At 52.9% G+C, this 130,793-nt stretch overlaps 10 protein-coding genes across 20 annotated transcripts in view; 5 read left to right on the top strand and 5 right to left on the bottom strand.

Moving 5' to 3' along the window:
- The window catches only part of FUT2 (fucosyltransferase 2), a 10,851-nt gene extending 9,530 nt beyond the window's left edge, over window positions 1-1,321 (bottom strand). The window contains exon 1 of the mRNA XM_036834083.1: window positions 1,203-1,321. The gene's annotated coding sequence lies outside the window, so the exon portion shown is untranslated. The remainder of the gene's footprint in view (window positions 1-1,202) is intronic.
- Window positions 1,322-17,528: 16,207 nt separating this feature from the next.
- Window positions 17,529-25,055, bottom strand: LOC118885425 (galactoside alpha-(1,2)-fucosyltransferase 2-like). The gene is made up of 4 exons (XM_036834062.1): window positions 24,872-25,055; window positions 24,458-24,613; window positions 24,001-24,273; window positions 17,529-18,553 (listed from the first exon to the last, which is right to left on the bottom strand). Exons 1-4 carry the CDS (start codon window positions 25,053-25,055, stop codon window positions 17,529-17,531), a joined length of 1,638 nt encoding a protein of 545 aa, XP_036689957.1.
- A 1,295-nt stretch (window positions 25,056-26,350) lies between these two features.
- Window positions 26,351-33,368, top strand: NTN5 (netrin 5). The gene is made up of 6 exons (XM_036834438.1): window positions 26,351-26,981; window positions 29,936-30,124; window positions 30,494-30,643; window positions 31,069-31,122; window positions 31,341-31,421; window positions 32,747-33,368. The coding sequence occupies exons 1-6, from the start codon at window positions 26,351-26,353 to the stop codon at window positions 33,109-33,111; spliced, it is 1,470 nt and encodes a 489-aa protein (XP_036690333.1). The 3' UTR covers window positions 33,112-33,368.
- A 10,881-nt stretch (window positions 33,369-44,249) lies between these two features.
- CA11 (carbonic anhydrase 11) lies at window positions 44,250-50,882 on the top strand. Of its 4 annotated transcripts, none has more exons than XM_036832829.1 (9): window positions 44,251-44,767; window positions 44,854-44,928; window positions 45,683-45,825; window positions 47,595-47,780; window positions 48,013-48,108; window positions 48,265-48,337; window positions 48,442-48,596; window positions 48,856-49,021; window positions 50,768-50,882. In XM_036832829.1, exons 1-9 carry the CDS (start codon window positions 44,701-44,703, stop codon window positions 50,857-50,859), a joined length of 1,053 nt encoding a protein of 350 aa, XP_036688724.1. In that variant the 5' UTR covers window positions 44,251-44,700; the 3' UTR covers window positions 50,860-50,882. The 4 variants fall into 4 exon arrangements, with proteins under 4 accessions (XP_036688723.1, XP_036688722.1, XP_036688724.1 ...); XM_036832831.1 differs by lacking the exon at window positions 50,768-50,882 and adding an exon at window positions 49,780-49,908 and having other exon boundaries at window positions 44,252-44,767; XM_036832828.1 differs by lacking the exon at window positions 50,768-50,882 and having other exon boundaries at window positions 44,250-44,767; window positions 45,713-45,825; window positions 48,856-49,735.
- LOC118884820 (D-box binding PAR bZIP transcription factor) lies at window positions 50,031-56,284 on the top strand. 2 transcript variants are annotated; one of them, XM_036832832.1, is made up of 4 exons: window positions 50,031-51,058; window positions 51,959-52,369; window positions 53,984-54,195; window positions 55,785-56,284. In XM_036832832.1, exons 1-4 carry the CDS (start codon window positions 50,920-50,922, stop codon window positions 55,998-56,000), a joined length of 978 nt encoding a protein of 325 aa, XP_036688727.1. In that variant the 5' UTR covers window positions 50,031-50,919; the 3' UTR covers window positions 56,001-56,284. The 2 variants fall into 2 exon arrangements, with proteins under 2 accessions (XP_036688727.1, XP_036688728.1); XM_036832833.1 differs by having other exon boundaries at window positions 50,894-51,058; window positions 55,766-55,959.
- A 133-nt stretch (window positions 56,285-56,417) lies between these two features.
- Window positions 56,418-64,755, bottom strand: SPHK2 (sphingosine kinase 2). Of its 6 annotated transcripts, XM_036832823.1 has the most exons (8): window positions 64,517-64,546; window positions 64,294-64,422; window positions 63,583-63,737; window positions 59,962-60,436; window positions 58,975-59,124; window positions 58,764-58,858; window positions 58,557-58,672; window positions 56,418-58,148 (listed from the first exon to the last, which is right to left on the bottom strand). In XM_036832823.1, the coding sequence occupies exons 3-8, from the start codon at window positions 63,619-63,621 to the stop codon at window positions 57,050-57,052; spliced, it is 1,974 nt and encodes a 657-aa protein (XP_036688718.1). In that variant the 5' UTR covers window positions 63,622-63,737; window positions 64,294-64,422; window positions 64,517-64,546; the 3' UTR covers window positions 56,418-57,049. The 6 variants fall into 6 exon arrangements, with proteins under 6 accessions (XP_036688718.1, XP_036688719.1, XP_036688716.1 ...); XM_036832824.1 differs by lacking the exons at window positions 64,294-64,422; window positions 64,517-64,546 and adding an exon at window positions 64,631-64,755; XM_036832821.1 differs by having other exon boundaries at window positions 64,294-64,581.
- Window positions 64,756-64,900: 145 nt separating this feature from the next.
- On the top strand, window positions 64,901-69,121 carry RPL18 (ribosomal protein L18). 2 transcript variants are annotated; one of them, XM_036832834.1, is made up of 7 exons: window positions 64,901-65,036; window positions 66,240-66,326; window positions 66,697-66,804; window positions 67,337-67,435; window positions 67,969-68,092; window positions 68,253-68,322; window positions 69,004-69,121. In XM_036832834.1, exons 1-7 carry the CDS (start codon window positions 65,034-65,036, stop codon window positions 69,077-69,079), a joined length of 567 nt encoding a protein of 188 aa, XP_036688729.1. In that variant the 5' UTR covers window positions 64,901-65,033; the 3' UTR covers window positions 69,080-69,121. The 2 variants fall into 2 exon arrangements, with proteins under 2 accessions (XP_036688729.1, XP_036688730.1); XM_036832835.1 differs by having other exon boundaries at window positions 67,337-67,420.
- A 1,944-nt stretch (window positions 69,122-71,065) lies between these two features.
- FAM83E (family with sequence similarity 83 member E) lies at window positions 71,066-79,546 on the top strand. Its single transcript, XM_036832202.1, has 5 exons — window positions 71,066-71,539; window positions 73,002-73,169; window positions 73,520-73,644; window positions 76,992-77,436; window positions 78,884-79,546. Exons 1-5 carry the CDS (start codon window positions 71,066-71,068, stop codon window positions 79,157-79,159), a joined length of 1,488 nt encoding a protein of 495 aa, XP_036688097.1. The 3' UTR covers window positions 79,160-79,546.
- On the bottom strand, window positions 75,245-76,002 carry SPACA4 (sperm acrosome associated 4). Its single transcript, XM_036832204.1, has one exon. It carries the CDS (start codon window positions 75,730-75,732, stop codon window positions 75,352-75,354), a length of 381 nt encoding a protein of 126 aa, XP_036688099.1. The 5' UTR covers window positions 75,733-76,002; the 3' UTR covers window positions 75,245-75,351.
- Window positions 79,547-80,192: 646 nt separating the features above from the next.
- SULT2B1 (sulfotransferase family 2B member 1) lies at window positions 80,193-113,825 on the bottom strand. Its single transcript, XM_036832203.1, is given in 8 exon segments — window positions 80,193-80,413; window positions 82,445-82,625; window positions 85,291-85,385; window positions 85,604-85,730; window positions 88,003-88,049; window positions 88,052-88,210; window positions 93,987-94,126; window positions 113,642-113,825. Coding segments are annotated over 8 exon segments (1,011 nt in total). The 5' UTR covers window positions 113,710-113,825; the 3' UTR covers window positions 80,193-80,219.
- Window positions 113,826-130,793: the final 16,968 nt, after the last annotated feature.

A 130,793-nucleotide genomic window follows, 5' to 3' on the forward strand; every position in this document is an offset into this window, starting at 1 on the left:
TCATCCCGTGAGGGGCTGCCCTAACTCTGCAGGGGGATTCTGCCTTCAAGTCCCTCAGAAAAGTGGGGCCACCCAAATCTGCTGATAGCTTCTTTTAAACTTTCTCGTTCTCGTCCACTTACTTCCCTCTGTCCCAGGCCTGGCCTCAGCCCCTCCCCTCTCGGAGTCCGGCCGAAGCCTCCGTGCCTCCCCTCTTCCCCCGCCTCTGTCCCCACGTCGGAGCTCACCCTACCGGCTCCTCTGCTCAGAACCCCAACTCTCCCCAACCTGAAGTCCAGTCCCATCACACCCCGTAATTTGCGTGTACGATTCCTTGAGCTCTGAAAGCCCTTCCCTCCCCCTTCCCGCCTCCTCCCCCAGGTCGGCTCCTGGTGCCCAGCTCAGTCCCTGCCCAGCCGCACGATCCCCTCCACACCCGCGCCGCCGGGCACGGGCAGGTTTGCCCTGTCCATCCCTGTCCCCGAAGTTCACCCTATAATCACGACGCTGGGGAAGAGCTTAAGACAAAAATGTGAGGCTACCACTTCGGAATCCCCAGCGTTCTGCTCGGCCTGGAATGGAAACGGTGACTTAGCACAGAATCTAGGGACTCAGGGATCCGCTCACCTCCCCGGCGGGGGGCTTGCCTGGGGCTGGAGCCTGCAGCCCGGGGTCTCTGACCAGGGTCCTGTCGTCCGTCTCGGAGGTCGGGGAGCAGCCTACCGTGTGGGACCAGGACATTCCAGTTACCGCGGGCCCCGTCCTGGTCTTTCGTTCTCAGTTTGCCTCGGTTCCGGGGAACCGGGTGACAGGAGGGAGGGAGGGAGCTGGTGGCCTTGGGTGGGGAAGGGGAGAGGGGTGGTGGCAGAGGGGATGGGGGTGAGGTCAAGTAACGTATTTGCCAGGAAGGAAGGTGATGGGAGCCGAGGAGGGCGGCTGGCTTGGGGGCTGACGGAGAGGTCAGGTGGCCGGTGTGCTGGGGGGCAGAGGCGGTGGGCGCCTGGGCTGGGAGGGATGGACCCTCTGCTTCCGGAGACCCCCGGACGGGGCTGCAGCCCCGAGTGGGTCAGAGGCCAAAGGAGTGGACAACTGAGTCTCCATTGCCGCTGAATCCCTGGGATCAAGTCTCTTCCCAGCTCTCTGTTGTGTGTGTGTATGTGTGTGTGTGTGTGAACGCAAACGTGCTGCAGGTACAGGGAGAACTCCCAGTCGCCATCTCTCACCTGGTTCTGGCTGGACGACAGAGTGGCTCGGCGAGCAGCTCAGTGCATTCCGTTCCCTTGGGGTCGACTTCTCAATCAGAATCTCCCGAACCTTCCAGCACCTGTGGCCGCAAACCCTGTCCAGGATCTACCCGGAGCCCGAGGGAGGCGGGGTGGCCGAGCAGCCGGAGCCCCTCCCTCTTCCCTGGGCGCTGCCAGGACGCTGCCCGGAAGGCCGCCTGGAGGAGATGGGACGGAGTCCTGCTGGGCCCGGTTCTTCCCGGTTCAGTCCTCTCAGCGTCCTACGTTTATTTAGTTTGGCAAACAACTGTTAGCACTTACCTGGCCAACGAACCTGACCCCCATCTTCACAACAATTCCTTGAGAGGGACACCCTCTCACGGTACAGCGAGGAAAACCGAGACACAGAGAGGTGCAGTAACTTGCCCAAGGCCACACGGCTAGAAAGTTGGAGAAGCTGGAATACGAAACCAGGCAGGACGGAATCTTGGAAAACACCCGGCAAGTAGAACGCTTCTCAGTTTCCCTTATTTCAACAAAGATTCCCTTAGGAGATGACCATTTTGCATCTCTTAATGGTATGTTATGGGTCCAGGTGTGAGCAGCGTTTTGCAGGAAACTACCCTCAGCCCCTTTCCCTCTCACTTTACTTATTTATTTTATCTATTTTATTTATTTATTTTTGGCTGTGTTCGGTCTTCGTTGCTGTGAACGGGCTTTCTCTAGTTGCGGCGAGCAGGGGCTACTCTTCGTTGCGGTGCGCGGGCTTCTCATTGCGGTGGCTTCCCTTGTTGCGGAGCACCGGCTCTAGGAGAGCGGGCTTCACTAATTGTGGCGCACGGGCTTCAGTAGTTGTGGCACATGGGCTCAGTAGTTATGACTCGCGGGCTCTAGAGCACAGGCTCAGTAGTTGTGGCGCATGGGCTTAGTTGCTCCGCAGCATGTGGGATCTTCCTGGACCAGGGCTCAAACCCATGTCCCCTGCATTGGCAGGCGGATTCTTAACCACTGCGCCACCGTGGAAGCCCTTCCCTGTCACTTTAGCAAACCTATGTTATAACTAATTTTTAAACCAGGCATCTTCATGCTCCACTCATCTCCAGCCCAAGCACACATTTCACATCTTTTAATCGCACAATACTCTGCCTAACTTGTTGGTTCTTTCCGTGGATCAAAGAAGTAGAAATGGGGGCTTCCCTGGTGGCGCAGTGGTTGAGAATCTGTCTGCAAATGCAGGGAACATGGGTTCGAGCCCTGGTCTGGAAGGATCCCACATGCCACGGAGCAACTAAGCCTGTGGGCCACAATTACTGAGCCTGCGCATCTGGAGCCTGTGCTCCGCAACAAGAGAGGCCGCAACAGTGAGAGGCCCGCGCACCGCGATGAGGAGTGGCCCCCACTTGCCGCAACTAGAGAAAGCCCTCGCACAGAAACGAAGACCCAACACAGCCATAAAAAAAAATAAATAAATAAATAAATAAAGAAGCTTTCATTAAAAAAAAAAAAAAAAAAATGAAGTAGAAATGAAGAATTAACAGATGACCGGGTCTCTTCCCTAGCTTCCGCTCCAGTAATCTCCTGAACAAACTGTGTGACCAAACTGTGTGAAGAAGATAACATCTAGAGGAAGATCACGAGAGTCCACAGCCTGCACACAGCTGGATGACGGTGACGACACTGACCCCCTATCTCAATGATGAACCGGGACTACTTCCCTCTTTCCCTTACAAGTTTCATGGCAGAATCTTCAGACGTGGTTTTTGGGGGGACACTGAGTCCACCATCTCCCCAGGTTGCCAGCACTCTGATTAAAGGCACCTTTCCTTTGCTGTCAACGTTTGTATTGACTTTGTAAGCGGCGAGCAGCGGGGCCCGATTCTCTCGATAACATTAATGGCGTATCACGGGTCCAGGCAACGCTTGTCTACGGCTGCCAAACTCAGGCGCAAGACTGATGAAGAATTTTACTGGGGAGGGGTGAGGTGGGCACCAGCAGAGCCCCCAGCAGTCCTAACACTGAAAGAGGAACAAGCAGCGCCTCTCCCCCGTGAAGTGACGGGAGGTCCCTGCACCACCATCTACAAATGCCCGCCTCAGCCTTCCCTTGCCAAAAAAAAAAAAAAAAAAAAAAAGAACCCGAATCCTATCAAGCCTCTCACTGTAATCGCCAGTTTTCAGAAAATAGGAGGAAGGAGGATAAAGTTGCCACTGAATCAACACCATGAGGATGAAATCAGCCAAGTCCAGAACGTGGGACACAGCCTACAGGACAAATGACCCGGTTTCCCCAACGATTCGGTGACGTGGAAGAAAGAAGCAGGGGTGGGTGGGGTTACCTATAATACATGCAAAGCAGATTCAGGGCTCAGAAACGTATAAACAGATTTTTCAGCTGTACGAATGTCTAACAGGTTGTTCAAAAGTCATGGGGATGCGGGATGATTCTTCCCCTTGTAACTTTCAGTAGTCCTGGCCCTCAGTCACTAAGTGCTGTGCTAGTGTCAGAAAACCATCGTGACAACTAAAAAATGCTCCCATGGATTCCCAAAATGCCCCCTGGGGGACAGCACTCCTCATTTGAGAACTGTTGTCTTAACCCTTCTGCTGTCCTGTCTTAGCAGCACCAGCTCTCTGGAGAAGAAAACCCTTCTTGGTAGCAATTGTCAATCTCCACAGTGTAAAAACTCCCACCATGACCAATGGCTTCATAGTGTATGAATATCTATATGAAATGTCCAGAATAGGCAAGTCAAGAGGAACAGAAAGTAGGTTAGTGGTTGTCAGGGGCTGGGGAAGGCAGGGAATAGGGAATGACTGCGCTGGGTACCGGTTTCTTTTTGAGGGAATGGGAATGTTCTGGAATTTGATAGTGGTGATGCTTGTACAAGACTATGAGTGTGCTGAAAATCACTGTATCATACACTTTAAAGTGGCAAATTGATTATTGCCATTATCAGTTGCGATATTGAAACCAAGCAGGACCCTGTGGGGCTCCTGGGCGCAAAAGCCTTTCTGTGTCCCCTTCCCTGCGTTCCAAAGGGCAGGTTCAAACAGTTGCTAATCAGGGAAGGGAGGGAATGCAGAGACAAGGGAGGAGTAGTCAAGAAACAATAGTGCAGCCTTGGGGCAGGGTCCTGGTTCCCCCTCACGGGATACACATAACAGTATCTTTGAGCTGTTTACAGAACTAAAACCCACCCAAGATGGAAGATGTTAGCATTCTTCATTCCAGAGAAGACCACCTGAGGCCAGATTAAAAGAACCAGAGAAGCTCATCAGGAGACCACCTGAGACCAGATCAAAGGAGCGCAGGCCCTGCACACACCCTAACCCTTATCAGCAGCCCCGCCCTTGAACCATTGCTATAAAACTCCTCACCGAATCCCCCCAGGTTGGGACACACAGTTTTGAGAGGCACAAGCCCACTGTGTCCTCCTTTGCCTGGCAAAGCAATAAAGCTATTCTTTTCTAATACTTCACCCAAAACTCTGTCTCTGAGATTCGATTCGATTCCGTGCACAGAAGCTGAGTTTTCGGCACCAATCTCACTGGCCCTAACCCTCCTCTGCCCAGCCTGGCCTCGATTTAAGTTCCTCGCACACTTCCCCAAGCCTCAGCAGCCAGGTGTCTTGCTTTGACTTCTGCTTTGCTCTTTTCAGACACCCCAGCTCACAATGCCAAGGAGAAAGCCCAAGGTCACACAGAGAAGGTGACATAGAGGCAGGTTTCAATCTAAGTCACTCATACCCAAATCCTCGCTCGCCCTTGCCTGGCCAGTGCCTTTGCAATTTGGGTATCAAGGTTAGTCTGACTTCTTGGGGGCTTCCCTGGTGGTGCAGTGGTTGAGAATCCGCCTGCCAATGCAGGGGACACGAGTTCAATCCTTGGTCTGGGAAGATCCCACATGCCGCGGAGCAACTAAGCCTGTGCGCCACAACTACTGAGCCTGCGCTCTAGAGCCCGCGAGCCACAGCTACTGAGCCCGTGTGCCGCAACTAATGAAGCCTGCGCGCCTAGAGCCCATGCTCCGCAACAAGAGAAGCCCCCGCTCACTGCAACTAGAGAAAGCCCGCATGCAGCAATGAAGACCCAATGCAGCCAAAAATAAATTAAATAAATAAATTTATTAAAAAAAAAAAAAGAAGCCTGCACACCTCAACAATGTGACTTTTCTAGGCCAGTGTTCTTTTCAGTTTTTAGGACCACGACTCATTGTGACACAGTTCATAAACACACAGATACAGTCCTTTTTGCCACTTCAAGTGACATATGCACAAGTTCCAGGGATTTGGATGTGGACATCTGGGCAGGAGGGTGAGGGGCATTTTTCTGTCTACTACATGTTCTATAGTTTTATTACATTTGACTTTCAATCAGTCCGTTTGTTCAGCTCTCAATATCACCCTGAGCTGCCTTTTGGAAGGTGAATTCTGTCCGATTTACATACCTCAAAATTTTGGCTGTTTCATGGTAGTACAGTGGCTTAGTGTGTGTTAGCTGCCAGAGCTGGCTTTCCTTAGTCTTTCATGGGAACTCACCAGAGACAGGTCCAACCGGGATGATCTTATTATCTTGGCTCCATGGATTCCTTTGCCCTAAGAAACTTGATTATGGAGAATGGTAGGTCAGGTGGGTCCTCTGAATAGAGCTCTGTAAAGTTCCACATGAGCTCAAGAAAGGATGTAGTTGTCTGGTGATAGTCATTCATTCAACAAATATTTGTTGAGTGCCTACTAAGTGCCAGGTGCTGTTCTAGGTGTTGAAGACACAGTAGTGAACAAAACAGACAAGGGTCTGCTCTCATGTAGTCTACATTCTACTGGGGAGATAGACAATAAGCCAAAGAAAAGCCAAAGAAAGGGACTTCCCTGGTGGCGCAGTGGTTAAGAATCCGCCTGCCAATGCAGGGAACACGGGTTCAAGCCCTGGTCCGGGAAGATCCCACATGCCGCAGAGCAACTAAGTCCATGCGCCACGACTACTGAACCCTCATGCTGCAACTACTGAAGCCCGCACGCTAGAGCCCATGCTCTGCAGCAAGAGGAGCCACCGCAATGAGAAGCCCGCGCACCGCAACTAAGAGTAGCCCCATTCACCGCAACTAGAGAAAACCCACGCACAGCGACGAAGACCCAACGCAGCCAAAAATAAATAAAATTAAAAAAAAAAAAAGCTTAGTCTGACTTCTTGAGCCACCAAGAACCTCCATAACCCTCTGTTTTATATTCATACTGCACCTTGAATGATAATAAAACAATAATAATGGAATCATAATATCTACAGTGGCTGTAGGCCCCTGAAGGCAGGAGCCCTATTGCTGTTATTTATTGCTGCACAATATCAACAGCTTAATCCTCCCCACTCCAGGAGGTGATCACTGCCAACTGAGGCACAGAGAGGTGCAGTCACTTGCCCAAAGTCACACAGCCTGCAAGTGGCAGAGCTGGGATTTGAATCCTCAACCTGTATCTGATGTGGTTTTTAAATTATAGTAAAATACACCTAACATAAAATTTGCCACCTTAACCATTTTAAAGTGTGCAGTTCCAGTGTTAGGTATATTCACAGTGCTGTGCAGCCAACCTCCCGTACTCTTCATCTTGGAAAAACTAAAACTCTGTCCCCACCATACAATTCCCAGTACTCCCTCCTCACCACCTCTGGCAACCACCATTCTACTTTCTGGTTCTGTGGTTTTGACTTTTCTAAGTACCTCGTATAAGGGGGATCATACAGTATTTGGCTTTTTGTGACTGGTTTATTTCACTTAGCACAATGTCCTCCAAGTTCAACCACGTTGTGGCCTATTTCAGAATCTCCTTCTTTTTTAAGGCTAAGTAATACCCCATTGTATGTATAGATCACATTGTGTTTCTGCATTCATCCATTGATGGACACTTGGATTGCTTCCATCTTCTGGCTCTTGTGAATAGTGCTGCTATGAACATGGGTTTAGTCTGTATTTTTTTTTTAACTTAAGAAGTTTTTTTTATATATAAATTTAGTTACTTATTTAGTTTTTGGCTGCATTGGGTCTTCATTGCTGCGCGCCGGCTTTCTCTAGTTGCGGCGAGCGGGGGCTAGCTACTCTTCCTTGCGGTGCGCGGGCTTCTCATTGCGGTGGCTTCTCTTGTTGTGGAGCACGGGCTCTAGGCACGTGGACTTCAGTAGTTGTGGCTCGTGGGCTCAGTAGTCGTGGTGCACGGGCTTAGTTGCTCCGCGGCATGTGGGATCTTCCTGGGCCAGGGCTCAAACCTGTGTCCCCTGCATTGACAGGTGGATTCTTAACCACTGTGCCACCAGGGAAGTCCCTAGTCTGTAGTTTTAAAAGGAACACTCACTGCTTCTTCAGCACCCGGAACCATTTCTGCTGATAATAAATGCTCAGAAGTCTGTGTTGACAGTGTTCATTGCAGCACTATTTACAATAGCCAGGACATGGAAGCGACCTAAATGTCCATCAACAGATGAATGGGTAAAGAAGTTGTGGCACACATATACAATGGAGTATTACTCAGCCATAAAATGGAAAGAAACTGAGTTATCTGCTGTGAGGTGGATGGACCTAGAATCTGTCAAACAGAGTGAAGTAAGTCAGAAAGAGAAAAACAAATACCGTATGCTAACGCATATATATGGAATTTTAGAAAGCGGTACTGATGAACCTAGTGGCAGGGCAGGAATAGACACAGACATAGAGAATGGACTTGAGGGCAAGGCAGGGGGGAGGAAGGGGAAGCTGGGATGCAGTGAGAGAGTAGCACTGACATATATACACTACCAAATGTAAAATACCTAGCTAGTGGGAAGCTGCCACATAGCACAGGGAGATCAGCTCGGTGCTCTGTGACCACCTAGAGGGGTGGGATAGGGAGGGTGGGAGGGAGACGCGAGAAGGAGGAGATACGGGGATATATGTTTATGTATAGCTGATTCACTTTGTTATACAGCAGAAACTAACACAACATTGTAAAGCAATTATACTCCAATAAAGATGTGAAAAAATAAAATAAAACTCAAAAAAAAGTTTGTGTTGAATAAATACAGGGGTGCCCAACGCTTACATTGTGAGTGCTCTTGTGAACCTCTTGCCCTTAGAGATGGAGAAACCGAGGTAGAGGATTCACACCCTTCCTGGGAGCCCACAGCTGAGGTGGGCAGAGTGGGATTGGATCCCAGGACATGATGTTCGGGGACCCTGGCTCCTTGCCATCCTTCAATTCAACCCCTACTTAACAAACCTGAAAGTGGCCGTCACCTGCGTGGGGCTAGCTGCACAGAAGTGGGAAGCAGTACAGAAGAGGGGCACACTGGGTGTCACGGGCCCAAGTTGGAATCCTGACTGTGCCACATGTAAGCTCGGGGACTCTGGGTGAGAGACTGACTTTCCCCAGCCTGTGAAATAGCCTGGCACCTGCTTCAGAAGATTGCTGTGGATAAGCAGTGAGGCCCCGTGGGAGAGGTACCAGCAGGTGAACCATTACTAGTAAGCAGTGACTGTGACTCAGCCCCTCTGCAACGGTGTTGACCCTAAACAAGGTCCTGCACAGACACCTTCTGCATTTCCTCAAACACTGACCCGTGTCCTCTTGAAATGAAGCTGCCATGCTGTGAGGAAGCCCACCTATCCTTCAGGAGAGAGGCCACATGGAGGGGACCCAAGTGTCCCAACCAAGCTCCCCACTGAAGGCAGCTGCATGAGAGACCTCAGATGACCTCACATGGAGATAAGAACCACCCAGTCAATCCCTATAACTTAGAAACAATACATTCTGCAGTTGAAGCCATTCTGTTTTGGGGTTTTTTGTTACACAGCATTAAGGTGGCATGCTTCCCTGAGAGCTGGAAGCATGTCTGTTTTGCCCCCTACTGTGTCCTCACTGCCAAGGACATTTCTTGGTAGATAGTAGGTGCTCTATACATATTTGTTGAAGGAAGGGAGGGAGGAAGGAAAGGATTTTCAGAACTTCGTGTCCTGGACTGATGGCCATGAAATGTAAGGGAAGGCAGCAACTACCCACCAGCCTCTATGTATGTATCTATAGCGTGTGTTTAGGTGGAGACTGTACATATGTATACAGACACCCCTTGGAAATGTGGAGGGTTTGGTTCGAGACCACTGCAGTAAAGCGAATATTGCAATAAGTCAAGTCACACAAGTTTTTTGGTATCCGAGTGCATGTAAAATCATGTTTACACTATAATGTAGTCTATTTATTAAGTGTGCAATAGCATTATGTCTTAAAAAATGTGCATAGCTCAATTAAAAATACTTTAGTGCTGGCGCTTTCCTGGTGGTCCAGTGGGCAAGATTCCACGCTCCCAATGCAGGGGGCCCAGGTTCGATCGGTGGTCAGGGAACTAGATCCCGCATGCATGCCGCAACTAAGAGTCCACATGCCGCAACTAAGAAGTCCATATGCTGCAGCTAAAAAAGATCCCGCATGCCGCAACAAAGATCCCGCGTGCCGCAACTAAGACCTGGCACAGCCAAAATAAATAAATAAATAAAATAAATAAATATTAAAAAAGAAAGAACTTTAGTGCTAAAAGATGTTAACCATCATCTGAGCCTTCAGCGAGTTGTAATCTTTTTGTAATAATAACATCAAAGATCAGTGATCACAGATCACCATAACAACTATAATAATAATGAAAAAGTTTGAATTATGGCGCGAACTACCAAAATGTGACACGGAGACATATAGTGAGCAAATGCGATTGGAAAAATGGCGCTGATGGACTTGGTGGAGGCAGAGTTGCCACACCTGTAAAAATCGCAGTATCTGCTGAAGCGCAATAAAGCAAAGCACGATAAAACGAGGTCTGCCTGTAGATACTACTATCTCATTTCATAACCAGGGCCTGGGATGCCAGAAGTTTCCTGATGGAGGATTGTCCCGCAACCCCATGACTTTTGAACATTTTGCCAGACACGCATGTAGCTGTAAAACTTGTTTCTAGGTAGCTGAGCCCAGGACATGTTTTGCTTATTAACCGTGGAGTTGGAGGCTGCATGCGGAGCCCAAGGAGTTGGAGCCCAAGGCTGCATATTGGTATGTGGACAGGATGCTCTCTTGTGACCACAGGGAAGGTGCATGGGTATCCAGAGCTGAGGGTGAAACGCTGGAAACTCCCTGGACGCCCCGCCATCCACGGGCTCTGCACTGGGCAGGAGATACTCAGCGGAAACTAAAGGACCACTTCCAACATCCTTCCAGCCTCTATCACCAAGGTTACCTGTGGCCTCTGCCATCAGGCTGAGAGCCCTACGGGGTGGGGACTGAGGCCGGGCCACTCCTAAGCTGGTCCCCTGGCACAAAAAAGGAGCCTTGGTAAATTTTTAAAAACTGTATTATGGAATTTAAATTTAACAACATGCAGAAAAGTAGACAGACTAGTACAATAAAGACCCACATACCCATCGTTGTTTTCAATGCTTTGCCAGTCTTGGGCATCTGTACCTCACCCAGGCTTCCTCATTCAATCTGTAAACATTTCATGGTGCTCCCCCGACTGATGAGACTATTTTAAAATACATAACAAACACCATGCTGTTACTAGATCTAAATATGAACAGTAATCTCTGAATATCACATAATACCCAGCCTAAATTATAATTTCCTGGATAGTCTTAAAGCTGTGTTTTTTCTTTGAACCACGACCAACACATTCTCATGGAAAAGTGAAAATCCACTGGTCTGTGCCCCAGACCCCACACATAACAGCACCCTTTGCTTTGGGTTTTTGTTTTTTTGTTTTTTTTGGGTTTTTTTAATATTTTATTTATTTATTTATTTTTGGCTGTGTTGGGTCTTCGTTTCTGTGCGAGGGCTTTCTTCAGTTGCGGCAAGCGGGGGCCACTCTTCATCGCGGTGCGCGGGCCTCTCACTATCGCGGCGCGCGGGCCTCTCACTATCGCGGCCTTTCGTTGCGGAGCACGGGCTCCAGAAGCGCAGGCTCAGTAGTTGTGGCTCACGGGCCTAGTCGCTCCGCGGCATGTGGGATCCTCCCAGACCAGGGCTCGAACCCGTGTGCCCTGCATTGGCAGGCAGATTCTCAACCACTGCGCCACCAGGGAAGCCCTGGGTTTTTGTTGTTGTTGTTGTTGTTTTGGCCACACCACGTGGCACGCAGGATCTTAGTTCCCCGACCAGGGATTGAACCCGCGCCCCCTGCAGTGGACGCTCAGAGCGCTAACCACTGGACCGCCAGGGAATTCCCGCACCTTTTGCTTTGTGCGTGATGATGGCTAATACTCACTACATGGGTGTGTGTGCCAGGAGCGGGGTTTTTTAAATAACAGCTTTACTGAGCTATAATTCGCATACTATAAAATTCACCCATTTAAAGTATACAGTTCAAAGAGAGTAAATTCTACGAGTTCTCACCATAGGAAAAAGAAATTGTTTTTTCTATTTCTTTAATTTTGTATCTCTATGAGATGTTGGATGTTCACTGAACTTATTGTGACAATCACTTCATGATGTGTGTAAATCCAATCGTTCTGGTGTACGTCTTCAATTTATACAGTGCTGTATGTCAATTATATCCCAATAAAACTGGAAGAAAAATAAATAAAGTACACAACTCAATGGTTTTGAGCGGCTTGGAGATCAGTGACTTCCAAATCGGAATGGATTCAGAGCTCTGCACCCATCCCTACTGTCATTTTAGAACATTTTCATCACCCGGTTAAGCAATCACTGCGAGGAAGGTCTCCATTCACTCAGCCCTGTATGGAATGTACTTCACGCGATGACTCAGAGGACACATGACTCTGTGGGTAAGTGCACACCCTCTGGCCACGGGCTGCTGATTTCAGCTTCCCACACTCAGTAGCTGTGGTCCTGGGCAAGTGACTTCACCTCTCTGAGGGTTAAAACAACGCCTGGCCAAAGAACCACATATTGTAGGAAATGTCCAAAAAAGGCAAGTCCATAGAGACAGAAAGCAGATTGGTGGTTGCCAAGGGCTGCGGTGCTTAAGAGGGAACGGGGAGGCTTTTCTTTCAGTGGCTGTGAGGAAGGGGCCTTATCTGGAGCTTGTGGGAGATAAGACTGTGAATCTCCTGAGCTCTAGCTGAGCTGCGAAATGAACCTTATTCAGCAAACCCAGCCTCCCCGGCCCAAGAGGGTTGTCCCATCCAGGCATCTATTTCTGGCTGGGCTCAAATAAACACATGGAGGCGACCCAAGGGACCCAGCCCCATCTGGGTTGGTTTGGGTCCAGGCATCTAGTTGGACAAGCCTGAGTCTCTTCTGGAAAGATAACGCTCATGCGATCTTAATGGGCTCTGAGCGTTTCAGGGACTTATAAATCCAAAGCAAGGATGTCGCTGTAGGTCACTCCTGTGCCACATCTGTATAGCTTCCGGCAGCTTCCCAGGTTCAACCAGGACTCACCCTGTTTGACTCAGCCCCATTGTTCTCTTAATGGCCCCTGGGTTCCAGGCTCTGACCAGGAGCACAGATCCTGGGCCAAGGCATCTGTGCACATGCTGGCTGTAACCTGTTTGTGTGCTAAGCCAGGAGCACTGACTCGGAGCTTGTTCAGTCCATTCAGTAAATATGCATTAAACGCTGTATTCGTTTTGTAGGGCTGCTATAACCGCGTACCGCAAACTGGGTGTCTTCAAACAATAGGAAATTACTCTCTCACCTTCCTGGAGGCCCGACACCAATCTCTGCCTCGGTCATCATGGGCGTCCTGTGTGCCACCTGTCGTGCTGCAGTAGGGCACACCTTATTCCAGTGTGACCTCATCTTAACTAATTACATCTGTAAAGACCCTTTTCCCAGATGTCACATCCTGAGGTACTGGGAATTAGGATTTCAACATCTCTTTTAGGGGGACACAATTCACAATTCAACTCATAATAAACACACACGATGTGCTGGTGCTCTCTGGAGCGCTGGGCTATGAGAGCTCTGTCTTCAGAGACCCTAAGTAGTCCCTGTCCTTCTGGGCGTCCTTGTATCCCCTCTGGTGAGGAGCAGGGGCAAGGTGTCGAAGGGCTTGCTACCTTCTGGTTTGGGCTTGCAAATCCAGGAAGGAGCTTAGTAAATACTTCTTGAATGAATTAGTGTAATTTATTGTTGGCAGCTGGTCAGTTCCTGCTTTGGCCCTGATAAAGTAAAAGTTGTAAACGTCCTTGTCCACCAAGGCTCTTCAAACACAGGGAACAGAGCTGGGTCACCCAAGCTTCTAGATTAAACAGAGCTCAATAGAGTATATCGAGCTACCCCATTCAGCTCCCGGAGGCAGCTGGTGCCTGTTCTGTCCACCGGCAGGGCCCTTTCTGGGTGGAGACCTCCTGGGAGGTAACAAGAGAGGGTGGCTGTGAGCACGGGTCTTCTGAATCTTCCCCCAGCACCTAAAGGTCCCCAGGATGTGCAAGAAAAGATGTGCAAGAAACTAGCACCCAGCTTCCCACCCGTGGGTGCTGTGGTAGCTCCACAGATTTCCTCTTCATCCACCAAGTCAGGTCTGTGAGAAATGTCACCTCTCTTCATTATTTTCTGTGAGTCAATTTGATTTTGACTGAGAACAAGTCCTCATTCCACTAAGTTGGCCAGAAATTCAGCTAGTGGTTTCAACGTCAGAGAAACGTGGGCATTTCAGATTCAACGTGGGAATTTCTGTGTGTAGTACCAAAATCCTGGAGGCATCACTCAGACTCCCAGCAGGAGATGGGACACTCATAGTAGGTGACATGAGAGGAGTTAAATAGGATAATTTACCAAGATGTGGGTAGGGTGTAGGGAAAACAATGAGAGACAATACAGCTCCCAGGGGCTAGCAACTGTGGGAAGCTGTTACCACCTCTAGGTCAGCCGGGATGGACCTGGGACAATAAATACCCCAGCTTCACTCTCCTTCCTCTTCTGATTTCTGGACTGTGATCCCACTGACCCAAGCCAACAGGAAGGCATAGGGCAGGGGAGCTCACAGATACTGTGTTGCTCAGTTTGGGCTGCCGTAACAAAAATACCCCCCGCCTGGGTGGCTTAAACAATGGAAATTTCTTCCTCCCAGTTCTGAAGGCTGAGAAGCCCAAGACCTGCTAATTCAGCTCCTGGTGAGAGCCCACTTCCTGGTTTGCAGATCAGTAAATGTGTGTTAAATGAATTAGTGCAATTTATTTTGGTGGCTGGTCAACTTGCACTTTTGCCTTTATAAAAATAAAACGTTGGCAGAGAGAAGACATCTCTCTCATGTCTCTTATAAGGGCACCAATCCCATTTATGAAGGCCCCAACATTACAACCTAATCCCTCCCACAGGCCCCACCTCCAAATACCAACACATTGAAGATTAAGGCTTCAACATACGAATTTGGGGGGGGGACACATATATTCGGGCCACAGCAGATAACATCAGACAGCCTCCCAGGGCACAGAACAGGGGGAGAACATTGGAGATGAGATTTGGAGGGGCAACAGGAAGAGACCTAGAACATGAGTATTTTATTGATATGTGAGATACAGTTGCCATCCACTTCTATACTCTGATGTTGTTACACTTTTTCTTTTTTTTTTTTGGCCATGCTCCGTGGCATGTAGGATCTTAGTTCCCCAACCAGGGATTGAACCCGCACCTGCTGCGTTGGAAGCATGGAGTCTTAACCACTGGACCGCCAGGGAAGTCCCGGATGGTGTTATTACACTCGACAGAGAGCCAGGGGTCAGGTCTGAGTTTCCTCTATCCTTCTGGCTTGAATCTCTCCCAAAGAGTTAATTTGGGAAAAGATCCTGGCTAAGGTAAGTTATCCTGAGAAGGGGCTGGCCCTGAGAGAATGGAGGAAAAAAGGGAAAGGGAGTAAAGCCCGTCTGACTCTAGGGGGTAGGGCTGGGAATGGAGGCTGGGAGCTGTTATGGGCTGAACTGTGTCTCCACAAAAATTCCTATGTTGAAGTCCTAACCCCCAGAACCTCAGAATGTGATTGTATTTGGAGACAGGATGTTTACAGATGTAATTAAATTAAAATGAGATCATTAGGTGGGCCCTAATTCATTATGACTGGTGTCCTTACAAGAAGAGGAATTCTGGACACATACACGTACAGAGGCAGGATGTAAAGTCATAGAGAGAAGTGGTCATCTGCAAGCCAAGGAGAGAGGCTCGGAGCAGATCATCCCCTAAGAGCACTCAGAAGGAACCAGCCCTGCCGACACCTTGATCTCAAACTTCAAGCCTCTAGAACTATGAGATAATAAATGTCAGTGGTTTAAGCCACCCCATCTGTGGTACTTTGCTATAGCAGCTCTAGCAAACTAATACAGCAGCTTCCAATATGGCCTGAAATAATCCTCACCTTCTGGTATCATACCCTTGTGTAGTTCCCTCCCACATTCAATCAAGCTGCTCTGTGTGATGGACAGGATATGACAGAAGCGACATTGTGTGACAAGGTAAGGCTCCGTTGTAAAGGGCATTGCAGTTTCTACCTTGGTCTGTTGGGTTTCTCTCTCTGGAGGAATCCAGCTGCCATGCTGTAAGGACACTCAAGCATTGTAAGGACACTCAAGCAGCCCCAAAGAGATCCACATCAAGAGGATGTGACCAAGAGCCAAGAGCCACCAATAATTTGCTAGCCATGAAGTGGATCCCCAGCCCTAGTAAAGCTTTCAGATGACTGTGGCCTTACCCGACACCTGACAGCAACCTCACTGGATATCCCAAACAGAACCACTCAGCTAAGCCACTCCTGAATTCCTAACCCACAGAAACGCTAAGCGATGATAAATTCCTGTTGTTGCTTTAAGCTAATAAGTTTTGGGGTAATTTGTTTCACAGCAATAGACAGCTAATACAGAACCCCCCTCCCCAACTCCCCTCCCCTCCAGACCCTTCTCCTGCTTGGTTTCTTTGTTTTTTCATTTTATTTTATTTTTCTAATATTTATTTATTTTATTTGTCTGCGCCGGGTCTTAGTTGTGGCACACAGGATCTTCGTGGCTGTGTGTGGGATCTTCGTTGTGGCATGCAGGATCTTTTAGTTGTGGCATGTGAACTCTTAGTTGCGGCATGCATGTGGGATCTAGTTCCCTGACCGGGGATCGAACCCGGGCCCCCTGCATTGGGAGCGCGGAGTCTTCACCACTGGACCACCAGGGAAGTCCCAATCTCTTGCTTTAACGTCCCCCTACCCTTAACCCCACACCATGATGACACCATCAAGGACTTAAGAAGTAAACTGGGGCCAAAATGGCTCTAGGGAGGTACAATATTACTAATATGTGAAAGGAAAGGTGTTCAACCTCACAAGTATGCCAAGAAATGGGAATTCAAATAAATAAAGATACTTGGAGAGGGTTTTCAAACAGGAAAGAGATGTGACTGAAATGTTTTCTAAACCAGTGCACCTATGTTTGGTGTAAATTTTAAATGAACATAAATAATTGTATGTTAATTTTTTTTTAATATCCAAAAAGGAGTAGTATGTCAATAAAAATACCGGTTATCTCCATAGTTTAAAATATACGAAACACAAGAAAACGAGTATTGTAATCACTTAATCCAACTTTTGTCCATATTGGGGTTTCTCACAGCGGCATTAGGTCCTGAGGGCACAGACAGTGCCAAGGTGTCAGGTCACCTGTCCACACAGGTGACTGCTGACATGGCCATGGCACTGTCTCTGAGGTCCCTGCCCCTCTGTGGTCAGCCTGCTGCTTCGATGACATGTGGGCTCTGGGCGTCTTTGCTGCTGCGGACCAAGGCCTGGTGTTGAGTCCCGCCATCACCGTGAGGCCCTCCCATGCCCCATCCTCAGTTCTGGGGACTCCCCCTCCCCGCCAAAGGTATCTCCCCGACATTCAGCCTCTCAAATCCTCTTTTCCCTCACATTCTTTCGTGATAAGGCCCCATTCAACCCAAAGCCTGAATTCTTAGCTGCCAAAAATACCCAGCTCCCCTTTACTCGAAGGCAGGAAGAGTTTCATCGCCAAACCCTCCAAGGAGGCAAGTACCAAGTATCTGGACTCCATGCTCCCGGATCTATAAAGAAGGAGAGGGCAAAAATACGTTTCCATTTCAAAGCAGTCCAAATGTCCAGGGCATGCCAACCACATACATGTTAGTGGTCAACACTTACCCCCTGTTTCCAAGACACTACATGAATTCGTTGCATTCTCATGAGGAGCTGCATTATGGTCGTTTTTTCAGGTGGCACACTAAGGCACAGAGAGGTTAAGTCACTTATCCAAAAGTCACCCAGCTGGGAAGCAGAGCAGCCCGGATTTAAACTCAGGCATGAAAGCCCACGCGCTGCACCCCACACACTGCCGTTGGGCCCAAGGGTGAGACAGGGACATGAGCGGGGCTAGGGGCCATTCTCTCTAGCCTGCCCCAGGTTGGCTGCGGTGCCTACCCGCTTCGGCAGGAAGGCCGCCTGGGGCTTAAAGACCGTGTGGAAGGGGGAGTTGGGCAGGGTGAAGCTGGCCAGGTAGATGGTGTTCCCACCCGTGAGGCAGGCGGCCCAGATCCCAAAGGTGCCCACAGTGATGATGGCGTGGTTACGCCGCGTGAGTAGTGCAAAGTCCCTGGCGGGCGAGCCCTGCAGGCCGTTGCCGGTAAACACCACGTCCCGGGGGGAGCCTTTGAAGTTCTGCCAGCACCAGGCCGTGTCGTCGCTGGTGACCGCGAAGAGTGGGCTGCGGTAGCGAGCCCGGAACCAGTCCAGGGCCTGCTGCAGGTAGCCCCGGTCGGCCACCACGCCCTTCCACACGTTGGGCATGACTCGGACGTAGTCCCCCCGGCGCACGTGGACCCCCACGAAGGTGGCCTGCCGGGCCCACTTGGCCTGCAGATCCCGCAGAAAGTTCTGGGCCTCCTCGCGCACGTGGTCGTGCAGGGTGAACTCCTGCAGGATCTCGGCGCGGAGGTGGTGGTAGAAGGTCCAAGAGCAGGGGTAGCCGGTGAGGCGCACGTACTCCCCCGGGATGTGTCGGTACCGCTCCTCCATCCAGTCGTTCAGCGGGTAGTTCTGCCAGGGGATCCTGCTGGCCGTGGTGTCGTGCAGGACGGGGAGGGTGATTCTGAAGATGGGGGCCAGCGTGCTGTGCATCTGGGGTGGGATGAAGGCCGGCTGCCCGTTCATCTTGGCCAGGGCGTACAGGGTGGCGTACTCCCCCATCTGGTTCCCCAGGCGGTCTTTGGAGTTGATGGTGGACATGCCCCCCCAGGGCAGGTGTCTGGGGAACAGGACCACGCGGCCCGGGTAGACCCAGGGGGCGGGCACCAGGGCCAGGCGCTGGTGGCAGTGGAAAATGGTGGACCCGGCAAAGATGACAAAGAGGAAGTAGATGGTGGACAAGGAAGGGCAAGTAGCCCAGAATCTCATAGTGGCTGCAGGGAGGAGAGACGACTTAATTCAGGAGGGATGGGGCAGGAGTTCATTCGCTCACCCCACCCCCAACCACTTGTTCATTCACTCACTCAGCCCATCCAGGCATGTCTAGCGGCCTCCACCGTGGAGGTCTTAGAGCACAGACCCTGGACCCCTCTGGCCTGGGTTTAAATCCCACCTCCACCCCTTACCAGCTGTGTGACTGTAGTCAAGTTACTCCTGAATCGCAGTTTCCTTGCCCATTAAAAAGCAATGACTGGGCTTCCGTGGTGGCGCAGTGGTTGAGAATCTGTCTGCCAATGCAGGGGACACGGGTTCGAGCCCTGGTCTGGGAAGATCCCACATGCCGCTGGGTAACTGGGCCCGTGAGCCACAACTACTGAGCCTGCACGTCTGGAGCCTGTGCTCCGCAACAAGAGAGCCCGCGACAGTGAGAGGCTCGCGCACCTCAATGAAGAGTGGCTCCCGCTCGCCGCAACTGGAGAAAGCCCTCGCACAGAAACGAAGACCCAACACAGCCAAAAAAAATAAAATAAATAAATAATTTTAAAAATTAAAAAAAAAAAGCGATGACTGAGTTGAACCATTTGAGAGTGCCAATATTCAACCATATTTTTCCTACACAAACAGCCATTTCATATGGTCCAACCTAACAGAACTACCTCATTTGTAACATTTTTAGAACAGTGCCTAGCATACAGGAGGCACTCTGTAAGTCTTGGAAAGTAAAGACTTCTAGAGTACTTACTACATGCATCCCTGGGAGCTCACGAATCTATTAAGGCTGCATATACAGAGGTTCAGAGCCTAGACTGTGAGGCTAGACAAGCCCAGGTTCATGTGCAGACTCTGCCTCCTGCTGGCCAACCCGGAGCATGTCAGTTAACTCCCCAGGGCTCAGTCTTCTCCATAAAATGGGGTTAACCATAGCCCCTGCATGAGGGGCGCCTGGAAGGGCCCCTGCCATGGGAAGCGCTAAGTGCTTCCCGCTACTGTCAGTGGATGTGGTGGATTCAAGCTGCTGCAGAGCCTTTGACGCTTCTTCCCCTGACTCTGGGTGGGCCTGTGACTGCCTTGGCCAATCACATATGGCAGAAGTGACACCGTGCCATTTCCGGACCAGGACTTAAGGGTCCGCCAGTTCCCACCTCCTGCCTCTGTAACATTCTCTCTGCGTTGCCACCTCTAGCTGCCTAGATGTAGCTTTTTTTATATTTAGGTCTCTGATGAGCCCTTCTTCTTCTTCTTTCTTGTTGGTAACCACTTTATTGAGATAATATTCAAATACCATACAATTCTCCCATTTAAAGTGTACAACAGCTTATAGTATATTCACAGAGTTGGGCAACCATCACAATTAATTTTAGAAAAGTTTTATCACCCCCAAAAGAAACCCTGCACCCCTTAGCCATCCCCACCCCCAATCTTCCCCTCCTCCCCGCCTCCTCCCTCCAACTAATCTAGTTTCTGTCTCAGTGGATTTACCTACTCTGCATGTTGCATATAAATGAATCACACAGTAAGTAGCTCTTTGTGACTGGCTTCTTTCATTCAGTGTCATATTTTCAAGGCTCATCCATGTTGCAGCATGTGTTAGTATGTCACTGATTTCTTTTTACAGCCGACTAATATTCCATGGCATGGATATGCCTCGTTTTATTCATCAGTTCATCAGTTGCTAGACATTTGGGTTGTTTCCACTTTGGGAAATTATGAATAATGCTGCTATGAACATGCACGTCCAAATCCCTGTGTGGACCTAAGTTTTCATTTCCCTCCGGTATTTACCTAGGAGTGGAATCGCTGGGTCATGTGATAACTAACTCTGTGTTTAACACTTTCAGGAACTGCAGACTGGCTTCCGAGCAGCTGCCTCATTTTCCACCCCCACCAGCAGCGTATGAGGGCTCTGATTTCTCCACATCCTCGCCAACACTCACTACTGTCTGTCTTGTTGACCACAGTGGGCGTGCCATGCTAGCTCTGTGAAGCCTCCACTTCTGAACCTACCCAGACTCCCTCCAGCTCCTGCCTCTGAATGGGCTCCATGAACCTCAGTTTCCCCATCCTTGTAATGGGGTGGAGAATCCCTTCTTCAGGGGTTGCTTCTTTTTCAGTCCATCTCTCCTCCAGCTCTCCCCTGGGCTCCCAGAAACGGTCTTTTCACGCTGGGTCTCCAGTGTGTCCTGACCCGCTGTGTCCTCTCCCCTCCTCTGTTCCCCTGACCAGGCACCTGTGGTTTCCCTGTGGCTGTCCCAGTGCCTGCAGCTCAGGAGACCCCCAAGGCCCCGACAGAAGCCCTAGATTGTGTGGCCCACGCTCTTCCTCATCTGGCTTCCATCTCACCCCCTCAGGCTCCCCATCTCTCCCTCCCCTGGCCCCCTTAAATGTCAGGGCTCTGTGGGCCTCACCTCCACTCTCCGCCTCCTCTTCCTCCTATATTCCAGGGCTCCTCACTTTATTAATCTGACCCCTGTGGGAAATCTGAACACTCTTGGGCCCTCCTCAAAGGTCTCACATTCAACGTGGGTTCCCAGTGAGGTCAGCTGACTCTTACCACATGAAGTATATATTACGCTCTCTCCCCTGAGATGTACAAGAAATGCCTTGCTCGCTGCTTTAGTTTCCAAAAAGCAAACTAAATCTGCCCCTGAGCCCCTCTTCTCGCTGGGCTGGTAACAACTCTGTCCCACTCACACAGCCTGTCCAGCTCAGGTCCTGCCTGGGGTCCTACGCAGAGGAGGACTCAAGCTTCCGCCTCTGGTCAGCTCACCCAGCTCAGCTAGAGCCCCAGGCCGGTCTCAAAGCCAGCAGGCAAGCTGAGCAGGGACTGGAGCCAGGGCTACTGGGGAGGAGAAACCAGCTCAGCACAGAGGTACCCACCCAGGGTCACCTCCACGCTGTGCGGCTCGTGCAGTTGCACAGGGTCCCTGCTCTGCTCTAGCCGTCTAGAAAGTCTCCATAAGCGAGAGCAAGGCAGCCCAGGTTTTCATTTTGCACTGGGCTCTGCAAATCAGGTGGCCAATCTGGCTGCCACCTCTGTCCTCCGGTCTCAAGAGCTCCCTCTCCTGGCCTCTCATGAGCCTACACAGCTGAAAAGCCACAGGAAATAGTGAACCAAAGCTGGTGCTTCTGTGCTTCCCGACTCAAGCCAGGCACTGGTTTCGGCGCTTATATCCTGGTCCACAATTCCTTACTGACCATTTTCATGAAGATTGCTGGCAAACCCCAACCTGAGTTGAATTCACTTGGGGACAAAATCTGAACCGACGTGCAGCTATTCATAGACTTGACTTATTTTGGAGCAAACGCCCATGTGTTCTGCTTCCAGAAACAATAATGTTTGATTATGGGATGCTGCCCAGACGCCGCCGGGGGCGTTGTATAATATATAATATAACCTGTGCGCCCGTGATGGTGTCAAAACAGCGGTTCTGCAGCATGTCTGGTCCACAGAGTTTCAGATATTAGACGGTAGGCCTATCTTCACTCATTTGGTCCTCATGATCTCCCATGAGGAAGGTACTTTTTCATGCCAATTTAACAGAAGAGGAAACTATGACACAGACAGGTTAAGAAACTTGCTTCGGGTCACGCAGCTAGGGAAGATGTGGAGCCTGGGTTTGAAACCGGTGTGGTTCAGGAATCTGTGCTCCTAATTACTATCCTGGATTTTTCCACTATGTCCTGAGAAAGGGATCCTCAGCTGCACACTCCAAGCGCAGTTACTCAGGGGCTTTGACACGCCCTGCCTCCTGGGGCCTCTGTGATTTCTGCGTCACCGAGATAGGGATGAAAGATGTCTCTGGAAGCCCAGAGGTGTGGGTCCCACCCTGCTGAGCCCACCTCAGAGCTGTGGCCCTGGGAGGTCCTGCCTCTGGGGCGCCGTGAGGGTAAAGGTGCCCCATACTTGAGGAACTGCCCCTTCCCCCCAAAGTCTCCTCCCCAACTCGGGGAGTTGTTTCCTCTCTGCTTCTACCCCCCACCCCAGGCCCCTTCAGGGGTGATAATCGCCTCAGGCAGCTCAGACTATTAAAAGCAAAAGTGAGAAAGCAAGCTTCCCTCCAGGGAACATTAGCTTAAGAAACTTCTAGTGGGGGTGGGGGGGAGGATATAAAGTGAGACCTAAACCTTCTTCCTGAGTTTTCTCTGACAGCAAAATTAGCCTTTGCACTGGCCACTCCCTGTGCCTGGGTCCTCCTGCCCCGATGCCCACATGGGCATCTTGCCCTCACCTCCTCCAGGTCTCAGCCCAAATGTCCCCCTGACCCCCAAGCCCCAAACTACTTCCCTACTTGCTTTTGCTCCAAAGCATCTGTCACCGTCCACCTTTCTCTAGAACATAATGACTTGCTACTCTTTTGTCGCGATCTTGCTCTCTGGACTGTGCGCCTGACAAGGACGGGCTGCTGCGCGTGTTCGTGCGGCGGCCTCAGCAGAGCGTCAGACACGCAGTAGGAAGTCAGCGAGCTCCAGCTGAATGGATCGGTGCGGCGAGTACTGCACTAGTTACCCTGTCCATCACGCCGCCCGCCCGCCCGGGATCTCACATGCCCCCCTCTGACTTGGTGGCGTCTCCTTCTCCGGCAGCTAACTCCTCCTCCTCACGGCTTACCCATGTCCCACCCTGCCTCCTGCCCCCGGGGCTGCCTCTCCACTGCCGGGTGTGAGGGTCACCCAGAACCAGAATCACGGGTAGCCTTGGCTGTGCCCTCCCGCCCCAGACACTGGGTCCCCAAATCCCTGTCAGGGTCGGGCCCACGCTGTGCCACAATCAATGCACTCAAGGCCACAGCAGCAAATGTGGTGCCCCATCCTCCTGAGGCCGTTGCTTTTCTCAGGGGGAAGTGACGAAAAATATTATTTTTCTAGTCAAAACCATTCGGATATATAATGGAGATGAGGGCGACATTTGCATGAAAGGTTCATGAGTGAAGTGTTGAGGCCTCACAGTAAACTGGCCATGGAGGGAGCCGCTTTGAGCTCAGTCCCCCCGGGGGTCCCTGATTTCTCCCTCCAGCCGCTAGAACCACCAAGGTCCCAGGCATTCGTATCTCCCCCTCCTCCTTCCCCACCACCTTAGAAAGCAGCCCAAGTCTTTGGGTTTCCGGGTGGGTGGTGTGACCCTTCAAAGAGCACTGATTTTTTTAGGGCTTGAAAGCGACTGACCTTCATGCTCAGTTGACCCACAGCTGACAGAAGGTTCCAGAGGGCAGGAGGGGCTGGCTTGGGGTCACACAGCCAGAGGCCCACGTCCCGCCTCAGCGTCAGCGGCCCTGCCAGCGCCGCCCTCCCCAGCAGGCCAGCCCCTTCCTGATCACAGCCACCACGTGCCGGGGCTGAGCCCGAGCCTGCAGGCACCGAGGCGTAGCGGGGCAGGGGCGGGCTGTGAGCGGAGCACGGACCCCAGACCCCGGAAGGCCATCTGGCCGCCGTCCCCTCCTACCTGCCCTGAGCCTTCTGGGCCAGCCTGCTCCGGGCTGTCCAGCTGCGGGCCCCGGGGGGGCAACGGCGCTCATGTCCCACACAGTGCCGGGTGGCGTGGCTGCCAGGGGTCCCTGCGGGGAGAGCGTGGCTGCCTTGGCGAGGGGGCTGGGGCGGGGTGGTGCTGGATTCGTAGGCTCTGCTCTGCGCTCCCGCCCAGAACCCCTACTAGCCCGGGGGCTGAGAACAGCCACTCTGCACTCACTCCCGAGCGCCCACGCTGGCCGCCAAGCTCCTGCGGGAGGGAAGGACTGTGAGCAGCTAACTGCAGGGGACAGTCTCCTCCAGGGCACAGGTTTGGACGACGACAGGGGTGAAGGGTGGGGTGTGTGCAAAAGAAGCCGGGGAAAGGGGCCTGGGTCCCAGGTGGAACCCCACACTGCCCAGGCAAGAGGCCTGACCCTGGACCTGGTGGGTACCCGCTAGACTCTGCTCCTTAAAGTGGGGGCCAGGGTGGGCTACAGTCTCCAGAAGGGGCAGGGACTGGGGGCCGGACATCTGGGCTCCCCAGTGGCAGACGGTGGCGTCTGGATCCCCCAGGAACACCGTGGCACTCAGCCCAGTTGCCCGGGGTACTAAGGGCCAGAAAGCGGTACCCCGTGAACCGCCCAGGCAAGAGAGGAGGTGGGAGATGGGGTGAGCCCCTTAACAAGGCCGGTGCCGGGGGACTGGGGCAAATGCCCGGCGCAAAAGCTCAAAATGGCGCCAGGCTCCTCCTCGGGAGGTGCGGAGGGCCACGCCCGTCGTCTGCGGCGGGGGAGGCGGTCTCCGCACCGGGCGATGCGGTAGGAACGCTGCGGGCTGTGAAATCAGGCTGGGAGGACGGGACCCACCCTCATCCACTGCTACCTCTTCGACTCCCAGCTGGGGCACAAACCCAGGTCCAGATTCAGAGCCAGGGGCCTGGACAGTGGGGCCCAGAAGGGCTCCAAGGCCCCCAGACCCGAGTGGGCTCATTAGGGGCTGCCAGCCTGGGGGGGGTGGGGGGGTGGGCGCGCATTTCCGCTCCAGGTCCATCCTCGATCCTGCCACCCCCGGCTCTGGACTTCTGGTCCCCGCGGACGCCCTAGCATCTGGCCCTGCCCTGTCTCCCTCTCTCCTCCCTTAGTACCCGCCACCCCCGACATCTGTTTCCCCTTCTGCTCTGGGGACCTTAGGACTGGAGGGGAATGCGGGGGCTCTGATTCCCGGACCCTGAGGCCTAGGAGGGCAGTGGAGGGTGGGGTGGGCAGAGGTTATCAGAAATGCAAGCACAGGGTCCTCCCATCACGAGTCCCAAGGGGAAACCAGGGGTCTGCCTTCCCAGCCCAGGCTTCCAGCCCCCAGGCATCCCGGTCCCCATCGGGTCCCTGAGCACAGCTCTTGGGGCTCTGAACCTGGGTGAGAAAGGGTTAAGGGCGGGTGGAGGCTAGGGGTGGGGGTGGCAGGGAGGCCTGGTTGTTTGGGTTGTTTGGTGATAATCCCCCTCCGTGCCCTGGGCGTGGAGAACAAGGTTAGGGCCCCACGTGGGAAAGGGCCTCCACTCTGATCCCCAATCCCCATGGGCCCGGCCTCCTGCTTCGGCTCCCCTGGCCCAGCACCCCCGGCCTCCCCCATCCCCCTTCCGCCTCCCCCCAGGTCAGGCCTGCTGGACTCCTCCTGCTCCACAGGTGTCTCTGAGCCCCCCTGCCCACCTGTCTGTCTGTCTCAGCCCCCAGGCTCCCTGGGACCCGGTCCCCCCCACCCTGTGGACTCTGGTTGCCTCCTGGTCTCTCCTGGTGTCCATCCTCTCTCCTCGTAGTTCCTTCTCCCTGCCTGGCCCTTGCCCTTCACTGGCCTCTCCCCCCCCACCCCCCGCCACTCTGTCTTTGCCGTCTGTGCCTCTATCCGTCCCTTTCTCTATTTCTTTGTCACTAAGTCTTCATCTGTCTCTAACTCCCCCTCCCCTGCCCACCCGGCTCCTCCTTTCTCCCCCTTGCCCCCTCTTTGGGTTTCCCCATCTGTCCCCCCTCCCTGCCCTCTCCCCAGGGCCCCCTGCCCCTCGACACTGACGGATAGCTCTGGGGTGTTAAGCTACGGATTAGTTCAGGCAAAATTCTCGATTTTGCTTGCGTTCCTTCCCCTTTGGGTTATGTAAACAGTAATTCTCCCCAGATGGAACTATTTTCCTCGCTCAGAAGCAGCCGGGAGGGGTCTGGGGCAGGGCTGGGGGTGGAATGCCAGGCTTCCTCAGGGAGCCTGGGGAGTGGGGTGGAGGCTGACCCCCGAGGGCGGCCTGCGGCCCCCAGCGCAGCCACTCCTCTCCTCTCCAGGTACTTGCCTCTGCCAGAACCATGCCAGTGACCTTTGCCCTCCTGCTCCTCCTGAGCCAGGCCAGCGCAGACCCATGCTACCATCCAGGGGGCCGCCCCCGCTTCTGCCTCCCACCAGTGACCCAGCTGGCCGCCATGGCTGCCTCCTGTCCCCAGGCCTGCATCCCCTCCCCGGGGGCGGATCTCGGCCCCCGGGCCACCTGCAATGGCAGTCTGACCCTGGCTCTGGGTGGCCCCTTCCTCCTGACGTCCGTCAGCCTGCGCTTCTGCACCCCGGGACCCCCAGCCCTGGTCCTGTCTGCCGCCTGGGCCACCGGAGGTCCCTGGAGATCACTGTGGCGCAGACCCGCCTGGCCGGGGGCCTTGGGAGGCCCCGAGACGGTGACCTTCCGAGCCCCACTGGGCCCTAAGGCCAGGGTGGTGGCCAGTCACCTCCGTGTGGAGCTCGGGGGCCAGGCAGGGCTGGCAGCAGCAGGAGTGAGAGGCCGCTGCCAGTGCCATGGCCACGCAGCCCGCTGTGCTGCCCGTGACCGGCCGCCCCGCTGCCGCTGCCGCCACCACACCACCGGCCCAGGGTGTGAGAGCTGCCGCCCATCCCACCGCGACTGGCCCTGGCGGCCTGCCACGCCCCGGCACCCTCACCCTTGCTTGCGTGAGTCCTGGGCCCACCCTGACCCGCCAGCTGGCCCACGGCTCCAGCAGCTGGGCCCTTCTCCCTGAGGGGCAGGATGTTCTCCCCCTCCCCAGCGCTGCATGCTCCTTGCTTCTCCCCGTACTGTCCTCCAGCCAGGCCCCCTCTTCGCTTCCGCCCACTCCCTCCCCACCACCAGTGCCGCCCCCAGACTTCCAGCTGCTTACATGCCCATTAGCGGGCTCCAGCGTCTCCCCGACACTTGATCATGGTGATGGTGATATGGATAACATTTCCTGAGCTCCCAGCCCAGGGCCTGGCTTGGTGCAGGTGCTCAGGTGGTATTTACTGAGTGGTTGTAGGAAAACAGGGCAACTGGACATTTTCGGAATCATCAAATCAACCACAGGGGGTAAGGATTTATTCATTAGACACATATTTATCCAGCAACTACTATGTGCAGGGCAGGTATTGCATCAGGCCCATTTTACAGATGAGGAGACTGAGGCTAGGGCTGGGAAGTCCCTTGCGCAAGGACATGCAGCCGGAAAGTGGCAGGGCTGGAATCTGAGCTCAGGAGGATAAGCCCAAGGGTCTTAGCTTGTCCTTGCCAGCCACCTTTATGTGCTGTCACACTAGATGTTCTCGGGCAGCAGACACAGGCATGGCCTCAGCAGCCAGCCAGACTGCCTGGGCTCAAATCCCAGCTTCTCTGCTTCCTGGCTGTGTGACCCCCAACAAATGACCAAACCTCTCTTTGCCTCCACTGGCTCACCTGTAATGTGAAGATAGTAACAGCCCTTCCTTTACAGGCTGTAGTGAAAATTCAATACATTAAAATACATAAAGTCCTTAGAATAAAGCCTGATACAGGACCTGGCACGGAGGAAGAGTTATCTGATTCCGCCAATGTTACCATTGCCCAGACGAGGAGGGTGAGGCCCAAGGGGACGTGTCACTTGCCCTACGTCTCACTGTCAGCAAGGGGCAGTGCTGGGACTGGACTCAGAGAAGTCTTCCGAGAGGCTGGGCCATCCACCGGCCTTCCAGCTGGACCAGAGCTCCCCAGGCCCCGCTCAATGCCCTCCCCCATCCTCGGGGTTTCCAGACTGGCCTCCTGAGTCTGGGCCCTTCCCCATCCCTCCAGCGGCTCTCCTCAGAGACAGCCCTCCTCATCCCACCTCCAGCCTGCAGCCTTGCTAGAGGGTCTGAGTGTGTTACATGGCCCTGCTAACTCCACTCCATGGATAGATACACACCACACACACACACACACACACACACACCCCATTCTCTCGCTCCTGGACCTCCCTCTCTCTCCACCTCGCACATCCTTTACCCGTCTCCCCCTCTACGTCTTCCTGCAATGTCACGTGGACTAACTTACAGACCATCCCAGCTATCCTCAGCTCCCCACTCTGTCCTCATCACACTTGGGTCCCCTTTGACCCGCTGTTCTCATCATCCCAGGCCTCTGTCCAGTTGGCCCATTCCTACCAGTAAGACCTGATGCCCCTACAGGGGAGTGAGGGAGGGGAGAAACACGTGGCCTGAGCGTGGGGTGGGGTCCGTCCTGGGGGAGGACAGGGCCTGGGAGCTGGGGAGGCTGCCCCTCTGTGGATCACATCCCCTCAGGCTGAGCTGGGCAGCCGACCCTCCGAACCTGGGTAACAGACCAACAGTGTTGTGATGGAGGAGGGTCTGGGCAGACAGGATGAAACTAACTCCTGTGGCGGAGCTGTGGGCTTTACAGACACAGTGGCCTGAACCCTTTCCCCAATCCAAGTTTTCTAGTGGGGAGTGAGGTGAAGTGATCACTCTCAGGTCAGAAAGAATCCAAAGCCCAACTCTACTGACTGATAATCTCAAGAGCGCTGCCATCCCTAATGCCTATGAAAACCCTTGAGAGAGGAACTGAGATCCCCACTGGATGGGAGGAAACTGAGGCTCAGAGAGGGGGAGTCATTTTCCCAAGAACACACAGCTGTCTCAGCTCCCTGACCTTCCCGCTACTCCTTGGGGCCCTCAGGACCTGCCAGTCCAGGCCTCTCAAACCTCTTGGGAGTCAAAAACTCCTTACATCTCTCCAAAGAGTGGTCCATGAACCCCCTGCATCAGCATCTCACTTTGGGATGCTTGCTAGACATACAGGCTCCTGGACCCACAGAAGCCCTGGGTTGGGCCCTGGAATCTGTGTTGCTCTTTTTAAACATTTCCTCCATAATCTGGATAAGCGGTAAGGTTTGAGAGCCACTGCTTTTGAAAATCTGATCAACACTCCCCAGCAAAATGTACATGGTAAGTGGTCCTCATGTGAGCTGTGTGAGAAGCACTGGAGTGAGCCTGGGTTCCAATCCTGCCTCTGACCACCCCTCAGCTGCGTTTCTTTGGGCAGGTGACCTCGCCTCTCTGCCTCAGTGTTCACATCTGTAAAATGGGGATGATGACAGCCCCAGTCTCACAGAGCTGCTGTGAGAAGGAAACATGCCAAGCACTCAGCACATGGCACCTGGCACGTGGATGTGCTAAATGGGCAAGGGCATGCTCTGTGTCAGGTACTGAGTTAAGTAAGCACTTTTTACGTAGGTGGTTGCATTTAAACATCATGAAGTAGACACTATAAATGCCATTTTACACCAAAGGAGACTGAGCTACAGAAACGAGTCGTCACTTGCCCACGGAAACAGTGAGACACTTACACGCGGGGGTCTGATTCCACAGCCTAGGCCCAGAGCCGCCACTCTTCTTTACACCCCCTGGTTTCACACAGACATCCAGCATATTCATCAGTCCTCTCGGGCTCACCCAGCTCCAGTCCAGTGCACCCATTTTAAAGATGACAATGAAGAGCTTCTAGGACCCACACTTACCCAGGGACCCCCAGGCAGTCTCTTTCCTGAGGGCAGTGGGGAGAAAGCTGCGAAAGGGGAACAGAAAGCCGGGCCTGATGTGCCCTCACTCCATCCTGTTCCTAGCCTGTTCCTGCAACCAGCACGCGCGACGCTGTAGGTTCAACTCTGAGCTGTTCAGGCTATCGGGCGGCCGGAGTGGGGGTGTTTGTGAGCGGTGCCGCCACCACACAGCCGGGCGGCACTGCCACTACTGCCAGCCGGGGTTCTGGAGGGACCCTAGCCAGCCCATCAACAGCCGCAAGGCCTGCAGGGGTGAGTGCAGCCTGAAGCCCAGCCTACAGGGAAAGGAGGCAGGCAGGTCTGAGGGGGGAGGGGCCGGGGGCCTGGATCCTGGGTCTGAGGGGGGAGGGGCTGGGGACCTGGATCCTGGGTCTGAGCAGGGAGGGGCTGGGGGGTCTGGATCCTGGGTCTGAGGGAGGAGGGGCTGGGGGGTCTGGATCCTGGGTCTGAGGGAGGAGGGGCTGGGGGGGGTCTGGATCCTGGGTCTGAGGGGGGAGGGGCCAGGGGCCTGGATCCTGGGTCTGTGGGAGGAGTGGCCAGGGAATTCCAGTCTCCTCAGTCCTTGGGGAGGAAGAGGCTGGGAGCCTGCACCCCACATCCCCAGCTCCTCTCCTCATGTAGCCTGCCAGTGCCATCCTATCGGGGCGACAGGTGGTACCTGCAACCAGACCAGTGGGCAGTGCTCCTGCAAGTTAGGGGTCACTGGCCTGACATGCAGCCGCTGTGGTCCCGGCTACCAGCAGAGCCGCTCCCCCAGGATGCCCTGCCAGCGTGAGTCCTGAGGGACAGGGCCCAAGTCTGAAGTGGGGTGGGAAGGAGACATCCCAGATCTCCGGGGGGCAGGTGCCGTGAGGACCTGGTCCGTAGGAGACGGAAGCTAGAGAGTGGAGGCCGGACTCTGAGTCCTTAGGGAGGTGAAGACTGAAAGTCCAGTCTCCTCCATCTTGGGGACGAAGAGGGTGGGAGCCTGGATTCCTGGGTCTGAGGGAGGAAGGGGCTGGGGACCTGGACTTCTGAGTCTTAAGAAAGTGGCTAGGGACCAGGACTCCAGGTCCTGGGGGAGAAAGGCAAAGTGTGCTTCCACTCTTGGGCCTCAGGGGAATAGACATTTGGGGTCTGGATGCCTGGCTTCCTCGGGGGGAGCGGGCTGCGGATGGGAGGCACTAAGGCCCTGTCTCTCCTCTGCTCTTTCGCAGGAATTCCAGAGGCAACCACCACCCTTGCTACAACCCCTCACGCTTACAGCTCAGGTAAGACAGGCTGGCCTAGAAACCCCTGGCAGCAAGAGGGATCAGGGATGGGCTGACTGGGCCGCCAGGTGGGGATCCAGGGGTGCTCCGCCGAGCCCCGTCCCCAAGGGTTCAGGCACCCCAGCTGTCCGTCAAGATGAAATGCAGGGGATGGGCAGGGGCAGAACGCTGCAGTCCAGGCCTCAGGAGCGCACTGCAGACAGCCTGACCCTCCCCAGACCCTCAGTGTCAAAACTACTGCAATATCTCGGACACCAGGGTCCACATGAGCCTTCGGAGGTACTGCCAGCAGGACTACGGTGAGTGCTGGGGAGGAAAAGGCCAGCAGCGGCACAGGGGTCCGGTCTGCTGCAAGCCACCCCCTTCTCTGGCCTTCAGTTTCCTCAGCTTAAATGGGAAGGGGTGTTGGACTCTACAGGGCCTTTCCTGATCTAGAACCTAACAGGACAGCAGACAATGGGCAGAAGGGGCAGTGGGGAGGGGGTGCTCCCTACCTTCCTAGGTCTCCTCTCTCCCCATGTTATTGGCCTTGCAGAGTTTCACGATCTCCTTCAGCCTGACATCTCTGAGGGAGGGAGGTGGCTTCCTGAGGATGGAAGGAGAAAGGGGAACTGGTTGAATGGAAGGGACCCTTGCACCGTCTTGTCTGTCTCGGACCCTCTGCCTCCTATCAGGGTCTGAGATATCGGAGCCCCACTCCCACAGACTCACCCCACCGTTCCATGATCCACCAATCCACACCAGCCCCCGACCCCAGGGCCTGTGGCCGCAGGCCCTCTTGGACAGGCAGTTCCGCCCAGTCCCAGTTACTTCCCTCAATGGTACAGGATCCCAGACCTCTCCTCCCTGAGGCTCAGCATCTGGCCACTAGTGTCCTTGAACTTCAAAGGTGGAGGCTTCTTCCCCCACCTCCCACAGGGATCTTCTGCCCCAAAAACCCAGCTTGTCTGCCAGAGTCCTGCTCCCAACACGTCTCACCTCACCCCCTCAGAGAGGACACGTCTCCGAATCACCACTAGTATGACCTCGACCCTCAGCTTCCAAGGACTGATCTCCTTCTGGCCCACAAATTAATCCTAAATGCAGATCCCTCCCATGGCAATACCCCTGTTTTCCAAGGGCTCTGTCTGCTCCTAACACCTTCTGACCCCTTGGCATTAGAGACCTGGACTTGCCTCTTGGGCCTTGTTCCCAGCCCCACCCACTGCAGGGTCCTCCTGGGACCTCTAACCTTTTAAGGAATCCCTGTACCCGCTGCTTCTAATATGACCCCCAAAGCGCCCCATCTGGCATATTCCTGGTGGGCCCCTGGGTTCCTCGCCCTGTCTGGCCTCCTCTCCAGAGGGACCCCCACCCCCGCCTTCCCAATCACAATCCTGTGACCCAACCTCTCGCTCCATAAGCCCCGCCCTCCTTGCTTTGACCCATCTCCCCAGAAAGATCTCACTCCTCACAGCACACGACCAGACCCCCAGACCTCTCACCCTCAAAGGTTCAAGGTCTCTCCCTACTGATGCGATCCCGGAAGCCCACTCTCGGGTCCCGGGCCCCTCCCCACCAGGACTGACCCCACGGGACCCAGAGGCTCCCCACCGCCCAGGCCTGACATCTCCCCTCCCCGCAGTGCTCCGCGCGCAGGTGCTGGCGTCCGAGGCGGCAGGCCCGGCGTGGCAGCGGCTGGCCGTGCGCGTCCTGGCTGTATACAAGCAGCCGGCGCGGCCTGTGCACCGTGGCGGCCAGGACGCCTGGGTGCCCCGCGCCGACCTGGCCTGTGGCTGCTTGCGCCTGCGGCCCGCCACCCACTACCTGCTGCTGGGCAGCGCGGCCGCCGGCTCCGACCCCGCGCGCCTCGTCCTCGACCGCCACGGCCTCGCGCTGCCCTGGAGGCCGCGCTGGGCCCGGCCGCTGCGGCGGCTGCAGCAGGAGGAGCGCGCCGGAGGCTGCCACGGCCTGCGGCCTTCGACACCGAGCCCCGAACCCAGGATCTAGAGCCGGAGTCGGGCGGCCTCGAACTCCAAGGAAGGAGCTGGAAGCAACCGCGAGAGGAGTCTTCTACCTCGACGGTGCGTCCCTCAGCAAGCCAATCAGACGCCGCGGAGCCCCTGACGTCACTTGCATGCGCCAGCACCGAGGAGGCATGAGGGACTTTTAAATAAAGGCGGCAAACCTCTTGGTCTCTGGCTAGGACACTCGGCCTGTGACCTACGCAGCTAGTCCCCTCAATAAAGTCTCAACTCTTGGGGAAAGTCGGCTACAGACCCCTGACCTGTGCTGGGAGGGTATCTGAGGGGCAAATGAAGAAGGCCACGAGGAAATCTGTGGAGCCGAATATGGCTACAGCTCTCTGACAGAATAGCCAATCCAATGAAAGAGCTGATATGACGTCACTGGGTGCTAGTCGGATTTATGTTGCCTGAGGATTGGTTAAAGCCGGTGGGAGGGGAGGGTGGCTAGAAAAGGCGGGAAATACAACTGAGGAAAGCACAGCAGTGTCAGATTTCCAGAAAGTTCCAGATTGAGAAACACTTGGTTTCTGATGGCCCCAGGATGGTCTCTGAGAAAAGAATAATGGAACTTTGAGTGACTATCTGAACAGGGTTCTCATAGGTTCACCTGGTCTTGAAGCACAGCCTAAACCCTTGCCTGAGGGAATAGCCAATTGGGAGCCACAGAGTGGTGTGACGTCACTTGGTGCTAGGCAGAATTCGATTCCACCCAACAGCTGGGTACCTACAGGCCAGAGGGATGGGGTTAAAAAGGCAGGAAGCTTAAGTACTATGGAATGGAAGGCCGTCGGGGCCTATGATCTTCCTTGTCACCCTGGCCTCTGCCCCCACAATCAACAAAAAAATTTCAAATTTGGGTGACCTTGGTAGGAGAGAAAGTGAGCTAGTACTTTGAAGGAATCTCAGACAAAGTGATATGACTTAAGGTCCACTGGGGCCTAGAGAGCAACCTATTCTTTCCCTGAGAGAAAAGCAGGCCTCTTAGCCAGTGGGGAGTCAGGCTGGGCCATGCTGTCATTGGGTGCTAGGCAGAGAGAACAGACCCTCCCGCCAATGTTCTGGGTATGCTCCTGAGGAGACTAAGAAAGGCAGGAAATAGCCTTCAGGAGGTGACTGTTTGACCCCCAGGCTACCAATACTATCCTATATATGGGGAGGCTTGCCTTTGGCTTCCAACTGGGCCCTGGGTGCGGGCATCTCTGAAGCAGGAGTTAGGAGTCTTTAAGGGGTTTTCTAAGAAGAGTTCTGTGTTTCAGAAAAGTTCTAGATTCCTTATCTTGCTCTTTCCATCCTTTCTTAAAATCAGTTCAATTGGGCACTTACCCCACTACTTCACCCTCACATCTACTTACAACTTTAATAATATATTGGCCAGGGACTTCCCTGGTGGTGCAGTGGTTAAGAATCCGCCTGCCAATGCAGGGGACACGGGTTTGAGCCCTGGTCCGGGAAGATCCCACAAGTCGCGGAGCCTGGGCGCCACAACTACTGAGCTTGTGCTCTAGAGCCCACGAGCCACGACTACTGAGCCCTCGTGCCACAACTACTGAAGTCCGCGCGTGCCTATGCTCTGCAACAAGAGAAGCCAACGCAATGAGAAGCACACGCACCACAACGAAGAGTAGCCCCCTCTTGCTGCAACTAGAGAAGGCCTGCACACAATGAAGACCCAATGCTGCCAAAAATAAATAAATAAAATAAATAAATTTATTAAAAAAAATATATTAGCCAGCTTTTTTACGAACAAAACTGAGTTTATTAGGGACTAGCAGAGAAATCACAGTCAGCGATATGCAAAGATGGGTGACCATAAGCAAATACAGAGAACAAGCAAGGGGAACATGCTTTTATAGGGAAAAGAGGAGAGTTGGGGGGGGGGGGCGTAATAACCAAAGAGTCCATTGGAGGAAACTGGGAGTCCAAAGTATGGAGGTTTCGCATTGGTTGGCCTGCTACAGTCTGACTGGCTGAGCTGCCCTGGATGGAGAGAAGTTTTCTTCTTCCTTCTGATAGTAGCCTAGAGGTACCTTCCTATCACAGATGTAGGTTTACTTCTCTCCTGTTAATTGAGGTCTCCTGGCAGGATCCGAGAGCTCCCCCTACAGGCCTGTCCCAACTCCAACTCTACCTGAGGTTTCTTCAGTTACACATACTAAATATGTTCATAATTCGGCCATTTTTTTTACCATTTCCACTGCTACCACCTTGAGCCAAGCCATCACCACTCTTTGCCCGGATTACAGGTAGTCTCCATACTGGTCTCCCCACTACCCTCTTAGAGTCTTCTTCACACAAAAGCTAGGATAATGATTTCAAACCTAAGTCAGACCGTGCTGTTACTATGCTCAAAACTCTTGATTGTCTTCCCATCTTTCTCAGAATAAGATCCGAAGTCTTTGCCCTGCCCTACAAAGCCTTACTTGATCGACTCCCACCCCATACCTGACCTCACCTCTTACAACTCTCCCTCATTCACCCCTCTGCAGCTACACTGGTCTCCTTCCTGTTCCTTTAAAAACCAAGAACACTCTGCTTCAGGGCCTTTGCACTTGCCCTTCTCTCTTCCTGGGACACACTGCCTTGTAGAGCAGCAAGCTAGTTCCCGTACATCATTAAGGACTTCCATTAGTCAGGTTAGGCTAGCCCTGTTGGCTTGACACAATGAGAGTTGATTTCTTTCTCATGTCCCTGTCCCACGCAAGTCAGCAAGGGGCGATTTTCCACACAGTCATTGAAGCACCCAGGCTCAGAGGCAACCACCGTCTTGTCACTGCACCAGCTGCAACCCATGGTATCCTTGATCACTGGGGAGGGGGGAGAGAGACAGACAGACAGACAGACAGACAGAGGGTATTGAATGGTCCCACACAAGAAATAGATGCTTTGGCCCAGGAACGACTCTAGCCCTTCCACTCACAGCTCATTAGTCAGGATTACAGTTGCACAAAGGCAGGAAAGCAGAATTCTCCTATGTGCCCAGAAAGAGAGAAGAACCAGTGTATTAGTTTTCTATTGCTGCCATAACAAAGTAACACAAATTCAGCTGCTAAAACAACACAGATTTATTCTCTGACAATTCTGGAGGTCCAAAGCCCAACATGGATTTTACTGGGCTGAAATCAAGGTGTCAGCAAAGCTGCATTCCTTCTGGAACCTCTAGGGAAGAATGTTTCCTTTCCATTCCCTGCTCCTAGAGGCCACTTTCATTCCTTGGTTCATGGCCCCTTCCTCTAACTTCAAAGCCAATAATGGTAAGTCGAGTCCCTTTCACACTTCAAATTTCTCCTGCCTCTTCTTTTTCTCCTCCTTCTCCTCCTCCTCCTTCTTCTTCTTCCTCTCTTTTTTTTTAAAAAAAAATTTGTCTCCTGCCTCTTCTTCTGTCCTCACATCTTTTTCTCCTCACAGCCTGGAAAGTTTCTCTGCTTTTAAAGGCCAATGTGATTAGATGGAGCCCACCCAGATAATCTAGAATGATCTCTCCATCTCAAGGACCTTAACCTTAATCATATCTGTAAAGTACATTTTGGCATATAAGGTAACATAGTCACTGGTTCCAAGGATTAGAGTGTGGACACCTTTGGAGGCCATTATTCTGCCTACTACCACTAGATATGGGTGAGCACTAGAATTTTCCACCACAAGGCTCTGTTCAAATTTCAGAGCATCAGAGAAAACTTCCCTGATGACCTTAACTAAATAGAAGCTTCCTCCTATCATTCTCATTCTTTTGTCCTGCTTTATTTTTCTTTTTAGCACATATCTTTTTAGCACCTGATATATTCAATGTTCCTCTATTGTTTACTATTTCTCTATTTCTTCCACTAGAACGTGAGCTCCATGGGAGCAGGGATTTTGTATCCCCTACATCTAGAAAGGTGTATGACATGTAGTATATGCTCAATAAATACTTGTTGAAAGTCTGGTCAACGAACGGTCTAACTTGCAGCCCAACTGAACCTGAAGTGGTACCTCAAGCATCTGTATTATTAGGAGCCATAGTAAACCCCAAATAACATTGGCTTAAACAAAATAGAAATTTATTTCTCTCTTGCACCAAAGAGGTCTGAAGATGGTCACACCACTAGGAACCTTGTTGCTTTCCTCTCCACCATCCTTAGAAGGGTCCTTGTCTTCATGGTCCAAAGTGGCAGCTAGTGCTACAGCCAGCACATCTAGATCCATGCAGCAAGATGGAGGCAGGCAAAGAGAAAAGACCAAAAGCTCCATGCAGCTGACTTACCATGTTTTCCAAAAGCTGCTACACAATCCCTCTGTTCTCATCTCATTGGCCAGAATTTAGTCACGTGGCCACACCTAGCTGCAAGAGAGTGTGGAAATATAGCCTTTAATGCTGGGCTGTCTCAGACCCAACTAAATAGGATGTTTTGATGTCAAGGAAAGAGAAGAGAAAGGATATTTGGGGAAATTAATGGGCCTGGCTTAATGCCAGGCCCTCAGCCAACCAGAATACAGAGTATACAATGACGTCATGAGGTGTTAGGCTGAGCAGTATTTTGACATTTCTAGAAAAAGAGAAGCTGAGATTGGAAGTAGATGATGTATGGCCATGACCTTTCATCCTATGTCCTGTTGCCCTCACCTTGGATTTGTGGCTGTTTCGTTTGATGCTCTAACCCAAGCCCCTAGGACACAGTAAGTACGCAACAAATATTTGCTGAATAAATGGGCAGGTCCTATTATTATACCCATTATACAGATGAAGCAATTGAGGCTTCCAGGGGGACTTCACCTTGAGATGGGGGCAGGGATTAAAACACACATGTGTTTGGGTTTGGCTAGAATCCTTAACCACCTCTTCGATAAAGAAACTGAACGAGAGGAACTTCCCTGGTGGTCCAGTGGTTACGAATCCGCCTTCCAATGCAGGGGACATGGGTTTGATCCCTGGTCGGGGAACTAAGATCCCACATGCTGTGGGGCAACTGAGCCCAGTGCACTGAAACTACTGAGCCTGCGCACCGCAATGAAAAACCCCGTGTGCCGCAACAAAAGATCCCACATGCTGCAACTAAGACCTGACACGGCCAAATAAATAAATAAATACAAATCTAAATCTTAAAAAAAAAAAAAAGAAGAAGAAAGAAAGAAGCAATGATAGAGGCAAGGAGACTTAGCATCCATCACACAAGTAGCTGGCAAGTAGCCGGCATTCAAACTTAGTTCTCCAGACCTGAGCTATCCAATCAGTAGCCACTGCCACATTGGTGGTGGATGGATAACATATCCGACAGAGCAGATAAAGAACATTTCCATCATCGCAGAAACTTCTATTGGACGGCACTGCTCTAGAGACGATTTTCATGAAGTGCATGGACTCTGGAGCCAGACCACCTGGGTTCAAATCCCTCTCTGTCCCTCAGTTTTCTCATCTGTGAAATGGGGGTGGTGATGATGATGATAATAGGAAGTAAACCACAGGGCATATTATGAGGATTAAATGAATTAACATGTGTAGGTAATGGGCTTAGAACAGTGTCTGGCACAGAGTAAGAGCCATTGGAGTTTGTTTTTATTATTTAAACACTGGTGGCCACACATCCCCCAGGAGAGGCGAACCCAGAAGGTGAGAACACAGATCGGGAGGATTTTTCCCAGGCTCTCCCAGAGAGTTAAGAGCAGGGAAGGAGGGGCGAGGAGGCCAAGGGGGGCTGTGGGAACCACCCGGGCCTGGAGAGTCCTGGCCCTGCTGCCTCCTACGCAGGGGTTGGGGATGTAGGAGACAAAAGTGAGGAGCGGGGCAAGCCGCATATGTTCTTTTTGACCCAAACTTTGTTCCCAGTGCCTGAGACGAATAGGCGTGAAATTCACATCTGGGACCCACCTCCGGCCTGGCCATTCCCTCCCGCCTCTGGGCATTGAGCCCAGTCTGTCTTGCTGCTATAATGGAAGCAGCACAGGTGGCTTCCAGAAGTCAGAAGAGGCCCCTGCCCACCACAGCATCACTGATGGCTTCCTGAAAGAGCAAGACTCCTGAAATGCATATGAGCTGAGCACGAATTTGCCCAGCGGAGGAGGTAGAAAGAAAGGCCAAGTTAGAAGTTACAGTTTGTGCAAAGGTCCAGAGGCCAGAGGGCCCGGTGTGGTAAGAGAGGAGGAATGAGGCTGGGGATAGGGAATAGCCAGGGCATGTGGGGCCTCTAAGACCAGGCTGAGGGCCTGAGTTTTTCCCCAGTGCCCCTGGGGAACCCTGGGAGGTCTATGACCAGACGATGGGCAGGATCAGCCCTGTATGAGAAACAAACGTGATATGGACCATCACAGAGGCGGCTCCGTTCACTGGGCCAGCCCCAAGAAGGCCTTGAATACAGCCTGCAAGTCAGGAAACTTCTCTCAGAGGATGTGACATCTGAGGTAGGTCTTGAAGGACAGAGGAGGGACTTGGACATGACAAGAAAGGTGGAGAGGTGGGGACTCTGTCCAGAGGTGCTGGGGAGTTATGGGAAGGCTATAACTAGGGGAGAGGCGAGGTCAACTCTGAATGTAGAAGACCCCTCCGGGGTCCCTGGAGGGTAGACTGGAGGGGGAGGGAGACTGCGGTGGGGGGAGGGGCTGGAGGGAGGATCCTGGTGGGAGAAGATGAGTTCTGAGCCAGGGCTGGGGTTATGGGGACAGAAAGAGGGTCAGGAAAATGTTACCTACACTGGGAAGACTTCCTCTTACCCCCATGTAAGAAAATCTTTTTCTTAGCCATTTCTGAATGCAATGCCACAGTCCCTATATTTTACTTCATTCACTCACTTATTCATTCATTCAACATATTCTCCCAAGTTCTCCCTGGGAAATGCTGGGACCAGGACCTGAGTCAGTCCCCGAATTTGCCCTGGAGGAGCTCCCAGTCTGGGAGGGTGAGGTAGGAGAGAGACCTGGGTACAGTCACATTGGTGTGATGTGTAATAATGGGGGCAGCACAGGGCCCAGCCTGGGAGGTCAGGGAAGACTTCTTGGAGGAGGTGAGGCCCTCCCTGGGTCTTGAAGGAAACCCAAGTGTCTCCCAGGCTGATGGGAGGGGTGAGAATCTCTAGGGAGAGACATCAGGAGCATCGTCTCATTCAATCACGCCCGACTTCTCTCCTGAGGACACCCATGTCCTTTATGCAGGGTGGTGCTGGGAACTCAGAGATGGGTCAGGCCTGAGCCCTGGAGGAAGGGCACACAGGGACACAGTCCCTCTCCTAATGAGATCTGTGCTCTAATGGAGGTACCCAGGACATTGGGAAGGTCCACAGAAGACACAGACCTAGCCTGAAGGTCAGGGAGGGCTTCCTGGAGGAGGAGAGTCAAAGTGTGGGGAGAGCCTACTCTTCCTGTCATGTCAGTCTGTCTTCTCTCCCTCCGTGTCTCTCTGGTTCCTTCATTGGCTCTCCCTCTGATGAAGTCCATGTCTTTCTCATGATGTCACCCCACCCGTGGGGTAGGTGGCTATAAAAAATTACCACAAACTGCGGGGCTAAAAATAACAGAAATTTATTCTCTCACAGTTTTGGAGGCCAGAAGTCTGACATCAAGGTGTGGGCAGGGCCACAGTCCCTCCGAAGGCTCTAGGGGAGGATCCATCCTCGCCTCTTCCAGCTCCTGGTGGCTCCTAGTGTTCCTTGGCTTGTGGTTGCATCACCCCAATCTCTGCTTCTGTCTTCACATCACCTTCTCCTCTGTCTCAAATCTCTCCCTGCCTTTCTTTTCCCTTTTTCTTTTTTTTAAGTTGAAGTATAGTTGATTTACAATATTCTGTTAGTTTCAGGTGTGCACAAAATGATTCAGTTATATATATACATATGTATATATCTATGTAGATATATACATATGTATATATATCTATATTCTTGTCTCCTGATTCTTTTCCATTATAGTTTATTAGAAGATATTGAATGTAGTTCCCTGTGCTATACAGTAAATCCCTGTTGTTTATCTATGCCTTTATTTTATAAGAACTTATCATTGGATTTAGGGTTCACCCAGACAATGTGGGATGATCTGATCTCAAGATCATTATCTTAATTACATCTCCAAAGACCCTTTTGCCAAGTAAGGTCCTATTCACAGGTTCTGAGTGGGCATGTCTCTTTTTGGGGGGAGGGAGGCATCAGTCAACCCATGACATGTTGGGTGAGTTACTTCCTTCTCTGAGCCTCAGGGTTCTATCTGTATAATGGGGCTAATACTAACCCCCACCTGATGGGGCAACTTTGAGGGTTAACAAAACCTAAAGAGTGCGTGGTACAGCCCCAGTGTCTAGAAAACTCTCAATCAGAGTGGCTTCCATTTGTTTATTTGGTTGCACCGGGTCTTAGTTGCGCCGGGCAGGCTCCTTAGTTGCAGCTCGCAGGCTCTTTAGTTGTGGCATGCAAACTCTTGAAGTTGTGGCATGCATGTGGATCTAGTTCCCTGACCAGGGATCGAACCCAGGCCCCCGGTGTTGGGAGCGCGAGTCTTAACCGCTGCACCACCAGGGAAGTCCCTGGCTTCCGTTTCTTACTGACTTATTTGTCTGTCAGAGCTGGTTTCTTCTGCCAGTCTTTTCCTGCCACTTCCCCATAGTCTCTGCACATATGTCTCCATCATATTTTCTCCATCCTTCTTTGCTTCCTTCCTGTATAACTCTGGGCAAGCCCTTTGAGACTTGGCTTACTCATCTGTAAAATGGGATAATGACATCTTCTCTTTCATAGAGCGGTTGTGATGATTACATGAGTCAGTTCATAGAAAGTGCTCAGAACTTTGCCTGGTATGTAGTAGGTGCTTTATGTGCTGGCTGCTATTACTGTAATTATTATTACTACTACTGCTTTGGTTTCCTTTGTCTTGACTCTTTTCCCTGTCTCCGCAGCTCCCTCTGTCTTCAAGAGTCTCTCCTGACACATTCCTGCCTTTCTGAATACGTGTCTCACCAACCTCTAAGCCTCACGGGCCTTTAAGAGTCTGTCTCTCTCCATTCCTCTCTCTCTTCTCTCCCCACCTGTGATGGTTTTAAAATAAGCCCACATTCTTTGATACCCCTCTGTTCAAGAGGAGGAGCTTAATCTCTTTCCCTTTGAATGTGGGCTAGACTTAGATTCACCTCCAATGAATAGAATAAAGAAGTGATGGTGTCAGGAATTCCCTGGCGGTCCAGTGGTTAGATCTCGGTGCTTTCTGCTGGGGCCTGGGTTCAATCCCTGGTCAGGGAACTGGGATCCTGCAGGCTATGCAATGCAGCCAAAAAAAAAAAAAGGGATGGTGTGTGATTTTGGACATAGGTCATATAAGACCCTGCTCTCTCTCTCTCTCTCTCTCTCTCTCTCCCTCTCTCTCTCCAATCACTCGCTCTGAGGGGGAAGCCAGCGGCTATGTTGTGAGGACACTCAAGCAGCCCTCTGGAGGGGCTTACCTGCTGAGCAGCTGAGGCCTCTTGCCAAGCACCATGTAGGTGAGCTTGGAAGTAATCTTCCAGCCCCAGTCAAGCCTTCAGATGACTGCAGCCCTGGCCAATAGCCTACTGCACCTTCATGAGAGACTCTGAGTTCTCTGTTGTTATCTGAGCCAGAGCCACCCAACCAAACTGCTCCAAAATTCCTACCCCTCAGAAACCATGAGATAATAAATATTTGTAGCTTTAAGCCACTGAGTTTTAAGATAATTTGTTATGTGACAAGGGATAATGAATATACCTTTCTTTCTCGCGTTTTCTCTGTCTCTCTCCATTTCTGACTCTCCTGGGTGTCTCCATCTCCCTCCATCACAGGTCCTTGAATGTCCATTTCCAATTCTCTATCCCTGAATGCCTCTGTGTTTCTGAATCCTCTTTAGTCTCATCCTTCATGTCAGCTGACCTGTTTCTGGGACTCTCTCCACCTATCTGGGTCTCTCCGTCTCTGTCCATCTGTTGGTCTCTGTTCATACCTCTTCCTCTGCATGAGTGCGTCTCTTTATAGATGTGCACATGTGTCTGCCTCGTTCTCTGTCTCCTCCTATCTCTGCCCCTTGCTCTGGGTGTGTGTTTCTCTGTCGCTCTGTCTTTAGATCTCTTTTTCTGTTTCTGTCTCTCCCCACACACCTCCTGCCTGGCATCTTGCTCTTCCATCTTTAACCTGGTATGTGGGACTCTCTCTCTCTCCCTCTCTCTCTCTCTCTCTAGGTCTCTCTGCTTCTATCTCCAAGTTTGTGTGTCTACATCTGTCTCTCTGTGGGTCTCTGTATCTCTTTCTCTGCCTCCATCTGCATTTGTCTCCTTTTGTATTTTTTCCCTGTCATTCTGGGGGGTCTCCCTCTCTATGTCTCTCTCTCTCCTGCCGCCACCACCTCCCCCAGCAACCCCCCAACCGCCCCAGCCTGCTTTCTCATCTCTACCCTGCATCTCCCTCCACCACGGCTCTCCGTACCCATCTCAGGCTCCCCTTCCCTTCCCAAGCCTCCACTGTTCCCTGACCTCACCTCTGCTCCCTCTTCTCTGCCTTCCCGGCTCCTCCAGCCTCTCTCTCTCCCTCTCCAAGTCTCTGCCTCCCCCTCCTGGTCAGCCGCCCACATCGCGCGCCAGTCTCCCAGGGGATCCCCCAGCCGGGTTAAGGGAGCCCCTGGCGGAGGCCCGAGTGATGCATTGGGCGGGGGGCTGCAGGCACTGATGCAGGCTCCAACCTGGGTCCCCGCGACCTGGGAGACGCCGGATCCTCCGGGGCCAGCGGCCCTGAGCGGGAAGACATCCGAGGACTCTCCCAGCTCCACCTTAAGCGCCCCCCTTCCCCCTTCTGCGGAGGATGGAAACTGCCAGCTCTTGGGCCCCAGGTGTCCGGGCCACCCCCGCCTCCATGGCCCCAGAGAGGCTGGGAGCTGGGGACCAGCCCCCCAACGACCCCTCCATCCTGCCCCTGGGGCACCCCCCACACACACCCACGCCAGCCCGAGGAGGAGGGTTCTCTGCTGTGAGAGCTCCCCCCACTCCCAAACAACGACAGAAAAATTAAATAACAGCAAGAGAGAGAAGAGAGGGAGGGGGAGGAGGGAGGAAGGGAGGAGAGAGAAGAGAGAGACGGAGAAACAGAAGAGGCAGGAGAGGAGGAGGTGGGGAGAGAGAGAGGAGCTGGAGGCCGAGAGGGAGAGAGTGAGGAGGAGAAGAAGGGGAGAAGGGAGAAGCGAGAAGGGAGAGGCAGGAGCAGAGAAGGGAGAGAGGGAGGGGGAGGAGGAGGTGAGAGAAGCAGGATGGAGGTATGGAGTTAGGTGGCTTGGGAGAGCGTAATGAAAAGAGAACGAAGAGGGGGGTGTGGATCAGAAACCCAGAGGTAACCCGAGGGAGAAGCAGAAGGGAGAGAGGAGTAGGAAGATCGGGAGGTAGAGGGAGAAGGAGGCTTCGGGAAAAGAGCAGAGGAAGGGGAGGCATAGAGAGGCAGGAGAGGAGAGCGGGGTGGGGGAGTGGGGGCGTCTCAGTCCCCGGCTGCCTCAGTAATTGGGGAACTGGGACTCCCTGTGGGTAGGAGAGGAAGGCTGGAAGTCCGGGTGGGGTCGGGGTTCCACAAAGAGAGGAAGAAGCTGAGAGAGGGCGGGCCAGGGCATTGGGAAGGGGTCGCCCCGAGGCCTCCCGGGGATGGGGGTTGCAGCTCGTCTGAACGCCCCTCGAGCGCTGCTACTCTGGGCCGCACTGGGGGCGGCAGGTAAGGCCTGGGGGTTGGGGCAGGAGCCCCTGACGGGGGTGGGGGAGGGGTGCCAAGGAGAGGGGTTCAGGCTGCTCTCTCCCCAGCTCACATCGGACCCGCACCTGACCCCGACGACTGGTGGAGCTACAAGGATAATCTCCAGGGAAACTTCGTGCCAGGTGCAGCCAGGGCGGGGACCCAGGAGTCTGGGCTGCCGGGCGCTTTCTTCCTGAGACCCAGGAGTTCTCTCCTTCCCGCCCCCCCTCCCCCCAGGACGCAGGAGTCCCATCCCCTTCCTCCCTCCCTCAGGAGGCCCAGCTTCTGAACCCGAGGGACTCAGCATGGGACATTATACATGCGCATTTCAAGTAGTGAGTGGGAGGGAGTGGAAGGTAAGGGAGTGTGGGGCTGGAAAAGTGTGTGTGTGTTTCCTGGGAAAGAGGCAGGTAGGTCCTGGCTCCTACTGAGAACCAGAGGTTCAGTGGCCCCGTTGCCCACCTCGTCCAGCCCTCTCTTGCAATTCCTCCTCCCCACTACATTCATTATCCGGCTGTGGGACAAGGGGGACCAAAGGAACTACAACTCCCATGGGCTCTGGGGCAGGCAGGCACTGGATGGGTAGGCTGGCAGTCTCAGGGCCTGCTGGGAGTTGTAGTTCCTTCCCCAATGACAATTTAAGAGAGGTTTGATCAAAGAGACTTGAGGTGTTGGGGGGGCCGGGGCGGTCCTTAGGAAGCTCCTCCAAGATTCTTCTAGGACCCAGGATTCTGGATCCCAGCCCCCTCCTCCCTCAAAGCCAGGAGTCCAGATTCCCAGCCCTTCGTCTCCTGGGATCCAAGGAGTCCAGACCACAGCCTTCCCAGCAGATCCCAGCCTTGGGATCCAGTCCATATTTCTGACTCCCTTTCCTCCCTGCCCCACCCCTGCTCCCAGGGCCTCCCTTCTGGGGCCTGGTGAACGCAGCCTGGAGTCTGTGTGCTGTGGGGAAGCGACAGAGCCCCGTGGATGTGGAGCTGAAGAGGGTCCTTTATGACCCCTTTCTGCCCCCGCTGAGACTCAGCACAGGCGGAGAGAAGGTAAGGGGCCTGGAGGGCGGGGTTACCAAATCCACTGGGGCTGGGCCTGAGTGGAGGTGGGGGGTAGGGCTTTGAGTTGGGAGGCTAGCCTTGGGGAAGGAGGCCTACAACACAATGGGTGGAGAGGAGGCTACTTACACTCCACAGTGGATCACCAATTGTTCCCTCCTCAAACATGGCTCCTAGTCTTCCCATCTCTTAGAATCAGTGGTTAAACAGACTCAGTGTGCCAGGCACTGTTTTCAAACTTGATAAATCCTCTAATTTTCACAACAACCCCATGAAATAGGTACTAATATTATCCTTATTTTATGGATGCAGAAACTGAGGCACAGAGAGGTTAAGTTACTTACCTGAGGTCAAACAGCTAGAGAGTGCCAGGGCTGGGATTCAAACCTAGGCAGTGTGGTCCCAGAATCCATGCTCTTGCCCGCTTTGCAATACCATTTCTTTTTTTTTTTTTTTTGGCCGCGCCCCGCGGCATGTGGGATCTTGCTTCCCCGACCAGGGATCGAACCCGCAACCCCTGCACTGGAAGCGCAGAGTCTGAACCACTGGACCACCAGGGAAGTCCCACAATACCATTTCTTATAAGAGGGCACTACCTTTCACTCAGCCAAAAGTCTCAGAGCTATTCCCCATCCCATTTCCTCCCTCACTCCCATTTCCCATCCATGTCCTTTCTAGTCTCCTTGCTAAACAGCATTTCACTTCTTGTCCCTCCACTGCTCCCACCATCATCTTGCACCTGGACTGGTGCCATAGCCTCCTTGCTGGCCTGCTTCTCTGCCTCCTGCAGTCCATTCTCCATCCCACAGCTAGAGAGATGTTTAAAAACACAAACCAGATCATATCACTCTCTCCTACTCAAAATCCTTCTATTAGGACAAGTAATAACAGCACACACTCACACAGTACTTAGCATGTGCCTGGCACTGTGCCATGGGTGTTATATACATTCAGTTATTTAAATAAACATACAAAATACCCCATCCTTGCCCACAAGGCTGTGCACCATCTGGCTCCCATCACCACTCTCTCCTTTGCTCACTGGGCTCTGGTCCCGCTGGCTTCTTCACTGTCACTAAAATAGGCCATCTCAGGGCTTTGCACTGACTGTTCTCCCTTCTGGAATGCCCTTCTCCCTGCTCCTTGCAACTAACCCCTCCTTATCCTTCAGGTCTCCATTCAAATGTCACTTCCTCATGGAAGCCTTTCTTGACACCCCACCCCCATCCCAATCTATGGGTCCCCCCCCTCCTTTTTTTTGGCTGTGCTGCTTGCAGGATCTCAGTTCCCCGAGCAGGGATTGAACCCAAACCCTGGCAGTGAAAGTGCAGAGTCCTAACCACTAGACTGCCAAGGAATTCCCTGGGTTTCCCATTATACTTTAACAGAACTCCCAGTTCTCCCCAGTGTGAGCACAGGATGTAATTAACTAAGCATTTACTTATATGATTCAGAATTTATTGTCTTTCTCTCCTCCACTGGAGCAGAAGCTCCATGAGGCCCAGAATTTTTGTCTACTTGCTCATTGCTCTTTTCCTGGCAACCTGGCAACCATAGTAGCAGCTCAATAAATATTTGTTAATTAAATTCACCACTGTTGAGCACCTACCGTGGACCAGCCCAGAGTCTGGAAAGACAGTAGTGTTCAGACTATGCTGAATGATTAAATGTTTGTTGGCAGAGGGAAATGTACGAATGGAAAACAGTAGGGAAAAGATCTTCTCTCTGCATCCCTATGAAGGCCTTCACCTCTCCCACAGCTCCGGGGAACCCTGTACAACACCGGTCGCCATGTCTCCTTCCTGCCTGCGCCCCGGCCTGTGGTCAATGTGTCTGGGGGGCCCCTCCTTTATAGCCACCGACTCAGTGAACTGCGGCTGCTATTTGGAGCGCGTGACGGAGCTGGCTCTGAACACCAGATCAACCACCAGGGTTTCTCTGCTGAGGTGATGCCTGCTAACCTCTGACCCTCGACCTTCACCCTGAGTCGACCCAATTCCTCCCACCTCATCCTCCTCTTAATGCCTCATCCCATCCTCCTCCACAGAACTACCCCCCCCAACCCTGAACACTAATCCTTAACCTGACTTGGAACCCCAAAGGCCCAGAGCTGCACCCATTGCCCATTCTGTCCCCCCTGTCTGCCAGGGGACCCCACTCTCTGTGCTCCCCTCGCAGGTGCAGCTCATCCACTTCAACCAAGAACTCTATGGGAACCTCAGCACAGCCTCCCGGGGCCCCAATGGCCTGGCCATTCTCAGTCTCTTTGTCAATGTGAGCCCAGGCAAGATTCGGAGGGAGGGAGGGGCTGGAACCTGGGGTCTGAGAAGAGGGAGGCTGGAAGGCCCAGACTCCGGGGTCCTAGGGGAGGAAGGGGTTGGGGGCTTGGGCTTCTGGGTTCCTATCTCCTCACCTCATACCTCCACACAGGTGGCTGGTAGCTCAAACCCGTTCCTTAGCCGCCTCCTTAACCGTGACACCATCACCCGCATCTCCTACAAGAGTAAGTCCCTGGGCATTGGAGGGTGGAGAGGGTGGGGGTCGGGTGTGCACATAGGGGAGTTCAGCAGGGGCACCCCTCTTCACTCTGACCTGATATTCCCGCAGATGATGCCTACTTTCTTCAAGACCTGAGCCTGGAGCTCCTGTTCCCCGAATCCTTTGGCTTCATCACCTATCAGGGCTCTCTCAGCACCCCACCCTGCTCGGAGACTGTTACCTGGATCCTCATTGATAGGGCCCTAAATATCACCTCCCTCCAGGTGACCCTGGCAGCCCATTGCCCCCTCCCTGCCACCCCCAACCCGTTCCTTGGCCTGGGTGTCCCCTTGCCTCACCTACCCTCCTACCCCCGGTTGACAGGGAACTGGAGGGGATTCGAGAGTCTGACAACCCTGGAGAGTCTGGTGGGGGCTGAGCAAGACCCCGCCCACCCGCTCTCGGGGGCCGGGCTTCCTGCGTGACGTCACCAGAGCCATTCATTATTCACTCCCAGTTTCCCACCCCCCCCTTCCACGGCAGATGCACTCCCTGAGACTCCTGAGCCAGAATCCTCCGTCCCAGATCTTCCAGAGCCTCAGCGGTAACGGCCGGCCCCTGCAGCCCTTGGCCCACAGGGCCTTGAGGGGCAACAGGGACCCCCGGCACCCCGAGAGGCGCTGCCGAGGCCCCAACTACCGCCTGCATGGTATGATCCAGTCTGCACCCCCTCCACGTCTTGGTCTAACCCGCCTATGTGTCTCCCCTTGGTGTCTTAATATGATACAGTCCTACCCCCCTCTGCTGCTCTGTATGATCCAGCCTCTTGAGCTCTCACTCGCTCTTTCTCCCTTCCCCCTTTGTGTCAAAGTGGTACAGCCCACCTCCCGGTCATAGACCATTGCTGATCCATGATTTGTCTTCTTCGCTGCTTGCAACTTGGTGTATAACCCGAGCCCCCTGGTTTCCTAATGGTACGATCAAGTACTGGTCCGTGGTGCCTATTACTATGGCTTTCCGAAATGGTACAGCCCGAATCCTTTTCCCTGTTTTCATGTGGTACAACCCACCTCCCTTACTGAGAAACAACATGGTACAATCCCCTTTCCCCCCCCACTGCCTCCTCGTGGTTCAGCCCAGTGATCTAACGTCTACCTCTCTGGCTTCTCAACATGGTACAGCCCATACCCCCCCCACCATGAATACCTTCACGTAGTTCCACCTAATGCTGAAACCGGATGTCCCTATTCCACCCTCCTGCTGCCTCCCTATGGTTCAGCCCAGTGCAATATAACTGACCATTTCCCCCAGCTTCTCAACCTGGTACATTCCGGCTCCCCCTTCGCAGCCCTCCCTGTGGTAGAGCCCCGGGCGGCCCACCCTACCATCCCCGCCCCCTGCATGCTCCCTTCAGGGTCCATCCTACCGTGCCTTAAACTAACGCCCCCAACCCGTGTCATCTTACAGTGGATGGTAACCCCCTTGGTCGCTGAGACTCCCCATCGAGGATTGCGCCTGCCTTTCCCAAGCCTCTCCACAAGGGGAGGGGAGTCACCCCCAAAACAAAGCTATTAAAGGGACAGAATACTTCCTGTATCTCAGTGGTCTGATTCTAGGGGCGGCGGGGAAATATTTGGGTATTAAAGAATAGCAGCCTTCTTCTAGAAACCAATCTCCCTCTTCCTAAACCCCACTACTCGGTTTTTTGGCTTCCCATTTCACCAGTCATTTGGATTCGTGGCTCCTTTAAGCGGCTCTTCTCCCCTCCCACCCCTTTACCCACCCTCCCCGTCAGGCAGCACGCGCAAAGCCATGTGCTTCCCCCTCCCGTCTGCCTCATTGGCCCGAACTGGGTCACGGTCCCGCCCCCAGTGCCGTCTCCCATTGGGTGAATGTAGGTCAGGGTCCCGCCTCTCTCCAAAAGGCAAGGTAACTTCACGCACTGAGACCCTCTCTCGCACTCCCAGGACTTGGCGGATCCAGGGGTCCCATTGGCTGTGCGTCTCGAGGGGTCAAGACGCGATTGGCCCGCGCTTTCAGCCGGAGGGAGGCACGCGGCTGGGGTGCAAGGCCGGAGTCGGGCGGGGGCCGAGAGGAGGGGTGCGCGCTGTGGCGTCGGGTGTTTTGGTTTGGCTTTTTTTTTTTTTTTTTCCGCGAAAGAAGTTTGCTTTGGCCACGCCTCAAGGCAGCCGCCTCCTCCTGCCCTCTCCCCGGCCCTCCGCGCACACCTCTTGGTGCAGATTGCAAAGCTCCTTCCTTGGAGAGGGCTGCAGATTTTGCAAGAGCCAGGCTCGCCCACCTTGTAGAAGGAGCGCCTTGTGTCCCCTTGAACCCTCGGTTGCAAAGAGCCGGCCGCCTGATTTGATCAGCCCCTCACCCAGACTGTATGGTCTCCTGGGACCCTCTTGAGTTGCACGTTTCTGCACCGAGGACTGCAAATCCCCGTCGCTCCTAGGATTTGCAGTGTTCTGGATACTGGAGGCTTGCAAGCTACGCTCGCCCGCCCCTGGGCAGACACTCGCCCGAACCACAGGAGTGTGCTGCTGACTGGCAAGCCAGCTGTTCGCCTCTCCATGAACCCGTGAGCCTGCGGGCAGGTGCCGGGCGATGGCGCGGCCCGTGAGCGACAGGACTCCGGCCCCCCTGCTGCTGGGCAGCCCGACCGGGGCCCCCCCTGGCGGGGGAGCGCTGCTTGGGCTGCGGAGCCTTCTGCAGGGGACCAGCAAGCCCAAAGAGCCAGCCAGCTGTGAGTTCTAGCCCCCATCTCGCCCAACTCAGACACCCTGCTCCCTTAGTGCCGGGAGGGTCCACAGCTACCTCCTACGTGCCAAGAGTCCATCCTCCCAACCTTTACCTACCCAAATATTGTACTTAGCTGTTTAGGCCCCTAGATCCCTCAGCACCCAGGACCCAAAAGTACCGGTTCTCTTGCCTGTCCACTCCCAGGACTCAAGACTCTAGGCCCCAGCCCCCTCTTCCTTTTGGTTCCGAGAGTCTGGACCCCTGGGGTCCAGGGAGAAGGGAGGGGGGTGTGTCGGATGCTCACACGGTTGTTACACGGGCTTGGGCGGGGCCTCCTGGGGTCACATGGAGTCTAGGGATGAGGAATGTGCCCCAGGAATAGAGCCCCTTCCTGCCCCTTAGAGTGTGGGGGCAGGGAGGAGGGGGTACAGTGCGCAGAGAGTGGGGGGGGGGGTTGTAGATTACAGAGGAATTAACAGAGCTGTCATTTTTAAAATCTCTCCTGCCCAACCCTCCACCTACCTCTGTCTGAACTTCCATCCCCCTTCTGTGTCTCTTATCCCTTCCTGGGTCTCTGTCCCCATCTCTCTCTTTGCGTCCCTGTCCTCCCCTCTTTCTGAGTCTCTCTTCCTCTCTTTATCCCTTTCTCGGTCCGCCGCCCCCGTCTCTGTCTTTTCTCTCTGGGTCTCTCTCCCTCTCTGAGCCTCTGTCCCCTCCTCTCTCTGGGTGTTTGCCCTCCCTCCCGGGTCTCTCACCCACTTCCCTTCTGTCCCCCCTCTCTCTGGATCTCTGCGGTGTGGGGTTCCATCCCCTCGTTCCTCGTGTCTCTCTCCTCTCGGAGTCGCTTCTTCATCTCCGTCTTCCTCCTCCTCCCCACCCTGCCCGTTCTTTCCCTGGCCCGCAGGTCTGCTGAAGGAAAAGGAGCGCAAGGCGACCCCGCCGGCAGCCACGGTCCCCGGGCCGGGCCTGGAGCCAGCGGGACCGGCGGATGCCTCAGCTGGGGCGGTAGTGGGCGGCGGGTCCCCACGGGGACGCCCGGGGGCTGCGCCCGGCCCGGGTCTGTTGGCGCCGCTACTGTGGGAGCGGACGCTGCCGTTCGGCGACGTGGAGTACGTGGACCTGGACGCCTTCCTGCTGGAGCATGGGCTCCCTCCCAGCCCGCCGCCCCCCGGCGGCCCGTCGCCAGCGCCCTCGCCCGTGCGCACACCTGCACCCTCCCCGGGGCCCGGCTCCTGCGGCTCGGCTTCCCCTCGCTCCTCGCCCGGGCACGCCCCCGCCCGGGCTGCCCTCGGGGCCGCCGGCGGCCACCGCGCAGGTGCGACGGCTGGGGCGGGGCAGGGCCCTGGTTGGGCGGGGCTTGGACTCCAGGGGGCGGGGCTGTGAGAATCTGGGGGTCAGGACGGTGGGACTGGGGCTGCATGCCCGAATTCCGGGTCCCCTAATCGGGAGATGTCGAGAGAGGAGTCCGGATTCTGTGTCCCCTAATGGATCAGGGACTGCGTATCCTGGATCTATAGGAGATGAGGGACTTGGGACCCCAAGTTCCAGGAAGCCTGCCCAGTGGTGAGGTCGTGTGAATTTTTACGTGGGACGTGAGGACAAAGGCTGTGGATACTCGAGGAGTAGGGATTGGGATCCCAGAACACTGGAGTTATTTACTGGGGAGTGGACTGCACCCCAGAATCTGGACCAGGAAGCGGTGGAACTGGGATAGGACCGGAAATCCTAGGCCCTCTACGAGGGAGGAAGACGAGGGCCGGGCACAGACTTCTGTTTCCCCAGGACAAAAGGGACTGGCAGCCCTGCCTCCTCGGCCCCCCCCAGTGGAGAGGGGCTGGCGGCCCGGGTCCCGGAGTCCTTCAGAAGGGACCTTCATCCTGCGTCTTCCATTGCGGCAAGGACCGAGCTTTCTATATTCCTGGGGGAGGGGCCTGGGGTCCCAGAATCGTGTATATCCTAGTGGCTAGGACGTTTGGGGCCTGAGAATATCGAGGGGGTCGGTTCTCGAGTGTTCCCTAGAGAGCAGAGGGGTCTGGCTCCTTGGCGGTTGAGAGGTTCGAGCTGGGAGACCCCAGGGAGCAAGAGGAAAGGTGTGCTCCCTCGGGCACCTTGGGGTAGCCAGGGGCGGACTGCAGGTCGGGGATTCCTGGACACACCTGCTCCTGGTCCGACCTCCGGGCAGGACCAGGGCCCTCCCCTTCCCAGTCGCACATTCCCGCGCCACGTGAGTCCTCTCCTCCCTCCTCCGTGCTTCGTGCTTCGCGCACGCGCGGTCACGCGGGAGGGGGCGGGACTGGGGAACAGGAGGGCGCCCGTGGCGGCAGGGGGGCGGGGCGGGAAAGCAGGCGCCAGCACGTGACTCGGCCCTGAACCTGTGTCCTGAGTTGCCCCCAGCTGGCTCTCTCTTAAAGGTACAGGCCGCTCTTATGCTTGAACCAACCTGGAACCTCAGAGCCCTTTATGCTTCTCGTCCCTAACTCTGGACTTAGTAGTTCTTAAGGAGCTAACTTGAGGTCTTTTCGGTGCATTAAATTCCTTTTCCCTGAACAGCCGGGGGTCTAGGCTTTGGTTGGGGATTCAGTTAAGAAGGGTAGGACTATAGAGAAGGAAGCTAACACTGTAACTCTGAAGTCCTGAGGTTTTAGAAGCAATAATTCAGGTTCCTGTGCTACTTAGGGCAAGTCACGTATGATTGGGCCTCAGTTTTCCTGTGTGTAAAAGTGGAACTGGTTTCATGATTTCTGAGCATCTCTGTGGCTTAAGGAACCTTCATATTTTATATTAGGGAGGTTGATCCCTGGCGGGCTTTATGTTAAACCCCATAAGGGCCTTCCTTGTGGTGGATATGATACCTGAGCAGGGGGTAGCCTCTGGGAACCCCCTCCCCAAAATAAATACACACTCAGGCGGCACATTCTATTTCCCCAAGGCCTGACCTCTCGGGACACACCCAGCCCTGTGGACCCAGACACGGTGGAGGTGCTGATGACCTTTGAACCTGACCCAGCTGATTTAGCCCTGTCAAGCATTCCCGGCCATGAGACCTTTGACCCTCGGAGACATCGCTTCTCAGAGGAGGAACTTAAGCCCCAGCCAATCATGAAGAAGGCGCGGAAGATCCAGGTGCCAGAGGAGCAGAAGGTGAGCATTGCTGGGTGTAGGACACAGGCTTCGTGGGTTCTGGCTCCACAGCCAGGGATGGCCCTTTCTTTAGTCAGACCTGGGTTTCTCACTTGGGATTAGCTCTCACATTCTCCTAACTTACAGCCAAGGATCAGTCCTCCTTGGCCAGGGGCTGCACAGGGACAGAGGTTTGGGCTTGAGATTTGTGAAAACCGTATCGTTGTGGGATTCAGACTCAGCCAGCACTGATGGGACCAGTTTTACAGGCTTGGAGCTTCTCCTATCGGTTGGACCCAACACCCTTATTGGGGCAGGCTTCAGGCTCTACCAGGCCCAGTTGCTAAGGATAGCATTCTTTAGGAATGTGATATCAGCCTGTTTCTTCTGAGCAGCCAACTAGGCAGGGGTTGGTCCTTTAATCCCTGATCTGGGGCATCCTTCAGGGCGATTGCATCCGCCTAGGATGAAGACTTTGCCAGCCCCTCTAGGCCTTGTTTTCTGGACTCACTGGTAAGAGGCCTCAGGTTCTCATTAGCGGCCAGGGCCACATTCTGATTTGGGGTGCTTTGGGCAGTGACTGCATCTCTGTAGCATTCTGTCTTTGTCAGTCCTGGGTTCTTCCCTAACAAGAAGTACCTGGGCTTGTCTCACAAGACTTTGGCATGTCCTTGTGTAAGACACAACTACTTGAAGCAGTGAGTACTGGCCTGTAAACCAAATCTAGACCAGTGGTTTCTCTTGCCATGAGGCCCTGTTGCTAGGGAGTGGGTTTACCCTAGCAAGCAGGGACTAGGCTTTAATGAAATGGGGATGGAGGGGCATCTTTCATAGCTCTGGGTGGTCCTTGTACTAAGGAGTGGTCCTCCTCCACAGCCAAATTCCAGGACTGGAGAACTCTGAACATAATGGTGTGGGGAGGTCTCAGGATAGACCCCTTTGCAACCGGGGACTGTTGGGGAGGAGGCAGCTCCCTGGCCTCTATTCAAAGCCAGTGGGTCAGAGACTGGCTGTGGTCATTGGGACCACTTACACCTCACTTTTGTTTGCTGAGGAGGGGTGAGGTTGCCTTGGCAGCAAGGTCAAAAGGGCCCAGCTCTGAGAGGATTTTATGGGACACCAAACCCCATCAGTAGGGAACCTAGGCTTTCCTTAGCAACCAGGATCTGGAAAGGTGATGTATAGGGCAGTGCTTTTCAATGGGAGAAGTCTTCAGACCCTGAAGGTCTTGTTGCTAGGGAACAAGAATCCTTAGCAAACCAGGAGCTAACTGCAGGCCTTTTGTCAAGTGAGAAGAGCTTGGGCCTGCTCTGCACAGTGGAGACTTGAAGCTCAGTTGCTTGGGGTGGGAGGCTATCTCATGCCTTAGCTGTTGCTAGGGGCCTGCTGTCCATAGCAACCGGGGCCCTAGAAGGCCAGACCCTTGGGTACCCATTCAGGGGAGATGGGTTATCCTTTAGGCCCCACTGCTGGGTGAGAAGCAGCCCGGGGGTTGGGGGGGCGCGGTTTCTTAAGTGCACTCTGGTCCTTGAGGCACAAGCAAAGCTGTTCCTCCCTTCTCTCGCTGGGCCGGGGCCCCTCTGGACCTCAGTGCTTTCCCACCCATCCAGGACGAGAAGTATTGGAGCCGGCGGTACAAGAATAACGAGGCAGCCAAGCGGTCCCGCGACGCCCGGAGGCTCAAGGAGAACCAGATATCGGTGCGGGCGGCCTTCCTGGAGAAGGAGAACGCCCTGCTACGGCAGGAGGTGGTGGCGGTGCGCCAGGAGCTGTCCCACTACCGCGCCGTGCTGTCCCGCTACCAGGCCCAGCACGGAGCCCTGTGAGGCCGCCCCCACCCCAACAGGCGGAGCTCTCCTCCTCCTCGCTCAGACTTGCGCCCTGACGCCCTCTTCCCTCCCCGCCCTGTGGCCCACGGGCCGGCCAGCTGGGTGCCCCAGGGATGTGATGATGCAGATAAATACATTTATATTTTTAAGAAAAAGTGAGCCTCCCCGCTCCCTCATGGGGGCGGGGAAGGTCCTCAGTGTGTGCCCCCCGGCACGTCGGGGACCCCATCCTCCCACCGCCTCCGTTAACACGATCCTGAATAAATCTTGAGAACCCCAGAGCCAGCTGTCGTGGGGGAGGAGGCAGCTCCCTGGCCCCAGTTCAAGGCCAGCGGGTCACGCTGGCCGCAGTCCATGGGCAGGTCTGGGCTTCGATCCATAAAAGGCAGGAGCTGCTGGAAGTGCCTAGAGTCTGTTCCCTCCCACGGGCTGCTGGATGGAGGAAGGGGCGAGGGCCTGAGAGGAATGAAGCCACTACCTTTATTGCATAGACCTTTTCAATTGCTTTGAAGACTGGGGCTAGGGGACGCACAAAAGACAGAGGAAACGAACTTCCCCGCCCCCACCCACGGAGGGAGGGACATTAGTGCAAATCGGAGCGCCGCCCGGGGAACTTGCCCCTCCTGGGCTGATTGGCCAGCTTGGTGGAGGCACCGGAGTAGACGGGTCCAGTTATCTAAGGCCTCCCCAGCCCGTACGTTCCAGGTCACGTCACTGGACTACGCGTTAAGACAGGCTCCGCCCTCAGCCGACCTGGCTTTCTACGAGCCGTTCTCGAGGGTCTGGAGTGAACCCGCCCTCGTTGATCAGGCACTACCCTTGGGGCGAGCCCACTTCTCCGTGACCGTCAGGGCCCCAACCCCCGGAATTCGGGACATCCTCCAGCATCACCTCTGGTCCCCTAGGGTAGGGCGCAATCCTGAGACCAGGCAGGACCACTGTAGCCTCCGCCCTGACTCTAGCAGCCACACCACGCCCCCTAGCTCAGGCTCCGCCCCCTCAGGAATGTAAGCCCCGCTCCGGGCGAGCTCCAAGCTTGGTTGGAGTTAAGGCTCCCGCCCAGGGCAGCCTGAAGGACCCGTGAGCAGAGTACCGAGGCCGGGATGCACCTGCGCCTGCAACGGCCCGTACTCCACCTGCTCCCCGTCCACCGTGAGCACGCCGCGGGGCGTGAGCGGCTCAAGGCGGAAGGCACGAGCCGCAGCGTAGCCCAGCTGCGGACAGCCCAGGCTGAAGTGGCTACCGCGCTCCATGGCCAGAAACAGGCGCAGGAGCGCCGCCCGTGAGATGCCACCGCGCACCCAGCACAGGTGCACCAGGCCGTCGTCAAAGCGCGCGTGGGGCGCTGCCACTAGGTCAGCCCCCAGGTGACTGGGTGAGATGGCCAAAATAAGCACAAAGTCCCCCTCCATTGTCACCCAGCCTGGGGGTAGTGGAGTGCCTAGAGGAGGGAGCAGGTGGTCAGGTGGGCCCCCAGCAGAGATGGCCACCCGGGCATCAGGGGTGGGAGGTGGGAGCCCAGAGGATGCTGGCATTTCTGAGGCCCCCTCGGTGATGGGTGAGAGTTGAGCTGCCTTGGGGGAGCCAGGGGGCGAGGGCAGCAGTGGGTCTGGGGACAGTGGAGCATCCCCAGCCCCACCCCAGTCCCCAGCCAGCTCTGGGCCCCCACCGTTGAGGGACAGGATGGGCGGGGGTTCAGGTGAGCCAGGGGAGGTCAGGGCAGGCTGAGGCAGGGGCAGGGGCAGGGGCAGGTCAGACACTGAGCGGTGCAGGGGTGAGTGGGCCACGGGTGGGGCTGGGCCGGGGGCTAGGGTCAGCTCTGACTTGGCACGTGGCAGGCCATGGGCAGGGGCGGGTGAGGCGGGCTCCACCGTGGCAGGGAGGTAGGAGAGGCGGCCACGGTAAGTGTGCAGTGTGGCGAGGCCCAGGACCGTGCCCAGGGTGAAGCGAGCACTGCCCAGGGCCCTGAAGCGCTCGCTCTGGATGTCCACATCTGACACAAAGCCCCAGGCCACAGACAGGAAGGAGAAACAGCGGGAGCCGGAGGCCAGAGTGACGGAGAGCAGGTCCAGTGGGTGGCTGCCACCCCGGCAGAGCAGCAGGGAGCAGTTGAGCAGCAGGTCAATGCCCAGGGCCGGCTCAAACCTTCACAGTCACACATGGACGGATACAGCGGGAAAGAGGAAACAGGCTGGGTGAGATACACAGTGCCAGGCGGGGAGGAAAAACACACAGACGGCTGGGGCAGCAGACAATGGGGAGAGGAGGCCGGGCATGTCCCGGGGCCTGCCCGCAGCCATTTGGCCACCTCCAGACGGACTCTTCTTACTGAGCCAGGTTCCCTGTCAGTTCTTTCATTCCATAAGCATTCACTGAGTGCCTCCTGTGTGCCAGGCACAGTTCTAGGCACTAGGGAGACAGCTAGGAACAAGACAGGCAAAAATGTCTGGGGGGTGTGGGGAGCATCCCTCAGCCGGACTGATCTGGCTGAGGGGAAGATGTAGCGCAGATGTGCCAGGTCCCTGTTATCCCAGGAGGGCTCCTCCCACCTACCCCCCATGCTGGTTCACGGCTCCTGCCAGCGCGTTGCCCGAGCCACAGGGGAGGATGCCCACGGGGGTCTTCACGGCCTCTTCCCAGTCGGGGCGTTCTAGGAGTCCATTCAGCACCTGGAGGGTGGGAGACCAGACACCTGCGTGTTGGTCCTGGCCTCCGCAGTCCCCCAGGGCTCAGGCTTGGGGCAGGGTGGTCCTGCCCTACCTCATACAGCAGCCCATCTCCGGAGACGGTGACGATGCCATCCCACTCGCTCAGGCTCAACCCCTGGACCAGCTCCCGGGCGTGGTTATGTCGTTCTAAGGTGGGGAACCAGGAAGTGAGGCAGGCTGTTCCACCCCTGACCCACCACCACTCCCCAGGACTCAGGAGTCCTAGCCCCCAGCTCCCGCCTCCATCATGACACTGCCCTTACCTGTCTGGATGAGGTTGAAGGACAGCCCCGCTTCAGAGATCATGGGCAGCACATGGTTCTTACACCACTGCCAGGCCAGGCCCCGCCCCCCAAAGGGATTGACCAATAGGAGCAATCGGGGAGGCCTTGGCAGAAGGTCGGGGGTGATTTCTGCAGAGAGAGGAGAAGGAGTCTACAGACGTCAGGGAACCAAGCCCCTCATCTCAGAAACGGTAAATGCAAATAGCCTCCAGTGGAGGTGGTGGAGGGCTGGCATCAAAACCTGCTGGGAGTTGAAAGTTTTTTTCTCCCCGGCCTCACCAGCTCAGGCCCAGGTGTACAGCCCACCCCCGTCCCAGGTGCTGAGACAAAGGCAGGGATTCGGTGTCTAATCCCAGTGCCCTTTGGACTCACGGGTGGGAGGAGAGCTGTGGTTTCCACCTTCCACACCCCCAAACACCTGGAACCCAGGAACAGGTTATTCCACTGTGCGGTCCTCACCCCCAGCCAGCCAGGACCAAGGAAGTCCCACCAGCTGGGGACCCTGGAACCTTTACCTTCCTGTGCCAACTGAGTACCCTAGGTGGGGCCCTCTGCCTGAAAGCCTCCTCTGAATCCCCACAGCTGGATCAGATGCCATCTCTGGGCTCCTGAGACGCCCCAGGGGACCTCTGCGAGTGCCTGTCATCCAGAGTGGTGACTGAGCGTGTCTCACTTGGCTGCTCTCACCAGCCCGGGAGCCTCTGACTCATCTGTGGTCAGGACCCATGGAAGGGGGGAGGGGAGAGAGACAGAAATCTCATGAGAGCAGCACACACAAATCCTTCTCTGCCTGGGATTTTGCCTTCTGTGCCCATCCCTGTCTGTGCATCACTCTTTCAGTATGAACCCAGAGAGACACACCACACAGACAGACACACAGAAAAGTAGAGACAGAGATGGCCACAGAGGGAGATCTGAGGAGACACCAAGGTGGCCTGAGGACAGAGAGGCTGCCCAGCGCCTCACCCCCGTCCCCAGGAAGTGGCAGTCCGCGGAGCAGACACGTGAGGGCAGTGGCCCAGCGCTGGGCCTCAGCACGGTTCTCCTCATAGGTGGCCGCCCCGTCGGCCCGGAAGGTGCGTGCAGCTCTGCGCCGGCCCCCACGCCGGCCCCTCGGGTAGGTGTAGACGCAGAAGTAGGCTGCTGAGTCCGAGGGGCTTCGGCTCCGCAGGGAGCAGCAGCCTGAGACCTCAGCCAGCAGGACCAGGCCACCCCGGGGCCGGGCTTCAGGCTTTGGCCGCAGCCGCTGTATGTGCAGGGCTTGTGGTGTGAGAGTGAGGGCGAAGCGTGGGCCTCGGGCTGGGTAGGAGCCAAACTCGCCATGCAGGAGTGGGGTGCTGGCGGTCAGTGGCGGTGGCGGTGGGGGGGCCATGGCCTTGACCCTGGCCAGGGCGCTCCTAGGCCTGTGGCCCCAGCTCCAGGTCAGCTCCTGCTCTGGCCTCTGTGGGGAGGAAGGAGGGTAGGAGTCAGAGTCCAGGACACCCATGGTGGGCAGAGGGAAGCAGGGGCAGGGCCTGTGGATAAGAGGAGACAATGAGGGGTGCTGACAGGCAAGATGGGAGCACCAGAGACAGGCCCAGACAAAGTGTGGGAAGACTGAGGACACAGGGCAGAGGTCAGACACAGGGCAGAGGTCAGCTGGACAGGAAGGGCAGCATCCTGCAGGGTCCACGCCCAGGCATGCAAACGTTCATTCCTCTATTCCCCAAATAATTATTCAGTACTATGTGCCAATCATGGTGCCAGGCCCAGCAAACACAGCAGGGAATGAAACAGACTTTGCTGGGCCTGGCACAGCAGGGAATGAAACAGACGAAAATCCCTGCCTTCGTGGAGTTTATATTCTAATCGGAAGACAGGAAAACAAGGCAAAGACATAAAATACATATCGTGTTGGATGACGATTAAGGACTTTGGAGAAAAATAATGCAAAGGAGAGAGATCAGGATGGTGGAGACATATAAATAGACATGTAAAGATAGAGAAAAACACAACACACACACACACACAGAGTCAACTCCAGATGGAGAAAGTAACAAGGAAGAGGCACTCAGACACAAAGAAAAAGGTCTGAGAGCCAGAGAAACACTCGGAGACAAACAGCTTCAGTGAGATGAAACCTACTGTAATGAAAGATACTTAGAGAGCAGAGTGAGAGTTTAGGGGCTCCAGAGGCCCTCTGAGAGTCAGACAACAGAGTTAGGAGAGAAAAAGCAGACAGGAGAGGCAAAAGGTAGGGGATGTAGTAGCTGGAGAAACTGAGAAAGGGGTGTGACATGGAGCAACTAAGGGGTCAGAGAGGTAGAGGAGCCACATGCAGGCACCTGCAAGGGACAGGAGCCAAGAGCTGGACCTCAAGCACTGACCTGGGTGTCTGGCCGCCTGCTCTCCAGGGAGAGAGTGGGAACTGGGCCTGAGGTCCCCTCCCCCTGCCCTCTGCCCAGTTTCTGCCTCCTCCTTCCAGCTCACCTTTGTTCCCCACTGCCCCGCCCACCCAGTCACCTATCAGTCCTGCCCCTCACCTTCCCCAGGCGCAGAACTGCCCCAGACACACCCCCATCTGTGGACTCACTCTCAGGAGCCACCTCTGCCCCCTACCCTGGGCAGCTCTTCAAGCCCCACCCCTAAACTTGCATTGACTCCCCCCCCCCCCGACTTAGAGCCCTAGGTCTCCCCCAGTCCTGGGGCCTGCGCCTTGGTCCCTAGGTCCCCAGGTCTCTGGCCTGGTCTCCATTCTCTCCACCCTCCATGTACCCCAGACCAGGGCCTGGGTCTCCATCCATAGGTCCCCCCAATCCATAAGCCTGAGTGTCTGTCTCCGGTTCCCCGGGTCCCGGCCCTCCATCCCCACCCCATTTCCAGAACTCAGTTCCAGACCTGGGTTTTCATTCCTGGATCCCTCAGTCCTGGTTCTGGTTCTCCATCTCCATCCCACACCCCTAGTACCCAAGTCCCGGGCCTGCGTATCTGTTCCTCTTGCTCCCTCAGTCGTCCTGACTCGGGTCCCTGTCCCGACACCCCAGACCCTCCTCACACGCCGGATCCTCCTCCAGGCGGCCACTCAAGTCAGCACCAAGTGCCCCCATCAGACCCAGGGGTGGGGGGAGGGTGTGCATCCGCTCAGCCAATGGCCGCGCGGCCGGCCTAAGTTGCACCAATAAGAGCGTGCGGGGGCGGGGCCAGCAGACTCGCGAGCTTGGCGCAGGGGCCTGCCGCGGGAGAGCGGGAGAACTGGGCGGGGTATCGTGCTTCGCGAGATCAGCCGCCATTGTAGGTGAGGGCACACGCGCAGCAGAGGCGGCTTCACGGAGACAGGGCCAGCGCCCCTGTCGCCATCTTTGTTGAGGGCAAGTGGACCTCTCCCATCCTTTGACTTTATAAAAGAGAAGGGGCAAGGGGGAGAAGGTCTTTAACTGCAGATAGAGAATAACCCTAACACAGATAACACAGACCCAGAGATATGCAAAAACAGTAAAAGGGAAGAGTGAACCAGAGTCAGAGGCAATAAAAGACCTGAAGAGAGTGTTGTCTCTTTTTCAGACAGTTACAGAGAGTCAGAGAGATAGACATAAAGAAAAGCAGAGATACAAACAAAGAGACAAAGACACAATGGAATTAAGAATGTGCAAGGCGGGCTTCCCTGGTGGCGCAGTGGTTAAGAATCCGCCTGCCAATGCAGGGGACATGGGTTCGAGCCCCGGTCCAGGAAGATCCCACATGCCTCGCGGCAACTAGAGAAAGCCCACGCAACTAGAGAAAGCCCACGCAGCGAAGACCCAACGCAGCCAAAAATAATAAATAAATAAAATAAATAATAAATTAAAAAAAAAAAAAAGAATGTGCAAGGTAAGGACATAAGAAAACCCAGAAAATGATGGACACGGCGAGACATGGGGACAGACACTTTCAGAATGAAAACCAGGGAGGAGAGGTTCATTAATTCACAAACTATTTACCATGGGCACAAGCCAGCGTGCGGGCAGCATGACATAAATATCTGCCCAGTGAATGACCCAGTTACATGCTAGGACAGAGACTCAGGAGACAGACTGGGAGTATCTGAGAGAGACCTCTAGGTCAGGGGTGAGGGACAGAGAGAATGTTAGAGGCTGAGAGGAACTGAGGCCAAGAGACAGAAAGCAAAGATGTTGACAGAGAGATACAGAGAGGCAAAGACACGATGAAATTGAAAGAAATCAAGGCAAGAATAATATCAGGTGACCTAGAAACAGAATTGTAGAGACAAAGACACATGCTGAAGGAGATATGGACTGAGCTCGCTAGAAACAGATAAATGGAGGATGAACTTCATTTATTGCCAATCAATGTACCTAGTGTTCAACTGAGAACAGCAACAGCACCAGATAACATGTGCCAAAAAATGACCCAGGGAAAGAGAGGGCCAGAAACCCAGAAAGATGGAGAGACAGGCAAACACAGTGTGTGTGCTTAGGGCTCCAGGGGAAAGAAAGACAGATACAGTAATCAAAGAGGCTGGGACTCAAAGACCAAGGAACAGGGACAAGGAAGAGAGAAGGAAACTGTGTTCCATCGTATGGTGATCTGGACTTTCAGATGGACCCTTACCTGGTCCTGCTGCTCCTCTGCTTCAAGGTGTCCATGCATCTGCAGGCCCTCTGCTGTGTTATCACATCAGCAAGACCCTGGCCCTGGGTCGGAGGCCATGGGAGGGTGGTATGGACAAGGAGTCAGGCCTCATGGTGCAGGCCTGGCCTGTGGCTCTGTGGAGGAGAGGTAAGTAGGAGCATGAAGGGCAGAGGAAAGGAGGCCAAGCTAGAAGTGCTGCAGGGCTTCCACGAAAACGAGTGGACAAGTCAGCTTCATCACTGCCCCAACCAGTCCATCTGGTCCCATCCAGTAAGGGCTAATAACAGCAATAGACGCCCCTTTTTGCAGATAAGGAAAGTAAGGCACAGAGAAGTTATACGACTGGCCCAAAATCACAGAGAGGTTGCCCAAGGTCACACCATTAGTAAGTAGCAAAGCCAAGAATTGAATTCGGTTACAGATAGTATCACCATCTTTCTGTCTCTTCTCCTCCTTGGATCTCCACCTTCCCTCTCTTTCTAGGTCTTCTAACTCCCCGGGTCACCATTTCGCCACCCTTGGTCTCTCTCCACTCCCCTTCTGGGTCTCCATTCCTCCTCCTCTTTGAATCTCTGTCTCCCTCTCTCTGAGTCTCTCCTCCCCTCTTTCAGGAGTTTTTTACTTATCCCTCTCTCCACCCCATCCCCCAAGCCCCGGGGGCCTCAGCTTGCCTCCTCTGTGCTCCAGTACCTTGCACATCCCTCAAACCGAACCCTCTGGGCCACTTGAATCTCTTGGCTGGGAAAAGCAGCCTCCAGGTGGCAGGGGCTGAGTAGGGTTCAGGGAAGGGTCATCCGGGGGCAGAGGGAGAAGCTGAACCTAAAAGGTGGAAATACAGGATGCCATAGACTGGACTGCAGCAAGAAGATCTCGGGTTAGACCTCAAATAAGACTTCCCGAGCTGCGGCCGCACATGGGAAGCGCAGCACGCGATAAGGCAGATGTGAGCCTGATAAGGAAACGCCCAAAGCCTGAGGTCAGAGGTTTCCCGAGGTCCCGACTAGCCCCGCCAGCCCCGCCTCCTCACCTCCAATACTCGGCCCTCTAGGTCCTCCGGGAGCCACAGAGAGGCCTTCGGCGTCGGGCCAGAGCGTCACCGCGCGACGCGTCTTCCTAGCTCCGCGCGACATCTCTCTGGCTCCAAGATCCCCTTCTGCCGGAAGACTATCAAGAACAGGGACTGGATAGGGCCAGAGAGGCCTCCGACGTGCTCCTTGGCGTAGCGCTTGTTCCCCTTTGGATGTTCCTCCACCCAATTCCGGAATCGCCCATTTAGCTGGTCCTCCGATTCACCATAGAGAGACACGAGTCAAGGTAGAGCGCCGCGTCGCGCCCGTGTGACGTCACGTAGGCGCCACTCGCGAAGGCTTTCCCCGCCCATTCTGGTTCTGTTCTCCCTTTCCGGACCTGGCTAAGCAAGAGGCGCCATCATGGTGAGCGCGTTTTGCGGCGTTCGGGGCTTGACCATCCGCTGCCATCCGCCGCAGTCTCGAGCTGGGGACGTTCCAGAGTGAGGCAGGGGTTCCAGGGTGTTCGAAGGAGGCGACTCCCGCTGTGGGGAGCTATTTTGGGAGCCCGAAGACCAGGGATGGGAGTCCTCAACCTCCCGCTTCTCCCATAATCCTGTATTATAGGTCCCATCGAATAGATGACCAAATTGAGGGGCAAGGAGGTTAAGTGATATGACCGGGGTCACAGTGCCAGTAAGTGGCGGAGCCAGGATTCGGACACAGGCGCTGGTCCCACAGCCACTCATGCCTGTGGTGTCCCTGGATCCGTCACTCCCCAGCCTGAAAAGCTGGGTTCTGGGGCGGGGTGGGGGGATGTCAAGCGTCCGGTGCCCGGGTTTGGGGGCCAGGCAGGCTTCCGTTCGAGTCTCAACTCCCTACCCACCGTATCATCATTCCTGTGCACAGAAAGCATCTGTTAATTGGAGACCCAGTAATTATGCCTCAAAGATGTGAGTTCGAGAAGAAATAAGTCAGAGGAAGTGCTCACCACGGGTCCCTGCATACATTAAGTGCTGGATAAATGAGAACTATTAATAATTAGGTAGTTCTTTATAACTCATGACACAGCCTGAAAAACTTGCAGGAGGTGTACTGGAAATCGTGGGCTCCCTTCAGTTTTAGCACTACTGTGGGAAACTACTTAATGAGGAGGTCGTTCTAGGGTTGGTCTGTGCAGAGTAAGTTCTAGAAAAAAGGGTCGTTGCCTTTATAAGAACTTGAAGTCTGCCCTTGGTTTAACCGTTTTTGATAGCGCTCCACGCATGGGAGCAAGGTTTGGGAGCTTAAATAATACTTATATTGTTGAAAAATATAGCTTCTAAAGAAGTAAAAAGTTGAGTTAACGCGGCTGCTGTGTTAAGGTCTTTCACGGTGCTGTGTGCCATGTGTTGAAGGCTTTTTGTGTAGAATTAGGTTTCCCCCTCTTTTTTTTTAAACAAAGGAGTCACTTGAGGCCCAGGGAGTTTTAAGTATTTTCCCAGAGGGCTCCCAATGGTGGTCTGGGATTTGTTGTCTCCAGAGATTGGGGCTTTAGCTGTTTCTTAGAGGTAAGGAATAACAATGTTTATGGGGTGAGGAATCTGCCAGATCAGAGTTGGGTTCATGGTCTTCCCTTCACCCCGGCAGGGAGTTGACATCCGCCACAACAAGGACCGAAAGGTTCGACGCAAGGAGCCCAAGAGCCAGGACATCTACTTAAGGCTGTTGGTCAAGGTGAGGTTGGGGCCTAAGACCCCTGGGCAAGGCCACCCTGGAAATATCAATACAAGTTCTAGAGCCTCCATGCTGGTATTGGTCCCGGGCTCCTCGCAGGGGCCTGCAGGGCAGGCTCGAATCTCTGCTGCTTTCCCTTAGCTTCTGGAGATTCCAGTGTTTTCAGCCTCTTGGCTGGTTTACCGCAGGGGAGTGGGGAGGGGGATTTTCTGGGTCCCTGGCCAGGAGGGACCTAGGCCAGCTCTCTCCCTTGGGCTTAACAGGATGGGGAAAGCCCTAAGTCATTTATTTGCCCCTTTGTTAGAAAGCTGGGAGGGAGAGGGGTGGTGGGCTGCCCTGGGTTTTCATTTGCATTTTCCTTCCCCTCCAGCTGTACAGGTTTCTGGCCAGGCGAACCAACTCCACCTTCAATCAAGTTGTGCTGAAGAGGTTGTTCATGAGTCGCACCAACCGGCCACCTCTTTCCCTTTCCCGGATGGTGAGGGCCTGATGCGGAGGGCATAGCCAGCCTGGGGAGCGACTGGATCATGTCTGGAGCTGGACTCCGGGTGGAAGGGCGGGCTTGGAGCTCTCTGGTAGCAGCCTGGCTATCAGCTGGCTTAACCTCATCCAGTGGTGGGTGCAGAGCTCTGACCCTCTGACTGTAGCTGAATAGTGGGGGCGTTGGACTGGCTTGGCCTCTTGGTCTCATTTTCCTTCTCATTGTGTGTGTCTGGGGGCGGGTTACAGTGGTTTTATGAGATCTTCTTGAGGTTTCAAGTTATAGAGTGTCTTCTGTGTCAGAAGCTTTCTGTAGGAGAGATCCGTGGAAGAATCTGTTTGTATTTTCTTTGGAGATTTTCCCAAACTGGACCTGAGATTAGGCTTGTGCTAGGTTGAGAGGTGTGGCATGGGTAGGTTTAGCCCAAACGGGACACAACTGTTGTTTCTTGGGATGGCTGAATGGGTGGGATTGGATTTAACCACCAGAAGGGACTTGTTTAATGTGCATTTCATCCCCACGCCCGCAGATTCGGAAGATGAAGCTTCCCGGCCGGGAAGGCAAAACGGCCGTGGTGGTGGGGACAGTGACCGATGACGTGCGAGTCCAGGAGGTGCCCAAGCTGAAGGTGCGGGGGGGGGGGGCTCAGGAGCGTGTGGGGGGTGCTCAGGGTGAGGTCCTGTGGACCTGGCTCAACTTCTCGTGGTGCCGGCAGGCTCATCTCACCTCTGGGTGAGGCAGGCATCGTGTCTGGGTTGGAGGGGGGATTGTCCCTCACATTGTTGATGGCGGGTATCCCTGGACAAGCCCCTTCTGGGGCCCTGCTGATGGTGTTCGCTTTGGATCCAGACAGCCAGAGTTCAGACCTGGATCTCTCTGCCACTTTGTTATCTATGGACAAAGTCTTGGATCTCTTTGTGCCTCAGTTTCCTTACACGTAATAGCTTCGGGTTGCGGCGTTAAAGGGATTTCTAGAAGTAAAGTGGTAAGAATGGCTGTCGTGAACTCAGGAAGCTGCCTCCAGTAGTTGGTGGTGGTGGTGATGAGGCCGAGTAAGCAGCTGGGACTCCTGCTGGGCCTGGGCAGTGGACAGGCAGCCCCAGCAGCCCCTGGGTCGCTGTCCGGGGGGCTCTGACCACGCCTGTCCCCTGTGTCCCCCAGGTGTGTGCTCTCCGGGTGAGCAGCCGCGCCCGGAGCCGCATCCTCAAGGCCGGGGGCAAGATCCTCACCTTCGACCAGCTGGCCCTGGACTCCCCCAAGGGCTGTGGCACCGTGCTCCTGTCTGGTGAGTGGGGCTGAGCGGCTCGAGGCGGGTAGGGGGGTGGGAGGGGTCTGTCACGAGCTGTGGGACTGCTAGCAGCCTTTACCTTCCCAGGCCTGGGAGGTTAGTGACACCCCACCCCACCCCAGATCAGCCTGAGCCACCCCTTCCATCCCTTCCCCAGGTCCTCGCAAGGGCCGAGAGGTGTACAGGCATTTCGGCAAGGCCCCAGGAACCCCGCATAGCCACACCAAGTGAGTAGACCTAGCCCTGGACCCCAGCCTGCAGGTCTCTAGAATATCCCCCCACCCTCTTACCCGCTTTTTCCTTCAGACTGCCTGAAGCTCTGTTCCTCGGGTGTTGAGCTCCGTGCACGGCCAGCATCACAGATGCAGGCTTCCCAGGGCCTGTCCCCGTCTTTCGGGTGGGGCCTGCATTCCGTGCAGCGCCGGGCACCCAGGTGGATGGCCCCGGGGCCTAGTGCAGGCGCTCCAGCAGCCACTCCTGCCAGTGTCGCTTCCTGCGCTGCCAGGCTTTTCCAGCAGCGGACTTGGTGTCACCACTGATGCTGCTTGGGTTGAGTGAGGGCCCTTCTGGTGTCCCTGTGCTGCTCTGTTAGAGCAAGCAGCTCTCTGCTGAGCTCCCAGCCCCTGTGCTGCTCTGTTAGAGCAAGCAGCTCTCTGCTGAGCTCCCAGCCCCTGTGCTGCTCTGTTAGAGCAAGCAGCTCTCTGCTGAGCTCCCAGCCCCTGTGCTGCTCTGTTAGAGCAAGCAGCTCTCTGCTGAGCTCCCAGCCCCTGTGCTGCTCTGTTAGAGCAAGCAGCTCTCTGCTGAGCTCCCAGCCGGCGAGCGAGCGGGCCCTGGCAGCCGGTGGCGTCCCTCGTCCCTCACTTGTCTGTAACGTGAGCCTCTTCTCACCCTCCCTTCTCTCCCTGCAGACCCTATGTACGCTCCAAGGGCCGGAAGTTCGAGCGCGCCAGAGGCCGACGGGCCAGCCGTGGCTACAAGAACTAACCCCAGATCCTACCTTGTTATTAAAAAGATTTTGGATGCTAATGGCCTTTTGTGTATTATTGGGGAACGGGGTGGGGGGAGGAATATGTGTCGGAACCGGCGGTGAGAACGCCTTTGTTTGGGGAGTGGTTGCCACGCCCCTTTCTGGGGGAGACCAGCCTTTGGGATGAGACCCTTCCGCTGTGCTGGGGGACGGAGCCTGCGGTCACAGGTGTGCGTGGGTGACTGCCCTAAGCCTGGTGGCGGCCCTATGGACCTCGCTGCACCGTTGGGACCTGGCGGCCCTCCAAGCCGAAGCCCCACCTCTTCCCAGGTGTGGTGTCGACGCACCTCTGCTTCCTTTTCGAGTTTAGCCACGCTTACTCTTAAAGGAACAGCGCTCCCCTCCCGGATCTCTGTGCTCGGGATGGCTGGCGGGGCTTGGACGGCGAAGTATAAATGGGGCGGGCCGCCGTGGGGGAGGGGGTGCGTGGGAATAGGTGATGCGCTCCCCCTCCCCCGAAGCCTGAGTCAGGCCGGCCGCCAGAGCCTGGGCGAAGCCCGTTGAGTGTATTCCTGGAGCTGGGACCTTACCGTCCTCTGCCTCCAGGGGCCTGTGTCAGCCCTCCCCCTGTGTTTGCACAAGGGGCTGGGTTCCCCGGCTCCCAGGAAGAAACCCGGTGATTGAGGCGAGGTGGCCGGAAGAGCCGCAGAAATAAAAGGTCTCCAGGCCCTTGATCTGACTGTTCTCTGAAAAGGCAAGAGAATGAGGGGTAGGGGTTGGAGACCTGGACGCAATGCGGGGGTCTGGGGAGGGCAGGAGGGAGAGGGAGTGGCCTGGCTTTATTCCCCTTCCTTCTCTTTGCAGGGCTGGTCGCTGTGGTCTGGAGAAAAGGGAGCCCGACTGGATGCTAGGATTGGAAGGAGGGCTGCTTGTTGCAGGGATCAGGGGACCACCCACCAGAGGCAGGGTCAGGAATCCTCAAAGGGGCAGCTTGGAGGGAGAGATGCGGGGTGTTCCTTGTCCAGGAATAAGTGGGATGGTCCGACACGCAGGAGATAGTGGGATTAAGGCAGAAATCCGGGCTGGAGTCAGCATTGATTAGAGGACAGCCAGAAACAACCCGTTGGCCCAGGTCCGTGACAATCCAACCCCCTGTGGGAGGGGCATCCCCCACTGCAGCAGCCTGAGTGGTTGTGAACGCTCAGGGAGCAGAGTCCTCAACCGGCAGAGGAGACTGACCTAGTTCCCCAGCTGGGGAAGGTGATGCGGAGGTTTAGGGCTGGAGTGCAATTCTTTCCAAGGCTGAGAGGGGGGAGATTCAAAGAGAAGGCTTCCGGGATGGTCAGCCAGTGAGAGCTGGTGAGCCAGCCGGCTGGGTGCTCCACTGGGCGGTCAGATACTGAGAGTGTCAGCTGGAAGCAATCAGTGTCTTCCAGACAAAGAGACAGCCAGAGAGGGTCAGTTAGATGTGCTGTCTGCCAGGGACAAACAGGCATCTCGCTCTGCCTTTAGTTAGGGACATTTGGGTGTTCAGAGACGGGCAGACAGCCTGTTGCCTGAAGACGGGGAAGTCAGCCTGAGCCAGCCGAAGGGTCAGTTGGGGCATCATGCAGCCGGCGGGCTGGAGGTGGCTGGTGTGTCAGGAAGCAGAGATGGGCAGCTGATGGATCGCACCGTTGGAGACGGTGTCAGGTGGTCAGCCTGACCAACACGCACGGCCAGTCATAGGCTCAGCCAGACCATCAGAGGCTGGCAAGAAGCTCAGATGGCCGGTGGGCTGTTGGTCTGAGCAGTGCCACGCACCCGCTGGTTAGTCACTTGGGCAGTCTGAGTATCAGGACGGCAAGCCAGGGACAGTGCAGGGAGCCATTTGGACTTAGGGCTGTCCTGGTCGCCTTGCACGGCTGCACAGACTCTGTCGGGAGACCCCCAGATGCTCAGTGCCCAGAGACAGCCAAGCCCTTGGACATCCAGACTCTCCATCCTCCCACCCGAACGGCCTGATGGCAGCCTCCCAGCTGGCAGCCCTGGAAGGAGTGGAGTCAGGGGCCGGGCAGCTGCCCCTGACCGAGGCCACTCCCAGCTTCCTGTATTCCGAGGGCCAGAGGCTGGCGCTGGAGGCTCTGCTGAGCCAGGGCGCAGAGGCGTTTGAGGCCTGCGTGCAGCGCGAGGGGCTGCGGCCCTTCCTGAGTGGAGATGAGCTCCGGGGCCTGGTGGCAACGGCTGAGGACTGGACAGCAGCGAAGCAGGAGCCTAGCAGGGCAGCAGAGGGAGCCACCGCCACCGATGGGGACTTGGGCAGCCTGACCTACTGGCCTGGACACTCAGAGGAGCCGGTGCCCATGCTGCGGCTGGGCTGGCCGGAGGACTCAGCATGGAAGGGTATCACCCGGGCACAGCTGTACACCCAGCCACCTGGCGAGGGCCAACCGTCCCTCAAGGAGCTGGTGCGCCAGGAAATCCAGGCCGCCCACAAGGTGGGGGCCTCAGGGGCCTAGTGTCCCTTCCCCAGACCCGGTCATCCCCACATGCCAGCCCCCAGATGTGGGAGTGAGTACACATCCCTTGGGAGCCAGGCATTCTGAGCTGTGCCCTCCTGGAACTTGTGTGTCCACAGCCCTGGAAGCCAGGAATCCACACCTCCCAGCCCCCAGGACCTGGGCATCCACACCCCCCAGATCTCATCCTCTCCCTCTTGCATATGGGGGGGGGTCCCACCTTCTCCCCAGGACCTGGGTGTCTTAGGCATCCATGGCCCTTGGACCTGATTATGACCCCCCTGGTCTCAGTCATCTCCTCTACCACCTCCACCACCAGGGTGGAGGTCTCCATCCTCCTTTCGGGGAGGGCCCAGATGTCTCCCCTGCAGCACCCCCTGGACAGCCCTTTTTTTTTTTTAACAGTTTATTTAGTTACATATTTTATTTATTTATTTATTTATTTTATTTTATTTTCGGCTGCATTGGGTCTTCGTTGCTGCGCGCGGGCTTTCCCTAGCTGTGGTGAGCAGGGGCTACTCTTCGTTGCGGTGCGTGGGCTTCTCATTGCGGTGGCTTCTCTTGTTGCAGAGCACGGGCTCTAGGCGTGCGGGCTTCAGTAGTTGTGGCACATGGGCTCAGTAGTTGTGGCTCGCGGGCTCTAGAGCTCAGGCTCAGTAGTTGTGGCTCACAGGCTTAGTTGCTCTGTGGCATGTTGGGCTCTTCCCAGACCAGGGCTCGAACCCGTGTCCCCTGCATTGGCAGGCGATTCTTAACCACTGCACCACCAGGGAAGTCCCCCCATTCTTTCACAATTTTTCTGTTACTGCTCCCGTGCTAAGTGCTTTATATGAGTTAACCTGCCTAATCCTCAGGAGGACCCCGTGAGGTTGAGACTTCACGTACCCATTGAGGAGACAGGGAAACTGAGGCATGGCATGTTGTCTCTGGCCTGTATGTGGCCGAGTGGGGATCTGAACCAAGGCTGTCTGGCCAGTGAGTCAGGGTTCATCACTACTACCTTGTTCTGCCTGCAAGATGCAGGCCTTCAGCACCACCCCCCCCCAGTCCCCAGAGCTCGCCTTGGTGGCCTGGCAGGTCATCCCTCCGGAGGACCCAGGTGGGCAGCTGCCCACAGTGCCCTGCAAGGGCCTCCAGCCCACTGACCCCTGGGGCAGGGCAGCCATGTAGTAGTGTCACAGCTCAAGGGATACCGTTGCAGACATGTGATTTATGATGGCAGTTTTCAAGCAGTTAGAGGTGTGGGTCTCGAGGAAGGGCTGTTTTCTTCTCATTCACACATAGGCGCTCCATGAACAGTAGTACACGTCTGGGGGGTCTCCCGCTCAGGCTCCCTGAACATCCCATGGAGACTGGGCCCTTAAACTCTCCAGAGCACCTCACCCTCTGAATGTCCCCCTGAGCCCTAGGCTCCACCCACAGCCCCTCTCCCCGCCCTCAGCTGGTGGCCGTGGTCATGGACATCTTCACTGACCCAGACCTGCTTTCGGACCTGGTGAATGCTGCCACACGCCGCTGGGTGCCCGTCTATCTGCTCCTGGACCGTCAGCAGCTGCCTGCCTTCCTGACGCTGGCCCAGCAACTGGGGGTGAACCCCTGGGCCACTGAGGTAGGGGCCTGGCAGGAGGGACCCCTGAGTCCCCGAGGCCCTGGCACTTGGAGCATCAGGCGAAGACCCTTCCATGGGGTCCTGGGTCATCGAGGTGGATGCCAGCTGAGAGGGTCCCCTGAGATGTGATGCCCATGACAGGGGGGGAACTGGGGTGAGCCTTCTCATGGGGTCCCTCTGAGTCAGGAATATCTGCAACAGACCCCTGAGGCCCTGGGGAAGCTGGGACAGAACCTTCCAGAGAGTCATGGGCCACCTAGGTAGGACAGCCTGGAGGGATCCTGAGCCCTCGGCACTGGGTGGAGGTCTGGGGGGTCGGCCTGAGCAAAGGCGTGCCTCCCCCACCCCAGAACCTGGACATCCGAGTCGTGCGGGGCTGCAGTTTCCAGAGCCGCTGGCGTCGGCAGGTGAGCGGCAACGTGCGGGAAAAGTTTGTGCTGCTGGACGGCGAGAGGGTCATCTCAGGATCCTACAGGTGCGGCTACTCCCCCTCACCACACTGCCCGGTCTCCTGTCCCCAGCTCTCCCTCAGCGGCTTCAGACAGCAGTTGGCATCCCCTTTCCCAGACTCTTTTTTCCTTATCTGTAAAATGGGTCTAAACCTCCTGCTCAGGAGAGAAGGTGTCCTGTGGCAGAACAGGCTGGCACTGGCCCTGCTGCTGGGCTGTTTAGTGGCCTGGGGGTAAGTCTTCATCTCTGTGACCCCTGTGTTTCCTCATCTGGAAAACTGGGCTCTCACTTGGTGTGTGGGAGTTTCCAAACCAGGGGGACCTGGATTGAAGTCTGAGCTCTGCTTTGGGTGAGTAACTCCACCTCTCTGAGCATCTGTACAAAAATCAGAGCTGGTATGCAAATGGCCCAGCCCTCAGACCATCTCATGTCCCTCCTCTGCTCTCTTTGGGGTCTGATTGACCCTGGAACCTGGCTCCGTGACTTCTTAGTTCTGTGACATTGAGCTGATGCCTTCCCCACTCTGAACCTCAGTTTTCCCATCTGGAAAGTGTGAAAATAGCAGCACTTACTTCCTGGGAACAGCATGTCAGGGGGCACGTGGACTCCAGGTCAAAGAGCCTGGGGTCAAATCCTAGCTCGGACAGTTACTGGCTGTGTGACTTTGCATAACTGACTTCCCCTCTTTGTGCCCCAGTTTCGCCCTCTAGACAATGGGATGGTTCAGTTAGTGCGTCTACAGCAAGGTTTCTCAACAGAGGTACTCCTCACATTTGGGGCCGGATGACTCTGTGCTGTGGGGGGGGGCTTTCCTGGGCTGAACTGCCCTCTACCCAGGAGATGCTGGTAGCGTTCCCCCTTCCCCAAGTACGACTACGCAAACCGTCTCCAGACTTTGCCCTGTGCCCCCCGAGGGGCAGAAGTGCCCACTTGATTACCTTTGCTCTAGGCTGGTGGCTTTGAACCTTGAGCAGGCATCAGAATCACCTGGACGACTTGTTAAAAAAAAAAGCAAACAGATTTCTGAGCCCCGCTCCTTTACAGCCGGGCTGGGATGGGCCCGAGAATTGGCATTTCTAGCAAGTTCCCGGTTGATGATACTGAGGCTGCTTGTTCAGGGACCACATTTTGAGAACCGCTAGCATCGAGACTGGGAGGTTGGTTTTTTTTTTTTTCTTTTTTTGTCTGCAATGCGCAGCTTGCGGGATCTTAGTTCCCCGACCAGGGATTGAACCCCGGGCCCTCAGCAATGAAAGTGCAGAATCCTAACCACTGGACCGCCAGGGAATTCCTGAGACTGGGAGGTTTTGAGGAGAATCCACGTTCCCAGCTTCACTTGGGGATTCAATGAGATAATGAACATAAGAAGTGCTCCATAAACGTCAGCTGTCGTTTATTATTATTTGTTTTTTTTACCATATTTCATAGACTCTAAGGTGCCACCAAAGCAAAGAAGCATCCTGATCAAAATGTGAAAAGATACGCGTCTTAGAACCAGTAAAATACAGTAGTACAGTCAAACCCATCGGGCATGGTTCCCCACCACTAAATCAGGCCTGAGGATGCCTCGCTGAGCCCTGGACTCTGGTGACAGCCCTAGAGTGGATGAGGCCAGGGCCACAAGAGGTTGTCCAGGGCCTCTGACCATTTGATAGGGGAAGGGGATGGAGGCGGGGGACACGGGGGGCAGTGCAGGTGGGAGACCAGTCCTGGGCCCTGCCCTCCAGGTTGGTCACAGCAAATGTCGGAGGAATAGCGGCACGCCCAGCGCCAGGCCGGTGGTGGCCCCTGCCATCTGGCTGCCTGCGGGGTGGGGGGCCCCGTTACACAGGCGGCCGGTGCAACAGTTGGTGGTGAGGCTGTAGGTGACACCCATGTAGCTGACGGGCTCCTCGTGGCCACACGAGGTGGCCTGCACGCAGCCTTTGTTGATGATGGGGCTGATGCCGGGGGCCACCCCGTGGCCCGTGAAGCAGTCCTCGTCATCGCCACAGCGCATGTGGGTGCCGGGACAGGTCGTGGAGTCGGTCAGCTCACAGAAGACGCAGTCCTTGGTGCCCGTCGTGCCTGGGGGCAGAGCCATCACCAGAAGCAACAGCCAGCTGAGGACCATGGTGGCCTGGCGGCGGTGACGGTGCCCAAGCCAGGCCGTAGGCTTCCTGGGCCTCCCGGAACCGCTGAATGACACTCCTCACGCCCGCAAGACTTGTACCCCTGGTTCTGGTCTCCCAGGATCAGCACCTGGTGTGTCCTCAGTTCCCAATGCTCCGCGTCCCTCTTGGAAGCTCCGTTGTGACCACAGCTCTCCAGTCCTTGGGTCTCAGAAACTCCCCCGGGATGGAGACGAGCCAGTGACTGCTGCCTGACAAGAGACTTTGTGGAGCGGAATGGGGTGACCTCACAGACCCCACCCAGGGTTCCCACTGGCTGCTCTGGGGGTGAGGTCATAGGTGGGGGAGGGGTGTCACAATCTGAGGGGCAGGCTGGCCGGCCGACCTGCCCGGGAGCAAGGACACTGCCACTCTGCCTAGGTGAGGAAGCTCAGACCAACTTTCCTCATCTCGGCTGCGAACTCATCCGCTCTGCTGGGTGCTGGGTGCTGTCCTGCCGAGTGCAAGATACACAGCCCAGGGCGAGCCTGTTTTTCCGATGGGCAAAGCGAATGAAGCTCAGGAAGGGAAATTGATATGTCCAAGGTCCCCTGAGCCAGGACGAGAGTCCAGGTTCATTTAATTCCAAAGAGAGCATTTACTGAGCACCTGCTGTGTACCAAGACCTGTGCTCAATGCTTTAAATCACAACCACCGTGATCACAGGGATAGTAAGGGCACAGCTCACCACGGCTCGCAGGCTTTTAATGCTGGGCACCTACCAGGCCCTGGGCAGGAGGCCTGACCCATGTTCTCTGATTCTAATCTTCCTACGTTTTAGCTCCATATTACAGATGAACAAACTGAGGCAGGGAGCAGGCACACCTAGAGCCTGGCACACAGCAAGCACTTAATAAATGGCAATCATTGTAGGAAGCAGCTGAGTCTTCAGTCCCTGAGGGTGTCAGAATCCCATCTCTCTCCAGAGGGGGAAACTGAGGTATCCCTCCATGGGGACAGGGCAGAGGCCAGGTTTAAACTCGAGTCTGATTCCAGATGATCATTTAAGGACGTTAACTCATGTTGTCTTCACATCAACCCTCTGGCGTATGTACTTCATTGTTCCCATTCTACAGAGGTGCATGTTGAGGCCAGAGGGATGGCAGGACTTGGCTGAGGTCACAGAGCCTGCCCTGGGACCAGGTTGGGGTCTGGTGATGGGGGCCAGACCAGGCTTCTGGGGCTGCTTGGAGATCCTGACCCCCACCTCTGTGCCCCCCAGCTTCACATGGAGTGACTCACGCCTGCACCGTGGTCTGGTGACCCTGCTGACCGGTGAGATCGCCGATGCCTTCAGCCGAGAGTTCCGGACACTCTATGCGGCCTCCTGGCCGCTCCCGCCCGCGCCCACCCCGGGTCCCTTTGTCAGAGCCCTGGGGGGGCTGCAGCTGGCCTACAGCCCGCATCGCGTGGCCCGCCGCTGCTCCGTGGCCCCGTCGCCGCCACCACTGCCTGATGGCTCGCTGGCCCACCGCCTGGCCGCCTGCCGAGTCTTCGAGGGGGACAGACAGAAGACCCTGGCCAAGCCAGGGCCAGCTCTTAGCGACATCCTGAGGAGTGTACAGCGTGCCCGGACCCCCAGTGGCCCCCTGGCCCAGCCCAGCCGCTCCCTATGGGACCTGAGCCGCCTGTCCCAGCTGTCAGGCTCTAGTGACGGTGACAACGAGGTGAGACCTGGTGGCTGGCCTGAGAGAGAATAGCTGGAAGAGAATAGAGGCATGTGAGGGCCTGCGATGTGCCTGGCCCCGGGGGGGCGGGGTGGGGGAAAGCAAAACTGCTCCCCTGTGTTCATAATTGCATCGTCCACTTCCTGTATCCCTACTGTGTGCTGGGCAGGGGAGCGCCAGGTAACACTGGGTAGAGACCCCAAGAACCCTGGGTGTGAAACCTGGCAAGATATACCAACTGTGAGAGCCCGGGGGTGGGAGGCGGAGACTTGCCTTCTCTGAACCTCAGTGTTCTCATCAAGGAAATGGGCTGAGCTAGTGTCCCCATCCTCAGTTTGCTTGGGCGGAGGAGTCAATGAAATCGAAAGAAATAGAATAATCATCATCATTACAATAAATTCCCAAAATGGAATTTATTTTGATTTCCTGATATCCTCCCAGGGCAGTGAAGCGATACTCTTATCATGCTCACTTTTACAAATGGGAAAGCTGAGGCTCAGAGAGGTTGCGTTTAACTTGCCCAAGTCGAAGCAACGATCTTTTGCGGGCACCTTGCCACGTGCCAGGCCCTGTGCCAAGCGCTTTCACAGAGGTGGTTAAATGTAACCCTATGAGGTGGATGTGATTACAGCTCTCCACCCACCCATTTCACAGATGGGGAAACTGAGGCACCAGGGAGGAATTGGACCTTAGCCCTGGTTGCCTCCCAGGCAGAACTTTTAAATGCTCTGCTTGCTGGCTTCCTGGATTCGAGTGTGCTAGGGGTATTGGGGAGGGGATTAGGGAAGGTCAGGGGGGGTCTCCCCTCCCTTCCCCCAGCTGCTTAGACACTGGGGTTCCAGCAGAACCTGCCCCAGTTCTCTGGGGAACCCTGGGCGGGGCCTCAGTGTCCTCAGCTGTGAAGTGGGCTATGGAAAGGGTAAGAGCAGAGCCACGTGGGAGAAACCAGTGGATTTGCCCTGGATCCAGACAGACCTGGGGTCAGTTCCTCTGTGAGCTGTGCCCCCTCTGAGCCTCAGTTTCCCCATCTGCTAAGTGGGAGCTCAACACCTCTCTGGAGGGTGAGGGAGAAAGTCCCAGGAATCACCTCCCTCCATCCGGGTCAAAGGGAGAAGAGGGATGGGCAAGGGCCAGGTCCTCACTCCTACCCAATCCTGAGCCGCCCTCACCCAGCATCAACTCCCTTGGCAAATATTTGCTCCCCCCATGAAGCTGCCGGCTGCTTCCTGTTCCTCCCCCACTGCAAATCTGCACGTGGGGACGCAGCTCCTTGCCCCTTCTGCAGGTCTGGGCGTCCCCCGCCTCCCCACTCACTTCCCTCCTGGTTCTGGAGACCCCCTCGGAGTTTCACACCCTCCGCTCCGTCCTCACCTCCCTCCGGTCTCACCTCCTTCCTCCTCTGGGCCCCCAAGAGCCTCCTCTCACCTCCCTCTCTTTCCCTCCACAGCTCAAGAAGCCCTGGGGCTCCAAGGACACCCCAGCCAAGGCCCTGATGAGGCAGCGGGGCGCTGGAGGGGCCCCCGGTGGTGAGGCGGACTCCGGTCCACTGGCCCGCTTCCAGCCCCGGGGCGGCCCCTTGCCCCTCATCCCTGCGCGCCGCCTCCACTATCTGTCCCCGACGCGAAGGCAGTTCGGTGAAGATGCTGCCTGCAAACTCCCAGAACCCAGAGGCGTTCGGCAGCCAGACCGGGCCGCCCAGCCAGGACTCAGGGGGTGGCGCTGACAGGAGCCAAAGCCAAGTGGGGCTGGCCCCGTCCCAAGACGGTCGGACAGCTGTCGCTCAAAGCCCCCTGCCTCACTGTTGTACCTTGAACAAGGCTTCTGGCCTCAGTGTCTGGGAAGTGGAAGGGATTTTTCTTTTCTTTTCACTTGTTCTAGAACTTGGGCAAGCCCAGTGCTCACTCCAGACCTCATTGTCACAGCCTAGAAAATGGGCACAAGGTCTCCACTAGCTGGGATCCTAGAACAGCACACTTCCTGTTCCGGCCGGGTCAGAACTTCTCTGAGGAGAGGCCTGGCTGAGTGGCCCCCATGCTGGAATTGTGTGGGGTGAAGACGGGGCGTCCCTGGGGCTGAGGGGAGGCTTCCTGCACCCGCCATGCTCAGGAGCTGTGGGTAAACTGAGCCTGGCCGAGGAGAGGAGAGAACCCGACCCGGGGAGCCGAGCTGAATCATGAGGGACTGGAAATCGGTGAGGACACACCTGTTGGGGAACAGGTCAGGGCCATGGAGAGGGACCAAGCAGGTGCTGCAACTGTTTTGTGGGCGCTAAGGGGTGATCGGTTAGGGCTGCCTTTTACCTCTGCTCAGAATAAAGGTGCTTCATGCCAGAAACTTGCATTTCCACAGTCTCATGGGAGACCCAGGAGTCCAGACCTGGCCCCCTACTCCCTCAGACCCAGGAGTCCGGGGCCCCAGCACCCTCCTCCCCAAGGACCCAGGGGTTCTGGTCGCCATCACTCTGCTTCCCAAGGATCCAGGAGTCTGGGCCGCAGCACCCTGACCCTGGGGGAGTCAGGTGCCCAGTGCTGGCCTCCCTGCCCCCACCTTTGCCTCTGGGAGAGGCTTCTGAGTCACCGACCCCACTGGCGTGCCAGGTGGGTTAGAGGACCTCGCCCTCCCCAGGCCTTGGGTGCCCTGCTCGGGTCCCCACCCCGGCCTCGGTGGCCGGCAGTGGCGCCCCGTCCGCCCTCGCGCGCCCCCTGCCGCCCGCCTGCGGCACGCCACCTCCGCGGCGCATCGAGGAGCCGGGGCAGTAGCGAGCGATGCGTTTATTCTCAGGGTCACGGGTGGGGTGGCTCGGAGTCCTGGTCTGGGCTGGCACTCGGGTCGGGACTGGGGTCGGGGTCCGGACCGGCGTCCTCGGGGTCCACGTCCCAGGGGAAGGTCGGCAGCCCCCGCATCCGCTCGCGGTAGACTCGGTCGAAGGCTTCGCTCTGCGCCACCGTGAAATGGTTCTTCCAGTCACCGCAGATCCCTGGAGGGAAGGGAGGGACGGCCGAGGTGAGGAGCATCCAGAGCCTCGTCCCCCGCCCCCAAGATCCCAGCACCTTCTTTCCCACCTCCTGGCCTTTGCCTATGGCGTTCCCGTTGCAAGAAGCGCTGTCCTTCCCCCGCCCCCCTCCATCTCCATTTTTGCCCCTTTCCCTCCTGTGATGATGGCTGACACTTACTTACACTGGCCACCAGTCGCCTGGCCAGACCCCTGGGCGCCATTCTTGCCTCCTCCCTCCCTCAGCTTCCTCCTGCCCTACTCCTCCCTCCAGCAGACCTCCTACCTTCCTCCACCGACCTCTTAAATCTCTACCCAGAATATCCGCCTCCTCACCTAGCATTCCTGCACATCCTTCGCAGCCCCTGTATCACCTCCCCTGTGCCCTGTCCCTCACCTCCCTTGCTAGAACAGGGCTTCCTCGCTCCAGTACTCCTACAGCGCTCTCCACTACCTTCAGTATTGCTCTGACACTGGGAACCAGGGCTTTCCCTGCACTTAGTGGGTGCCTGGCATCATGCTGACCGTTTGCCAGGATTCACTCCTTAGCCCCTCACAGCAACCGAGCAGGTAAGGGGCGTGACTTTGCTAGTTCTCTGTGCCCCGAGGTGAGCACTCAGATCCCTCAAGTTTCTTATCGCATGGGATAACCGGGGCCACCAGCCTTTACCTGGAATCCTGGGGCCAAAGTCATTTGGATCACAGTATTTTTTTTAACATCTTTATTGGAGTATAAATGCTTTACAATGTTGTGTTGGTTTCTGCTGTATAACAAAGTGAATCAGCTATATGTATACATATATCCCCATATCCCCTCCCTCTCACCCTCCCTATCCCAACCCTCTAGGTGGTCACAAAGCACAGAACTGATCTCCCTGTGCGACGCAGCTGCTTCCCACTAGCTATCTATTTTACATTTGGTAGTGTATATATGTCAATGCTACTCTCACTTCGTCCCAGCTTACCCTTCCGCCTCCCTGTGGATCACAGTATTTTGAATTTTAGCAAATACACCACATTACATGACACCCCTAGTGAGGTCTGGGGGGCTCCCTGTGGTGCGCTGAATAATGAGCTCCCACCAAGATGTCCACGACCTAACCCTTAGAACCTATGAATATGTGACCTGACATGGCAAAAGGGACTTTGCAGATGTGATTAAGTTAAAGATCTTGACGCTTAATGGCAAACATCCTTATAAGAGGATGCAGGAGGGTCAGTGTCAGAGACTAGAAGATGTTTTTGAAGGTGGAGGAAGGGGCCACGAGCCAAGGGATGCAGGCGGGTCTGGAAACTGTAAAGGCAGGGAACCGATTCTCCCCTAGAGTCTCCAGAAAGAACACGGTGCTGACACTTTAATTTTAGCCCAGTGAGGCTGATTTTGGACTTCTGACATCCAGAATGGTAAAGGAGTGAATGTGTGTGTGTGTGTCTGTGTGTGTGTGTGTTTAATCTTTTCTTTTCTTTTTTTTTCTTTTTTTGGCTGCGCCGTGCGAGATCTTAGTTCCCCAACCCCTGGGCCACGGCAGTGAGTCCTAACCACTGGACTGCCAGGAAATGCCCTGAATGTGTGTTGTTTTAAGGCACAAAGTTTGTGGTATTTGGTTCCAGCAGGAATAGAAAACTAATACACTCCCACCCTCAGCCTGTAATCCAACACTTGAATATTTCTGGGGTAAACATTAATGCTAAGAAGGATTCACAAGGACTCCAGATAGCCTCATAGTGTTCAGAGCTGGCTATGGCAACGCCTTGATGCGTTTTCTTCCCACGGGGAGCTCTCTGGGAGTGGTGGATCTGAGACGGCAGGCACATCCGCAGCACCAGCTGTGTGCCAGGCCCCGTGCTAAGCCCTGTGTGTGGATTCATGGGTCCACAGTGACCCCATGAAGGCAGTTCTGTTGGAGCAGCCCCATGTAACAGCCGGGAAACAGGCCCAGAGAGATTAAATAACTTGCCCAAGACACACAGCCAGGCAGTGGCCTAATGGGGCTTGGAACCCCAGAGTCCCCTCACCTTTCCGGAGGAAGGCACCGTGGCGTTGGTCCAGCAGGCTGGGGGGCAGCAGGGAGAAGTTGGACATGGTGTTGGCCTTCATGGCTTTGAAGGCCGAGTGCGCCACGACGGACTCCAGCGCCTCCTCGCCCAGCGGCCGGCCCAGGAACTGGCAGATGCGCTGCACGGAACTGTGGAGATCCTGGGGACAGGGGAGAGGGGTCAGGGGATGAGCCAGCGGAGGGAGGGGACCCCAGACCAGGGAGGAGCACCAGTCCCAGAGTTTGGATGCCTGACTCCCAACCCAGACCTGGAATCTGGGTGATTCTGCCTCTTTGCCTCAGTTTCCTCACCTCCAAGCCGAAGGGTTGGGCTATGGCCTCTGAAGGTTTTTGACAGTTTGGGGTTTTGGAGGGTTCTGTGGGTGGGAGGGAAGGGGTGGGCCTGGGTCAGAGGTCACAGCAGGGGGCAGAGGTCAGTCCAGCATCTTATGGAGTGTCACCCTCTTTCAGGTTTGAAACAGGTGTCAACTGGTCTGTGCCCCAAACCTGCCCCCCCACCCCTCAGGTCCCCATCCCAGAACAGCCCCGTCATTCACCCAGAGCCAGACTCCTGGCCCGGCCTAACCTCCCCTTGCCCCTTCCCCCTCTTGCCCCTGTCAGTCATCAGCCCTGTCCCTCCTGCTTCAGCTCTCTGCCATATCCCCTCCTCTGTGTCCCCACAGCCCCTAGCACTGGCCAGGCCTTGTCCTCGCCCTCTGGAGCCTCGCCTCACCCTCCTCCCCGGCCTCCCTGCCTCCAGTCCCTCACACCCAGAGCTGACCCTGCTCCTCCCCTGCTCCCAGCCCTCCTGCGGCTTCCCAGGGCCCCAGTCCCCAGGCCTGGCTTTTAAGGACAGGCATGGCGTGGTCTTTCCTCTCCTTCCCTGCGCTTTCCTCCCTGCAGGCCTTGGCACGGGGCTGCCAGGAATGCCCTGCACCACCCTTCTCCACCTGGCAACCTTACCCATCCAGATGCAGCTCAAGTATCACCTCTCTCATGACTGATGGTTCAAGTCACTGTGGATTAAGCACCTACTGTGTACCAATCTCTAGTCCAAGCCCCTCATGCGTATTTGTGCCAATCCTCCCAATAGCCTGGCAGAGAGGTGTCATTACCCCCATCAGTAAATGGAGGCCCAGAGAGGGGAAGACACTTTCCAGGGTCACACAGCCAAGGAGGAGCTCAGATTTGAGTCCCCAAAGCCCACAATCCTCTCTTCTATCTCCCTGGCTTCCCTGATATGCAGCTCCCGGCACAGTCAGCCTTCTGGTCAGTTCCACCGACCCCACGGCCCTGATTTTCCAGGTCATTCTTGGTTTCATAAGCCTCCATCCCTTTATCCTCTTGAACCACTGACGTGTCCCAGAAATTCTAACATGTTGGCAGTTCCTCACACTCAGGGGCAGCCCAGAAGCTCGGTCAGGCTGCGTGGCCCAGTTTTTGGTTCATAGAACAAAGCTTGATGGAAAACAGAGGGGAGGGGTGATGCCGAAATCTTTTCTAGATCTTTCCATCAAAAGAGATTTACCAGGGTGGAAAAAAAAAAACCAAACCCATGGGGTCTGCAGTGGAGAGCTATGTGCCTCAGGCAGTTTCTCAACTCTCTCGAGGTTATAAGCCCCCACTTTCCTCCTCTGTAAAATGGGGGCAATAATAATATGGGGTGAACCATTAAAAATTACCATATTTTACAGCTTGAGAGGCGGAAACATTAGCTGTTATGGTTATTATTAATCAGATAGGCCCTTGCTCAGAACCTAATTACTCTTACTTTGGCACACTATACTAACACTTTGCTGTACCTTGTCAGACGGTTACAATATGCCAATGCCAGGTACTGTGGTCCTCACAACAACCCTCTGAGCCAGCATTTTCCACCCATTTTAAGGATGAGACGTCTGAGGCTCTGAGATTTTAAAGAGGATTTTAACGGCTTTTTGAACACCAAAATCCAGTCTCTTTCTGCTACGCAAAGTATCAACAAAAAGGAGGATACGAAAAATACATGATATGCACACACGGGAAGAGAACGTGTCTGGGGCCGTTGGTGAAGGAACATGTATTGGGAACCACTTAGATTCCCAGCCTCTCAGAACAGATCTTTGTTAAGAACACAGAAGAGTTGGACACGTTCACTGGGGATTGGTCCATCTGGAAGCCCAGCGTCCTCCTTACAGCCGGGCAAAGTCGTAGTCATTCTGCATGGTCCCTTCTTCCAGGCAGCCCTTCCTGATTGCCCCAGCCAGAAGGCCTCTCTCTCCCAGGTGCCTGCCCCGGGAATGTTTGACGGGGTGCAGACAAGCTCCCCGTCTGCCTCCAAAGGCTGTTTCCTTCCACTGCTTCCCTCTGCCTTTCAGGTCACAACCATAGTGAAACCATCATCACTTCCCATGGGTCACAGTTTTGTATCGTCTCATTTAACCTATCACCTCCCCTGCTCAGAGGCCACCTGTAGCTCCCACCTACTCAGAGAAAAGCCAGAATCCTCACTGTGGGTCCCGTCCCCTCTGTGCCTTCATTTCGCACCCCACCCCCTCTCAGCTCTGGCCACTCCAGCCTCTTTGCTCTCCTTGGAACACATCAATCACACTCTCACCTCAGGGCCTTTGCACTGGCTGTTCCCTCTGCCCGAGACACTTTTCCCCAGATAGCTCCATGGCTCTCCCCTGACCACCGTTCTGAAAATCATGCCCACACACATTCCGGATCCTCCTTCCCCACTTGCCTTTTCTCCTCAGCTCTCTGCCATCTGGGAAGGGGAGCTGGAGGGCGTGAGGAAGGGAGGAGTGGGGGGGCGCTGGGTCGAGGTGCGGGAGGGGGAATCACCTGCTGCAGCTCCTCGTAGGTGATAAACAAGAAGTTCTCTTTGCCCTGCATCCGAATCCAGCCCTTAATGTGGTCGAACCAGGAGCCGAACTGCACTGAGGGCAGAGAGGCAGGCAGGGTGAGGGATGGGCAGCTGGGCCACCCCCCGCTGGGGCTCAGAGGGCCCCAACTAGCCCCACATGGCCCCAGGCTTTGGCCCCTTAGAGCTGGAGGCCTCCCTCCAAGCCCCCCATCCCTGCCTCTCCCCAGCTCCTTCTTATTCCTCCTCTGTCCACTAGGGGCTCCCCCCACCTCACTCTGCCCCAGTTCTCACCTTCGCCTTTGAGGAAGTTCTTCAGGAACTGGTCAGGTGTGCCAGGGTCCTTCAACTGCCTGGCGATCTTGGAGTAGTGATAGAGCGAGACCACCACGTCCCGGGGGTTCCGGCCCATGTAGATCACCTGTGTGTGGGTGTTGGGAAGAGGGGAGAAGATGTCAGACCCCGAGGCTTCGTGCCCTCGAGACTTCTCTCTTCTGATCCTGCAGCAGGACGGACTCAGGGTAGACTTCTCAAGGGACTTCCTAGCTAATGGGAGTTCAGATCAGTTCACCTCAATCCACAGGAGGGGAGAGCTCCCTCCAACCACATTCTAGGAAAAGAGAGGGGCTGTTTCAAGACCAGGTGTAGGGACAGTTTGGCTTCAGGAAATAAAGAGTGGAGGAGCAAGGCATGGGGTTCAGGGTAGGGGAGATCATGGTGAGGGGTGTTGACCAACAGAGAAGGACAGCCACCCTTCCTTCCTATTCCTGCAGCGGAGGCCCCAGCCTCCTCCTCAGCCTCCCAGCCTCCACACAGCCCCAGAGGGCCTTTCTGTACCCAGAGCTGACCGTGCCCTCCTTGGCTCTCCAGCGCCCCAGAGTGGAGTCCCAGACCCTGGGTCTGGCCTTCAAGGCCCTGATGACCTGGTTCCAATCTGTTTACCAGCTTGATATTCCACAACTAACCCCACTCCAGCCCCATCAGATCTGTCCTTCCCCAGGACCAAGGTCAGCCACCCGGGTGGTCAGCCATGGCTATGTGGCCAACCTCAACAAAGCCCTGGATGCCGAGGCTCGGGTGAGCTTCCTTGGTGCTACTCCGTGTGTGTTGTCACATGTCATTGCTGGGGACTGAGCACTGCCCATGCAACTCCACTGGGAGAGAGAGAACTTGAAGCTGGTGGCTGGTCTCACCTGGACGCTCCCCCAGGCACCTCTTCCTTCATCTTTTTTTTTTTTTTTGACTCGCCACACGGCTTGTGGGATTTTAGTTCCCTGACCGGGATTGAACCCGGCCTCGGCAGTGTGAGCGCAAAGTCCTAACCACTGGACCGCCAGGAATTCCCACCTCTTCTTTCATTGACCTTAATCTCTATCCTTTCTCTGTAATAAGCTGTAACCGTGAGTATAACAGCTTTGCTGAGTTCTGGAGTCCTTCTAGTGAATCACTGAGCCTGAAGGTGGACTTGGGGACCCCTAGATTGCAGTCTGATCTCTTCTCTGTCTATACTCACTTCCTTCCTTGGTGAATCCCACCAGTCTCCTGGCTTTAATTTCTCTGTCTGTCTCTCTGTCTCCTGTTTCTCTCTGTCTCTGTCTTCTCTCCATATATATATATATATATATACACATCTCAATAGGCTGCAAATAGATGTGTCCAGCCCACATCTCTCCTGTCAAATCCAGATTTGTCTAGCTCACGGCCCACTGGCATCTCCACCTGGGTGTCGATGGGTCACAGCAGAGCCATCTTCCCCCCAAACCTCTCCTCCCCAACCTCCCCATCTCAGTTCATGGCAGCCCCATCCTCCCAGTTGCTTAAACCAAACCCCCTGCAGTCACCCTTGACTCATTTGTTTCTCTCACACCCACATCCAACCTGCCAGCCACTCTTCCTGGTTCCACCTTCCAAATACACTCCAAACCAGCCCTTTTTCTTCACCTCCCTGTGACCACCACACCTGTTTGCCTCCATTGTCACCTCCTCCCTGGCACCTGGCTTCTGCACTCACCCTGATGGTCTGTTCCCTGACTTGCAGCCAGAGGCGCCTTGTGAAAATCTAAGTTGGATCCTGTTTCTCTCCTTGGCTCTGAGCCCTCCCCTGGCTCCTGTCTCACTCAGCGACAGGCAAACTCCCCACCAAAGTCCACACAGCCCTGCACATTTTGGTCCCTGTTACCTCTCTGACCTCATCTCTCTTCCTCTCCCCCTTGCTCACTTAGATGCAACCACACAGTCTCCTTGCTGGACCTCAGTGCATGCCACATCGACCCCAGGGCCTTTGCACCTGCTCGTGCCTCTGCCAGGAATGTCTTCCCCCAGACCCCCCCCTTTGGCTTCCTCCCTCACCTCCCAGGTCTTACTCAAACCACGCCTTCTTACTGAGGCCTCCTTTGACCACCCTATTTATAATTGCACCCCCTACCCCTAAGTCTAACCCCCACCTTCCCCTCCTTCTCAATGTGAACTGATCACCTTGGATGTATTCATCTTTTCCTTATTTACTCCATCTATTCTTTGGTCTGTCCCCTTTAGAATGTGGGCTCATAAGGTGGGTGTTCCTTGTGTGTGTATTTGCTGCTGTTCTAGATCAGGGCCGGGCACACAGTAGGTCCTCAATAAGTATGTGCTGAGTTCATCAGTTAGTTTATACTTTGCCCCACCAACACACACTCCCCTCCATCCTCCCACACCTTGGCCTTGGAGTTGAAGAAGGCCTTGGTGAAGAGCTGGATGGGAGGTGGGAGCTCATGAGGCGAGGGCTGGGCTGGTCGGGGAGGCTGAAGGCACCCATGATGGCCTCACACCAGGGCGACCGCTTCCAAATGGGCACTGAGCGGATCCAGGAGGGGTCCCCGTCCTTTAGGATTAAGCTGAGGATCTCAATCATCCAGTTTGTGCCTGTTGGAAGAATTGGGCAAATTAATCAGAGGTGGGAAGGGGTGAAGGGGGGATACAATCAAATTCATAATGGCTGCATTTATTGCACAATTTGCTGCATATGTTTATTGCATGGATTCCTCACACAGCACAGAAGTTAGGATTGGTTATCTTTTTTAAAATTGAAGTATAGTTGATTTACAATCTTGTGTTAGTTTCAGGTGTACAGCAAAGTGATTCAGATATTTTATATATATATATATATATATATACATATATATATATCTCTTTTTCAGATTCTTTCCATTGTAGGTTATTACAAGATATTACATATAGTTTCCCTGTGCTATACAGTAGGTCCTTGTTGTTTATCTCTTTTATATATAGTAGTGTGTATCTGTTAATCCCAAACTCCTAATTTATCCCTCTCTCTTCCCACTTAGGGTTGGTTATCTTTATTTTCAAAGCAGGAAACTGAAGCTCAAAGAAACAAAGTTGCTAACTAAGGCGGCAAAGCTAGGAAGTGGCACGTGGCCAGGATTGGCTAGCTGTCCCCCCAACCCATTTCGTTTCTCTACCGGGAATATAACAGGACGACATTTTTCCAGCCTCCCCTGAAGCTACATGTGGGACCGTGTGAATGAGTTCTGGCCAAGGAAGTGCAGTGGCAGCCATGTGCAGCCATTTCCAGACTTGGCCCATAAACACGGGCCACGTGACACCTCCTCCCCACCCCCACCTCCCCGCCCCCTGCTGGCTGAGTGCAGAGATGCCAGTGGAAACTGGGGCTCCTGGGGATGGCAGAGCCATAAGATGGAAGGAGCCAGGATGCTGGAGACAGCATGGATTTCCCCGCAACTTCCCTCCATCTATCCTGCACTAGGTGGAATTTACAGGAATGAGAAATAAATTTCTTTTTTTTTTTTGACGGCGCCACGCAGCTTGTGGCATCTTAGTTCCCCGACCGGGGATTGAGCCCGGGCTCTCGGCAGTGAAAGCATGGAGTCCTAACCACTGGGCTGCCAGGGAATTCCCAAGAAATAAATTTCTATTGAAATTTCTTCTTGAGATTCTGAAGCACTCCATTAATACATAGAGGAAGCTGGAACTGAATTCAGGTGGCCAGACTTAAATCTCAGCTCTTTTCACTGCCCTTTCATGGGAGTAAAGCCCTTGATTTCTTGAGGGAGCCACAAGCATCACATAGTAGGAAGGGATCTCATCCATGACCCAGTTCACAGGTCTGGATTCCAGGAGATTACAGGTAGGTCAGATGAGAAATAATAGTAATGTGAACAATCACTTGGTATTAGTATTATCTTGTCCTGGGTTCTAACAACTACCCTGTGCCAGTTCCCAGTGTATTGCCTCTCAGCTCCAAATCCACTCTTGGTTGCCCTGTTTTGTGCCCTTGGAGCTGTGTAAACGGATCTCCTTTGCCACCTAGCGCAATGTGAAGCTTTGTCAGTAGAGGGCGCAGAGGAGCCCTGCAGAAGGATGGGGTTTCTCTTCCTGGTTCTCCTGGGCTTCTCCCAGCCAGCTCTTGTGATGGACAGCGGCCAGCAGTGCAGTAGACCCCAGTGACACTTACTCCCCCTCACCCCGCCCCTCGTCCCAAAGCAAATTTCCTCGGGTGCTCTCTGCTTCAGCCCTAGAGGGAGGGGCTTCTCCCCTCATTGGCTCTTCCTGTATTGTTCAGGGTTCTCTTTAACCCTTGGTGTTTTAATCCCCTGTTACCAGTTAATAATTGTTTTTTTTGTGGGTATGTGGCAAAAGATACGTAACATGAAATTTACCAATTTAACCATTTTTAAGAGTTCGGTTCTGAGGCATTAAGTACATTCACATTGTTGTGCAAACATCACTACCGTCTATCACCAAAGCTGTTTCAAGCAAAGCCTGCTGTTTGGGGAACAGATTTCCACAACTTCTGTGGAGGGAAATTTGGCTATATTCATCAAAATTGCAAACACACAGAGGCTCTGACCAAGCAATTCCGTATCTAGGAGTTTGTTCTACAGATAAACGCATACGTGTGCAAATGACACTTGCACAAGATGTGGCATTGTGTGTAAAGTTTATATTGTGTATAAGTGCAAAAGACTGGGGACTTCCCTGGTAGTGCAGTGGTTAAGAATCCGCCTGCCAATGCAGGGACGAGTTCGAGCCCTGGTCCGGGAAGATCCCACATGCCGCGGAGCAACTAAGCCCGCCACAACTACTGAAGCCCGTGTGCCTAGAGCCCCTGCTCTGCAACAAGAGAAGCCACCACAATGAGAAGCACGTGCACGGCAGCGAAGAGTACCCCCTGTTCGCGGCAACTAGAGAAAGCCCAGCCCGCGCGCAGCAAGGAAGACCCAACGCAGCCAAAAATAAATTAATTAATTTTAAAAAATAATAAATGCAAAAAAATTGGAAACCAGGAAAAGCTAATCAGTAAGGAACTAGTTAAACAAGAATTCTTGTACATCTAATGTTATGCAATACTATGGAACTGTAAGAAAAACCAAAAACCAGGAAGCTCTTTGTTTACAGTTCCAAGATGGGATGATATCAAATACAAGGAAAAAGAAGGCACAACCATAAAACAAACAAAACAAAACAAAAACATGAGGCAAAATGGCATGTATCACATGTTAACTTTTATGGGAAAAAAGTAAAAAAAATTATGTACATTTTTTCTTGTACGTGCAAATTCTGGAATATACACAGAGACTACTGGTGACTGGGAGAAGAGAGATCTTACAGTGTAAACCTCTTTGTACCTCTTGAATTTTGAACTATGAATGCATTACTTTCTAAGAGAGAAATTAAGATAATTTAAACTTTTAAAAAATAGCTAGAATAACTGGACAACCATATGCAAACAAAAGAACCTTGATTTATACCTCATACCACATATAAAAATTATCTTAGATCATAGACTTTAGTGTAAAATCAAAACTGTAAAGCTTCTAGAAGAAAACATAAAGGCCATCTTATGACTTTGGTTTAGGAAAAGATTTCATAGCTATGACATCAAAAGTCTGATCCATTAAAGAACAAATTGACAATTGGAGCTCATCAAAATTTAAACTTTTGCTCTTAGAAGACACTGAAAAGAAAATGAAAAGGCAAGCCACAGACTTGGAGAAAATATTTGCAAACGGCATATCTGATAAAGGATGTGTACTCAGATTATATAAAGAACTCTCAAAACTCAATAATTAGAAAACAAACAACCCAGTTAAAAAGAGCAAAAAAAAAAAAAAAAAAAAAAAAAGGAACAGACACATTACCCAGAAAGATAATGATGGCTAGTAAACCCCTGAAAAGATGCCTCAACATCATTAGCCATTAGAGACATGCAAATTCGAACCACAATGAGATACTAGAACACATCTGTTAGAATGATTTTTTTTTAAAACTTGACAATATCAAGTGCTGACAAGGAAGCAGAGCATCTGGAACCCACCTATGTTGCTGGAGAGAATGCAAGATGGTAAAGCAGCTCTTGCTTGCCAAAAAGTGCAAGATGGTTTCCACTATGGAAACCAGTTTGGCAGTTTCTCATAAAGTTAAGCATACATAATTCCCATAAACTCAGCAATCCCACTTCTAAGTATTTACCCAAGATAAACGAAACGTTATTTCCATGCAGAGGACTTGTACACAAAGCTTCATAGCAGCTGTATTCATACTCATCCCAAACTGGAAAAAAACCCAAGTGTCCTTCAACAGATGAACAGATAAACCCACCGTGGTACCATCCAGCTGATGGAATACTCCTCAGCAATAAAAAATACAACAACTTGGATGATCTAAAATGCATTATGCTGAGTGAAAGAAGTCAGTCTCAAAGCTACATAGGGTTATATTCCACTATATGACATTTGGAAAAGGCAAACACTATGGGGCAGCAAACAGATCAATGGTTGCCCGGGGCTGGGTTGAGGAAGGAGCTGACCACAAAAGGGTGTGAAGGGTTTTTTGTTTGTTTTTAGGTGGGTGATGGAACTATCTATATCTTTTTTTGGCCGTGCCACATGGCTTGCAGGATCCTAGTTCCCCCACCCAGGGACTTGAACCCAGGCCTCCTGAAGTGGAAGTGCCAGTCCTAACCACTGGACCACCAGGGAAGTCCCTGAACTGCTCTATATCTTGATTGTAGTGTATCTTGTACATGTCTCTCAAAACTCATAGAACTCCAAGAGAAATGAAAACACGTCCACGGACAGACTTGTATATCAATGTTCCTACAGGCATTATTCATAAGAGTCAAAGAGTGAAAACAAACCCAACTGATTGTTTATCAACTGATAAATGAATAAGCAGCATATAGTATAACCATATCATGGAATATTATTCGGCCATAAAAAGGAATGAAGCACTGACAACAACTTGGATGAACCTCAAAAACATTACTCTAAGTGAAAGATACCAGACACAGAAGACCGTGTATTGTATCATTCCGTTTACCTGAAATGTCCAGAACTGGCAAATCCATACAGAGAGAAAGCAGATACCTAAGGCTTAGGGATGTGGATGTGGGGATTGGGAGGTGATGGCTAATGGGTACGGAGTTTCTTGTTAGGGGTGATGAAAATGTTTCTAAGTTGACTGTGGTGATGGTTGCACAACTTGGTGAATATACTACAGCCATAGATTTGTACACTTTCAAATGGGGATGAATTGTATGGTATGTGATTATTTTTTTATATGTTACCAAAAACCAAAGAACCCTCATCGAACTCTATGCTGGAAAAGGTGATATATAATATTTTGAAATTTTTCAAAAATATTTTGAAAAAAATTAAGAAGGCAGCTCCAAACATTTTAGAGAAGAACCCCCCCACCCCCTGCCACCAGGCCTCTCCTGTCACTCCCTCCACCGCAGTCCCACTGACCTTCTCTTGCTTCACTCAAACTCACCGAGCCACCTCCCACCTCAGGGCCTTTGCACATGCTGTTCCTCTGTCTAGATATGCTTTCCCACTCAAAACCGCTCTGCAGATTCCAACTCTCTGCATGAACATCTCCCCAGGAAGCCTGCCCTATCCCGCAGACCTTCTTATTACCTACACTTGATGCTCTCTTCACCTTTCCTTGGGCGGGGGGGTGGGGGGGTGGGGGACCCACCCTAACCCTAATTAGATAGTAATATAGGCGACTGCATGTTTAAATGAGCCTGTTTTCTCCCAACAAATGTCTCCTTTGTTCAGAGCTGTGTCTCCGCACATGGTAGACAATCAGTAAGTAGCATTTCAGTAACGAATGGAGAAAATTAAGATCTTTCTTTCCTTCCTTCCTTCCCTCCTTCCTTCCTTCCTGAAATGTTTATTGAATAAGTTCCAGGCACTGTTTTAGGTTCAAAGAACACAGCCGCGATCAAGACAAACCGGAATATCTGCACTCACTGAGCCATTGTTCTAGTGAGGAAACCAGAGACTAAATCAACAAATGAATATATGATATAGTGGCCGGCAGCGAAAGAAAAATATGAGGGGCGTTAAGGGATAGAGAGGGACAGGATGGGGACGCTATTTTAGCCAGGGAGGTCCGGGAAGGCCTCCCAAGGGGTGTGAGAGCCAGCCTGGTTGGAAGGGAGGGAGCGAGGCACACAGGGATCTGGGGGAAGGGTGCCCCCTGGCGGAGGGACCGGCCAGTGCAAAGGCCAAGCTCACCTCGGTTCTGAACGGACCAAGGCGTCCCCCGTCCGCCCCCCCCCCTCCCGCTTTCCTCTTCCATTCTCCTCAGTGTACCCTTCTCATCACCCACAACACTCTCCGTAGCACCCCTGCCCCGGCCCAGCGGGTACCTGACTTGGGGTAGGTGATGATGAAGATGTCGTCGTCCTGCACTTCCGAGTTCTCTGCGATACTGATGCTCTCAGGTGAGTAGATGCCGACGGGGAAGAGGATGCCTTTATACCTGAAGTATTCGCCTGACAAATTCTGGCTGTAGGAGGGTGGGGGAGGAGACACCGTAAGGACCGGGGAGGAGGCGAGGACAGAGGTCACCCCTGGGAGAGTGGGGGGCCAGGGGCCTGCTTTTTTTTTTTTTTTTTTTTAGGTCGGCTGCAGGCGGAATCTTAGTTCTCCGACCAGGGATCGATCCCGTGTCCCCTGCAGTGAAGCGCGGAGTCTTAACCACTGGACTGCCAGGGAAGTCCCACGGGGCCTGCATTTGAGTGTCCTTCGAGGTCCCAGGAGCCTGCACAGGGGTCCAGCTTACAGCTGAGGCCTCCAGGACAGACAGCGGCAGAAGAAAGTGGCGGAGGGATCTCGGGGCAGGTGATGGAGGGCAAGCAAGGAGATGGGCGAGGTGCACCCCACTCGCTGGTGGAACTCTGGCAAGGAATTTTCTCTGCGCCCCTTTTTCCTCATCTGCAAAGTGAGGATGATTTGCTAACACCCCATAACAATCCTACGAGGTGACAATGATTAGTATCCCCATTTTCTGGATGAAGGAAGCGAGGCACAGAGAGGTTGAGTGACTTGCCCAAAACCACACAGCTGGCGGGACAAGCAGCGCTTCACCTCTGCAAAGTGGGACTAAGCGCTTTCCACACGTTTACTCTTCACCCCAACCCTCCAGAAAGGCGCCACCCCCCATTTTACAAACATAGGCCAAAGAGTCAGGTGTCCTGCCCATTCCTAAGCGGCCACAGAGCGGCAGGGCCACCTGCGAAAACCAGATGTGGAGTCCCTGGGAAGCTGGGGCAGTCTTAAGCTTCAAACCCCTCACTCAAGCTGCTTTTCCCAAAACCCTGCTATGTGTTCACATAACCATACAAAGAAGTACAGTTTTCCAAAGTGAGATGTTTTGAGAGCAATCCGTTTAATTCGATCACTCTTGCCTTTGCAGGTTCCCTCGAGGTCTCCTGACCCTGGCGTGGGTGAGCGATAGGTGTTTGGGGGGACCTGGCTAAGCTAAAGCTGAGTTGGGGATACATTTCATTGGACTTTCCTGGGATATTTACAAGGTTTGCGGTCATGTCTGTGTATAGTTATGGGATGGCGAGCTGGCTGGGTGCAGGATTTGCTTCCGGGAGCACTTGCTGGGAACAAGTAATGACAGGGAGGCTGGGGACACGGAAGTCGGATCACGCTATCACATGTCCAGGGGCGCTTGGCACCAAAAGTATGGGGTGGAGGAGGAGGACTCAAGGTTTGAAGCCAGAAGCTGGTGTATTATTTTTCTGGAATGTTTGGAGTGTTTGCCAGCTTTCAAATGAAACAAGTCACTGTAATTTCTTTTTCTCGTTCTAAACAAACATTCCTTCTTCCTAATGTTGCAGTCACACGTACTGATTCTTCTTTCTTTTTTTGAAAAATTATTTATTTATTTTTTTTTGGCCACGCCAGGTGGCTTGTGGGATCCTAGTGCCCAGACCAGGGATTGAACACGGGCCCGCTGCAGTGGAAGCGCAGAGTCCTAACCACTGGACCGCCAGGGAATGCCCCTGATTCTTTTTCTTAAGGGGAATCCCCTCAAAACAGTATAAGCTTCAGGCCCCATGAAACACGGATCTGCCCATTCTTAGCCGTTACTCGGCGCTAATTTCCATTTGTGGTCCTTTCTGGTACCACTTAGGACAATACATCGAAACTGGGGGAAAAATTATGCGTGTAAGTGGGTTATACTGTCTGTGGATTTCATTTCAGGATAGTGAAGAGGATTTATAGATATTGTGAGGATTTATAAAGAGGGCTGGGGTCCGACCACACAGGTAAAACTCAGAAACAAAATGTTGAGCGAAGGATGAAGGACACAAGAGAGTCTAGATGATATGATTCGAATTAGGGGATGTTGAAACACAGGGACAAATAACCTATGATGTTAGAAGGCAGGATGATGGTTATCCCTGGGAAGTGGGGGCAGATGGGGGCGGGAACTGGTTACAAGGCGTGCCCTCTTTGCAAAATTCCTTGGGCAATTGACTGAAGCTCTGTTCACAGCACTTGTGTTTTACTTTAATAAAACATGCAATGCACATATGGTCACCTTATCTTTGATAAAGGAGGCAAGAATATACAATGGAGAAAACACAATCTCTTCAATAAGTGGTGCTGGGAAAACTGGACAGCTACATATAAAAGAATGAAATTAGAACCCTCCCTAACACCATGCACAAAAATAAATGCTAAATGGATTAAAGACCTAAATGTAAGGCCAGACACTATAAAACTCTTAGAGAGAACCATAGGCAGAACACTCTATGACATAAATCACAGCAAGATCCTTTTTGACCCACCTTCTAGAGAAATGGAAATAAAAACACAAATAAACAAATGGGACCTAATGAAACTTAAAAGTTTTTGCACAGCAAAGGAAACCATAAACAAGACGAAAAGACAGCCTTCAAAAAAAAAAAAAAGAAAAAAGAAAGACAGCCTTCAGAATGGGAGAAAATATTTACAAATGAAGCAACTGACGAAGGATTAATCTCCAAAATTTACAAGCAGCTCATGCAGCTCAATATCAAAAAAACAAACACCACAATCCAAAAATGGGCAGAAGACCTAAATACACATTTCTCCAAAGAAGATTTACAGATTGCCAACAAACACATGAAAGAATGCTCAACATCATTAATCATTAGAGAAATGCAAATCAAAACTACAATGAGGTATCATCTCACACCGGTCAGAATGGCCATCATCAAAAAATCTACAAACAATAAATGCTGGAGAGGGTGTGTGGAGAAAAGGGGAACCCTCTTGCGCTGTTGGTGGGAATGTAAATTGATACAGCCACTATGGAGAACAGTATGCAGGTTCCTTAAAAAACTAAAAATAGAACTACCATATGACCCAGCAATCCCACTACTGGGCATATACCCTGAGAAAACCGTAATTCAAAAAGAGTCATGTACCACAATGTTCATTGCAGCTCTATTTACAATAGCCAGGATATGGAAGCAACCTAAGTGTCCATCGACAGATGAATGGATAAAGAAGATGTGGCACATATATACAATGGAATATTACTCAGCCATAAAATGAAACGAAATTGAGTTATTTGTAGTGAGGTGGATGGACCTAGAGTCTGTCATACAGAATGAAGTAAGTCAGAAAGAGAAAAACAAATACCGTATGCTAACACATATATATGGAATCTAAAAAAAAAATGGTCATGAAGAACCTAGGGACAGGACGGGAATAAAGACACAGACCTACTAGAGAATGGACTTGAGGACACAGGGAGGGGGAAGGGTAAGCTGTGACAAAGTGAGAGAGTGGCATGGGCATATATACACTACCAAATGTAAATAGATAGATAGTGGGAAGCACAGGGAGATCGGCTTGGTGCTTTGTGACCACCTAGAGGGGTGGGATAGGGAGGGTAGGAGGGAGGGAGACGCAAAGAGGGAAGAGATATGGGGATATATGTATATGTATAGCTGATTCAATTTGTTATAAAGCAGAAACTAACACACCACTGTAAAGCAATTATACTCCAGTAAAGATGTTAAAAAAAAAACTTGCAATGAATGAATGAATGAATAAAACATTAAAGGGGAAAAAAATACGCTTCCCACTAAAACAACTGTTTTTAATTAAAAGGAGGCAAGGGAAAAAAACAATGGAGACGAGGTGCTGGGCCCAGTGAAGGTGAAACCCCAGCTGTCTTGCACAGGCCTTTTCTGTTAGTTTCTCCTCGTGCGCCCAGTTGACAGATGAGGAAACTGAGGCCCATTGAAGGTCTTGACTTACCCAGGGATCTCCCAGTGTCTTTCCTGAATGCCTCCACCAGCTTCAGAGATTTGAGGGATGGGGAATTTCTCCAAGGCTTGGCACCAGGTTCAGGCTTGCAGGAGAAGGACAAAAGCTAGAGAATTGTTTCCTCTGCCTGGGGTCGAAGGAGGGCTCTGGGGAGCCCAGGTAAGGCTCAGCCCAGCCAGGGTTTCCAAAGGGCAGTGTCCCAAGGCGGGGCTGGGAGGTGGCTATGGAAGAAGCTGGCATGTGGGCTAGGGTCTATTGGAAAAGGCCTCCTTTGTTCCTGGCTGGGGGATGTCCCCGAGGGGACCAGGAAGGAAGGGCTGGTCACCTCAGAGGGGTGGTGGCAGGGGCTTTGCAGGCCCTGCTTCTAAGCTTCTAAGCTTCTAACCGAAGTAGGACAGATGTGAGAAAGAGTGTGGTTCTGGAGCTGGACATTGCAGGCTCAGAGTCTGGCTTTGCACTCTCTAGCCGAGCTGAGGCCTGGGGCTTAATCTCTCTAGGCCTCAGTTTCCTCAACTGTAAAATAGGGATTAGAAGTAGCATGGTGTCTTGGTTAACGGCATAAACCCTGGAGCCAGAATACATGAGTCTGAATCCTACCTCTCTCCAGTCATGCGGATGTGGGCAAGTCACTCATCCTCTCTGTGCTTCAGTCCTTTCATCCATAAAATGGGGATAATAAGTAAGCATTACCTCATAGGATGGTCGTGAGCATGTAAAAAGTGCTTAGAACTGGGCCTGACATAGGAATATGCACTATATAAATGTTTCTTAATTTTTTAAAAATAGAGATAGTGGGAGGGTTTAATGCACCCATAGAAATAAAAATGATTAAAATAGAGCCTGGCTTGTGGTCTGCATTCGATAAATCCAGGCTAAAATTATTGTTATTATTATACTTAGTAATAGAGGCAACACCGGGCATCGTGTGAGCCCAGAGAAGGGGCTGCTTGGCACCGCCTTTGGCACACAGTAGGCCCTCAGCTTATTGTAATTGCTTTACTGTTCAGTGATGTCATAGGTTGAGCGCAGGCAGCAGAATTAGTGATGTCACTAGTTGCCAGGCAGATTTAGGCCAGTGGGCGGGGCTGTGAGGCCATCAGTCACTAGGCAGATTAGCTGCTAAGTGCCTGGGTCTTGGCTCTGGTGGGTCACATGTGCTCTCTCTGTGCTCTGGGCAGCAGATCTCACCTCTTTGAGCCTCAGTTTTCTCTTCTGACACATGAAGATAACAGTAATCTCAACCTCAAGGTTTTAATCCTACCTAAAGATTAAAAGGGATAATATACATTAAGCCCCCCGGCTCCTAATAAATGCTCAGGACACTGAAGCTCCCTTTAGCGTACAGCGCTATTTTTGTCTTTGATCTCACCAACAGCTCCTTGAAGGAGAAATGTCCTCCCCAGCTTACCAGAGAGGAAAACGGAGTTGCCAACCAGGAAAAGATACTGTGCCCTTCAGGAGTCCCTGAAATAGTCACTGAATACATACATGAATAAATATGAGGGTGTCCCGCCATCCGCCTCAGCACTTACAATCTCCAAATTGGGGGTCCAAGCCCCACCCCAGGAGGCCAGGGTGGAATCCACAGTTCTGGCACATTGTTGGTGCTCAACCAGTATTTGACTGAATGAATGAACGTGTGAATGAATGAATGTGTGGTTGAATGAATGTGTGACTGAATGAATGAATGGAATGTGTGGTTGAAGGAATGTGTGAATAAGTGAATGTGTGATGAATGAACGTTTGAATGAATAAATGGGCAAATGAATGAAGTGGGTTACCAGGAAAAAAGTTAAGGAAAGTCAAAGAGCACTTGTTACCTCCTTTCACCTGCCTCCGTGGTTCTCAGCCCTGGGCATTTTAGAATCCCCTCTGGGGACTTTAGAAACTTCCAAAGCCTGGCCTCATTCCAGGTGGACAGTGTCCAGACCTTTACCATGCGCCCTCTGGGCCCAGAACAACTAGTTACTCAGTAAATGACTGTTGCATCAATGTTCAATAAATAATCGAAACATGACTGGGGAGAGCTGGGATCTCCCTGCATGTTACGAGGCGACAGGTGAGAAAATGGAGGTTGAGGGAGGGAAGCGATTTGGCCAAGGCCATGCAGCAAGGTACCGAGCAGAGCTGAGATTTGAACCTCAGCCCCGTAGACAGTTCTGTTCCAGGCCATCCTTCCCCACGTCCCCCCACTACAGTCAAAGCCCCCCCAATGCACCGAGCACTATTCCAGCCTCTGGCCTTGTATCAGCTGTTCCTCCTGCCAGGAGGCTGGAGAGGGGGGACCCCCACCCGGATTCCTGCTTGGCTGAATCTTACTGTGTGTCCCCAAACAGGTGCTGTGCGTATTCTCTCCCCACCTTGTAAATTAAATCTGGCCCTGGTGGGTGACCTTTCTACTCTCCCTGGGCTCCAAGCCCATTCTTTTCCCATGCCAGGTCCAGGCCTGGCATGCAGCTATTGCTTGGTTGGAGCAGAGGAATGAAGATGATAATTGGGCTGGGGCAGGAGACCAGCAGCAGGAGAACAGCGGACAGAGCTACAGCCCACGTGATGGGCAATGGGCCAAGGACGTACTTAGCCTCCTCGAAGGGTGCCTGGTCTGCCCTGCCAGGAGACCCCAGGACATGAAACTCTAAGAATGGCCCCAACCTGGCGACCCTTCCTTCCTCCCATCCCCCCCACCCCCCAGCCACCAGGCATTAGCTTTTCTTCTCTGCCCCACTACCCCTGTCCAGCTCAGGTCTCCTCCTCGCCCCCCTGGGACCCTCAACGAAGCCTCCTCCCCAGTCTCTTGGCCTTCAGTTTCTCCTTCCTGTTCATCCCCCACGTGGCCCAGAGCTCAAGGCCCTCCGTAGCCTGGTGGTGGTGGGGGGGTCCTGTCTGGATTGCAATGTATCAAAACACGGAGGGCCTCCATCAATATTATGAAGAAATACAAATAACACTCACAGTGCCCCTCTGCCCGACACTCCTCACTACATTATGGCCTTAGTTGTTTATTTCCTCAACAACCCTAGGAGGCCACCCGCTATAGTCTGTCTATCCCCGCGTTACAATATGAGGAAGTAGAAGCCCAGAGAGGCAAAGTCACTTGGCTAATATCACACAGCGGCAGAGGCAGAGCTGGGGTTTGAACCCAGGCAGGTGTTAGCCCCACAGTCTGCCACCCCTAGTCACCCAGTGCCATGGGGGGGTAGCGCCTCGCCAATCGTCATACAGTTGTCCTCAGGTGTGCTCATTCTGGGCAGTGGCTCTGGGGGTCTTGGGGGTGGGGGGCGGTCAGGAAGACACAGGTTGACCTCAGGCAGCTTACATGACCTCTCTAAGTCCCAGTGTCCACCTCCTTCCCCTTGGTCACAGGAAATATTTAACTCCCCAGGTGTATATTATAATGATTATCATTATATTGTATTATATTCTATATCATATATCAATAGACCTCAATGAAATATCTTAAGATAGCACAGATTTTAAAGCAGAGTTCTTCCTTCTCCTGGGAGTTCACCCAAGAGAAACAAAAACTCTTTTTCACACCAACATCTTACTCGCATGTTTATAGCTGCCCTATTCATAATCGCCCAAAACTGGGAACAACGCAAACGTCCATCAGCAGGTGAGTGGATAAACAGTGGTACATGTACACCACACGGTGCTACTCAGCAAGGACCAGAAGTAAACCTTTGATACTCACCACCGCACAGATGGTCCCAAAGGCATTGGGCGGAGTGAAGGAAGACAGACTCAGGAGATCACCATCTGTACAATTCCATTAATGACTGTGGTGGGTGGAATGATGACCCCCCCCACAAAGATGTCCATGTCTCAGTCTCCAGAAACTGCGAATATGATCCATTGCACCATAAAAGGGATTTTGCTGCTGTGATTATGTGCAGGATTTTGAGATGGGGAGAGAATTCAGTGGGCCCTAAATGTCATCACAAGGGTCCTTGTAAAAGGGAGACAAGAGGGTTAGAATCAGAGAGAGAAGATATAATAATGGAAGCCAGAGGTCAGAGAGGAGAGAGATTGGAAGAGGCTACGCAGCTGGCTTTGAAGAGAAAGAGGAAGGGGCCACGGGCCAAAGGATGCAGGCCCTCTAGGAGCTGGAAAGGCACAGAAGGGAACGGGAGGAGTGCCACCCTGATGACACTTTTGATTTTAGCCCAGCAAACACTGATTTCAGACTTCTGACCTCCAGAAATGCATGAGCAAAATCTGTATTGCATTAAGCCACTCAGTTGTGGTCATTTGCTGCAGCAGCAATAGGAACTAATATGTCATTTTTGACAAAAGACAAAAGTATATGGAAGGGGAAATATATCAGTAGCTGTGGGGATGAGGGGTGGGAGGGGGAGGAGGGGCAGCTAGGGATAGGGGAGGGTTTGTGACTACAAGGGCTGATGGTGCAGTTTTGTATTCCTGATTGTGGTGATGGTTACACAAATCTATACATGTGTTAGAATTCATAAAGCTATACACACCCCCCTACCACAAAATCAATTTTACTGATTGATTTTTTTTTTTTAAAAAAAACCTCATTCATATAAATGTCAATACTTAACACCCATTAACCACTATTATAACAAGACATCCCGTTGGCCGGCGTCCCTCTTGACTACCCAGGGTTGTGCAGAGAAGCAACACCTGCCTATATTACAGGCCTGCCTTTGATTTGCAGTGTAACCTGAGGTCACTCTCAAAACCTCTTCTGGTTTCATTTGATGAACGAGCAGTGATGGGTGGGCAGGGACCAGGACCTCTTTTCCAGGGACCTTCCAGTCTGATGTTCAAAGAGAGCTCACCATTCCAGGAGCTTTAGGCCATCTTGCCTGAGATGGGGCAAATTCATTCATTCGGCCCACAGATATTTATTGAGCCCCTACTATGTGCCAGGCCCTGGGGGATAGGAAAGTGAGTGCAACTGACAAAAAACACAACAAACAAAAAAACAACAAAACAAAACAAAAAACCCTATTGCAGTTTATGTTGAATGAAACAATAAATTAACACGGAATGTTTAAAATGTAGTGTATCGGATAGTGATGGAAAAAATGAAGCTGGTGGGGGAAGGGAGCATCTGGGGTTGGGAGGGTTTGCAATTTGAGATCGATGGAATCAGGGGAGGGCCCTCCGAGGAGGTGACATTCGAGCAGACCTGAAGGAGGTGAGGGAAGAGCCGTGTGTTTGTGTGTGTGTGTGCGTGTGTGTGTGTGTGTGTGTGTGTGTGCATGCGATCCAGCCGCACGAGGAGTTTTTCCGCAGCCCCGCTGTCCTGCTGACTCACAGCGGGTGCCTGTGGTCAACTCGCCTGCCTTTCTCCGGAGAGCATTGCCAAGGCTCCTCGAGCCTGAGCTGGGTTCAGTGCGCCTTATTCCCAGGGCACCTTGTGCAGTGGCAGCCGCCCTCCTTTGCCTGAGCTGCTCTCGCCTGCAGGAGTGCCTTCCCTCACCTCCCGAAATTCCTCCGCCTGGAGCCCATCTGGGCAAGCGTCCCCATCTCCTCAAGCGTCCCCATCTCCTCTGGCCACCTCCGTCTCAGTGGAATGACTCACGCCTTGGCCAGAGCGCAGAGAACCGGGCTCTTTCACTCTCCTGCTCTCATCTGCTGCGGCCGAGGAGACTGATTAGAATAACCTCTTTGGAAGATCACTTGGCCAACATTTTAAGTTATACAGGCCACCTCCACTCAAGCAGAGGACACCGGGTCCATGCGCATTTTTACCCCTCTCAGCATTCTGTTCTTTTCTTTCATAGCCCTTTTAATACTTAGTAACTATTTTCTTTGTCTATTGACTTCTTGAAATCAATCTTCCCCACTAGTAGTGGAGCTACAAGGGAACAGGAATTCTGCTTCTCCCATGTCCACCTCCAAGAGCCAGCATCAGACAGGCAGGCAGCACTCCATTATATCTGTTGGATGCACAAATGAACGTGACCTCCAGAAATTTATGGGATGGGTGCCCTTGAGGAAGTGCCCGGTGATATATGTACCACCATGCTAATTGCAACATTGTAAGAGGGACCCGAACAACAGAGAACTGGTTAAATAAATCAGGACTGGATGAATAAATCACCGCCTGCAAACCTTGGAATCCAGCCATTCAAAGGATGCGTTTATGTTTTGATAGGGATTGGGGTTACACATGTATTTCTCAAAATGGCACACTTAATAAGTTTGTGCAGTGCCCTGTATATAAACATCATCTATTAAAAAAAAAAAGCCCATAAACAAGTGTTGAAGTCTATTTCATAATATGCAGCCTGGAATGTTTAAGGTGAAATGTTCTGATGGTTGCAAATCACTCCTTTGAAATGCATCACCAATAAAGATTGCTGGATGGATAGAAAGATGTACAGATATATGATAAACAAGTATAATAAAATTTTAGGAGTAGTGGGTATAGAGGGGGTGCGTGCTGAATAATTCCTCCAACGTTTTTCTGTGTCCTGGAATTTTCATTATGAAAATTCCAAAAGATTGGAGGGGTAAGGAGGTGGCATTTATTTGGGAAGATGTCTCAGATATTACAGAGAGTGAAAAGACAGGGGCAGAGCCAGATATAAAGTAGTATCTTACTTATGTTTAAAAAATAAGTAAGTAAAAACAAGATACACACATAGAGAAAAATTTTCTGGCAGGCAAGCGTTAGAAGTGATTACTCTGGGGATGGATCTGGGGTGGTTGCGAGAACCAGAATTTTCCATTTTATGTCCTTCTGCACATCTTGAATTCTGAACTGTGAACACAATGGCAGTGACTGCCATGTTCTCGCCCTCTGCCCCCGTGGCTGGTGGGACCAGAGAGGTTTCTCCGGGGACTTGGGAGTCACGGGTGGAAGATGGTAGAGCCGGGCCTGGCATCACATCACCAGGAGAGCCCACGTGGGGCTGGGATGTGAATTTGAAATGAACTTCTACCGTGTTAAGATCCAGAAGTGGGCAGATGTTTTTTACACCTGCTAGACTGCCTTAATACGGCACATGTGTACCTTTCCTTCTTTTTAGAAAATCTAATTAGGAAAATAAAAGGAATTCCCTGGAGATCCAGTGGTTAGGACTCAGTGCTTTCACTGCCATGGCCCGGGGTTCAATCCCTGGTTGGGGAACTGAGATCCCACAAGCTGCACAGCAGGACCAAAAAAAAATTTTTAAAAAAAAAGGGAAATAACAAATTATTGGATTGTATCTCTGTATCTATTGATCACCTGGGTTTATTAATAAGTTATATGTATTTATAATCATCTGGGCTTGTTAACAAGTTAATGGTCTCCCCCAGCACTGCCATGCCAGCCTCTGGGGATCCCCATACTACCAGCTTGGTGTGTAACTTAACCGCACTTATAGAAGTACATGCGAGCACAGAGTGGGCACTCAGCTTCCTTCTCTGCTCCTCCTCGTCCTGCTTTTTTTTTAAAAAAGTATTATTTATTTATTTATTTATTTAGGCTGCTCCAGGTTAGTTGCGACATGCCTGTGGGATCTAGTTCCCCGACCAGGGATGGAACCCGGGCCCCCTGCATTGGGAGCGGGGAGTCTTACCCACTGGACCACCAGGGAAGTCCCCGTCCTCCTTCTAAGCAATATTGATATCAGACCTTACTCTGCATCTTGCTTATTTTTTAGTTACTCTACTATGGCAGTCTTTTCAAATCTGCAGCTATCTCCTTGTTTTGATCTTATTTTATTTATTTTTTTAATTAATTTTTATTGGAGTATAGTTGGTTTACAATCCTTGTTTTAAAAATAGCTGCCAGGGGGGCTTCCCTGGTGGCGCAGTGGTTGAGAGTCTGCCTGCTAGTGCGGGGGACACGGGTTCGAGCCCTGGTCTGGGAGGATCCCACATGCCGCGGAGCGGCTGGGCCCGTGAGCCACGGCTACTGAGCCTGCGCGTCTGGAGCCTGTGCCCCGCAACGCGGCGGGGGGGGAGTCACGATGGTGAGAGGCCCGCGCACCGCGATGAAGAGCGGCCCCCGCGCCGCGATGAGGAGTGGCCCCCGCTTGCCGCAACTAGAGAGAGCCCTCGCACGAGGCGAAGACCCAACACAGCCAAAAATAATAAATAAATAAAAATTAAAAAAAAAAAAAAAAAATAGCTGCCAGAGCATTATTTACAATTGCCATGGTATGGAAGAAACCTAAGTGTCCATTAACACATGAATGGCTAAAGAAGATGTGATAAGGACTTCCGTGGTGATCCAGCGGGTAAGACTCTGCACTCCCAATGCAGGGGGCTGGGTTCGATCCCTGCTCTGGGAACTAGATCCCGCATGCCACAACTAAGAAGTCCGCATGCTGCAACTAAAAGATCCCGCATGCCACAACTTAAAAAAAAGAAAAGAAGATGTGAGATATATATATATATATAATAGAATATTCGTCATAAAAAGGAGGAAATTTTTCCATTTGCAGCAACATGGATGGACTTGGAGGGCATTATGTTAAGTGAAATAAGTCAGACAGAGAAAGACAAATACTGCATGATATCTCTTATATGTGTAATCCCCAAAACACAACAAACTAGTGAATAAAACAAAAAAGAAGCAGACTCACAGATATAGAGAACAAAGTAGTGGTTACCGTTGGGGGGAGGGAAGGGGGGAGGAGGAACATAAGGGTAGGGGATTTTTTAAAAAGGGTTATTATGGGATTATATGAAATCATGTTGTGAAACTTTTGAAAATTTTAAAGCACTATAGAATTTAAAGAATCTTTCATTCAATAAAAAAATTTTTTAATGGCTGCGAGATATCCCATTTCCATCTTGAACATTATTTTCCTGTTGAGGAAACGTCCTAATTTTTTTTTCGTGTTTTCAATTATTTAATAACAGATGGAAATTATTATCACCTAAAGTTTTAGAATCATTATTTTTCTGCTTATGAAAATTACATATAGAACATTTGGAGGATACAAAAAATAATAGAGAAGAAAATAAATATCACCTGCAATTCCCCCCACATAGAAATGACCATGATATAGAGATAGGTGGATAGCCAACTAGAACTTTGTCTCTCAAAGCCTCCTAATTTTAAGTGAATTTTGACAAATGCATAATACCTCCATGCAATCCGAACCCCTATCATAATATAAAAGAGTCGATCACCCCAGAATATTTCCTGGTGCTTCTTCCCAATTAGCTCCCACCTCCACCCTCAGGCTACCACTGTTCTGAGTTTTTCCATCATAAATTGACTTGGCTGGTCTTGGGCCTTCTAGAGCTGTCAACTTATAGAAAGTACTCTTTGGCATCTGGCTTCGTTTGCTTAGCATAATACTTTTGACATGCACCTGTGTTTGTGTGTGCATTATAGTTTGTTCCCTTTTATGTCTGAGTAGAATTCGACTGTATGAATAGATTACGGCGTGTTGACCCATTCTCCTGTTCATGGCTGTTTCCGGGTTCTGCTAATATGCATAAACCCACTGTGACCATACTTGTCTTCGTGTGGAAACTACATGATCATTTCTCTTGGGCAAATAAGTAGCATTGGAATTGCAGGGTCATAGGGTGGGATGTCATACTGTTTTGATTATAGTAACTTTATAGATTTTAAGTTCTGATAGGGTAAATTCTCCCTCCCCATTCTTTTTTTTTTTTCTTCCCTGGCTATTCTTGCACATTTAAAATCTATACACACTTTTAAATGATTTTTTGGTTTATTACTTTGATGATGATGATGATGATGATGATAGAGGACAATCTAGCTAAAGAAATGAATCACTCTCTTCAAATTCTCAGGGTTCTTTGTACTGCATCCCTGGCTCTGTCCCTCAAAGCCCAGCAGATTCTTTGTGGCTCGGTGGCCTGCACTGCCCCACCTCCCCTCGATTCCCACGCTAGCACAGCCAGTGTTGTTCCGTTCCCACTGTCAAGTTCAACTTGTTCCCTGCATACGCCATGCTCCACCACACCGTTGGAACTCTGCACGTGCTGTGCCTTTAGCCTGAAGGCTCTTCTCGACTTTCTTCTCTCTTCCCTTACCCTCTCTCTCCTCTCCCTTCCAACATATATTTATTAAGCCCGTACTATGTACCTCTCCCCACCCTTGGGGCCTTTGCAGTCTGGAGCCATGCCATCCAATAGAACTTCCTCTGATGATGGAAACGTACCATTCTGTACCATGGCGGCCGCTGGTCTCGTACAGCTACTGAGCCCTTGAGATGTGGCCCATGCAACCTGGAGCGGGGCACAACCCTTAATTTTATTGAATTATTATTGATTTCAACTGAAACACTGACACTCAATTCAATTATTGGAATACCTTTTATGCAGGTTTGGGAAAGCTCAGCCTGAGAATCGACTTTTGTCAGCTGTGACGGTGATGAGAACTGAATGCAAATCAGATCTTTCTGATGTAAGGTAGCACCTGATTTGAGAAAGTGCACAGTGGTGTTCAGAGGCTTAGTATGAAAAAGACTAAAATATCTTATTAATAAATTTTTTCTATCGATTATAGGTTGAAAGAATATTTCAGATATAATGGATTAAAATAAAACATCTAATTAAAATTAATTTCAACAGTTCTTTTACTTTTTGTTTAATGGGACTATGAAAATGTTTCCTAGGGGGCTCGGGTTATGTATCTATGGGGGTAGTGTTGGTCTGAGGGTGGACAGACCACAGACTCATTGATCCCATTTGGGGTGACCAGCTCCCACCCCCACCCCGTGAAGGTGACGGCCACAGAGGGGCAGCCCCTCCCTGTAGTTCCAGGCCACTGTCTGATCCCTTTCTCTAGCAATGAAGGTAAAGAGAGGGGTCTCCGGAGCAAATCCCAGATGTACGAGCCCTCTCTGGGCCTCAGCTTTCCCATCTGTAAAATGGGAATCCTAACACATCATCACCCTCACAGGACTGTTGTGAAAACGGAGGAGGGTTCAGCCACACAAAGCTCTGAGCACAAGCCTGGTGCATGGCCAACGCTCAGGAAAGTCGTAATTATTACCATCTTTCACCCCGTCCCCACCCTTCCTGGCACCTGGGTTCTTGGCTCAGGAGTGGTCACGGGAATTAGAGAAGGAGGAAGGAAAACTTGTGTGATCCCTGACTCAGCAGAGAACAGCAAGTCTGACATGTCCTGGGGCATCACCCACCGCACCCATTTTCACTGATGTACAGCTATCTGCTGGACCCTGTCTGCCCGGCGGGTCCCAGCTGGCGGGTGACATGGGTGGGATTTGAACACAGGGTTGACTTCCTGCGGGTTTGCTTGACTCGTGATGCGGGCATTCTTGTCTGTAGTGGCAGAGACCCTCGGGGTCCCTGGTCCAGGTCCCCCTGTGAGTAGCTGGCCACGCCACTCTTGGGGTCTCTGATTCAGGCCTCCCAGCAAGACCAAGGTCTCCCTTCTTGCCTCAGCATTCGATGCCACTGATGGTCCACTGGGTCCCGCTCTGCATCCCCCAGAGCCTGCTTTCGGCAAACTGGGCTGCTCTGGTTCTTTCCAAGTGTGTCCTGGATATCCCACTCCTGATCCTCTGCAGGGCCGCAGGCCTAAGTGGGATGCGGGCACACATCCTACCGCCCCCCTCCCTGGCCTCTAGAGAGCAGGGAACCGAAAACAACATCCTTCTCTTCACATCCCCAAGCCTGGTCCCTTGCAGGGCGTGGTGGGGAGACGGGAAGGTGGGGCTGTGAGCATCTTTTCTAATCCTCACCAGGGGCGCTGATTTATTAGTGGAGGTCCAGAACCCCCACCTCCGCTCTGCCTGACCAAATTCCACCCAGACAAGAGGTCCAAGGTCTAATTATTTGTTTATTGCCTTTTTATTAGCGGCCCCCTTCCCCTTGGGAAAAGCAGCTCTGAGACTGGCAGGACTATAGCCATAAAATCATCCAAGTAGCTTGGCCTCCCCAAGGAAGGAGGAGCCAGGGCTGTAAAACCAGGGTTGGTGACTTCAGCTATAAAAACGGTGAGATCTGAAAAGAACTTGTTTGGGGTTCTCCAAGATCAGAGGTAGGGGAGGAGCAGCAACCACAGGTCCAAATGCTGGCTAGGCTTCTCCTGGCCTTGACCTTCACCCTCTCCAGAAAGGGCTGGTCAAGGTGCAGCCCGGTGCCCGGGGTATTCCAGGAAATGCGGCAGAGCACAATATACCTACTAAGCCTCCTGTCTGGGCAGGGTTACCTCCTGCTCCCTCATCTTGCTTATCTCCAAATTCCTTCCACATCTGCCCACCCCTTCCAGGGTGTGATAGAGTCAGGCTGTCCTGGTTCACATCCTGACTACAGCTCACTTGACAGCTGTGTGACTTTGGACAAGTCACTCAACCTCTCTGGGCCTCAGTGGCTTTCTGCATAAATAGAATGATAATAGTTAATCTTTCTCGTGGCTTAATCTCGAACAGTTGTTGTGAGGATTAAATGAGGTAATAGGTGGAAGACACTAAGCAAGGTGAGCATGAAAAAGATTCTCTAGGGATTAACATCTTCTGGGCTTGTCTCTGTGCCACCTCTGCCTCCTGAAACTTAGTATAACTGCCTGGGTCCTGCTTACCTCCTGCTTCTAACTTTTTCCTCGTAAAATTTTGGTTTCGCCCTTAAGATCCTTTTGAGTCCTTTGGATACAGACAAGTCTCCATGGAACACATTTAACATTCTAAACCATAATTGTAACAAATTATGAACTAATGAACTAGAACATTCCAAGCAATATGTCTCTCGGGCGCCTCTGGGCTCCTCCTTGTCCCATTGGCCTCTCCCCCTCCCCACCATCCGAATTAAATCCCTGTCAGTCACTTGTTTTTTTTAAAAGACAGTTTTTTTTTTTTAAAGATTTTTTTTTTGATGTGGACCATTTTACAAGTCTTTATTGAACTTGTTACAATATTGCTTTTTTTTTGGTTTTTTGGTCCTGAGCATGTGGGATCTTAGCTCACCTGCACCCCCTGCATTGGAAGGCGAAGTCTTTAACCACTGGACCGCCAGGGCGGCCTCTATGCTTGTATTTTAAAAAGATATCTTGCTTAGCTTTTCTGTTTTGGGGGAGGTCGGGGAGCTTAAAAATGGAATTGGCTGCAGTTAGTGTCCTGGGAATCGCTTCTTGCCCTTGACATTAGGACTCATTCATGTCACTTCCAGCACCCGCTGTCCTTTCCTCTACTGTCTCCTCCCCTGCATGCCCTGCCCCTCCTCACTTGTCTTCCAGCCCTGACTCATCCTGCAAGTTCCAGCTCAAAGCTTGCCTAATCTCTCCTCCATTCATTCCTTGACATCATTCTCAGAGCCTTCACAGGGTCCCCGAGCCGAGGACTGCAGAGGTGGTCCCGACTCTGTCCCTGTCTGTGAACGGTTCCGCCTTTTGGTACGACGGCACAGGTTTGAAGCCAGAAGTGTGATCAGGGACCTACCTGTGGTGGCCAAGAATCTTAAATTGTGTGAGAAGGAGTTCGCCAGGTGAAGGAGAGAGATCATTCCAGGTGCAAAGGCTTCAAGGTGTGAGATCTGGGCTGGAGGGGATGCGGAAGCAGCCAGGTGGGGCCCATGGAGCAAGGAAGGTGGGGAGGGGGCTTGGGGGGCAGAGAGGCGCTCCCACAGAGGGAGCAGGGCCAGCAGCAGGGCCCTAGCCCCACCCTCCCACCCATTTTAAACCAGAGCAGCTCTGTTTTGATCTCTGTTATGTATTTCTGTTTGGATGTAAGATTTCTCCTGGACAAAGGAATCTGTGTCTTAAAAAGGTTTTGGAAACCATCGCTGTGGGTGCTGGGAGCCATGGAAGGGCCTTGAGCAGGGGGGTGGCCAGGGATAGATTTAAAGATTTAGAAAAGACTTCTCTGAGAATCCCTGCAGAGGAAACCATGTATGCAAAGGCACTGGGGCAGGGAATAATGAGGTATAACCAGGAATTTGAAGTGCTGGGGTAGATGGAATGCAGGTGAGGGAGGGGATTGACCTGGAGAAGCCAGGGTGCCAGGGCCTGGAGGGGCCTCTGGACTGGGAGGAGGGGGAGGGGCAGCTCTGGGAAAGACTGGAGGCCGTGGAGGCCAGGGCGAGGCGCCAAGGGCAAAGATGAAGTCTGAGCTGAGACCATGAGAATGGAGAGAGTCAGGGGTCAGGAGAGTGGGTTGGGGAGGTGACAGGCCGTGGGAGGGAGAGGAAGGAAGGGACAAAGACAATTGGCGGCGGGGGGTGGGGGTCTGACCTGGTGACCGATGGGGCCATCCCTGAGATGGCAACCTGGGAGGAGGAATAATTCTGGGGAGTCACTGAGTTCCCACACACGCTGGGGACATTATGTGTCTGAGGGGCCTGCAGCAGGGAGTCCAAAAGGGATGTTAAGGGCCCACATGAGAGGCATCCTTCTGGGTCCAGGGGATTCCAGAAGCTCATGGAAAAGAAGATTTTAAGCCACCTCCCAGGGGGCTGCAGAATTTCGGTCCAGAAGTGTCTTATAGGTGAGGGTTATTTACTCCCATTTTCAGATGAGGAAACTGAGTGCTGGGAGAGGACAAAGACTGAATCAAGGTCACGCACCTGAAGCAAGGGCTGGGGATTTATATGGCCAACTGGCTGTGTGGGAGCAAAGAAGAGGGAGGCTCCCAGGGCCTGGTGGGAAGAAAAGGCTTCCTAGATGTGGGAACCCAGGAAGAGAACCAATTTATTTCAGGAGGGAGAAATGGCAGAACCCACAGGCCCAGAGAAAAGAATGCTGAAGAGAGAACGCTGGGAGTTTCTTCAAACAGAGCTGGGACCAGCCTGGTAGCCACTCTCATCCTGAAAGGCCCAGAGACCCAGGAGGCTTGTCTATGTCACACAGCACTCAGAATTCAACTGCTCATCTCTGGAGTCTGGGGCATGAGGGTGAGGGAGGGGAGGGGTGAGCCTGAACAGTACAGTCAGGGGTGGCTGGAGGAGCTCAGGAGGCCAGGAGAGAACTTGCCTGGCAGAATGCAAGATATGGAGGGTTGGGATCATCTAAACAGCTCACTGTGTGATCTTGGGCAGGCTGCCTGCCCTCTCTGAGCCTCCACTTTCTCCTCTGAGAAATGGAGCCGTGGGGAGGGGTATCACTGAGGCTGTTGAAGAGAGGGGAAAACACGGGCTTTGGGGTCAGGTGGACAGGGTTCAGATTTGCTCTGGCTGTGTAATCATGGTCCCATCACTTTCCCTCTCAGCCTCAGTTTCCCCATCTGGAAAGTGGGTACTATAAAAGCGTCTGACTCATTCCTAGGAACAAAGGAGTCACACTTCTGAGGTGGGGAAAGCTCTGTCTTGGGGACCCATCCTTTGGGTCCCCAAGTCCTCCAGGGCCACAGACTCTGACTCTGAGACTCAGCTGTATCCCAAATCCAGTCCACCTCTGCTCTCCCATCCTTCCCCCACCAAACAGAACAGAAGCCCGTTGAGGGCAAGCACCCCCATTTGAAGGCTTTTGGTCGTGTCTGGGAGGAAAGTGGGTACAAAAGGCCCTCCTGTTTCCCGGGCAACTACCATGCACCAAGCCCCTGCTCTCATCCAGTCCTACATCAGGCAGACAAACTGCTTCTGGACCCGTTTGACAGAGAGACTAAGACCCTGAGACAGACAAGACACCCCAAGCATCCCAACTGGTGACTCAGCACAGCCCGGGTCCTCGAATCCCTTCGCAGGAAGGATCTGCGCTCCAGGGTGGACGAGCCAGCCCAGCCCAGGCAGTTCTGAGGCTCCAGGAGGCCGGGGGCCACCTTTGCAGGGGCCCCCGGCTCTTCCCCCAGGCCACCTCCTCCAGGGGCGCTGCCGGCACGTGCCCAGGTCTGGGCCTCACCTGATCTCCGAGATGTTTTTTCTCATAGGGGTCCCACGCAGACTGGTTCCCGGGCTCGGCAGGCTCATCCATGGCAGGAGGGCGAGGGTGGGGAGAGGAGGACGCGCTGGGAGCAGATAGCACGGGGAGCAGGTGTGCGCGACGGTGGCGTCTGCCACGCAGCGAGCCCGCCAGGTGCCTACCTCCACGCCCAAGGGGAGGCGCGGCATCCAGCCGGTTCTCCCAGCTGCTACCCACGCCTCCGACAGTGGGGAGAGGCCAGGAGGGAGCCACCCTTCTCTGAGGGGTGTAGAGGAGGGTGATGGGCACCTCCTGGGCATCCTGCCAGTGGCTGGGGACAGAGTCCAGGGGGTCAGAGACAATCCCACACCGGAACCTTCCGTGCTGGTGGCTGTGGGCATGTCTGTGCCCATCTGGAGTCTCAGTTTGCTCATCTGGTCAAGGAGCTAGTCCCATCTCAGAGAGTTCATTCATTCATTCATTCATGCCTTTATCCATTCAAGAAATATTGATTGAGCGCCTCCTGTCTGCCAGGCGTTGTTCTAAGGGTTGCAACACTGCTGGGAACCAGACCGACAGAAACTGCCCTCGCGGGCTGACACTTGTAAGGGGCACACGTCGAAAACAGATTGAGAGACGGGGACAGACGCAGGCAGGGTCCACAGGGGCACAAACAGGAGAGAGGGGGCCACAGAGAGAGGGTCAGAGACAGCAAGGAGACACAGAGGAGAACGAGGTAGAGACAGAGAAACATGCAGAGCGTCAGAGACGGGGAGGAGCTGAGGGAATGCGAGAAAACACTGAGGGTCAGAGATAGTGAGAGACATTGAGAGACACAAAGAGATACAGAGATGCAACAGGTAAGGGCCAGAGCTGGTTGGTGTGGGAGCTTGAAGCTCACAGTGCCTGGTCTGAGTCCCAGCTCCAGCATCTCCCAGCTGTGCGGCCTGAAACCAGTCCCATCAGCCCCCGGGCCTCAGTTCCTCCCGTAAATGGTACCCACGTCATCGGGCTGTTGTGAGGACCGGGTGAGACGTTTTCAGATGCTTTGCGAGAATCTTGACACACAGGAGGCTCCACAAAGCCCACGTCCCCTTCTGCCTGTCCCCCACCCAAACCCAGCTCCTCCCCACCTGCTGGTCTCCTGACCCTTCAGACACTTGGCATCTGGTCACAAACCCAATCTCCTCACCAGAAATGACTGCTTTTTTATAGGACAAAGAATGTGTGTATCTTGTTTAAAAAAAAAATGATCTGAGCCGCTAAGTCCAGAAAGAAAATAAGCATCCCTGGGACCCGCCTTCTACCCACAGAGATAACAACCGTTAACGTTTTGGCAGACTCTTTCTAGAACTTCTTCTCATCTTTCTACTATGTGCCAGAGAAATTTTGGTTGGATAAATAAATACAAAAATATCATAATTTAAAACTCTATTTAGTAGAGAAACAGATGTAGAGAAACAAACGTATGGACACCAAAAGGGGGGGGGGAGTGGCGGGGGGTGGTGGTGGTGGGATGAATTGGGAGATTGGGATTGACATATATACACTAATATGTATAAAATAGATAACTAATAAGAACCTGCTGTATAAAAAATAAATAAAATTAAATTTTAAAAACCACCTCTATTTAGGAGGCTCCGTTATTCCCTCCTAATCAATATTTCCCCAAAGCTAATACTATCTTGACCTTTATAACCACAAATTAGGTTTTGCCAGCTTTTGATCTTCATAAAATGGACTTATACAAAAACAAACAAACAAACAAACAAAAGACTCTAAATTAAAAGTTTGTTTAAAAAGAAAAAAAAAACAACTCTTATTTACTGACCAATTACAGTTTGCCATGTTGTGTAGGTGAGGGGGGTGGGGCATGTCAGACTCACGTAATCGATGCAGAAGGGGGCTCAGAGACGTAGAGTGACTTGCCTAAGGTCACAGAGCATTGCCCACCCTCACTCCGAAAACAGGCAGAAGACAAATGTCCTGGGGCGTCACGTCCCCTCAGTTTATCTGCCCAAAGGCGCATCTCTAGGATGCTGGGATATGAAGAGCCTCCCCCTACCTCACACCACCACAACTGAGCTCGAATTCTGTCTCGGCCACTTTTTTTGGCGGGGTTGGGGCAGGCCACACTGCATGACTTGTGCGATCTTAGCTCTCCACCAGGTATGCAACCCGTGCCCTCGGCAGTGAAAGCGCAGAGTCCTGACCGCTGGACCGCCAGGGAGTTCCCATGCCTCAGCCACTTTCAGTATTAGCCTTGATGTTCCCATCTGTGAAAAGGGCTCCCTCACAGGGAAGGGGAAAATCAAGAGGGCCAGCTCTCTCTGTCTGGGGCTGAGTGGATTTCCCATATTGGGGTTGTGGGAGGTTGAGCAAGACATCCCGCCTGGCCTTCTGGCCTGGACTGCCTGGCCTTTGTTCTGCCTTCAGTGACCCTTTGTTCCTAGCTCTGAGGAGGTGACAACCTTGCCCTGTCCCTCCTGTGGGAACCTCTCCTGAACCCCGTCCCCAGGGGCCCCACAGAACCAGAGGGGAAGAGCACATGTGCCAGCCAGAAGCCTCAAGTTCCAGAGGAGAGGGAGAGTCTAGGGGGAACAGAATGCCTAGATCCTTGAGGGAGACTGGGGGGGAACCTTTGGGGCGCAGCCCTGGGGAACAAGGAGATCCAGGGAGACCAAATGAGAATTTCAAGGAAGATGTTTAAGGGAGAAGGCGGGCCTGGAGGCTGTGCCAGATTGGGCAAGGGACCAGAAAACAAGGGGGCCCAGATACACAATGCTCCCACCCCAGGGCCTTTGCACTTGCTGTTCCCCTGTCTGACATGCTCTTCCCCAGACACCTGTGAGCTTCACTGTCTCCCTTTATCCAAGTCTGCCCTGTCTCACCTCCTCCGAGCTTGCCCGCCAACCTCTCCTCCCACCTTTCCTGTTTTGTTTTTTCCAGTAGCGCTCATCACCATCTGACATTCTCAATGTTTTAATCTTTGGTCTTGTTGACTGTCTCCTCATCAGACTGTCAACCCCATGAAGACGGGGCTTGTTATCTGTTTGTCTCCTGTTGTATCCTAAGGGAAGTGCCTGGCGGAGCTCCTGGAACGTGGTAGTTGTTCCATAAACACTGCTGATGGAATGCGTGAATCGTCACAGGTGATGGGGAATGAGTGACGGGTCGCAGTGGTGATGGAGGAGTTGGTTGAGTCTCTGCAGAACATGGGGATGGGGATGGGGAGATGCAAAGCCTGATTATAGATGGAGAGGGGCCCAGACTCCTGAGGAGGTGGCAAGAGGAACCAGAAGGCACCAGAGTAGCATCTTGCCCAGAGACAGGAGGGGAGGGACAGTAATGGAGACCACTGACCCCACAGAAATGGGGAGCCTAGGCATCTGGGGACAGGGAAGAGACTTGGAAGGGTTGGGAAGGAGAGAGTGGGAAACCCAGTGCCAGCTGCCACGGGGGTGGGTAGGTTCTGGGAGGAGCAGGGATTGTACAATCATCCATTCCTCTGTCTATCTATCCATCCGTCTATCCAACTGTCCACCCAACTGTCCATCTATCAATCCATTCATCCACCCATCCATCCATCCAAGTGTCCATCCATCCATCCATCCATCCGACCATCCACCCTCTATCCATTCATCATCCATCCATCTATCCATTCATCCAGCTGTCCTTCCTTCCATCCATCTCTCCCTCCATTCAGCATCCATTTGTCTATCTGTCCTCCAAACATCCATCCATCCATCCCTCTGACTAATATCTGGGGAAGCCTCCTCTAGGTCAGGACTTGGCACTGCGTCCACAAATGAGACAGGTATGTAGAAACAGCTTAGAGCTGTGTTGTCCAACACGGAAGCCACTGGCCACATGTGGCCATTGAGCACTAGCAATGTGACACCTGTAACCGAGGAAATGAACATTTCCAATTTCATTTCACTTTAATCAACTTAAATTTAACTTTAAAAACAGAAGCAATGTAATTCCTCTTAAATACAACATGAATGCTTTGGGAAGACTGTATTTCACTTAACCCTTGGAAATGGAGCATCGGAATTGAGATGAAGCATGTAAAATATCTCACAGGTAATTTCTGTATTGATGACGTTGAAATGATGATATTTTGGATATATTGGATCGAATGAAACATATTTCTAAAATTAATCTTACTTTTTTTTTTAAATGAGGTTACTAGAAAGTTTAAGATGACACACGTGGCTAGCATAATAGTTGAATTGATTCTGCTGGCCTGGGGGACATTGTCTGCTTGGTATCCTGCCTGTAGATACGGGTCTCTTGGGGAGGAAGAGGATGGTTTCCCAGGGGCAAGGCTGCCCCAGTAGGGGAACACACCAGGTGAGTGATCTGAGTGAAGAAAGCATCCAGATGGAGGGCCTGGTGGGGCAAAGGCATAGAGGCTGGGGAGACAGATGGGAGGTATTCCTTCCAATCCAAAGAGGGGACATCCGGGGATAGGGCGCATTCCTGGGTCCATGGGTGGGAACTCACACCCATCCCTGGGGGCTTAAGGGCGCAGGGAGCAACGCCAGGTAGGGCTGGGCTGGGCTGGTCAGGACATGCCCTCCTCTCCTGGGAGCCCCCAGGAAGATGAACACGTCATCCACATGTGTCACTGAACACGTAGGCCCCCTTCTGCCGCAGACCTCAGGGACTGAATGTGAAAGGGTAGCAGAAACTGGTCTCCCCCCGCTGGGGCTGAGGGCCGAGGGCAGAGATGGGGAGCTCTCAAGTGTGCCACCACCACCACCACCCCAGTCCTGGGTCCCCCATGCCAATTCCCTGGCCTCCCCCCCCAGGCTCCACACTTGGGTTCCAGGAAGCCCCAAGATGTGTCGTTTTGCGCTTGGAGCTCAGACATGGGCAAAGGGAGGTCACTGGGTCACGAGGTCATGTTTCCACAGAGTCGGGGCCATTGTCACCTCCAGAGCCCGACCTTTCCTTTAAAAGCTAGTAATTGCTGGGAATTCTGGGAAAGCTGAGGACAGGCCAGTGAGGGCGCTTACAGGCTGGGTTCCCCAGAGGGCAGAGGCTGGAGGTAGGGCTCCCAAATCCTGGAGGTGGGAACAAGGACTTCGAATGGGATGAGGAAGGAGGACAGTACAGGGGCTGGGGGCCTGGACTCCTGGGTCCTGGAGGAGGAAGGGATGGGGGCTGGGATTCCTGCGACCCAGACAGAGATGAAACTGGGACACCTAGACATCTGGACCTGGGGAAGGGGTGGGTCCTGGATGGCGGGGGGTGCCCTTGTCCCCAGGGCTATCAAGGTCCCCTCTGAGAAGGAAACGAAGAACCATGCTGGGTGGGGTGGGAAGAGAGCAGCTGACACGAAGCCGGCTCGGCTCCCCCTCCCCCCGCGCTCTCATCAGTGGGCCCATCTCGGGCTGTGCAGCGTTGCAGAAAGCGCCTTCTCCGCTCCCCGCCCCGATTTCTCCATCCCCATGGAGGAGCCTGCCCCAGGGCAGATACCGTAGACCCAGCTCCACCCCACGCGCTCACACACGCAGGCGCCCCGCCCACCCTGCTCCTGGAGCCCTGGACTGGCGGGGGCGGAGCCACACCTCGCCTCCCGGGGAGTGGACGGCTGGAGGCGGACCGAGATGGGGGAGGGATGCTCGGGCCGGGGGTCTGGACTCCTGGGTCTGAGGGGGGAGGGGCTGGGGGTCTGGACTCCTGGGTCTGAGGGAGGAGGAGGTTAGGGATGGAGAGGTTAGGTTCCTGGTCCCTGAGGCTGGGACAGACAGTGCCAAGTGAGCCTTCCTGGGGTTGGGGGGCGTTGGGTATGGGAGTCTGGGGTCCACAGCGATGGATCCAAGAACAAAGGAGCGGCCCCTCCCCCGCGACTTTTGGTGGACGCTCCTCACCTGTCCCCAGGGCTCTCTTCTGCTGAGATGCCAGGACCGGCCAAACCAGCTGTGCCAGTTGGGCATCTCCGTGACCCACTCCCCACATTCTCTCCCTTCCCTAAGATGGCCCCAGGGAGGCCCGGGCCCAGCTCCAGGGAGAGGATGGTGAGTAGGTGGATGGAAGGCAGGCTCAAGTGCCGGAGAACAGGACGCCCCAACGGCTGTTTCATTTCTCCGCCTCCTTCCCGCCCTGCCTGCCCTGCTTGCCCAGCTTATGCCTGCTCCTTCCATCATCCTGCCCTGGGCAGCAGGCACTGCCCCTACTCCCTTCTGAGGTTGGCACTTCCTCCTTGACCCTCAGTCCCCACAAACCCTGCTCCACCAAACATCCATCCTGCTCTGCCCGCTGTTTCTGTCCCATTTATTCATTCGGCAATTCCTACCGAGGGCCTATCCTGTGCCAGGTGCTGTTCCAGGCACTGGGGCTACAGTGGGAACAAAAACTGAACAGTGACCCTACCTCCTAATCCCAGAATATGTCGGGAATTCCCTGGTGGTCCCGTGGTTAGGACTTGGCACTTTCACTGCCGGGGGCCTGGGTTCGATCCCTGGTCAGGGAACTAAGATCCCACAAGCCCAAGCCACCCAGCATGGCCAAAACAAAACAAAAAAACAAAACAAAACAAAACCCAAAATATGTGACCTCAGACAGCAAAAGGCACTTTGCAGATGTGATCAAGTTAAGGGTCTTGAGATGGGGAGACGGCCCTGGGTAATTTGGGTGGGCCCAGTGTAATCACAAGGGTCTTTACAAGTGACAGAGGGAGGCAGGAGGGTCAGAGTTAGAGAAAGGCTGAAGTCACTATGCTTCTGGCTTTGGAGATGGAGGAAGGGGCCGCAAGCCAAGCAATGCAGGCGGCCTCTGGAATCTGGAAAAGGCAAAGGAACGTATTCTCCTCTAGGGCCTCCAGAAAAAAACAACCTTGATTTTAGCTTAGGAAGACCCATTGTTTTTAATACATTTATTTATTTATTTTTGGCTGTGTTGGGTCTTCGTTGCTGTGTGTGAGCTTTCTCTAGTTGTGGCGAGCAGGGGCTACTTTTCGTTGTGGTGCGCGGACTTCTTATTGCGATGCCTTCTCTTGTTGTGGAGCACGGGCTCTAGGCGTGCTGGCTTCAGTAGTTGTGGCGCGCGGGCTCAGTAGTTGTGGCACACGGGCTTAGTTGCTCTGTGGCATGTGGGATCTGTCCGGACCAGGGCTCGAACCTGTGTCCCCTGCATCTAATTTCTATTTGTGTCAATTAGAAAAAGACACATCTCCCTTTCTCAAATGAATTTTTAAAAATATTAATATATTACTGAACAGTCTTAAGAATGGTATGTGGTTGCCCTGCAAGGAGAGCTGTCCAATAAACATGTCAATAGAGTGCTATGGAAGAAACGAAAGCGGTGGGGGGGGGGGACTAGGAGACCGGGGGTGGGCATTGAGTTGAATTGCAATTTTAAACCCAGATGGTGACATCTGAGCAAGCACTTAGAAGAGGAAAGGGAAACAATGAAGAAGACAGCAAGGGCAAAGCTTCGGAGGTGGGACAGTGCCTCTCAACAAGCAGAATGGAGAGATAGAGGGAGCTGGGTCCCCTGTGATGTGGCAGGTTCTCTCCCAGCTCAGGGAAACTGGCACGCCTTGCCAAGGCACAAGGACACCCTTGTGATACCAAGATACACAGTCATAGTTTTAATGTATCTGTCAAACCCTTATGTGGCACTTAGTGCCTGGGGCAGAGCCAAGAGATCTACACAACTCCTCATTTAATCCTCGTGATGACTTTAGGTGGCCGGCACTTTTATTTATTGGGTTGGCCAAAACGTTTGTTTGGGTTTTTCCGTAAGATGTTACAGAAAAACCCGAACAAACGTTTTGGCCAAGCCAATATTTCTTTATTTACTTATTTATTTAGGCTGTGCGGGGTCTTAGTTGCGGCATGCAGGATCTTCATTGCAGCATGTGGACTCATAGTTGTGGCATGCATGTGGGATCTAGTTACCTGACCAGGGATCGAACCTGGGTCCCCTGCATTGGGAGTGCAGAGTCTTACCCACTGGACCACTAGGGAAGTCCCCCAGCTGGCACTATTATTAAGCCCATTTTACAGATGAGGAAACCGAGACACAGAGGGCTAACGTCACTTGTCCAGCTTGGATTCGAATCTGGCAGCCCGTGCTGTTACCTTAAGGCATGAACGGGGCTGGAGGAGAAAAACATTTTTGCACATTTCCTGGCCCACCATCAACGCTTAATCAATAGTAGCTCGGGGTCACCAGTTCTCATCCTGGCTGCCCATCAACATCCTCTGGACACTTTTTAAAAGCCACTCCCCAGGCTAAGTCAGAAGATCCAGAATCCTAGTGTAACTGTCTGTCTCTCCTGTTGGTTGGTTGGTGGTCCCTGGAGGAGGGATTCTGTCCACTGCCCTCACCACCAGGAACCCACAGCTCTTCTCAGAACAAACTAGGAAGAATTCACAACGCAAATGTTGAGCCCGGCGGTGCTCAACCAGAGACAATTTTGTCCCCTCCAGAGGACATTTGGCAACGTCTGGAGATATTTTTGGTTGTCACAACTGGAAAAGGAGATGCTACTGGGATTAACGGGTCAAGGCCAAGGATGCTGCTGAACGTCCAACAGGGCACATGTGGCCCTGCGACAAGGAATCATCCAGCTCCAAATGTCAGCAGTGCCAAGGTGAGAAGCCCTGCTGCAGACACAACTTCCAGTTTCCCCCAAAATCTGGTGGCGGTAGTGGGAGGGTCCAAGCTAAAGAAATCTACAAGGAGAGAGAGAAATCCGGGAGGTGGGACGTCCCAAACAGGACAATATGCCAGTCTCTTCAGTGCCTCAGATCGACAACGGCAAAAGGGAAGAGTCACACAAGTTAGATTTTTCATGAAACTGAGTTAAATTGTGTGCATTTCACATTATGTAAATTTCACCCTGTTCTGAAAAATACAACTGTGAACGCTGAGCCCTAGTTAATGATATGTTTGTTGAAGGGTTAGATGTGCCTGTACTCTTTTCTGCAACTCTGAAATGCATCAGAAAATTATCATATACCTTGAGATTGTGATTTATAATAAGAAATATGCGCTTTGTCCCTGTTTCCAGCACAGAGCTCCTAAAACCCTTGGAATTTCCTAAGTGATAAGAATGATAAAGTTGTCTTGATACTCATAATAAACCTCTTTCTACCACACCAGAGTTTATGTTAATAAGGTGACTTTTGGAAAGCACCTAAGGATGGAGGCTGGTTGCCAGGACAACCAATCATGTGATTGAAAGGTTGGAACTTTCATCCAAGCCTTGACCTTGTGGGAGGAGACAGCGGCTGGAGGTTGAGTTCAATGACCAGTGGCCAATGGTTGAATCAATCACACCTATGTAAAGAAGTCTCCATAAAAACCCAAAAGGGTGGGCTTTGGAGAACTTCTGGGTTGGTGAACACATGGAGGTTTGTGAAGAGTGATGTACTCACAGAGAGTTTAGAAACATCATGCCCTTTTCCCATACCTTGCCTTATGCATCTCTTCCATGTGGCTCTTCCTGAGTTACATTCTTTTATAATAAACTAGTGATCTAGTCAGTAAAACGTTTCTCTGAGTTCTGTGAGCTGCTCTAGCAAATTAATCGAACCCAAGGAAGCGTCATTGGAACCTCTGATCAGCTAGTTAGAAGCACAGGTGGCAATCTAGGCTTTCAATTGGTGTCTGAAGTGGGCGTGGGGGGTGATCTTATAGCACTGAATCCTTAACTTGTGGGATCTGACACTATCACCAGGTAGATAGTGCCAGAACTGAGTTGAATTGTAGAACACCCAGTTCGTGTCTGAGAATTGCTTGGTGGGGGGGAAAAACCCACACATTGGAATTGGAACTGGTGGTAGAATATTACATACCCACTAGAATGGTGATAGAATATTACATACCCACTAGAATGGCTAAGATTTAAAAGATCAAGAGCTGGCAAGGATGTGGGGTAATTGAAGCTCTCCTATACTGCTAGAGGGAGTACAAAATATTCCAGCCAGTTCGGAAAACAGTTTGTCAGGGATGGGGTTCAGGGTAGGCCAACCCACAATATGCCGCTTTTTTGGCACATGGATTGTTTTAGGCTGAAGATAATCAAGGCCCAACAAGACCTTTTCATCTCCCCCTTAACTGCCTAAAAGAATTCAGATAGGGAGCTTGGTCCAGGAAGAAAACTATCACCAGAGTATCGGTAGGTATGGAATCTGGGGGGGAACTAGCTTGGGCCTGTGTGTTCAAATTCCTCTGTGTCCCACTGTCTTTCCATGGCATGGCAAACTTTTGTTAACCAAACATCTCCCATCTTTCTGTGAATTATCTTCCTTCCCTTTGAAGCCGCAGGCCCCTACCGCCTTCTCCTTAGCTCAGGATGTCATATAAGCCTCAATTGCCTGTCTTTGAGCCTCTCTTGTCTATGCGAGGCTCCCGTACACACAAAATTAAATTTGTTTTTCTCCTGTTTATCTATCTTAATTCAATTTAATTATTGGACCAGCCAAAAGAACCCAGAAGGGTAGAAGAAATTTTTTTCCTTCCCTATAATTGGTGATCATGAAGGACCAAACCTCACTGACTGAATCCTGCTTGCTCTGGGTCTCCTACAGCTGAGAGATCCTGGGACCTTGCACAGAAAGCTGGCAGAAGGGTATTATTTACGATAGCCAAGATATGGAAGCAACCGAAGTGTCCATCAACAGGTGAATGGATAAAGAAGATGTGGTTTATGGAATACTACTCAGCCATAAAAACGATGAAATTTTGCCATTTGCAGCAACATGGGTGGACTTGGAGGGCATTATGCTAAGTGAAGTAAGTCAGACAGAGAAAGACAAATACTTTATGATATCTCTTATATGTGAAATCTAAAAAACACAACAAAGTAGTGAATACATATATATAAAATAAAAAAGGGACTTCCCTGGTGGTCCAGTGGGTAAAACTCCACACTCACAATCCCTGGTCGGGTAACTAGATCCCGCGTGCATGCCGCAACTAAGAAGCCCGCATGGCACAGCTAAAAGATTCCACATGCCACAACTAAAATCCAGAGACCCAGAGCAGCCTAAATAAATAAATATTCAAAAAGAAAGAAAGAAGGAAAGAGGGAAAGAAAGAAAGAAAGAAAGAAAGAAAGAAAGAAAGAAAGAAAGAAAGAAAGAAAGAAAGAAAGAAAAAGAAAGAAAGAAAGAAAGAAAGGAAAGGAAAGGAAAGGAAAGGAAGAAAAGAAAGAATTAAGAAAGAACGAAAGAAATCCGGCAGAAGGTAAGAATTCTCCCAGATCTCTGCCTGAAGGTCCAGTGAGGATCTTTTTTTTTTTTTTTTTTTTTTATTTCTAAATTTAGATTAGCAGGAGAAAATATTTGTGGAACTAGTTTCTTGGGTATAGAGACACTGGTGAAGATTTGTTACACTTACTCTTGGTTTTTATTGATCCTTTTCCTCCCAGAAATGGTCACTGTCATGGTCTGAATGCAGGTTGGAAAAGAATTTCCAGACACCAGGCAGAATGTAAAGAAGATAGAATTTATTAGAGGGAAGGGTCGCTGCCAGAACAGCGGGCCTACTTGCTAGTAATCTGAGAGAGTTGAGCGCGAACATGTGCTATTGATCAGTTTTTAGAGTCAGAAAACAAAAGAATGGTCCGAGGTGAAAATTTTGTTTACTGATTGCTCGAGGCACATATACCTTCCTTCTATAGGTTGAGAATGGGACAGGCCAGATGCGTTTTCTTATCTGGGATAGGTCCCGTTGCCCAGGTGGGCATCGCCCAAGTGGGCTCAGGAATTTCGTAACCATCACAACATGATGGGGAGGGCGATTAAGAGTCCGGTAGGGGGTGCAACGCTGAAACTTTTTCAGGCAGGGCTGTCCTTGAAGCACCATGTCCTTGGAGCACCACAGTCACTGTTTTTCTTTGTCTCTGTCTGTTGTGTCATTTGTCATAAGGAAGAAAACCCTAAGGCAGAACCTGGGCATCAGCCCTATAAGCCCGCCGTTTGAGCCAGCCTCACAGACCAGTGAGGTCACAGTTCTCACCAGATCAGTGTCTCTTTAGGCAAACTTAGTTCTGGGTTAATGCACACATGAGATAAAGGCTGTTGCTAAGGGACATCTTGGAAGCCAAAGCCGTGAAATTGGTGGGTATGGGTCGAGCACTTAAAAGCTACTAGAGGGCTTCCCTGGTGGCGCAGTGGTTAAGAATCTGCCTGCCAATGCAGGGGACACGGGTTCGAGCCCTGGTCCAGGAAGATCCCACATGCCGTGGAGCAACTAAGCCCGTGTGCCACAGCTACTGAGCCTGTGCTCTAGAGCCTAAGAGCCACAACTACTGAGCCCGTGAGCCACAACTACTGAAGCCTGCGTGCCTAGAGCCCGTGCTCCCCAACAAGAGAAGCCACCTCAATGAGAAGCCCGCGCACTGCAAGGAAGAGTAGCTCCCACTTGCCGCAACTAGAGAAAGCCCATGTGCAACAACAAAGACCCAACGCAGCCAAAAAAAAAAAAAAGCTACTAGAATACTCGCCACCTAACTCAAAGACTCCTGTGTTAGGGTAAGTTGGTCACAGAATGGATTAGATTAACACTTGGTCACCCATCAACCTCAAGAAAATTTCCATGCAGTGAGCTACACTGTAAAATGCCACACAATCCCCAGCCCAGTGGCACATCCCTCTCAGGTATTAGTTTGGTTAGACACCCAAGGTTTAGCTAAACCTGTTCATGTACATATAAGAAAATCAGGTAATTCCCTGGTGGCGCAGTGGTTAAGACTCCACGCTCCCAGTGCAGGGGGCCCAGGTTCGATCCCTGGTCAGGGAACTAGATCCCACACGCATGCCGCAACTAAGAGTTCGCATGCCACAACTAAGGAGCCCACGTGCTGCAACTAAGGAGCCCACCTGCCGCATCGAAGACCCAGCACAATCAAATAAATAAATATTTTTTAAAAAAGAAAACGAAAAAAAAAATAGAAAATCAGATAAGGTTTTCCTTTTGTCTCGTTCTATGCTTTGAGTACTTAGCTTTGTGACCAGTGAGAATATTCTCTCCGGTGTCCGCCACCCGGAAAGTGCACGTATGGCATGCATCTTGGGGGCCAGTCAGATATACTGGGGTTCTGAGACACAAAGTCACAAGAAGCACGCTCTTTGTTTGGTTATGCCAGCTCTTAGGGGGATTTATCATAAGGGGTCCCAGTGCATAAGGGGTTTTTGTCATCTCGACCTTCGTTGCTCGGTCAGTGCGGGAGAAGTCTCATTTCATTAACATCGTCAACCTTCTGGTTCCAACCAGTCTGGGGTCTCAATACTTACCATCCTCTACCTGGGTGGGGACCTTAGTTCCTGCAGGACCCAAAGATATGTATCAGATTGTTATGTATATCCCTTGAGGAGGAACTGGGGCTCTGTTTTATCACGGAACTATTGTTTCCTGACTGCTTTTCCTTTGTTTCTGCATTCCATCACTTCCCTAATTAGTAACTGCTGGTCTGCTTATTGGAACAAAGGGAAGGCCTAGGAGTCTAAAGCCTTTTTTTTTTTTTTTTTACAAACAAGGACTGGGGGACACAGAGGGGCTTTTGTACCCAGGAGGGCCCCTCAGAGCTCTGCTCGGTTTCAGTTCTACTAATTCTCTTTCTGAATTGTCTGTCCACTCTAAAGAGACTACAAGACCCTAAACAAAAGTCTGTCAAGCTCGTTGCCTTACAGATGCTCCCATATCTACCCTCTAAAGAGGGTCCCCCTATGGGCGCCTCCCAGAGTTGATGGGACCCTGAGGGATTTTCTGGTAAACTACTCTGCTATTCCCTTAAACAGCCAAGGGGAGACTAACATTAAAATTAATGGAAAACTGTTGCAGGAAGGGGGACCCCCTTCCAGGGCCCGAGAGCGGGCTCTTGTCTAACACTCAGAAATGAATTGTCCAAGGACACACACGTGCTGACAAAGCAAGAGACTTTATTCGAAAGGGGTGCCTGGGCAGAGAGCAGCAGGGTAAGGGAACCCAGGAGAACTGCTCCGCCACGTGGCTCGCAGTCTCAGGTTTTATGGTAATGAAACGGGAGGGAAGGGGGCAGGGCACAACATTTGAAAGAATGACATAGCCCGAGGACATGACATAAACTGATTAGAGCCAAATGGGTCCAACCTGGCGGACAAGTCGACTTCCACTAGACCTTGAGCCTCAGTGTACCCACTAGACCTTGAGCCTCAGTGTACGCTCACTGTAACACATCAGCAAGCTAAATGACACACCCTCAGGTGCCATGACAGTTCCAAGACCAACCATAAGCATCAAAAAGTGGGCGTTGGCCCAATTACTGGAAATCCCCACCCCTTCCTGAAATAGCTGGAATACTCCGCCCACTCATTAGCCTATAAAAACTGACAACCCCCATACCCTGGTGCCTTTCTCACCTTCTGAGATGGCCCACACTCTGTCTGTGGAGTGTTTCTCCCAAGGCTGCTCTCCCCTTCCGAGATGGCCCACGCTCTGTCCGTAGAGTGTTTCTCTCTAAATAAATCCACTTCTTGCCTATCACTTTGTCTCTCACTGAATTCTTTCTGCCATGAGAGGTTGAGAACCTGAGCTTCATTAAGTCCTGAAACCAGGTGTGTGATCTCAGTTGGAAGACCGTGGGTTTGGGCCAGGTCCTGGCCACGTGACTTCGAGTCCCAATCTGAGTTTTGGCCGGGTTCGAGTCCCAGACACGTGGGTTCAAGTCTCCATCTGAGGTGCACAGTTGCAGCGATGGGGTTAGTTTCCCGGTTGTCTCTGGCCAATCATTCCGACTCAGGGTCCTTCCTGGTGGCGAGTGCATCGCTCTCAGCCAAGATGGAGTCCAGCGAAAAGGATTCTGGGAGGCTGGTAGGACATATGGACTGGCGTCTCTTCTCTGATTCTGACCTTTCCTGAATTCTTCCAGTTGGTGGTAGCTTGTTAGTTCCGCGTTCCTTACCAGGACCTCCTGTTTTAAGATAACGCATGCAAGTGATTATTATCATGGCTGGCCAGGGCGGGCAGTTTCTGTCAGTCGTTCCCCTAACAAAACCTTGCCAATTTCTGGTAGCTTACTGGGGCCTGCAGATGGGATTCTGGGAAAACTAGCAGAAGACAACTAAGGTTTAGAATTCTTACCAGAGTTAGCTCTCCTTACTTGCTTTTTATTTTTTTATTTTATTTTATTATTATTATTATTTTTGGCTACACCACATGGCTTGTGGGATCTTAGTTTCCCGACCAGGGATAGAAACCGGGTCCACGGCAGTGAAAGCCTGAGTCTTAACCACTGGACCACCAGGGAATTCCCAGAGTTAGTTCTCCTTGAGGCAGGAGCTACATGGGCCCCAGGCTGAGCAGCTGTCCCCTGTGGACAGATAATCCAAGATGAAGATAATAACAGGAGGAGGAGGAGCTGAGCCCTGCCCAGATAAGAGATAAAGAGACCACATATTTCTCATTCTCGAGGTTGAGGAGACCTTCCCAACTACACACACACAGAAAGGCTCCTCGAGGGTCAAAAAGGGAGGGGGCGCCACCCCATAGTAAGTGATGTCAACCTACCCATAGGCCTCTTTGATAGAATCCATCTTGGCTGAGATGTACACGCACACATGGGAGGACCCTGAGATACACCAAATGCAGACTCAGAGGCAGACAAAGCAAGATGATTGACCAAAGGAAACCCAGAAGAAATGCCCCATATAAGTGGTTCAAACTACAACGAGGGCTCGACTCTCTCTCTGAGCCCGCTGGTGTGTGCCTATTCACACGTACTGTACTCTTTTTCCTCCTCATAAACACTTTACTTGTTTCACTAATTTCCCTCTCTTTGTGGAAATTCGTTTCTACAAAGCTGATGGGCCAGAGCCTTGTCACTGGCTATTGGCCCTTGTGGTCTAGTAGCTAGGATTCAGCACTCTCACTGCCGGGGCCTGACTTCAGTCTCTGGCCAGGGAACCGAAATCCTGCTTCCAAGCGCTGCAGGGGGAGACCACCCAAGATCATCCTGAATCTCTGCTTGTAGTGCCCAGTCAAGAGAGGAAAATAAAATTTCACATTGCCACTTTCTTTCCAAATCCAGACCCATATGTTATTGTTCTTTTCTCTCCCAGGGGTATTTACTGCCTTCTTGTTTGTCTTGTTTTGTGTCCTAGGAAATTAGCTTGGCTTTCCGCCTGCCTGGAACATACACATTGTCAGTTCTTCCTTTTGGCTATCTTTGGGATTGACTCTAGAACTCGTGAAGGTATTATCTTTTACATACTCTTTGAGGATGCCTCTTGAGTCCATGGGTTGTTTAAGACTGAAACAGGAGGGAAGGGGGCAGGGCACAACCTTTAAATGAATGACATAGCCATAGGACATGACGTAAACTGGTTAGAACCAACTAGGTCCAAGATGGAGGAAGATTCAACTTCCAGTAGACCTTGAGCCTCATTATGTGCTCATTGTAATACATTAGCATATGCTAAATGACACACCCACCAGCACCATGACAGTTCAGAGGTTAATCATAAAAGGCCAAAAAATGGGTGGTGACCCACCCCTTCCCTGAAATAGCTGAAATAATCCTCCCACTCATTAGCCTATGAAATTACCCAGCGCATAAAAACTAACCACCCCATATTTCGGGGCCTCTCGCCTTCTGAGATGGTTCACATTCTGTCTGTGGAGTGTTTCTCCCAATGCCATTCTCGCCTTTTGAGATGGACCACATTCTGTCTATGAAATGTGTATCTCTCTAAATAAATCCACTTCTTACCTATCACTTTGTCTCTCACTGAATTCTTTCTGCAAGGAGACATCAAGAACCTGAGCTTCATTTTAAGTTTTGAGACCAGGTGTGTGATTTCAATTAAGAAAACCATGGGCTCAAGTCCCAATCTGGGTTTTGGCTGGGTTCAAGTCCCGGCCCGTGGGTTCAAGTCCCACCTGAGTTGCACAGTTTCAATACTGCCACAAAGGGGCTTCCTTGGTGGCACAGTGGTTAAGAATCCACCTGCCAATGCAGGGGACACGGGTTCGAGCCCTGGTCTGGGAAGATCCCACATGCCGCGGAGCAACTAAGCCCGTGAGCCACAACTCCTGAGCCTGTGCCTAGAGCCCATGCTCTGCAACAAGAGAAGCCACTGCAATGAGAAGCCCGCGCACCGCAGCGAAGGGTAGCCCCCCCCTCACCGCAACTAGAGAAAGCCCACGC

This window comes from Balaenoptera musculus, chromosome 19 (assembly GCF_009873245.2).
Source record: "Balaenoptera musculus isolate JJ_BM4_2016_0621 chromosome 19, mBalMus1.pri.v3, whole genome shotgun sequence".
Taxonomy (NCBI): domain Eukaryota; kingdom Metazoa; phylum Chordata; class Mammalia; order Artiodactyla; family Balaenopteridae; genus Balaenoptera; species Balaenoptera musculus.

What these genes read in the sequence shown, in the direction of transcription:
- LOC118885425 (XM_036834062.1), bottom strand. Translation starts at nt 25,055, where the DNA reads ATGGACCTGGAGCGGAAATGCGCGCCCACCCCCCCACCCCCCCCAGGC. An exon ending in TAAGGAGCAGAGTCTAGCGG is followed by an intron (nt 24,274 to 24,457) that starts GTACCCACCAGG and finishes TCCCTCCCGCAG; the next exon opens with GAGCTTGGCGGCCAGCGTGG. An exon ending in GCCCAGAAGGCTCAGGGCAG is followed by an intron (nt 18,554 to 24,000) that starts GTAGGAGGGGAC and finishes TCCTCCCTGCAG; the next exon opens with CCACTATGAGATTCTGGGCT.
- NTN5 (XM_036834438.1), top strand. Translation starts at nt 26,351, where the DNA reads ATGCCAGTGACCTTTGCCCTCCTGCTCCTCCTGAGCCAGGCCAGCGCA. An exon ending in GCACCCTCACCCTTGCTTGC is followed by an intron (nt 26,982 to 29,935) that starts GTGAGTCCTGGG and finishes TCCTGTTCCTAG; the next exon opens with CCTGTTCCTGCAACCAGCAC. An exon ending in GTACTGCCAGCAGGACTACG is followed by an intron (nt 31,422 to 32,746) that starts GTGAGTGCTGGG and finishes CCCTCCCCGCAG; the next exon opens with TGCTCCGCGCGCAGGTGCTG.
- CA11 (XM_036832827.1), top strand. Translation starts at nt 44,701, where the DNA reads ATGGGGGTTGCAGCTCGTCTGAACGCCCCTCGAGCGCTGCTACTCTGG. An exon ending in GGCCGCACTGGGGGCGGCAG is followed by an intron (nt 44,768 to 44,853) that starts GTAAGGCCTGGG and finishes CTCTCTCCCCAG; the next exon opens with CTCACATCGGACCCGCACCT. An exon ending in TCAGCACAGGCGGAGAGAAG is followed by an intron (nt 45,826 to 47,594) that starts GTAAGGGGCCTG and finishes CCTCTCCCACAG; the next exon opens with CTCCGGGGAACCCTGTACAA.
- LOC118884820 (XM_036832832.1), top strand. Translation starts at nt 50,920, where the DNA reads ATGGCGCGGCCCGTGAGCGACAGGACTCCGGCCCCCCTGCTGCTGGGC. An exon ending in GCCCAAAGAGCCAGCCAGCT is followed by an intron (nt 51,059 to 51,958) that starts GTGAGTTCTAGC and finishes CCTGGCCCGCAG; the next exon opens with GTCTGCTGAAGGAAAAGGAG. An exon ending in CGCCGGCGGCCACCGCGCAG is followed by an intron (nt 52,370 to 53,983) that starts GTGCGACGGCTG and finishes TATTTCCCCAAG; the next exon opens with GCCTGACCTCTCGGGACACA.
- SPHK2 (XM_036832824.1), bottom strand. Translation starts at nt 63,621, where the DNA reads ATGCATGGACACCTTGAAGCAGAGGAGCAGCAGGACCAG. An exon ending in CAGAGGAGCAGCAGGACCAG is followed by an intron (nt 60,437 to 63,582) that starts GTAAGGGTCCAT and finishes TCCTCCCCACAG; the next exon opens with AGGCCAGAGCAGGAGCTGAC. An exon ending in GCCACTTCCTGGGGACGGGG is followed by an intron (nt 59,125 to 59,961) that starts GTGAGGCGCTGG and finishes CTCTCTCTGCAG; the next exon opens with AAATCACCCCCGACCTTCTG.
- RPL18 (XM_036832834.1), top strand. An exon ending in AGGAGGTGCCCAAGCTGAAG is followed by an intron (nt 67,436 to 67,968) that starts GTGCGGGGGGGG and finishes TGTGTCCCCCAG; the next exon opens with GTGTGTGCTCTCCGGGTGAG. An exon ending in TGGCACCGTGCTCCTGTCTG is followed by an intron (nt 68,093 to 68,252) that starts GTGAGTGGGGCT and finishes TCCCTTCCCCAG; the next exon opens with GTCCTCGCAAGGGCCGAGAG.
- FAM83E (XM_036832202.1), top strand. Translation starts at nt 71,066, where the DNA reads ATGGCAGCCTCCCAGCTGGCAGCCCTGGAAGGAGTGGAGTCAGGGGCC. An exon ending in GTCATCTCAGGATCCTACAG is followed by an intron (nt 73,645 to 76,991) that starts GTGCGGCTACTC and finishes TGTGCCCCCCAG; the next exon opens with CTTCACATGGAGTGACTCAC. An exon ending in CTAGTGACGGTGACAACGAG is followed by an intron (nt 77,437 to 78,883) that starts GTGAGACCTGGT and finishes TTCCCTCCACAG; the next exon opens with CTCAAGAAGCCCTGGGGCTC.
- SPACA4 (XM_036832204.1), bottom strand. Translation starts at nt 75,732, where the DNA reads ATGGTCCTCAGCTGGCTGTTGCTTCTGGTGATGGCTCTGCCCCCAGGC.